The 124,025-nt window shown below is 35.6% G+C and overlaps 12 protein-coding genes and 1 pseudogene across 16 annotated transcripts; 7 read left to right on the top strand and 6 right to left on the bottom strand.

The window, feature by feature from the left end:
* Positions 1–1,788: 1,788 nt before the first annotated feature.
* On the top strand, positions 1,789–10,639 carry LOC130728405 (UDP-glycosyltransferase 74G1-like; annotated as a pseudogene).
* A 3,759-nt stretch (positions 10,640–14,398) lies between these two features.
* Positions 14,399–16,594, top strand: LOC130728404 (UDP-glycosyltransferase 74G1-like). Its single transcript, XM_057579869.1, has 2 exons — positions 14,399–15,112; positions 15,733–16,594. Exons 1-2 carry the CDS (start codon positions 14,456–14,458, stop codon positions 16,447–16,449), a joined length of 1,374 nt encoding a protein of 457 aa, XP_057435852.1. The 5' UTR covers positions 14,399–14,455; the 3' UTR covers positions 16,450–16,594.
* Positions 16,595–19,382: 2,788 nt separating this feature from the next.
* LOC130714874 (uncharacterized) lies at positions 19,383–26,669 on the top strand. The gene is made up of 12 exons (XM_057564846.1): positions 19,383–19,512; positions 21,106–21,202; positions 21,285–21,406; positions 21,501–21,585; positions 21,674–21,806; positions 21,878–21,993; positions 22,191–22,266; positions 22,364–22,454; positions 24,228–24,312; positions 25,969–26,089; positions 26,176–26,340; positions 26,514–26,669. The coding sequence occupies exons 1-12, from the start codon at positions 19,383–19,385 to the stop codon at positions 26,667–26,669; spliced, it is 1,377 nt and encodes a 458-aa protein (XP_057420829.1).
* Positions 26,670–27,032: 363 nt separating this feature from the next.
* Positions 27,033–30,525, top strand: LOC130728403 (acyl-coenzyme A thioesterase 2, chloroplastic). Its single transcript, XM_057579868.1, has 5 exons — positions 27,033–27,500; positions 28,260–28,437; positions 28,731–29,197; positions 29,848–29,976; positions 30,077–30,525. The coding sequence occupies exons 1-5, from the start codon at positions 27,087–27,089 to the stop codon at positions 30,236–30,238; spliced, it is 1,350 nt and encodes a 449-aa protein (XP_057435851.1). The 5' UTR covers positions 27,033–27,086; the 3' UTR covers positions 30,239–30,525.
* A 2,453-nt stretch (positions 30,526–32,978) lies between these two features.
* LOC130728402 (formin-like protein 1) lies at positions 32,979–38,269 on the bottom strand. Its single transcript, XM_057579867.1, has 4 exons — positions 36,111–38,269; positions 35,293–35,489; positions 34,653–34,897; positions 32,979–34,058 (listed from the first exon to the last, which is right to left on the bottom strand). Exons 1-4 carry the CDS (start codon positions 38,078–38,080, stop codon positions 33,267–33,269), a joined length of 3,204 nt encoding a protein of 1,067 aa, XP_057435850.1. The 5' UTR covers positions 38,081–38,269; the 3' UTR covers positions 32,979–33,266.
* Positions 38,270–39,243: 974 nt separating this feature from the next.
* LOC130732326 (uncharacterized) lies at positions 39,244–40,713 on the bottom strand. Its single transcript, XM_057584396.1, has 2 exons — positions 40,093–40,713; positions 39,244–39,929 (listed from the first exon to the last, which is right to left on the bottom strand). The coding sequence occupies exons 1-2, from the start codon at positions 40,661–40,663 to the stop codon at positions 39,358–39,360; spliced, it is 1,143 nt and encodes a 380-aa protein (XP_057440379.1). The 5' UTR covers positions 40,664–40,713; the 3' UTR covers positions 39,244–39,357.
* Positions 40,714–68,459: 27,746 nt separating this feature from the next.
* On the bottom strand, positions 68,460–73,517 carry LOC130728401 (rhodanese-like domain-containing protein 4A, chloroplastic). The gene is made up of 4 exons (XM_057579866.1): positions 72,868–73,517; positions 71,534–71,636; positions 69,215–69,466; positions 68,460–68,775 (listed from the first exon to the last, which is right to left on the bottom strand). The coding sequence occupies exons 1-4, from the start codon at positions 73,485–73,487 to the stop codon at positions 68,725–68,727; spliced, it is 1,026 nt and encodes a 341-aa protein (XP_057435849.1). The 5' UTR covers positions 73,488–73,517; the 3' UTR covers positions 68,460–68,724.
* A 1,092-nt stretch (positions 73,518–74,609) lies between these two features.
* On the bottom strand, positions 74,610–79,595 carry LOC130728400 (TPR repeat-containing protein ZIP4). Its single transcript, XM_057579865.1, has 5 exons — positions 78,227–79,595; positions 76,948–77,137; positions 76,829–76,861; positions 75,968–76,585; positions 74,610–75,484 (listed from the first exon to the last, which is right to left on the bottom strand). The coding sequence occupies exons 1-5, from the start codon at positions 79,555–79,557 to the stop codon at positions 74,861–74,863; spliced, it is 2,796 nt and encodes a 931-aa protein (XP_057435848.1). The 5' UTR covers positions 79,558–79,595; the 3' UTR covers positions 74,610–74,860.
* Positions 79,596–81,992: 2,397 nt separating this feature from the next.
* Positions 81,993–84,104, top strand: LOC130728399 (inactive LRR receptor-like serine/threonine-protein kinase BIR2). Of its 2 annotated transcripts, XR_009015664.1 has the most exons (3): positions 81,993–82,144; positions 82,405–83,860; positions 83,938–84,104. XR_009015664.1 is itself a non-coding variant. In XM_057579864.1 (2 exons), the coding sequence occupies exon 2, from the start codon at positions 82,439–82,441 to the stop codon at positions 83,102–83,104; it is 666 nt and encodes a 221-aa protein (XP_057435847.1). In that variant the 5' UTR covers positions 81,993–82,144; positions 82,405–82,438; the 3' UTR covers positions 83,105–84,104. The 2 variants fall into 2 exon arrangements, 1 of the variants encoding a protein (XP_057435847.1); XM_057579864.1 differs by having other exon boundaries at positions 82,405–84,104.
* A 5,418-nt stretch (positions 84,105–89,522) lies between these two features.
* On the top strand, positions 89,523–92,781 carry LOC130714842 (replication factor A protein 1-like). The gene is made up of 11 exons (XM_057564809.1): positions 89,523–89,666; positions 89,755–90,022; positions 90,360–90,456; positions 90,546–90,667; positions 90,753–90,837; positions 90,917–91,052; positions 91,526–91,795; positions 91,886–92,065; positions 92,155–92,235; positions 92,312–92,494; positions 92,587–92,781. Exons 1-11 carry the CDS (start codon positions 89,523–89,525, stop codon positions 92,779–92,781), a joined length of 1,761 nt encoding a protein of 586 aa, XP_057420792.1.
* A 6,049-nt stretch (positions 92,782–98,830) lies between these two features.
* Positions 98,831–102,032, top strand: LOC130728398 (probably inactive leucine-rich repeat receptor-like protein kinase At5g48380). Of its 3 annotated transcripts, none has more exons than XM_057579860.1 (4): positions 98,831–98,988; positions 99,142–99,192; positions 99,507–100,409; positions 100,936–102,032. In XM_057579860.1, the coding sequence occupies exons 3-4, from the start codon at positions 99,573–99,575 to the stop codon at positions 101,941–101,943; spliced, it is 1,845 nt and encodes a 614-aa protein (XP_057435843.1). In that variant the 5' UTR covers positions 98,831–98,988; positions 99,142–99,192; positions 99,507–99,572; the 3' UTR covers positions 101,944–102,032. The 3 variants fall into 3 exon arrangements, with proteins under 3 accessions (XP_057435843.1, XP_057435844.1, XP_057435846.1); XM_057579861.1 differs by having other exon boundaries at positions 99,483–100,409; XM_057579863.1 differs by having other exon boundaries at positions 99,142–99,196.
* A 3,826-nt stretch (positions 102,033–105,858) lies between these two features.
* On the bottom strand, positions 105,859–107,596 carry LOC130728397 (cytochrome c-like). Its single transcript, XM_057579859.1, has 3 exons — positions 107,405–107,596; positions 106,621–106,754; positions 105,859–106,258 (listed from the first exon to the last, which is right to left on the bottom strand). The coding sequence occupies exons 1-3, from the start codon at positions 107,514–107,516 to the stop codon at positions 106,163–106,165; spliced, it is 342 nt and encodes a 113-aa protein (XP_057435842.1). The 5' UTR covers positions 107,517–107,596; the 3' UTR covers positions 105,859–106,162.
* Positions 107,597–109,675: 2,079 nt separating this feature from the next.
* Positions 109,676–115,379, bottom strand: LOC130728395 (transcription factor bHLH18-like). Of its 2 annotated transcripts, XM_057579857.1 has the most exons (4): positions 115,223–115,379; positions 114,560–115,099; positions 110,795–111,151; positions 109,676–110,210 (listed from the first exon to the last, which is right to left on the bottom strand). In XM_057579857.1, exons 1-4 carry the CDS (start codon positions 115,256–115,258, stop codon positions 110,127–110,129), a joined length of 1,017 nt encoding a protein of 338 aa, XP_057435840.1. In that variant the 5' UTR covers positions 115,259–115,379; the 3' UTR covers positions 109,676–110,126. The 2 variants fall into 2 exon arrangements, with proteins under 2 accessions (XP_057435840.1, XP_057435841.1); XM_057579858.1 differs by lacking the exon at positions 115,223–115,379 and having other exon boundaries at positions 109,676–110,221; positions 114,560–115,160.
* Between the last annotated feature and the right edge of the window lie 8,646 nt (positions 115,380–124,025).

The following is a 124,025-nucleotide window of genomic DNA, read 5'->3' as shown; positions in this document are numbered from 1 at the left end:
CTCCACTGTCACATATTTTTTTATGTCGAGATCGAATTATGTCAAATAATAAATAGCTCATGTTAGGAATTTCAATAGTTTTGGCTATTACAAAAAGATATGTAACATTTTCTATGAAAGAATTCCAACCAAAATTTCTTAACTTTTAAATTAATGATTTTGTGCTAAAAATCAGACACATAACATTCAAAATATCTTGAGACTTTTGCTGCAAAGCTTCACAAAATTTATTAATGGCAACACCCATAACTTTAATTTTTTACAATTAATACAGTATCTTTAATGGCCACACCTAACTTTTTCACAATACAGTGTCTACAAATTGTCCTTCGTTGTGATTTTAAATAACCTGACCCTTCTTTTCTCTCTCTCAACGTGCAAGAGAGAATTGGAGAAGAAAAGCATGGCCAAGCACTGCCTTATCCTACCATATCCAGGTGCAGGTTATTGTAAATTAGAAGAGATTGAGATGTTGTGCTATGACAAGTTACTGTTCTGGAGCAAAAATTTTGGTGGACTCTAGAGCAAATTTCAACTACTGGTTTTGCCCCTAAAATTATCACAACTACGTTTTAACTACGTTTTAACTCATGCACTCAAGACAAAACACAGTGAAGCATTTACAAAATATTGCCCAAAAAGATAACCGAAGAACATAAAGAAGGAGGAATTAAATCAGGATCAACCGAATCCCCCAACTGTTTTGTTTCATCGACTTAATAACCATTAAGTTCAATAGTCAATAATGGTCATGAATGGTAATAATTAAAACTATAGTATTACGATTGACTCATTCCTTATCAACTTGATTGTCTCATTGATATATGTTTTCATCATGTCAATCAAAGTATAAGGGTGAAGTAACGTGAACTTCTATTCAATATATTCTTCATTGAGTATAAAAAAACATATTAAGCAACAAGTTGACTAAGAGGGCACGTGAAAGAAAGGATTAATTCGGTTTTTTACTATCCGTAAAGGTGCGTAGAGCATGCTCACATGGAGAAATAGAAATGGTGTACGTAGATCAACAATGATATATACACACCTCTTTTTTTGGGTAGGGTGAAATGTAGTTTAAGTGATAAGAATTAGGAACATAAGAGTTAGGTGAGATGAATGATGAAGGATCCTGAGTTCGAACCCGGGGAGAGATTAATTTACTAACATTTGTCTATCAAAGAAAAAAACACACCTCCTTTTTTTATAAACTTCATTTCCACTTATTTTTATTTCTATCTCTCTCCTCTTATCACTTATAACATTTTATACTTTATGTCTCTTACTTTTTCTTTTCTTCATATCTCTCTCCTCCTCCACCTCTTTCCATCTCATTTTGAGGTGTAAATCAATAATTATTCGTATGTAGATAATGAAAGTCCAAATGAAAGACAACTAGATAAAAAAAAATAGAAAAGTGTGTGGTGAACAAATCTAGGGTAAGTTTTAGTGTAAAAGTATTTCTAGTTGTTTCTCTTTGATTCCACATTTTTCACAGAATCAAAGTATTAAGTTTCAAGAGTTCTTTATGTATTGTTCTATTTCATCTTAACAGTATAAAAAACATAACGAAACTCATATGTTCTGCTCTATTCCATCCTCTTGTGTCTATCAAACGCTACTATAATTCGAAAAGAAAATAGAGTACTAGAAAAAAAATTACATGTCAATGAATCCCAACCAATTAAATATCAAAATCCCATCCAGGTCAAGAAGGACTAAGTTCTTTAATGCATGGCCACACCTAACTTGTTCCCAATATAGTATCTACAAATTGTCCTTTCGTTGTGATTTAATTTAATTAACCTGACCCTTCTCTCTCTCTCTCTCTCTCAACGAGCTAGAGAAAAATTGCAAGTGAAATGGAGAAGAAAAGCATGGCCAAGAAAGTGCACTGTCTTATCCTACCATATCCAGGTGCAGGTCATATTAATCCCATGCTTCAATTCTCCAAGCTTTTGCAACTTGAAGGGGTGAGAATAACACTGGTCAGCACACGTTTCTATAGGAACAAATTGCAAGAATTGCCACCTTCTATTTCACTGGAAACCATTTCAGATGGGTTTGATAGTGGCGGTTTTGGAGAAGCAAAGAGCTTCAAAGTCTATTTAGATCGATTTTGGCAAGTGGGGCCACAGAGTTTTACAGAGCTTATTAAGAAGCTTGATAGAACAGGGTACCCTGTTGATTGTGTTATCTATGATCCATTCATGCCTTGGGCCTTGGATGTTGCAAAGAGATTTGGAATTGCTGGGGCTGCTTTTCTCACTCAAAACCTTGTTGTCAATAGCATATACTACCATGTCCACTTGGGAAAGCTGCAAGCTCCTCTTACTGAGGAAGTGATTTCTCTACCAGAGCTCCCCCAACTTCAACATCAGGACATGCCTTCTTTCATCTTTAGCAATGAAGAAGATGATCCACTTCTACTTGATTTAGTAGTGGCTCAGTTTTCTAACATTGACAAAGCTGATTGGATCCTATGCAATTCCTGCTACGACCTGGAAAAACAGGTAAATAGCTATATTGTAACGTCATTCCTTATTTTTAGAGATTACATCTACCTTTCATCCACCTATATCCCTCTATTTCAATCATATATCTTGATGAATTTTTACTGCATGCAGTCTAATTTTTATGGGTTTAGTCCATAATTGCAAGAAATAATCTTATTTTGATATCCGCTATATAAAACGATTAATGTCTAACGGAGATGCGAAACAACAAATCATCTGAAACACATTGTTGATAATGAATCACATGAATAGTTTTATATTATTATTTCTAACAAATCTCTCACGTAAGAGATTGTTTAAGACTAAAGTGTGAAGAATGCCAGATTCATCGACCATATATTTTGTAATGCTTTTTATTAGGAGAATTTCCCAATTATTAGACTTTTAATATTATTAGGAGGGTTACATCTGTATTGTCACGTTTTCAATTTTTTTTAATAGAATAATGATAGTTGTTAAAATTAGTAAATTAATTGTATGGCCATCCCTGTCACATTTCCAAAATAATTGCATGGCCTATGTATTTTATTGTTAAGTTCATTGTAACGTGAAATTATTAATTGAGCTAGTCATCAAAGTCAAACATGAGAATATATCAGATAAGATTACTTTCTGAAACATAATAATTGTTTTGTGACCCTCAATCAGTCACATCATCAGCTAATAGTGTGATACTGGTTAGGAATCAAAACCAAAATTATTTGTTAAAATAGATTTAGAACCATACAAATTAATTGGCTTTGACCAAAATGAAATCTGACTAGAAAATGGGGAGTTAAAAACCGATTTAACATAAAAGTTTAATCATCACTAGTCTAAAAAAGTTTAACATTGATATCTAATTAGAATTCATCTATTATATCGTAATTAAATTTAAATCTAAAATTATTTAAAATAAAAATTTAAAAGATGTGATTGAATGTATGTATTTTTTTTACACAAGCAACAAAGACAAAAAAACAAAAACCGCTAAGTCCTAATGAATGAGGTCCCTAGCGCATCCCTCAAAAGCAGCGGCTCAAGCTCCACAGGCGGAGTTCTCACAGGAAGGAACGGGAGCTGCTGCCTAGCTAGCACCCGTCTTAGCCATAAAATCAGCACAAGAATTGCCTTCTCGAAGAGTATTTAACAAACGAACCTCCCACCTACGCTTGAGAAGATCACAAATGCTTTCAATCACCATGCATTCTCATGGAAAGCCGTTGGTGGGCTCCTGATCAAAGAGACGGCAAGCAACGATTCGGAGAAACAAACAACTCGACGGTACCCCTCATCCCAAGCCAGCTGAAGCCCTCGATACACCGCCATGAGCTCCATAGCCAAGACAGAAGCATCATGACCAAACCCCAGAAAACCCACCAACCATTTCCCATGCCTATCTCTCAAGCAGCCTCCAAATCCACTGCTATTAAGCTCTGCTCCCTTACTTCCATCACAGTTAACCGCCACCTCGTTCTCCCCCGGCGACGTCCACGCCACCTCGCGAACCGGACGCTGTGGCACCTTGGTACCCCACCCGCACTTGAACATCTCCTTCAAGCTCATGGTCCAATCAAACACTGCACTCTCCGGCATCACATGCTGATCATGCACTGCTTTATTCCTCGACATCCAAATTCCGCACATCACAGCCAAGGTAAGAGGTTCATCATGATAGATTCGTTGTTGCAGCCACTCTATGGACTCTGCACTTGCTCCTGGAGCCGCCATGACATCCAGACCCAATTTCCTCCAAATTCGTTGGGTGTAGAAGCAGTCTCGCAGGCAATGGGTCGAAGTTTCCAAGTACAAGTGGCATCTCCCACACAACGGTGATGTAGCCATGTCCATTCTTGTTGCGGGCTCGCCACCGTCAAAGCACTTGCTCGCTCACTGATCCTACGGTATCCAGACCTCGTCGTATACTCGCCGGAGACATCCCCGCCCCACACAATGTAGTCGTGAACATCTTCATGCAGAAGAACCGACATCTTTTGAATTTCCTCCTGAACTTGTTGTGGCAAAACTGTATATAGCTTGGAAAAATCCCATCCTCCACCCATGGCAGTCACATCATAAATTCTAGCATCTAAGTCATGGATATCCACCGCCAAGACCATATCACAAAGATTAACATTCCTCAACCACTTTTGGAACCAGAAAAATGAGAGCCAGTTTCCCAGCTTGAAATGAAAACTATCCCGAAGCTCTTCCACCGTCTTCATGATGGACCGCCACACCATTGACCCCCTAGTGAAAGTAGCCTCCATAACATTTCCATTCACCTCATATTTGCTGTAGAGTAAAGCCACCCATGGTTTTGGTTCCTCCTTGCATATCTGCCACACATTTTTACCCAGTAGAGCTGTGTTATGCTCACAAGCCAACCTCAACCCAAGACCTCCAGCTGCTCGTGGTGGAGCTATGGTGTCCCAACTCACCATGTGTAGGCCACGGTCAGTAGTCCCCTTCCACACAAATCTCCTAATAGTGGCATCAATTGTATCACACACTCCCTGTGCCACCCACAAATTCTGCATGTCATAGGTATGCGTGGACGATAACACCGATTGAGCCAAGGTGAGTCTCCCTGCACGGTTAAGAAGCTGGTTCTTCCAATAGGAGATTCTAATATTAATCCTATCAATCATAAATTAAAAGTCATGTTTAGTCATCCTCTTGCAAAAAATTGGAAAATCCAAGTATTTACCAATCTCTTGCGTGAACTGGATGCTAGTGATGGAAACCACTCTCTCCTTTAGCGTGTTCTGGATATTTCTCTGCCCCAAAACTCTAGATTTAGCTACATTCACCTTCATACCAGACACCTTGCAAAACTTCGCAAGAGTATCCCTCATAACTTCCACCTGGTGTTCTGATGCCCTGGTAAGAAGAAGTAGATCATCCGCAAACATGAGATGGGATAACTGAAAACTAGAGCCCGCCACCGTGACCGAAAGCCAACGTCCCGCATTAACCTCTCTTGTCTGAGTAGGGGGAGAGAGGGTCCCCTTGTCTGAGTCCTCGCTTAGGCTGGAAATGAGGAAGTCTATGCCCATTCCAGAGCACAGAAAATTGCGCAGACATCACACAAAACATAATCAGACGCACACAAGATTCGGGAAAGCCAAAGACTCGCAGAGAATCCTCAAGGAACCTCCAATCCACCCGATCATAAGCCTTCTCTAAGTCGAGTTTGAAAATCAAATCTCCTTCCCGACGACGCGTCTTCATCTTAGAATGCACCACCTCCTGAAGAATAATGGCATTATCCCTGGTGCCCCGAGCTGGTATAAAACTACTATGGAACGGGCTCACTAAATTTCCCAAAAGGGACGAAGTCGGTTCACCAGAATTTTAGTGATTAGCTTATGACTTACATTGCACAAGGTCATCGGTCTCTACTCTTTACAACTCCTCGGGTTATCAACCTTTGGAATGAGAACTATAAAAGTCTCTGCAATGCTGGGATCAAAGCTTCTAGTCTGAAAAGCCACAGCCACAAAGTTAAAAACCGACTCACCTACCACCTCCCAACAACGCTTATAAAAACAAGCTTGGAAGCCATCGGGGCATGGAGCTTTAAAAGATCCCATTTGGTGAATGGCAGAGGAGACCTCCACCATTGAAACTGTGCGAGTCAGCTCAATCCTAGCCCTCTCCGGTAGCACCGAAGTGGATGGGGTGTGAGCACACGTAACATCAACATCCTCTTAAGAAACAAAAAGATCGATGAAGAACCGCTGAGCTTCACCCTTAAGCCCCTCACTCTCCGTGCACCATGTACCATCTGACAACTCCAACCTTTGAATATGGTTACGCCGACGTCGGATGATCGTTTGTGCATAAAAATATGAAGTGTTGCGATCTCCAAATCGCACCCACTTCTCCTGTGACTTTTGGTACCACAACACTTCCTCATGAGCTAGCACTTCCTCTTGATCTTTCCGAAGCTCCCTTAGCCGTCGAAGGAGAAAAGCGAAATCCACATGCTCAAGTTGTTCCTAGACTCGTCTCAACTGCTCCGCCACACGCCATTTACGCCGAAAGATATTTCCAAAAACCTCTTTATTAAAGATTAAGGAATTCTCCCGAACTAAAGCTAACGAAGCCACATAACTGTGAGACCCCTTATTCCAAGCTCCACTTACCACCTCGGGGTACTGGGGATGATCCATCCAAGCTGCCTTAAACCTAAACGGTTTGTTAGCAATCTCGGCCAGAGGAGGAGAACAACGCAGGAGAAGGGGACTATGGTCAGAGTGCATCCTCGGAAGCACCTCAATTGGTCCATCCGAAAAGCCAACCCTCCAATGGAGGTTTTCCAGAGCACGATCCAATCTGCGATGAATAGGTGCTCTTCCTTGAGCATGACGGTACCACGTAAAGAGAGCCCAAAGGAACCTAGGTCCAACAGCCCACACGACTCATAGCCATAAACAAAAGCTCGAGCTCTCACTGGTATGAAAGACCCTCCTCTCTATTCTGACGCAGTCGCAATGTCATTGAAGTCCCCTATCACTGCCCACAGACCTTGAACATTCTGCTCCACCTGCCGCAAATGTTCCCAAAGCTGATGCCTTAGGGTCGGAATCGAACTCGCATAAACACCTATGCACACCCAGCTTGCCGAGGCAGAACGAAACCTTAGACTCAATGCTTGTTGATGAATTGAGACCTGGTCAATAGTAAGTGGAAGAGCAATCAGCTCTAAGGCCCAAATACCCCCTGATTGACCTTAGGCCTCCTCAATCGCCAAAGGTTTGTATCCTTGCTGAGCCTAGAAGGACTCTAGACACCGAAACTGAACATGAGTTTCAAAAAGAAAGCACCCATCAGGTTTATGTATTCTCACCACCTCCTTGAGGTTTCTCTTGCTGGATGCATTGGCAGCCCCCCTTACATTCCAAGCTAGGACATTCAACTTAGTTGTGTCTAACATAGTTAAGAACTAAGAGGGGAGTGAGGGACAAGAAGTCATCATACGTTATCAGGAGGTTCTCCTTGGTACACCCCCACTGTCTTCATCGTACCTTCAAACTTGTCATGCAACTTTATGAAATCTGTCGTGCTGATGGCCGCCGTAAGTTGCCACGAGACTTGGCCTTCTCCTCGAGAAGGAGTAGTGGCTTGAGGGACTGTACTAGCAGACGCGCCACAATTGTTCCTCCCCTGGGGTTGTTCCCTTGTCTGCGAAGCCTTACGAGAAGGAATCTCTCCACTCAGTTTGGTAGTAGAATCATGGGTTTTGGTACCAATGTTCTGCTGAGAGTGAACAGTTTTATTGGTTAACGAAGCTGCTACATGTTTCCCTCTAGTAACAACCTCAACATCATGTTTCTTTTTATTGGTTGCTTTTGATTTTAAAGTAGTCCTCGCAGTCCCAGCAGCAAAACCAACCCCATCATGAGGTTTCCAAGATTCCTGGGCCCCACCTCCCACTAGCGGATTTTTATGCTGGAAGTTAGGGCTTTTATTCTTTTTCCTGTTTTTCACCACCATCCAATCTCCTTCTACTTCCAAGATTGTTGGATCCATTTCAATGATGGCCTCATTATTTGGCTCATTGATTGTCGTAACTCCCGCCACAGTGTCCTCAATCATGGCCTGACTATTCGCACCTTCACCAATTCCTCACTATACTTCTGTGTCTCCGATACCGGCAGTTCCATGGCACAATCCATGTTGTGGTGGTCGTAACAGCCACATTTGGCACATATGATGTGAAGTCCCTCGTATTCCACCTTACACCAGTATCCCTCAAAGCAAAACTTGCCCACCAATGGCTTTGTGAGATCAATCTCGACACATATCCTGGAAAAACGACCCATTTCAGCCTTGAGAGTATTGTTGTCTACCTTCACATGCTTGCCACTAAGCCTTGCCATCGACATGAAGAAACTATCATTATATAAAGTTACATTCAGACCTAGTATTCGAACCCAAACCAATGTTGAAGTCACCTTTGCCATCGGACCAATAAAGTTTCTATTCCAAGGTGCAACAGCCAGATATTGGTCAAAGACCATCCAGGGCCCCCCTTCCATCACCTTCCTCTTATCTTCCTCCCTGTCAAACTTCACCATGAAGAAGCCATTATCTACGTCCAGAAGCTCAAAGTCCCCTGGTAGCCTCCACATATTACTCAGTTTAGTCTTCATCAATCGAAAGCCAATCCTTTTCCCCAAAAGACTTACGACCAGAGCATCTTTCCACGGGCAGAACATGCTTTCAATCACAGATCCATCCACGTACAGCTTGGGCAGCTGCAGATTGCCATTGACATAAGTCACTTTCATTTTGCTTGTACTCTAGAGGTCTTCGTGTTCCATTGGAGACAGATTCTCGAGCCCTCCCATGAGTGTATCTCGAAGGGAAGGTGGCCCTTTACCCCCGTCCGGCGGCGGCAGCTTATGTTGGTAGCATGAGCACTTTCTCCTTCAGAGAGAGACGTTTCGCAATATCCATCCTAATATGTATAAGACTATTTACAGTATTACTACATACAAATTAAATCATTAAGATAATATATATCTTTCACTTAGTCTTAATATCTCTCGATCTCCTCCTAATTTTTATGTGAACATTCATGCACACACATACACGTATCTGCAACAAATTTTTTTATTTTTGCTTTTCCTTTTTCCCTTCTTTTCCTAATGAGGTTTTCCGATTATAATTATTAATCTGTTGTTTTATAAATTTTCATAAAAGTTTGACACATGACCTCATGAAATTATATTTCAAAAAAAAAGATGCATTCCACTATTTAATTATGGGTAAACCTTCACTTAGTTTTCAAAATCTCAAGATGTCGTCAAATTAGTCCTTAGGGAAAGAAAAAAAACTAATCACATTAGCGTATAAAAATTAAAATGTCACCATTTTTATCCTCTAAACATTTTTTTCTAATTAGTCTACCCATGCCATAACATATGCTGAGTTTTTTATAAAATTAAAATAGGCTGAGTTTGTTTCAATAAGTTTGTCATATTAACATATGATTAATAATAAGTGTTGATCGGATAAACACTACTAAGCACTTAATTAAACTATTTAGCTAATTAAGTACACCTTGAATCCTCATTTTGCATTAGGACACTCACACTATTCCTCCACATTGTTTTGGGTTTCTTTTATGCTTTCATGCCTCAAAACAATTCTACACTAATCATGGTTAATGGCCTGAAATTCCTTGAAGATGGCTAATTGGACAATGATGATTTGGTCTAAATTTAGGACCATAGGACCTTGCATACCATCAATGTTTTTAGACAAGCGAATTCAAGGTGATGAAGAATACGGTGTAAGGGAATTTACAAGTGAAAAATATTGTATAACATGGCTAAATGATAAGCCAAAAGGGTCTGTTGTTTATGTTTCTTTTGGGAGTATGGTTAAACTCAATGAAGAGCAAACAGAGGAAATAGCTTATGGCTTGAGAGATAGTGGAAGTTACTTCTTATGGGTAATTCGAGCTTCTGAAGAGACCAAGATCCCAAAAGACTTTGAAAAGAAATCAGAAAAAGCTAGGCTTGGTAGTGACATGGTGTTCCCAGCTAAAAGTTCTAGCACATGAGGCTATAGGGTGCTTTGTAACACATTGTGGATGGAACTCTACATTGGAAGCTTTGAGCTTAGGAGTTCCTACTATTGCAATGCCACAATGGTCCGACCAAGGAACCAATGCAAAGCTTATTGTAGATGTTTGGAAAACTGGAATCAGAGCTCCACTTGATGACAAACAAATTGTGAGAAGAGATGCATTGAAGCATTGTATATTAAAAATAATGGATAGTGAGAAAGGAACGGAGATTAAGAGCAATGCCATGCAATTGAAGAATTTGGCTTCAAGAGCTGTTGGTGAGGGTGGAAGTTCTTTTATATATATTACAGAGTTTGTGAATAGCTTGTTTCATATATGAAAACATGCACTGAATCATTTGTGAATAGCTTGTTTCATTTTACATGAAAACATGCACTGAATCATGGTCTAGTGAGGAGTGTTCACTTTTTGGCGAGTCCTTCCTTCCTGTGTGCCTATGCTTGGTGAATGAAGACATGCTCTCATATTCATGTATTTGGAGTTAGACACCTGTATAATAGCTCTATAATAAGGGAGATTAAATCCCTCCTATTTCTTACTTATTGTTGACAAGTGGTTTGAACTAGGTGGACCAATTATGCATGCTTAGCTTCTGTATTCTACCTATACCATAATTTTTTTTTGAAACAACCTATACTATAAATTTAAAAAAGTAATTAACTTCTAAAATAAGGTCTATAAAGCTTTCACATCGTAACAAATTTAAAAATATACCGAATTAGAAATCCTACCATGGTACTAAGAATTCCAGCTTGTGTTTCTTGACTTTCTTCCTCTTACGGCTTTACCACTATGATAGATCATTAGATTACTCAGAACATTCAAGAACCTGGTAGAAGGTTTCTACCTGTAACCCTACAAGAAGAAAATAAGAAAGAAAAGACAAATTTGAGCAAGCTCAGTTTTCTCTGTATTCAATTCAAAGGATTATTACATTATATTATATGAGTATATGGACTTTTGATTAAAGCCCAATAATAATACTACTTTCTAAAGAAATACGGACAGTAGGAGTGATACATTATATATCTCTTTTCTCCTGTTTATTTATTTAATAATAAAAGTGATGATAACTATCAAAAGTAATCTTTTAGCTTCAACGGCTTGTGCTTGTTACGTTTGGGCCTCTTGTGCTGTTTTGGCCCAGTTTTCTTGTTATCATTTCCATCCCCTTGAGAGGCAGCCTTGACCTCAAGTCTGGGATCCGCGCGGTGCTCTGGAATCGGAGGCGGGTCGGGTTGTGCCAAAGGAGTGGGTTGAACGCGTGTGCGCGTGGAATTAGGGATGGCCTTGGTTGGCTCGAGGGAAGTTGGGAGCACGAGATCGTCTGCTGAGTGGGCCCCTGGGGAAGGACTTGTCCAATCGGGTGCAGGGGTGTCAGCGATGCCATTGGTTTGGGGCTCGGTTGAACGGTCCAAGGGTGTTGAGGACAAGTAATCTAACGGCCCAGAGGCTGGTGTGGTCAGAGGATTGGGTCCCGTGTCTGAATGGTCAAATCTGGACGTTGGAGTGCATTTTCAGTTTTTAAAACTCAAAACCAGTTACAGTTTTTAGTTTGCAGATATCAGTTTTCTAAATGTTCAAAAACATGTCATTGAAACTGTTTTCTTCTTCTGAAAACTGTTCTTAAAAATTGTTACTGAAAACTGCTATAAAACTGAAAATGAAAACTACAATCAAACATCAAACAGGCCCTTTGAGTCTCTTTGTTTGCAGTTTTCAAAACAGAATCTGAAAACCTGTTTGATAAGACCTGTTTACAAAAACTGTTTTTAAAAACAATTCTCATTTTTCAGTTTTTAAAACTAAAAAACCAAAACAGCTAAAAGATGTTTTCAATTTCTATTTTTAGTTTTCAGATATCAGTTTTCTAAATATTGGAAAACATGTCATTTAAACTGTTTTCTTATTCTGAAAAATGTTTTTTAAAATTGTTTCTGAAAATTGTTTTTAAAAATTGTTTATGAAAACTGTTTTACAAACTTATTTGTTTTCAAAAATTGTTTTCGAAAACAGTTCTCAATTTCAGTTTTTAAATCTCAAATATATTTTCCTTTTCAGTTTTTAGTTTTTCATATTACAATTTTTTTAATGTTAGAAAACGTCTAATTCAAACAGTTTTCAAAAAGATTTTCTAAAAATAATTTCTACATACAGTTTTCAAAAAATGCAATTAAACAAGTTCTATCTAATTTTATAATTAATGTGAAGATCAAAGTCAGTTGTAATTTAAAATATTACTATTATTATTATTTTCAATATTTTTTCTCAAGTTGTCAGCTGATGTGAAATTGAGAACTTTTACACTATGTATTTTTATAAGGAGTAAAATAAAAAAAAGTTATTTATAACTTAAATTAATGTAAATACATAATAATATTATTAATGAAAATGTCAAGTCAATTTTACTTATTATTATTGAAAATATTTCCTCAAGTTACGATTAATATGAGAAATTGAAAATGTTAAAAAAGGTACTGAATATAACGAATAAGATTATTTATAACTAACTCATATTTTTATTAATGTGAAGGTGTAAATGAGATATAAAAGGGATTCTGGTGCTCTATGACATCAATTCGATATCTACGCAACTTAATTCTTCTTTGGATTAGGGTATTCATTATTTATCTTTATCAACTTTTATATGAAAATTTGTAATGTCCAAAAATAAGAATATTAATATTGATTTTATCATTAAATATATATATATATATTGATTTTATTATTATTCCTTTTCAATATATATATTGAAAAGGAATCATAATAGTAATATATTATTATAATAATAATAATAATAATAAAATAGTAATATATAATAATATATAATAAAAATAATATATATAATAATATATATTATTTTCTTATAATATTTATATATTAAATGTAGCATTTAATATTTGTTCAAGTCCATTTTACTTTATCGTTAATAGTTAAAATTTAAATAATAATAATTTTAAAATGGGGTTGTGTATACCTTTGTTGTCAGGGACATCACTACGGTATCTCAAGCCATATTAGTCACGTAGGACCCCTTTCCCGTGGAAACTGGTGGCCAAAAGACCGGAAAAAAAATGGGTTGTCTAAATTATCCATGAGAAACTTTGGGTTAAATAACTCACCATCCAATCTAGGGGTGTTGATTGGAGCAGATCGATCCGATGAAACCAACAAACCGAACTGAACCAAAGCAATTGAATTGTTTTTCTTTTTTGTTATTCGGTTAAAAACCAATCCAAACCGATAAAATCAATGAAGAATGATTCGGTTCACAGTTTGAAAAATTAAAAACCAATGAACCGGTAAACTGAACCGATGATGTATATTTATTTATAAAATATTTAGATATATATAGGTATTTATTAAAGTAATGTTTTGAAGAAATATTGTTAATGTTAGACTTTTTAGGTATTTAATAAAGTAATATTGTTTTCTATTATTAATTTTTAATGGTACTAATATTAAACACTACTTTTCTTTCCGATGTACTAAAAAAAAATACTACTTTAAGTATTTATACATTGTTAAGTACTTAAATTGTTGATTATGAATTATAAATTTGTGATTAAGCATTGATTGAGTTATTGATTTGCCATTTTTAAGCATTGTTAAGTTGTGAATCATATGTGTTTGCTATATATTTAAAGTTGTAGAATTGATATTTACCAACAAAAAAAAGTTGTGAAACCGATTAACCGAACCGATCCAAACCGGATCCGTTTTGGAATTTTTTTTTGCTACCAATCGATCAAAACCGAACCAATGAATTTTGATTGGATCGGTTTTTGGTTTCACCCGAAACCGGTTCAAACCGAACCGCAAACACTCCTAATCGAATCACATTGAAAATAAGTGAGTTGGAATTTCTACATTTTATTTATTAATTTATTTCCAACTCACTTATCTCCAATGTGATTAGATGATGAATTATTTAACTCAAACTTTCTCATTGGTTATTTAAACAACCTTTTAAAATATGTGTTATTTAAAAAGTGTGTTGGGATTTATTTTTTCGAAGTCACGGATGACGTTTAAAAAGTGTGTCCTCAAATGGTTGACATCACAGATGACGCATATGAAATCTTGAGCTATTGCATTTGTGGCCAATGAGAATAGTGGAGAAAGTGGATTCGAACTCCATTTTGAAATAACAAGACATTATCCTTAATTAAAGGAGACAAAAACACAAGTTTTGTTCTCATCATTGACCGTATAAACCACCAATTACATTTTACAAAAATTTGGCTAGCTAGGCGACAACAAGTGAAGTTCTATAAGAGCCAAATTGTTCTTTTGATTCTGAGTAAGCTTACACTTGATTGAGAGAGAGAGAGAGAGAGAGTTTGAAAGAGAAATGGATAAGAAAACCATAGCCAACAACAATGTGCACTGTCTGGTGTTACCATATCCAGCTGTAGGTCATCTCAATCCTATGCTTGAATTCTCCAAGCACTTGCAACATGAAGGGATGAGAGTGACACTGGTCACAACCCATTTCTTCAGCAAGAGCATGAAACAATTGCCTCCTTCTATTGCACTAGAGAAAATTTCTGATGGATTTGACAATGGCGGTTTTGAAGAAGCAGGAAAGAACTCGGAGGTCTATTTTGACCGTTTTTGGCAAGTGGGGCAACAGGGTTTTGCAGAGCTTATTGAGAAGCTTGATAGAACAGGGTACCCTGTTGACTGTGTTATATATGATCCATTCATGCCTTGGGCCTTGGATGTTGCAAAGAGATTTGGAATTGTTGGGGCTGCTTTTCTCACTCAAAACCTTGTTGTCAATAGCATATACTACCATGTCCACTTAGGAAAGCTGCAAGCTCCTCTTACTGAGGAAGTGATTTCTCTACCAGAGCTCCCCCAACTTCAACATCAGGACATGCCTTCTTTCTTCTTATTGAAAAAGGCAGATGATCGTTTTACACTTGGTTTCGTAGTGGCTCAGTTTTCTAATATTGACAAAGCTGATTGGATCCTCTGCAATTCCTTCTATGAGTTGAACAAAGAGGTATAGTTACCACATCCAGCTTGAGTTACTTTATTCACTTTTAAATTAATGTTGGATTTCTAGCTTTTTTTTTAATTTCTTTCTTTCTTCTTTTAATGCATGTTAGTAACACATTGATCATTTAGACAAACTCTTTTATAATTCACTAGAAAGAAGTTATTGTGCATAGTTTATTGTGGCTTCATTCTTGATTTAAATAAAATAGAATCTTATCTAGACATGCTACTAATTGTGAGATTTTCTTTGTCCCTATATCAGGTTTCACTTTCTGTCTACGCCAATGTAATTATGTCATGTCAGTTAAAAATTAACATATATAACATTTATAATCTTATATAGGTGGTTTTTAATTGACATTACACAATTTCGTCACTAAGATAAAGAATGAGACATCATTTGCAAATTAAAGATCTCCTATAAAACATATTTTTATTGATTTTCTTTTACCACTAAGGGTATGTTTGTATTGCAGTTGGTTGGATGTAAGTATCCTATTCAATCCAATTTTTTTTTTAATTTTTTTATTGAAATATGTGCTAATTGAAAGTGTCAAGGTAACTCTTTAGCAATTCAGCCACTCTTATGGGTTATAATGATTAAAGATTACAAATTGTTTCTAGGTAGCTGATTGGACGATGAAGATTTTGCCCAAATTTAGGACCATAGGACCTTGCGTACCATCAACGTTTCTAGACAAGCAAATTAAAGATGCTGATGAAGATGTTGTTGGAGAATTCACAAGGGATGAATGTATTACATGGCTAAATGATAAGCCAAAAGGGTCTGTTGTTTATGTTTCTTTTGGGAGTATGGCAGCACTGAATGAGGAGCAAACAGAAGAAATAGCTTATGGCTTGAGAGATAGTGGAAGTTACTTCTTATGGGTAGTCAGAGAATCTGAACAGATTAAGATCCCAAAAGACTTTGAAAAGAAATCAGAGAAGGGCTTGGTAGTGACATGGTGCTCCCAGCTAAAAGTTCTAGCTCATGAGGCTATAGGGTGCTTTGTAACACATTGTGGGTGGAACTCGACATTGGAAGCTTTGAGCTTAGGAGTTCCTACTATTGCAATACCACAATGGTCTGACCAAGGAACCAACGCCAAGCTTACGGTAGATGTTTGGGAAACTGGAACTAGGGCTCCACTTGATGAGAAACAAATTGTGAGAAGAGATGCATTGAAGCATTGTATATGGGAAATAATGGAGAGTGAGAAAGGCCAAGAGATTAAGAGCAATGCCATGCAATTTAAAACTTTTGCTGCAGGAGCTGTTAGCAATGGTGGAAGTTCTCATAAACACATTGCAGAATTTGTGGATAGCTTGTTTCATTTATAAGAAACTTGCACTGATTCACAAATTGATTCCTGCTGAAGAAAAAAAATTCCGATGTCTTCCGTGTCTGTGCTGTCATCTTTCATAATGACCAATAAGTAATTGTTAATTTTATGCAATAAATGTCTTGTCACAGCAGTAGAGAGTATGGACCTGTTTGATTGCAGTTTTAGTTTTTAGTTTTTAAAATAATTTTCAGAAATAATTTTTAAAAAAAGTATTTTGAAGAAAAAAAAACAGATTGAATAACATGTTTTCCTACATTTAGAAAACTAATATCTGAAAACTAAAAACTGAAACTGAAAACATATTTTAGCTGTTGGCTAAAAAGCATTTTTGGCCCCTGATGTTTCAAGTTTGTGCAAATTCTATCCCTACCCAATTTTTGTCGACGTTTCTACCCCTCATGTTTTCAAACAGTGCAGCGTCTACCCCTCCGTCAGTCAGACTTTCTCATGAGAAGTTCCTGAGAGGATTGGAGAGATGAAGAAGAGTATATGAAGTTGATGATGATCAAAGAAATGATATAAATTAAATTTGTTTGATGTATATATCAATTATGTATGTAACTGAACTGGTTAAATGCATGTTTTGCTACTTACAGGTCTTGAGTTTGAATCTCTCATGCCCCTTTTTTTCAATTTCACTTGTAATTTCCACGTGACAGGTCCAAAAAATATAAAAAAAAAAAAAGTCAAATCAGTTCTTTCCGTTAGTTTTTTAACGTCTGACTGACGGAGGGGTAGACGGTGCACTGTTTGAAAACATGAAGGGTAGAAACATCGACAAAAATAGAGTAGGGGCATAATTTGCACAAATTTGAAACATCAGGGGCCAAAAGTGCTTTTTAGCCTTTGGTTTTTTGTTTTAAAAACTGAAAATGAGAACTGTTTTAGAAAACTATTTTTTAAAACAGGTCCTACCAAACATGTTTTCCGTTTTTAAAAACTGAAAACTGTTTTGAAAACATGAAATAAACAGGCCCATATGTAATAGTAGAGTTTTTGAAATTAGTATTTTGGTAATTATAATATCATGATTGTAAATAGTGACGGATCCAAACTTTTTAAGTTGTGAGAGTATTTACTATGCGTTTTGCTAAATAAATAAGAGAACCAAAGAGCAATATGGGACTGGATTCGTGTCATCGGATTCTTTTGAGTGAAAACGTGCGAGTGTTTCCAATTATGAAAGTGTGTGTAGAGTATCCAATCGAAAATAAAAACAGTAAACAAAGGAGAAAAGAAAAATCGAATAAAAAAAATGAAAGAAGAGTGAAAAACTGCACGAAGGATATAAGGTTGGTTCAGGTAATGCGTACTCTTAGACATTCACATATGTCATTGAGTGTATGCCATTGAGTATGATTGAACATGTAGCTTTTTAGGGGTGTGGATGGAGTATTGATTTGCGGACTCTTATTACATTATTCTAATTACCATTTATAGATGAATTCTTAACTCTCCCCAAACCTCTAAGTTACAGATATTTACAGGTGTCCTTCAACATAAGAAAATTCATTTAAGTGTCGCTTTTCTGCCTTTGGATCGATAGCTAGATTTGGCACCTTACTCATTAGAAATGTCACTCTACTTTCGGAAACTTAGTTTCCGAAATATGTCGGAAATAAGGTTTCCGAAGTATTTTTTCACTCAAAAGTGGGGTGTTACATGTATTTTGCACTACAAATCATGAATTAATTTCGGAATATAAGATTTCGAAATAATTCGGAACCTGAAAATCTGAAAATTGGGGGTGTGAAATCTAAGGGTTGGGGTGTCAATTCCAGCTCTCCTTTGGATCGCGTAACTGCTCCTTTAGTGTGCTTTTCATGTCTCCAACATGAAATCTGCTTGGTCTTCAGCGAATACTTGTCTAATTGGATCGCAATTTTCACTATGTCTGGCTAGAATGCATTATTTTACCACATAAAATGCTTATATTTAAGGTAAGAAAACAAAAATGCTGTGAAGGCACGAAATGATTCGTTCATGCGCCATGGCTAGGAAAAACAGCACTAATAAGATTTTTTTTTCAAATGATTCCAAGTGAGTTGGAAATAAATTAATAAATAAAAAGTAAACCACAAAACATGAAAAAGTGAAAATCATGGGGCAAGTAGTCATTCAGTTACAAAACTTCAACAAAGTGAACGCTGAGACAGTTAAGTGTCTTATTTCACGCCACTAACAACCTATGGGGCCATATCCTTGATGTAAAAACAACCTGCAACTTCTTGGTGGTTGAGAAGATATGGTGGTTGGGGCAACAAACTAAGTTGGGCCTTGGGCTAAGGGAGGTGAGTCATGATTCTGACATATTGCACATGTGCATAAAATTTATGAGAATCAATAGGGAGATTGAAGTTTTATATGAACACCTAAGTGTGGCTGAATTTGAATTAGTTGATCATCTTAAATTGGCAGAACAAGCTGAGATAATACTAGTGGATTGTGAAGGTCATGATGACATGCATGATGGAAGAGGGTGGGAATGTGGCTAAAGAAAATTAAGTTCATCATGAAGAAGATGATAGCATGATGATGGAAGAGAGTCGGATGTCGGACTCTAGCTGAAGAAGATGATTTGATTTGAAATCAAAAAAAAACTTGTATTGGGTATTTTTATGATGTTACTCAACAAAATCCTTACTACTAACTTTCTTAATATCTTATTAATATAATAATTTTTTTAATTTTCATTTTGTACCCATTATCATGTTGTAATTTGACAATACTAAAAACTACAAATATGAAGTTGCATTTTAAGTTATGCCTTTGAAATTTTATATTATTCTTATTAAATTACGAATACGTTTAAATTATTTTTAGTACTTATTTAATATATTTTTATGATTAAATAAATTTTAAGTAAGTGATTTATGAAAATAATGGATTAAATTTATATGAATTCATAGTATAAAGAGGTTTCCGGGTATGGGAGGCCTGGCCTGCGGAGCTGCTGGGGATTGGATTTTGGGCTTCATGATCGGCAATGGTAGCGGGGATCCCCTCAAGGCAGAACTATTGGCTCTACATAGTGGGCTCTATCTTATATGGGAGGCAAGTATTAGGATGTCATTTGTGATGTTGACTGCTTAGTTATTTATTTCCTTCTATTTCCTTATATAAACCACTTAATTATATTAATTTCCTTATTTAAAATCATAAAAAACATTAAATGATTTTTTGAATAAATGCTATTTTCGTTTTTTCAAAATAAGGAAATTTAAAATAATTAAATAAATTTTAATGCATTGACGATTTATTTAAGGAAAATATTTTCGAAATTATTTATTTATTTCCTTCTATTTCCTTATATAAAACACTTAATTATTTTAATTTCCTTATTTAAAATCATAAAAGACATTAAATGCTTTATGGAATAAATGCTTTTTTCTTTTTTTTAAATAAGGAAATTTAAAATAAATAATAAATTTTAATGCATTGACTATTTATCTAAGGAAAATATTTTCGAAATTAATTATTTATTTTCTTCTATTTCCTTATATAAAATACTTAATTATATTAATTTCCTTATATAAAATCATAAAAGACATTAAATGTTTTATGGAATAAATGCTATTTTCGTTTTTTTAAATAAGGAAATTTAAAATAATTAAATAAATTTAATGCATTGACTATTTATTTAAGTAAAATATTTTCGAAATTAATTATTTTTTTCCATATATAAAACACTTAATTAAAAAAACGTTTAATTATTTAATTTTTATTAAATAATGAATTTCCTTATATAAAAATAATAATGACATGAATCCCGTTTTCATTGGTTGTAAAATAATTTCAAATATTAAAATTATAAAAAAAAGTTAAAAATATTTAAAAACTTTTAAAATTCGGTATCCAAGTTCTATGTAAGGAAATTAATTTCCAAGACCGGTTTCCAATACCCATTTCCAAGACCCATTTCCCACCAATATTCATTAAGGAAATGATCATTGCCTATTATACCTCTACATGATAAATAGAGACAAACCTAACAAACTATATCATTCATCCATCCAAATCATAAGTTGAAATCCTAACTTAGTTTGCGTTTTTTCTATACCTGATACTAGGAACTTTTTTTTCTCTCAAATCAATCCTTCTAAGGAAAAGTGGACCTTAATTGTTCGAGTCATTCGAAGTTGGCATGGTCCACTCGCAGACAAGTTTGGGTTACCTCTATCCTACAACATGTTGCTAATTGATGGCAAGGTAGAAAACTTATCAAATATTGAATTGAATTTAAAAAAAAATTCATTCTCTAATTTATATACTACCATTTAACGTTCGTCCTGCAATTTACATAGGGTGACAAGATTCATGCTTTCGTCAGAAAGCAACATGTCTATCGTTTTGACAAGATCATGAATGAGGGGGGGTGTACTCAATCCATGATTTTATGGTAGGAAACAACACTGGTGACTTCAGGCCATGTAAGAATCAGGATAAAATAACCTTCAAATTTGAGACCAAAGTCATTCCAGTAAGCGTTGAAAAGGTCCCCCTAAACCTCTTCAAATTTGCTGATTTTGAAGAGATATTAAGCCCTTCATTTGATCAACAAATTTTGGTTGATAAGTATTTTATGTGATTCTTTCATCAGTATACGACAAATTATGGTTTTTATTATTCTTACAAATATAATTTTTTTCAGATGTCATTGGCTCGCTTACAGCCATAAGTACAGAAGTTGAGTTCTCACGAAATGGAGTGCCAACAAAAATGATACAAATTGAAATTACATCTGGAGGGTTTGTTTTCAATGCTTTTTTTAAATGTATTATGGATACACATATTTTATTTTCTCAATTTATTTTTCATTTACAATTTCAGCCCTCACACAATATGTGTTTTGTTTGGTGAATATGTTGAAGAATTGAATGCTTTCCTGCAAGCTGGAAATATTTCCAATGTTGTTGTTGTGCTCTTACTTGCCAAACTCAGGACATTTCAAGGTTAATTTGATTACCGCGTCATGTTTTTTGTTTATTTCATATTTTGTTTTCCGTACATGATATCTGACACATTTGTGGTAAACATTATTTTCAGGAGAAATTCAATTGCAAAATGCATTCAATTGCAGCAAACTACTGTTCAACCCGGATCATCCCGATGTTGTTTGTCTGCAGAAAAGGTATTTTTCCTTTGTTTATGATGACATCTTCTATATGGTTATTAACCATATATTATGTTCGAAAGTCAAAGATATTGGTATGTTATAGTCTTGCCGAGAACAATGAAACGTCGAACCAGACGTTAAGCCAAATAACAGATCTGAGTCGTCCGTTAGTGGAAGATGAGTTCTTAAAGCTGTATCCAAGGACAACTATCAGTGGTTTGGTCGACTGTAAAACAGTAAGTCACCTCACTTTCCACAAATGATTTTTAAATTTTATTTATAACGACTTTGAAATCTAATTTCAAAGTATTACCAGCGTACTATATTCATTGTCCTTGGAAGTATTGAAGAGATTGTCAACCCTGATGATTGGAGCTACAAAGCTTGCAAGTGCAACAAATCTGTTAAGCACAACGAAGGCAGGTTTTGGTATTGTGAAAATTGCAATAAACATGTTGCAAATCCTACCCCAGGTTATACTATATTTAACTCAGTACATTTGTAATTACAATATAAAACGTGGCTAACGTTGAATAGTTATTCATCATACACATTTTCTCCATTTAAACTTCATAGGTATAAACTTTGTGTTTATGTGGCCGATGACACTGAATATGCAGAATTCATGATTTTAATTTTGAAGGTTTTGCTATTATTCAAAAATCAGCTAAAGATGTCGAGGCAAATGTTGTTAAGGTATTTTAATATTTACAATATGATAAAGGAAAAAGTGTATAACACAACATTCAATTTCTATGTAATCATAAATGTAATTATTATGGATTGATTGTAGGGGGGTGATAAATTGAGTATTCCCCAAGAGATTCGTGACATAATGCATAAGCAATTCCTCTTCAAGGTCGAGGCTAAGGAGGATTTTGGAGGTAGGTTTGAGTCTACATACACGGTTAAATTTTTTTGCAAGGATGCAGACATTATTATGAAGTTCATTCACAATGTAAGTAGTATAACTCACGCCCTAAACATTTGACTTGAAAGTTATAGTTATACATATATACATAAAAGTAAACTAACCAAATTTCTACATAACTTTATTTTTCCATGAAGGAGGCCAGCGGTTCTGATATTTCTGTTACAGATTTGAAATCCCTGACGGAGGTATTGGTTTTCACTTTTTAAATATAAGTTAGTTTTAGACCGTGAACAACTTATATCGAATTAAAATACTTTTGAATTAGAAATAAAAAAATATTAATAACATTGATTTAATTTTAAAATTCATCCATCACGATTAAGTACATTAATTACATCGATTTATTTTTAAAAAATCAAGCAACAACTTAGTAATAATTCCTTAATTACAATTACTTGATTATATACATTAATTATACAAAATGATGTGCATTAATAAAGTAAATAAAATCTACATACATAAATGAAAAATTCGGAATCAAGTAAAAAATTGAATAACGCATTAATTTGTTAAAAAAATTCAACTTATACTAATAAAAAATCGAGCTTCAACAAAAAAAAATAATAATAAATCAAAACAAAATCAATTAGGAATCGCAGAAGAGCAATGAGCCTATATATATACTTTAGTATACATCTCCTTTGATACATAAGTTCATGCCAAAATCAACAGACGTTAGTTTTCATCTCCAAAACTTCCTTGCATCATGAATCCGAACTATAAACTACTTGACCAACTAACTCCTTTAACACATGATTGGACTATTGTCGTTCGAGTAATAAGGGTGTGGTTTGCTGAAGAAGAAGAGGAAGAAGATGAGGAAGGACAGAACGGTTCGTTCTATAATCTGTTGTTGATGGATCGAAATGTATGTAAACCAGAAACAATTTCGCTATTATTAAATATGTAATTGTATTTTAATTTAATTCACATACATAAATTCATATGAAACTCCACCATTTCTAGGGTCAAACAATCCATGCAGAGTGTAGGCATAACCTTCATGAACGTTTTGCCAACAGAATCACCGAAGGTTTGGTGTACCGTTTTGAATATTTCTAAGGTATGACATAATTTTCGAGGTCTTAGTGCATCTAGGCATATCTATAAGATACACTTGCAAAGTAGAACAAGGATGATTCCATAATATAAAGATATGTTTCCTGTGCGTGATATGTTATTTGACAACGTGCATGAAATTCTAAATTATAACTTTGACGAGCGGTTCTTAGTTGGTATGTAAATACCGTCATTTAAATAACTTCAAATACATCAACACTTCCATGTATTGACATTACCATTCAAACAAAAGTTATGGGCGAAGTAACGCATGTCGAAAATTACAACGAATTTGAGCGGAAATGAGTCCATACGCAGAGTAGAGACATTGAAATTGAATCTCAAGGATAAATTTGCTTTTATCAATAACAAATTAGTATTATTAATTTCTCTAAATTCCTACGGCAGAAAGTTAACAACTTTTATTTAATTTTTTTCCAGCAAAAAAATTAAATGTTTTTTATACGGCTAATTTGTCGACGAATTGGATGCACTTCTAAATTCAAAAGACAACAAACATGTTGTTATTATCATATTGTTGGAGGTGTAACAATTCATCAAGGTACATTTAATAATTTTGAGCAACAAACAAACATAAACTTCTATATAATAAATCAACATGTTCAAACTTAAACTTACAATCGATCGCTAATTTTTTTTCCAGGGGAATATAAACTGACTGCTGGGTTAAACTGCACTAAAGTAATGTTCAATCCTGACATTCCACAAGCAGTGTCCTACAGAGAAAGGTATGTATGTACCGTGGATTTCATATTACTTTGAACAAATTTAGATGACAAATAACAACATAATTTTTTTTTAAGAAGATTATTTGAGTGTGACGCAGTTTAGACTCAAGTAATGAACATTGTGATTGAAAGATTAAACGTTACTGAAAAAGATGAGTTCCTGACGCTTTTCCCAAGCACAAATATTAAAAATTTGGTTTCTTGCAGATCGGTATGTTCTCATCACTTTTAATTTAATTTATTAGACATTTTTTTATTCAAAAAAAAACAAACATTGATTTTCATTCAACGTTTTTTTTTTAGAGCAAAAGAGAGTTAATCATTAATAAACGAAAAGGAGAACAAACTACAAGGAAGGGAAAAAACACCAAACCACCCAAGGAACAAACACAACAACCCAAAAGAAAAGAGAACAACCACCCTACTTCATGAAAGGAAATTTTTCTTTAATAACTTCGGCCAACCCTTGAATAGCATCTTCATCACTACCAGGGAAAGACATGCCTGCAAACTGAGCAAGACGCCAAGCCTTCTTTGCTCGCGTGAAATAAGGACCCGAAGGAGAAGGAGGACTGGGCGGGGCATTAGCGATAGTCACACTCTCTTAGTAAATAAACATATAATGTTAAGGATTACAATAAACAGAAATGCGTTTTAAATACAAAATCCATAGGGTTAGAGATTTTTAAACACTAACTACAAACTTAAATACTTATTAAACTAATTTAATAATCACCTATTATGGAAAATTAACAACACATGAATAATGGGATAAAATATCAATTAATTAGACCATAAACTCTTATACTCTTTCATTGAATTTAATTGCTTTAAATTCATAACGTTATAATAGGAAAAAAAAGATTTTGATACACGGTTTGAACATTTTTAAAAAAGATTAATTCATAGTCAACAGTTAAAACAACAGCTACTATATTCAATTCTTAAAAAAAAATGCCGGAACACTTATTTAATTTTTTTTAAAAAAACTTAAATTTTAATCAATTTAAAAAAAATCTTTAAAAGTAAATACCGTATTTAAAAAAGAAAATAAAAAAAACTCAGCTACTTAAAGGTCTTTTAACGAGTATATTAATTATCATTTAATAAATATAAAAACTCTTATATAAACGTATTTAATTGATCTTAAATAGTGTGTTTTATATTTAGTTATAAAAACAATAGACACTATAATCCCTCCTTTTAGAAAAATAAAGTTTACACTATACAAATTTAATTACTTTTTCTATAAATAAATTACTATCTAAAAAAATAACAACAAAATCAAGTACAATCATTTCCCATTTAAAAAAACATGTTACTGTGTATTTACATTTAAAAGTATTACATTTACATATGTTATTATCACTGTTAATCTAACAATCAGTTGTAACTACAATATTTTTTTTTGTATTTAATTCATTTCTACAGCGTACAATATTCATTATATATGCCACGATTAAGAAAATTGAGAGTACAAATGATTGGTATTACCATGACTGTGAATGTAACTGAACAGCATACTCTGACAGAGCACAATATTATTGTGAAAAATGTAACAAGCATGTCACTCCTACCATAAGGTAATCTACAAATTCGATAAATAAATTAATTTGTAAAATATTCAATTTATTTAATTATTAATGTTTACATCAGGTACAAATTGTTGCTTAATGTTGCTGATGATACTGGATCTGCAACGTTTACCGTTTTATATCGCGAAGGTTGTTATCTGATGAACAAAAAAGGCAACGAGATATTGGAAAAAATGGAAAAGGTAAACATAGTCATGTCAAAAAAAGGTACATTTTTATTGCTCACTTAATTCATAGTATATTAATTTTTTCATTTTAATTTATGTAGACCGGGAGCATGGAACACCCCCCACAAGAAATTGTAGATTTAGTGCACAAGGAATTTCTTTTCAAGGTTGAAGGGAAGGATACATGCGGAAGGTGGTTTAATCCAGCATTTAACGTCTTGAAAATTTGCAAGGACCAACAAATAATTTCAAAATTCGAAACAAAGGTAAAATTCTAAACTCTTATTGCTAAATAATGGTTATTTATATCTACATAATGAATTTTGATATTTCCGATTCAAATGTAAAATATCTGTTTGAGGTATTGGTCATCACTATTGTCAAATAGGTTTGTTTTAGACATTGGTCATCACTATTTTAAAATATGTTTATTTTGCAGACAATCACTAAAAGTGTTAAACGAAACACACCTCCACCTATACTTGAAGACTCCAACACACCTATTAAGCATCGTTCAGACGAAGGATCCATAACAGAAGTTGTTGGAAGTAACGATGCAGAAATGTTCAAAAAGATCAAGTTTTCAAAGAATTAGTAGCATTTCCTCAAGATTGTTTACAAATAAAGAGCCTATGTGCTAAACTTTCACTTTTATGTCTTTACCCACGTTGACAATGTGCTTTTTTTTTTTGTAAATTGACCTCGGTGGTAACTTTCAAACATTTTGACATTTGTTTTTCGTATATTGACCATGTTACTAAAATATTCAATAAATCGTTTTATGTTTGCAAATCTCCGTGCATACGTCAATTTAAATGTGCTTTCGACCCTTAAACACATTACTTTGCAAAAAAAAAAACCTACATCACAAATGTGCAAAAAACGAAAAATAAACTAAATACCTATATAGAATAAATAAAAAAGATATTAATTCCCCGTGCACGGGTTAAAAACTAGTAAAAACAAAACAAGAGACTTTGTGTCTTTCTGTCGAAAGGAAAGAATCAACACAATGGATTTGAATGCGTCTCCTTCCAACAACACGATTCCCGTGAATGGCACAATCCCTGTTGCTTCCACGTTTGCCACCGCCACCACCATCCCATCGGAAAACCCACCTCCGGCCAACGCCTCCGGCGACCGGAAACCCATCGCCTTGTGGCCGGGGATGTACCATTCTCCGGTGACCACCGCTCTGTGGGAAGCAAGGTCCAAGATTTTCGAGAGGCTTCTCGACCCACCAAGGGATGCTCCTCCGCAAGGTGAATTGCTCACCAGAACCCCTTCTCAGAGCAGGACCAGCATCCTCTACAACTTCTCCTCTGATTTTGTGCTCAGAGAGCAGTATAGGGATCCCTGGAATGAGGTCAGAATTGGCAAGTTGCTGGAAGATCTTGATGCCTTAGCTGGAACTATTTCTGTTAAGGTACCATGTTGAAGTTTCCATGTTTTTGTTGTTTTTTGAATTTTTTAGGGTTTTTGGAATTTATTATGTGGTTGTTCATTGTGATAATATGATTACATGATCAAACTGGGATGGGGTTGAACTTCAAAATAAGTAGGTTGAATTATGTTGACAGACAGTTGTGGTTTCAGTTCATTTTTAAATTTTTTATTTTCAGTTTGTGTTTTATGATTTTTGAGGGTTTTGTGGGAATTCATTATGTGGGTGTTGCATGTAACATGATTACATGGTCAAGTGGGGATGTAAACTGTGATGGGGTTGAACTTCATAGTAGGTAGGTTTTATTTTGATGACAGGAAGTTGTGGTTTAAGTTGTTGTTTTTTGAAAAAAAAATTTATATTACTGATTTTTTTTAGGTTTTTATGGGAATGGATTATGTGAAATATGAATATTGCTTGTAATGTGGCTATCTGCTCAAGTGGGGATGTAAGTGTTGAACTTCAAATTAGGTTGTATGTAGTAGCATAGTAGGTGAGTTGTAGTTTGACACTTGCATTTAGGAAGTCTTGCCATGTTCATTCATCTAATTTTTGAGAGTTGAGCAAGGTACTGCACCAAGTAACTAATATTTTTGGCTTTTCTTGCAATGAGCTGAGTATGGTAATTGACAAGCTTGCTTCTGTTATGTGGAGCAAAATGTGACCAATCCATTATATGTTTTAATCAGGATTTTGTTTATCTGTTTTTTTGACGGTGTTATTTTATATTTTGTGGTATAGCACTGTTCTGATGAAGCTAGCACAACAAGGCCGCTTATAGTTGTCACTGCTTCTGTGGATAAGATTGTGCTAAAGAAGCCAATTAGTGTTGACATTGATCTCAAAATAGTTGGTTCTGTTATATGGGTTGGGCGCTCCTCAATAGAGATTCAACTTGAGGTTACTCAGTCCAAAGAAGGTACATTTCATAGGGCTCACACATATTTGACAATTCGAGTAATTGACCGTGTCCAAACATAACTACATTCTCAATTTCTCTTTGCCTCTCAGGACAGAGTTTGTCTTGTTGCACAAACCTTATAAGCAAAAAAACTCTCATTGTTACCTCCGCACAACAATAATAATTTCTGGTGTTGTTTGCAAACTTTCATGAATTTTTTTTTTTTAATTTCCATAACATTTTCAGAAGATTATCATTGTTTTATATCAAATGACACTCGCTCAACTTATCTGTCATCAAAACTCATGCAGAGGGCAGTGATGCAGACTCAGTAGCACTAACAGCAAACTTCATATTCGTTGCTCGAGACTCTAAAACTGGGAAGGCTGCTCCTGTGAATCGACTTTCACCAGAAACTGATCTTGAAAAACATCTTTATGAGCAAGCTGAAGCAAGAAACAATTTGAGAAAAAGGAAACGAGGAGGGGGAAAGAGGGACTTCGATAATGGAGAGGAAAATAGGCTTAAGCCGCTATTGGCTGAGGGAAGAGTATTCTGCGACATGCCAGCCTTAGCTGACCGAGACAGCATTTTACTAAGAGATACCAGCCTTGAGAACTCTTTAATATGCCAGCCACAGCAAAGGAACATCCATGGTCGAATATTTGGAGGCTTCTTGATGCATCGTGCATTTGAATTGGCTTTCTCTACAGCATATGCCTTTGCTGGATTGGTTCCCTATTTTCTTGAAGTGGATCATGTTGATTTCCTAAGACCTGTGAGTATCTTCTCCATTCTTTTTAAAATATCAAAATTAAACTTTTACATGATGATGTATTATGTGCACAACTGGAACAATCTTTGAAATTTCTTTGACCAATTTGAATTCAATTACAGTTGCTTTCAAAAATAAAAATGATACAGGTGTTTCAGATTGCTTGAATTTACCTCCAAAATCTGGAGTAATTTATTAGTCACTTCACTCACATGTATATTCTTAGTATGTGGAAGAGAGGGAGGAGAGGGGGGCAGGGAAGTATTCCAATTTACAACAGTTTTTTGGATAAAATACAACAGTTAATTTTGTGATATTGTGTGTGCTTTGATTCTGATCCTCTCAAGTCGCATGATTTTGTCAAGTGAAACTTCGTTTCTATTTCTCTCTTCACAATTATTCAGAAAGTCTCACCTATTGAATTGGTATGAATTGAGAGATAGACAAAATTTTAGCATGACAGTGTCCTGCAAATTGTCCACCGGAGAGAATCATGATCCGTGTGTACTTATACCAAAATACATAATGATTCTGCAGATTTTCTGCTCTTCTATTTTCTTTACACCTATCCCCCACCTCAAACTTGTTTCGCCTATATTTCTAATGTTTATATTGGATTTAAGCAATAATATAGAAAATGAACCATTGAGCAGGTTGATGTGGGGGATTTCTTGCGTCTCAAATCCTGTGTTCTGTACACTGAACCTCACGACCCAGATCAGCCACTCATCAATGTTGAGGTTGTTGCACATGTTACAAGACCTGAGATACGATCTAGTGAGGTTAGTCTAACTGAACTGCACTCTTCTATTCTTGCAGCTTTTTCAAGTAGTTGAAGATTGTAATCAGCTTTGTTTTTTTCTGTTGTGTTATGTGAAACAGGTATCAAACACTTTCCATTTCACCTTCACACTACGTCCAGAGGCTAAAGCTATGAAAAATGGATTTAAACTTCGAAATGTGGTGCCAGCAACGGAGGAAGAAGCACGCCGCATACTAGAGCGCATAGATGCTGACAACTTGAATGAATTCTTCAGAACATAAGAAGAGAAACAGCAATCAGCTGGTAAAGTATATAAAATGGCTAATGGCTACCACATATGAGCTGAAGTTCAAAGATTAGCTTTTATATATAATAATTTTCCTGTCCAATCATTGAGGGCGCAAGTTAGCCTTGTATGGAGCATCATTGGACTTGATATATGGCAATTGGTGCTTAGATAGCATGTATACGAACCTTATTTTTAGAATACACCTGCTTATATCATATACATATATGAATGAATGAATAAATGTCTACACATATATATAACAAGTTAAGGGTTTTCATACATTCACATCTACTTTTTCTTGCATCTCATTTTCACTTATTTTCTCTATCATATCTCTTATGTCGCTCTTGGATTTTGGGTATTGAAAAAAAAATCCACATGTTTATGATGAATTTTAAGCAGTTTATTACATATATCAGCTCTTGTTTAATTTAATTTACACGTTATTTTTAATTAAGGTTTAATTAGCCTACTTTCAAAAAAAAGGTTTAATTAGCCTACAAATCTTTGTATTATTTCTGTTTTTAGTTAAGTTTCTATATTTTAAAAGATGAAAAAAAAAAAGATGATACGCTGACAGTGTAAAGATTTTTATACAGTTAACCAATCAGATTTTAAGGATATGTCACGTCAACTAATTAAATTCAATAAAAAAACATATTTTCTCAAATCCTTGAAATCTGATTGACAGATTGTGTAAAAAAAAATCATCTACACCGTTAGTACATAGAAATTATTCTCTTAAAAGATTATGATTCTATACTTTTAACTAAAAAAGATGATTGGGGTCCTTATTTCCAAAATATAGTTAGAAATTTATAGTTGTCCAAGATTAGGGCTTGTCCATGGCCTTAAGAATTGTAATTCCAATTCCAATGCCTAAGGTAACAAAACAACTTAACTCACAACAAGCTCGAATATTTTGGAAAAAAAAAAGCTTAAGAATCTTTTTTACTTCTATAATATAGAAATATTTTTTGTTTGAGTCCTTAGTTTTAGAAATTATCATAATTTAGTCCCTATTTTTTCTACAAATTGCCATAAGTTGGTTCCTATTTGTTCTTGTTTTGATTTCTTACCACAAAGAGCAAAATGACGAAATCATGGTCATTTTTAAAAATTAGGGATACACCAAATAATAGAAGGATAAAACTTAGATCAAGTTCTTTACCTCCATTCTATCAAGTGTATCTGTAATTTTTCAAATTTTGACAATAAATTCTTAATAAATGACATTTATATTTATAAATAGTTGCACATGTGGCATCACATGATTGGTAAACTTGATGAAATGGATTTAAGGAACTTGATCTAAGTTTCTCCCATAAAAGAAATACAGTGATCAAAGCCAAATATATTCTATATTTTAGGGCAAAAAAACATTTAATTCGAACCTGCAAATGTGTTAACTATTCAAATAGTTGTGCTTTGGCTAGGTTTCTCATGTCTAGGTCTAAGAAATAGGGCCCATTTAATGTGCACCACTTTAAAATTGATCCAACTTTGGACTATTTATTTCAACTTTGCTATTACAGGTCGAAGGGAAATGTGACCTTTTGCAACATAAAAGCACAGCAGCGACGCTGATGGAGAGGGCGACGATGGCAAGCGCAAACGGAAGTAGAGTGTGGTGGTGGCAAGCACATACGGAAGAGTGCGGCGATGAACGCGTATAGAAGGAGAGCTCAGCAACAAAGCATTTAAAAACCTACAACTTGGCTAACACCAACTTCAAATTTATGGTTATGTGCACTAAAGAAAGGCCAAGGGGAGATGGCTCTGGAGTGGAGCTCACAGTAGCGGAGCTAGGAGGTCCTGGTTGTCCTCAGTAAAATGTTGTTTTAAATTTCGTATATCATCCTTAAAATTAAGGTAAAAATAATATGACATTTCCTAATTAAATTTTAAACATTTATAAATGCTAACAAAAACCTTTGTTTATTCATTGCAAATACAGAGTGAACACGAAGAAATCTCTCAACAAGAGAGTTTTCAGCTCAAAATCATGAACATCTACTACACTAACCAGTCAGCAACTCAGTTACACTCTCTCAGAATTCACTGGATAGTGACCGATCAATCACGCCTAAGTAGAAGCTTGATGTCCCTCACAATGGTAACGAAACTCTCAGAATTTTCCTCCTCCACAACATCTACCAAGCCTTTGCAATCCGACTCATACACCACATGCTTGAAGACATAGGTCTACGCTTGGGAGAGAACATGGAACAGAGCCAGCGCCTCAACCAAAAATGTATCTCCTTTATCTCATGCCCAACCAAACCAACATCTCTCATCACACAACCAAACCCGTGCAGGACACACCATCATCGTGATGGCTCCCATCGACATTCAACTTAGTGTGGTCCTTAGGTGGATGCCTCACCTACAACTCAAGTTGTCGCTGCCAGCATCAAGGAGATGCGGATCCAAGAACTTGTTAATCTCACCGTGATTGTGGCACGTCGCTAATAAAAACCTTAATAACACCATTGAGAATTTTAGATTTTTAAGTTATTAATGTATTAGCTGATCAAAAAAGAAAGTTATTAATGTATTAAATAATATGGTTTTCAATATTTTCTCATTTTCTAATTCTTAAATAATACTTTTTAGTTCTTAGACACTCTTTGGTAAAACCCTTTTAATAAAGATAAAAATATTCTCTCCGAAAACCCTTTTAATACAGATAAAAATATTCCGATTGAAGTTTGACTGTAGGATAATTCCAATTGCTAGAAAAACTTCTCTCTAATTAAAAAAGCTATTTACATGCTACTATAAAAACCTTATCTTACATATACTATTTTCTTCCGAAAAAAATCTTGTATCTTTTTATCTATATAATAATAATCTACATAAGCTGAAAGCCTGAAACCTTTTACAAAGATTTTTTGCCAGACCATGTAGGTTCCTACCAGTCTCAAAATCACCTGATCCCAGGTTGTTCTTAGGAGAAGATGCAGTCAAGAATTCACTTATATGGCTAGGGTGATGAACATTCATCATCTGAAGAGTTATTAGTTATTACACTCTTGCCTTTTATGCAATCCAGGAAGGGGTTCTGGAAGCATTTGATTAACTGGAACAGGAAATGTATGAGCTGAACTAACCATGGTTCTCTCATTTATGATCCCAACTTCTTTGCAGACCCGGTCAAGAACCGCTAAAAAGTCTCTTACAACCATGAAGATTCTGAATGGATGAGCTTCTTCCTTTGCCAAGTCCCCATGAAAATACTCAGTAATCTCCTTCACAAGGGACAAAGCAACATTTTCTTGGGCTTGAATCTTCAGAGTTTCCTCCTTAGCCATTCTAATAAAATTGTTCAAGAATGCAGCAAATTTCTGAGTCCTTTCATCTGATCCCGCCACAGTTTGGTTTAACTGAACAACCTCTGCAGTGTTCGCAATTCCTTTGGAAAGTTTAAGGACATCGCTGCTGAGAACTTCAGAATCCATTGTAGCAGCCTTCTTCACATTTGATAGATCTGTGCTCAGACTAGATACAACTTGTAGGCCAAGCTTCCTGCACCTTGCGTCTTTGTCTTCACTCAAAGTAGAGCTTGGAGTTTGATTAGTACCAGAGAGACTACGAGCACCTTCAGTTCGAATAATTTCCTGCACAACAAAATGCAGTAGAGTGGTTTTCCCATCTGCCCCTTTGACATCAGCCAGCTTGAGAAGTGTATCAAGTTTGAAGGCCTTTGCATCGCCGCGGTTTGTCCCCACATTCATGCGGTTCCCAGTTTTAAGTACAGCCTGTAGAAGCTTCAAGAACATTCTACAATTTCGCAACTCTTCACACGCAGCCTGCAAAAGCACCAACCATAAGATGGATCAAAACTAGAACTCATGGCATACAAGAGAAGCATCCTAAGAAATACACACAAGAGACAGGAGCAAATATTTTTGGATAACAAAATTTGAGGAGAGGGGATGGCGCCCCAATCTAAGGCAGGGAAAGCTGTCAGGCTCAAAGAGCACTTGCAGTAGACATTTACCTCACCCCAATGGGGATGAATTGGGGCTCCAACCTGCAACCTGTCAAATACGGGGCCCTCTCATGCTCCACCCGACCAACCCCTTGGGGTTGGAAACATGAGCAAATTGTAACTTTATGCTGGTATTGACACTTAAATGGGATAAATTGTTAAAAAATAACCAAAACTAAGATAGCATACACGCCCACCTTTTTGATAAAAAAAAAAAATTATGCATAAGGCAAGACTATCATAACTGAAAGAAATAACTTCAAGTCAAGTAATAAAAACTTCTCATGTTTATAAAACTTTCAACAAATCTTGCATAAAAAATAGAATCTCTCCGAACATCAAAATTTCACCTTCAAATCAGTAAGAATAATCCTCAAGAAATGAGTAAGCCATCGAAAGTGTGACTGGTTACCTCTAGAGTTCGAAATGATTTCCTAAGATACTCCACTTCAGACTCAAAATTGACCATGTAAAGCATTGCTGCAACTCTTTTAAATGCGAAAGGTACTTCAAGAACAGCCTTCAAAAATTTCTCAGCCAGACCAAGTTTGATTGATGAGTCGTCTTTATGTTCCTTCAGTTTACGCTCTTCTTCCTTGCTTGGTGCCATTTTTAACAAGCTTTCAAGTAGTTCTGCTCCGAGTGTATCAGTTTTACCTGTACAAAGGTAAATCATTTCAGTCGCATCATCGGTATTAAATAAAGTAGCAGGCAGGGGTTAGAATTACAGACAATCAGCAAACTCCTGTGCACAAAGACTGTAACATCACTTAAATATGATCTTCGTGACATTTATCTTTATTATTACAAATCTCATCAATATATTTTAACATTGTAGTATACACAAGTTCATGCCACTGTAACAGAAGAGGCTGTAAAAAATACATAATAATGGACTGGATTTACTATACTGCATATTTGTCCTCTTCCTCCTTGATTATTTCCCCAGTGTGTACGAGATGTAGTTCAATTACAGGTCCAACCAATAACTACCGATCAACCACAAACCGGACAAAATAAAGTCATAACCTCAGGTCGGAATGAGAAAATACCTTCTAAAAGTGCTTCACACACTTCTTCTGTAGAGACATTAAGAGCTTTGAGCATGATCGCAATATTTTGAGACTTTTTAGGATCAAGTACTCTGTCCTCTTGATTTTGTGGGGGAAGAACAGAGCGTGGAGTAGCAGCCTTGGGTTTCTGGTTTGTTGTGTTGACAAACAATGTTTCAATCATTTCCTCATTCAATCTGCAGCCAACCCAATTCACTGTGCTTAGTTTAAGAACACTAATTGCAACACATACACAAGAATTGTCAAATGTCAACTACTAGGTGCAACTCACAATTCATAACTTCTAAGTTATAACCATAGTCTCCCTCTAAAATTGTGGTGAAGAATTCAAGATAAATTTGAACAAAAACAATGGAATTATGTTTGAACAAAAACATAATGGCTAAACTCAATTCAAGATTTATATCAAAATTTGAACAAAAACACCTTAATGATTTGTTTAAATCCAATCTCAATGGAATACTGAAATGACTAAGAGATAACTAAAAGGCTAAGGGTCTTTTTGTTTTAAAATTTAGTAGCATTTTGTTCGGAGGAATGTAACCCCCAAGATGTGTGCTTTAACTGTGTGCTTTAACTGGATACCTCGGGACAGGTTTGCCCCGCAAAGGTACACGTAGAGCATTTCCTTGTCCCTTCGACCGAATAATTTAAGAACTGAGGGCTAAGTACCATGGGCACATGAGTCTTGTATCAATTGAGCTAGCTCAAAAAGCTACCAGAACATATAATTTGAACACAAACTAAATAACTAATAAACATTGAAGACCATCATGATGATAACTAAGAAATCTTACCTAAACGAGCTCGACTTCAGCTGATCCCACGCCATTTCGCGACTAGAGCTTGTTCTCACTTTGTCCCAATGCAGGGCCTTCAACCTGGGTTTCAAGGGCTCTTCAGCTTCTCTCAAACTCTGTGGCAATGGCAACTCAACAGGAGAAACATTGGTTGCTGGTTTTTTCAACACAAAAGGCCTGGAAGGAGGCATTAACTCCGGCGGTCCCCAAATGGGTTCCCCAACAGCCTTCAAGGGAGGTGGGGTTTCCCACTGTCTCCGCTGCTGCTGCAGCGGAGGAGGAGGCGGTGGTGGCGGCAGTGGATGTAATGGAGCAACCCGGGTTGAAAGAATTGGAACCTCCCATTGTTTCCTCTGTGGAGGAACCGGAAACCCTGCAGTTTGATCCACAACATTGTCAACAGATGCAGTTGACAACACAGGAATTTCCCATTGTTTCCTCTGAGGCACAGCATTGAAAAATCCAATGAAACCTCTTTCAGTTTCCGGTGATGAAAGCAGGGTGGGTGACAGAGGCAGTGATGACAACCCCGGTAGCTTTAACCTGTCAGAGACACTTGATATTCTCGGAGACTGATCAAAACTGTGATGGTGCACCATCTTCTCCGGCGAAGAAGGTAGAGAAAAAGCTGAAGATGAAGACACAGAGTTTCCACTTTCACTAGAAGCATTAGATAGCCTTAGTAGTTCTTGTTCTGAATGAAACTTCAGTGATAGTGATGGATCTTCATTACTCTCCAGAATCTTCTCTTCTGATGACCCATTTGGATTTTTCTCCAGAATTTTGTTAGGTGATGAGGAATGTTGAGAGATTGAAGGAGAGTGAGTATCTTCTTCTACAGAATCTCTCTCTGGCGTTGAGTGTGATGAAGAAAACGAAGAAGAGCAAGAACATGAAGAGGATTGAACGTTCTGGTTGTGAGTTGATGATGAGACTAGTTCTGCATTGTGGGGTGGGGTGGTTTCCGGTGACTTTGATTGTCTTCTCCGGGGACTAAAACTCGCCGGCGGCGAGAGGGTGATGGAATGAGACTGTTCTGGAGAAACAGAGGAGGAAGAGGAGCGCGAGCTGGAGGTTCTGCCGGCGAAATTCTCGCCGGAAACGGCGGAGAACACTCGCCGGGAACCTGATTCTGTTCCGATGGAGCTCTCACGGCCACCCAAGGATGACCCTCTTGGCGAGTAAAACTCTTCGTCTTCCTCCTCCGAACCCGCGTCACTATGGGCAGGCAACGGAGGCGCAGGGAGACGTGCAAGCGGCGGAAGAGGCCGGAGCTCCGGCGACTCCATTCTCCGGGTCTCAGCCATGCCGCCGCCACGTGGAGCGTCGTCGATTCCACGCGAGTTCACGACGGTGCCGAGGTAGAGGAACTCGGAGCTGCGGGCTCCAATGTCGGCATTGTGCGGGAACAGTCCGAAGCTGCTGTCGGAGCTGAAGGCCTTGCTGTCGGCGGCGTCGCGGCGGTTTCGGACGCGCCGGCGGTAGTAGATGAAGGCGACGACGGCGACAGCGACGGCGGCGCAGGCGGTGACGGAGAGGGCGACGGGGAGGTGTTTGTTGGAAGAGGTGGTGGGTTGGGAAGAGTGAGGGATGACAAGAGAGGAGATGTTGGCTGGGAAGGAAGCAAAGGTGATGGGAGAAGGAGGGGGAGGGGTAGGGGTAGAAGGGTAATTTGGGAAAAATGGGGACTGGTCTTGGTTGTCATTTGTTGTGGTTGGGGTGGTGGTGGAGGCTGGGGTGGTGGTGGAAAATGGGTGTTTGGGGATTTGGGTTGAAGGGGAGTTAGGGTGATGTGGTGGTGGTTTTGGTGGTTCAGATGGAGGTTGGGTGTTCAATGGCATAAAGGGTTCATGGAGGATTCTTCTGGTGGTGATTTTGGTGGTGGTGGCGGTGGTTATGGTGGTGGATGGTACAAAAGTTTTGGAGGAGAAGAGGAAACAGAACAAGGAGAACAAGAGGGTTAGCATTTTTCTGGTGTGAAATTGGAATGAGGCTGAGTTTGAGATGCAGTAATGGGAGGAGATTTTAGTGGGGGATTCTGTCACAGAGAGAGGGACTGAGGAAGCAGAAGAACAGGGAGAGTTTGTGTCTCAATGTTTGTTTTGTAGTGTGCTGCTTTGTTTTTCTGAAAAGGTTGAATTTATGATGTTGTGAAATAGGAAAGAGTGAATTTAGGAAGAGTGTTGCTTCCAGCTAATATTCTCCTCTTGCTTATGTTTGGTTATTTAGTGTATAGTTTGAATTTTTTTGACAATTAGTTTTAACAATTAAAGTTAATTTTGAGAAGATTAAATGCGGACATGGTAGAAAATAACGGTGAAGTTAGAATCATAGTCGATAACTTCGAAACTAAGCGTCTAGTTGTGTAAGCATTGGGGGTTTGAATCTGGTCATAGACACGTTTTTGTCAACGCTCCACATTGTAGATTGTGTGGATAAGCGCATTCTCCATGCGTCCAACGTGGAAACAAATAGGCACTTAAGATAAGTTTTTTCTCTCATAATGATTTTGTATTAATATACATTGTAGCTAGATTGTGCGGATAAGCACATCCTCAATGCATCCAACGTGGAAACAAATAGACACTTAAGATAAGTTTTTTCTCTCATGTGATCATTGTATATCAAAACATATACTTTTCAAATTAATCTTGATAAATTTAGTGCATGTTTGGATATACGATAAAAAATAAAATAGATAAAAATAACTTCTTTTTAAGTTTTGATTTTATTTCTCATAACTTTAGTTTGAGTATAACTTTTCACCTTAGAGCAACTCCAACCCCAAAATTCTTATTTGGTTTCTTAACACACTATTCAACACTATTCAGCACTATTTCTGTGGGCCCTGTCTGCCACATCAGACTTAAGAAACTCCTAAGAAACTGAAGCAGATTTTGCTCCAACCCATGGTTTCTTAAATTACTATTTGAAGGGTCTCACTCGTGTCCCACCATACAACATAAATTAATAATATTTATTTTCACTCAATTTAGATTTAAAATTTAATACTAAATCAATACTTCAACTTAAAAATAATTTAATTAAAATTAATACGAATTTAATTTAAATTTAATTTTACTTAATATTTAAAACAATTAAATTTAAATATCGGCATGTTTTTGTGTTATTTCTAGCAAAAACAATTTTATTGAATGATAGAAATAAAGACGAAAGAAAATACATGACAATGAAAAATAAGCAACAATACATTTGAAATGAAATACATAATAACACTTGAAGGTTAATTTTCATTATTCTCGTTTTCGGGAAGCTGCCAAATATGCTCCACCAAGTCTGCTTGAAGCTGGTGATGAATTGACCTATCAATTTGATGTGCTCTTCTTTCCAAGATATTTCTAAAAGCGGGAATAGGACCACTTACTACTTCAGCATCCAATATGTCATTATTGACCTGATCATAAACAAAATTACCTCGGTACGTGTTGCGCTCATCTTCAACAATCATGTTGTGCAATATGATGCAAGCATACATTATTGACTTCATCTCATTCGGATGCCAAAAGCGTGATGGACCACGAACTATTGCAAACCGAGATTGGAGAACGCCGAATGCACGTTCAACGTCCTTTCTTGCTCCTTCTTGTCTTTTCGCAAATTTTTGCCTTTTTTCTCCTTGCGGCATTGGGATGGTCTTCACAAATGTAGCCCACGGGGGATAGATACCGTCTGCTAGATAGTATCCCATGTTATACATTGTTCCATTCACGCTAAAGTTCACCATGGGAGCATTTCCACTCAAAACTTCATTGAAAACCGGAGATTGATTTAGCACATTAATGTCATTGTTAGAACCTGCAATGCCAAAAAAATGCATGTCAAATCCACAAGTCTTGTGATGCCACTGCTTCAAGCATGATTGTGGGCTTTCCATGATCACCTCGGGTGAATTGACCTTTCCACGCAACTGGACAATTCTTCCATTCCCAATGCATACAATCAATAGAACCCAACATACCTGGAAATCCACGAGACTCGCCCCATTGAAGTAAGCGGGTAATGTCTTCCTGGTTCGGGCGCCTCAAGTATGTTTCACCAAATACTGCACACACACCTTCCACAAAATTCTTTAAGCACTCAATTGCAGTACTTTCACCAATTCGAACGTACTCGTCAACACTGTCAGCAGGTGATCCGTACGCCAACATACGAATAGCGGCGGTGCACTTTTGTAATGGTGACAGGCCTTGTCTTCCAACTGCATCGACAGACATTAAAAAGTACGGGTCATGAGACCCAAGGGCCCCTACAATTCTGAGGAACACATGCTTTCGCATTCGAAACCTTCGTCGGAAAAGCTCTTCCGTGTACACAGGATTTTCGGAGAAGTAGTCATTCCACAACCGCTCGTTCCCAGCTTCACGATCTCTCTCTATCACCTTTCTTGTTCGCTTGGGCCTAACGGTGTTGGCACGTCGTTGATAAAACTCCATCTCCTCCTGCATCATATCTTTTATAGTCGTGTCATTGATAAGTTCGTCAATGACAACGTTGTAAATGTCCAAGTCGGCCATATTGTTTGGATCCATTCTATGACACAATGAGAAACTATCAGTGTAATTGGATAGGAGGAAGACGATATGAGAGGACAAAACAACTCTTGAATGTTGAGATGAATGAAATATGACATGTATAAATAAGAGAAACAACAACGGCTATATTCTCCAACGGCTATATTCCACAACGGCTATATTCCCCAACGGCTATATTCTCCAACGGCTATATTCCCCAACGGCTATATTCCCCAACGGCTATATTCTCCAACGGCTATATTCCCCAAGGCTATATTCCCCAACGGCTATATTCTCGAACGACTATATTCCCCAACGACTATATAGAACACATAAGTAGAAACGCAGTACACATTAAGAAAAATTCGAATACTGAAATTACAACATTAATGCAGATTACATAAGTAGAAATGCTAAAATTACAACACCGATGCAATACACATAAGTAGAAATGCTAAAATTACAACACTAATGCAGAATCAATAAGTAGAAATGCTAAAATCACAACATTGGCACACGCTAAGAAAGACAACAATAAGAATTAAGACATTCCTAGTTCTTTCATGGCGAATTCAACTAGGCTCTGATGCGTTGCTAACTGCACCTCGTTCATTTCAGATGTGTCCTCCATAAGGATATCTTTGTATTCCTTCAATAACCGCGCCTTTTGAAGTTTGTTTTTTTTCTTTCTCACCTCCAGTTCTTCAGTCTTGAGCTTCTCAAAACTCGAAAGGAATCCCAGTTTAGCTTTCCCGATGGCTATCATCTCGGAGTTAGGAACATAATCGAGATCACTTGAAGCTGTGTCTCCTACTTTGGCCTTCCTTTTCTGGTTCTTTTTTCCCAACGGGCGGGTTGCTGGTTGTGTGGCCTCATATTCGTCGCCCTCGATTGATGCACTCCGATCAGACGATGTTGCATACACCCCATCTACTGACTTCTTCTGCCTCGTTGAACTGGTTGTCATAAATGTTCCCTTCCACTTTGGTTCATCCTTCACCAACCGCCATTCATTCTCATGTTTGAAATCTTTACCCGTATCTACATGATATAATTGATGCGCCGTAGCCATGATGTCCTTATCTGAGTGTCCACTTTTCCAATGATTGACGGCTTTAGTGTGGCAACCGACAAATTTTTGAAGATCAGCATTCAATTTATTAAAATGAGATTTCAGGGATAACCATGTCCTCGAAGGAGAGGCATCGTCGCGGTACTCCTCATATTGGGCTCGAATCTTATTCCAAAACAAATCTGACTTTTGCTCATTTCCCACGACCCGATCGGTAGAAACGTTGAGCCATGATTGAAGAAGAAGTATATTATCTTTACCACTCCATTTGGTGCGTTTCTTTTCGGATTCTTCAAGATCAATATCATCTAGACCCCGTTGAGTAGAAAATTCAGGCTCATCGGGCATAGCCTCATTGTGTACTTGAGACTTTTGAACTACTGCTGCTACCAGTAGGAGGTGCTTGGTATTGTGGTGGATACATGCAATATTGTGGATTGTTTGGATAAGGCATTTGTGGTGGATATGGTCCCATTTGACCCTGAGGTTGGTTTTGATGGTAGAACGATTGTGGAAACATTTGATACGAAGGATTTTGAACATTACCACCGGTGTGAGGAGGTTGGTTTTGAGGGTGACACATCTGCGGATGTTGGCTTTGTGGTTGATACATTTGTGGATGTGGGTTTTGTTGTTGGAACATCGGCATAGGTTGGCTTTGCGGGCGAATCACCTGCGAATGTTGGTTTTGTTGTTGGAACACTATCATAGGTTGGCTTTGCGGGTGAATCATCTGCGGAGGTTGGTTTTGTGGCGGAAACATAGGCGAAGGTTGCAAACCTTCACTTGTAGGAGGTGTTTCATTGTCGAGCAGTGGATAATATTGCTCATAAGGATTAGACATTTTGAGAAATTTGAGAATTTTTGGATAAGAGAGAAATTGTGGGAGTAAATGTTGGTGTTTCAAATGGTCTACTGCACTATATATAAGGTAAAGAAGCTGAGAATTGAAAAAACGGTCGATAAAGAAGCTGAGAATTGAAAAAACGGTCAGAAAACCGGTCAAACCGGTCAATTTAAAAAAATTCAAAAAAAAAAAAGCCCAAACGGGCAGAAAACCGGCTCCAGCCGGTGGGATGACCGGCTCAGCCGGTCACCCACTATATAATCTATTTTTCCTCACTCTCACCCTCAGACCCAACCCTCAACCCTAGCCGCTCCTCTCTTCTTCCTTTCTTCTCTCACGCTCAGCTTCTTCAACCTCTCTCACTCACCTCCTTCCTCAAGCTCCCACTCACCTTCTTCTTTTCCCCTTCCTCTTTCCCCCTTCCTCTTCCACGACCTGCAGCGTCTCCTTTTCCCCTTCCTCTCACCCACCACCGCAACAAACACCCACCACCGCCAACAAACAACCTCAACCGCCAACAAACACCCACCACCGACCACGATGCAGCATCCACCGCCACCAAAACCCACCTCACACCCATCGAAACCCACCTCACCACCACCAAACACCCACCACCGCAGCTAAAACCTACCCCAGCCGCCACCAAAGCTTCAATCAAGACCCAGATCGCCCCTCAAGCTTCTGGATCAGACATGCAAGGTGCTTGATCGGTGGTCCAAGCTTTAATTTTTGCTGCTCACTTTGCTCCCTCTTCCTTATTTTTTTTTTCATGTAACCCAGATCATGAGGGTAAAGTTTTAATTTTTATTGTAAAGTAATAATTTTTATTTTAAAGTTTGAATTTTGTTGTAATCAAATTGTTGTTTTGGAGTTCTGTTGTTCATCTTCTTCCAAGTTCCTTCAATCTGTTTTTTTCCCTCTGAATTCTGGAGCATTCGGTTGAAGAAAGTGAGAGAAAATAATAATTTTAAATGCTAAGAAACCAAAAAGCACAAGGAACTCTGCACTGTTGCTAAGATACCAGAAGTGCCAACTAGGCATGCTCCAATGCTGCAAAAAATAGGATACGGTTTCTTAGCAACTCCAGCTGGGTTAAGAAACTAGCGTTGGAGTTGCTCTTATATCCAAATACAAATATGTACTAGATATGATCATAAAGATGCATTATTGAAATTCCTACTGTTTGGGGGTTTTGTGCATGCCACTTCACACTCGCCAATGATTGATTGTTTCTCCTTTCCCTCGTCTTTGTTTTTTTTCTTTTTTTTAAACTTTTCAACATTCTTCTTTAATTGGTTTTTAGCTAACAGTTGATGAAAATTGAAAACAGAGTGAGAGGAGACAATCTTTTAAGTATATTCCGTACAAAATATTATATTATCCTTTACTGTACAGTCTAACATTAAGTATGTGTTGCTTTGATTAAGTGGACAACAAAAACAGTAAGCACATTTTATTGACACTAAACTTCGTACGTGTTTTTAAAACAAAAGTTCTGTAGTGGTTCAATAAATAATACAATAAAAGGAATATTGTAATGACACAATAATGTAAGTGGCATGTCTTGACTTCAACATAAAGAAGGGTGTCCGGCAAATTTTACTGTTTAAGTTATTTCTATACCACTACTATCGTAATCATAGTCCTCGAATGATAGTTCAAATGGTAAAAATTAAAAACATAATGGTTAGAAGGGGCGGATCCAAACAGTATATATCACTGTGGCTAAACATAAAATAAATTATAGACTAAAATATTGAAATTTTTTTTTCAAAAAGAGAAATATTATAGATAAAATCATGAGAGAAAGTTTTTCATGAAAATAGAAGAGTTTACGGTTCAAGGGTGATTAGATGACAAACACCCTCTATCACAAAGTGATCTCCCATGTATTTAGAGACATTCTCAAACAAAAAACATGGCAAACAAAATGCTAGGTCCTTAGATTCAATATAATCAATCGAATCATATAAATCAAACAAATTTAATAATCAATTATGAACTATGTAATATATTAACATTGTCCAAAATTATATACAAGGTATCTACAAATAACAATCTTTATTTACTCTCATTCTTGTCATCTCTATCTCTGACTTCATGACTATTACTATGTATTAAAAGTTACCACTAATAATATACAACTAAAATTAACATGGATCCGTCCATGGTTAGATGAGATGAAGAGTGAAGGGTGAAGAGTCCAGGATTCGAACCCTAAGAATGACTAATTTACTAACAACTAACATTTACCTATTAAAAAAACTACTACTGTCATAAGACGTTATATTTTGTTTGTTAAGAACCAACAGTCATGAAACTAATATTTCAAAGTGATGTGACAGTTATGAGATTACTTCAATAATACTTAAAGATCACGTTAAGTTATAATGTCTATTCCAACACATATTTTTTCACACACACTACTTGGGAATCGAACTCCGAACTAAATGTTTAAGAAGTCTAACTAACCCCAACACATATGTCTCATTACTCTTACCACTTGAGTTATTATTCTGGAACAATATCAATGAAGTCTTTAATTTTTTTTTTCAAATTTACACTCATTTAATATAAAAATGATAATGATATTTTGAAAAAAAATTAAAATAAAATAAAGCAATACACTATCTTGAACACACTTCATGTGGTTGGTTAATTTTTGCAGAAGTTAACCGCGTTTTTAATAAAAGAGAGAAGATACATTGACTATTTTAAAAATAAATCAATCGCAATGAGTGTGTTTGTGTAAGAGTGTGTGTACCCACTTCACAAATTTAACTAATTGAAAGTTGAAATAGAAAGTTGCAAATTTTTAAATAAAGATAATTTAAGAAAAGTGTAATGGATATGCACGGTCGGTGTAAAACAATTTTACACTGACAACTAATTACAACATGTCACGTAGGAGGAATAATAAATTTTATTTTATATTTTAATTAAAATAAATATAATTTTTATGATGTGGTGGAATTCAATTGAATGACTGTATAAAATTTATTGGCAAACTTAAAAATGTTAGTTGTGTTTTAAACAACAGTCATGCCCCCTTTTATTAACCAATGCAATGATGCCTAGTGTACTGTCATAGTCATGTGTTTTCCTTGTAAGTTTTAAATTTCGAATTGTAGTCCTATACTTCTACATTTTCACATTTTAATCCTACAATCATTTAAATTATTTTTTTTATTTTATAATTTACAAAACTCAAACATAATCTGTCAATTTGACATAACATGATCATAAATTAATTTGGTGATAAGTTTTGTTCTGGTAAATATCATAACCCGTGTTCATCTTTTTCTTGTGCCGCCCCTCATCGTCAGTAAATAACAGTGACGCCGTTGAGAAATTCCTCTCAGTCCCTCCCTTCCTCCAAAACTAGAGCCATTAATAAACAAGAGCCACTAGTCAACCTCAGTCTTTATTGTCCCCTAAAAACAAAACCCAGGTTGAAGAAATAGGAACAAAAACTATTAGAAATCCATTTCTTCTTCTTCTTTAGGGTCTGCAACTCCTTCGAGCCACCATCATCAAGAACAAATCGAAGATCGAAACAAGCAAGCAAGTCCAAATCCAAGATCTTCGAGGCCAAAAAACAGACGAATCTCTGCAAATAGACTTGGTTTTGATGCAAGGACATGGGTTCGTTTTTCCGATGGTTTGAGATATGGGTTCGCATGAAGGAGGCCTAACTCAACCCAAAAGCTAGCTCTTGTGGTTGAGTATAGGTCTCCCAATTTCTAAATTGTTATCAGAACCTATCCTAGATCCATTTGTTGTGAAGACCTCCCATATTTGGGTCACCTGTTTCATTCCATGCTCTAGATGTTCTACACTGGGCGTGAGGGGGTGTGTTAGAAGTCCCACATTGCTAGAGATAGAGCATAGATAGCCTTTATAAGGGTAGTGCAAACCTCAACTCTTGAGCTAGCTTTTGTGGTTGAGTATAGATCTCCCAATTTCTAAGGCGGTGCGTTTTTCGGCGGGGATCTAAGTGGTGCAAGGCTGCAGCAAGAGCACTATCTGGGTTTTTGGGATGAACGTGAGGGAGATGGATGATGGGGAAAGTGGAGGACAAAGGGGGAAGAGGGGTGAACGTGTTAAACCTTTAATAAATGTATTGTGCTTGACTCTGGCTTTCTAATTCCAGAAGAATGCCAAATCAACAATAACTAGGGTGTTATAACCATGAAAATTCAACTCTCTCAATTATACATTATACATTTCATTTTGATTTTTGGGTTAAAGCATGAAGAAAGAGGAAGAGTGGCGGAAGGAGTAGATTAAGAGATTTTGGGAAAATCAAACTTGAAATGTTTCAGTTAATTTTAATAAAGGTAAAATCAATTTCAACCAGAAAAAAAACATTTTATGAAAACATAAATGTATTTTTTTATTGTAAAATTTATAATATAAATAGTTTGAGGACTAATTTAAAAATTTTAAATGTTTAAATGACATGGCACAAACATCCACTTGACATTCATTTATTGTTGTGAGAGAAACAACATTATAACCCTCCCTCGCCAAACAACAAGCAAAAGTTTGCCAAATTTATTTTACACTAACGGTGCATATTCCTTTAATTTTTTTGGTACAAATATTCCTTAATTCATTTAAGAAAGTTAATTAAAAAATTGACAATTTTATTTCTAGTAACAGTAACTTTCTTAATTCTAGATAATTAAATAAGCGTAACTTAATAAATATTTTTTAAAATGAACTTAATAAATAGTAACTGATGGAGAAAGTAATTTATTTCCTCATAAATAACTCATATCAATACTCATATTAATTAATAAAAATAATAATAATTAGTTAAATTAAGATGTGATGAGTAAGATAAATTTATTAAGTAGTCTTAAATATAGTTATTAAATAAAGATAGAAATGAAAGTATAATAGTTTAATAGATATACACAATTTGTCTAAAGCAATTTTACACTAACAACAAATTGCAACATCAATATCTTACGTAGAAGAAATTGTTACATGTGTTTTACACATTAATTAAAATAAAATATATATTTTCTAATTTGGTTAAATTCAATTATATGTCTATGTAAACAAACTTAACACTGAGATGCATAGACCTTTAATCCATAATAAATTAATAATCAATTTTAGCTGTGTAACTTAATTTCATATAACTGACCCATATTAATACTCACATTGACTAATAAAAGGAAATAATAACTGGTTAAATAGAGGGGATAAGTAAGACAAATATATTAACTAATTTTAAAAATTTATTAAATGAAGGAATAATTTTTTTGGAACTATAACCGAAAGTATAAATGAAAACATAATAATCCTTTTTCCGATGTATAAAAAAAAAATCCCTCATTTCCAAAATAGTTACTCAAGACTATTTAGCACATTTTCAAGTGTTTTACTTATTTTTAAAAAATTGTTTTTATTTTAAAAATTTAAGTCTATTTATCACATTTTCTTACATCTATATCCTCATTTATATATCTTTCACCTACCGCCTCCAATTTTCACCTATTAAAATTCTCACAATTTACTTAAGTATTTAACCAATCATTATTATTACTGTTTCTCTTAAATAAGAGTCATGTATGATCGAATGGGAATGGGTGGCATTGTTCGGGATGCCCATGGTGCTTGGATATCCGGTTTCTATGCAGGTAGCCTCGGAGGAGATGCTCTTCGGGCGGAGATTGCAGCTCTAAAGCATGGTCTAACACTGTTGTGGAATGCTAATATTAGGAGAGCTACTTGCGAAGTTGATTGTTTGGATATTGTGGAAGCTTTGGAGAATGATCGGTATCAGTTTCATGCCTTGGCGTCTGAGCTCCTGGATATTCGTCTTCTCCTGGATCGGGATTGGACTGTTACTCTTGCTTATGTCCCTAGAGAGGCGAATGCAGCAGCTGATTGCCTCGCAGGACTTGGAGATAGCCTCCTTTGCCCCCTAACTCGTCTTGAGAGCCCTCCTCAAGAGCTTCATCCGATTCTGGCTACAGATTTGTTAGCTTTGTAGTTTTTGTTTCTTGTCTGTTTAATTTTCCGATGTATCAAAAAAAAATCATATATCAATTAATGAACTCTTTAATTGTGTGCATAAAATTAAATAATAACCGTTTTGGGAATGGAGGGAGTACTTTTTAGTCATCAGTTTGTAAACAATAAATATTTATGTGTTGGTTGTAGGGTATTCATCAATTTAAGGCTATGTTTGGCACGTTTAGCTGATAAGCTAGCTGAAAGCTGAAAAGCTAGCTGATAGCTGAAAAGCTAGCTCATAGCTTAAAGTTGATAAGTTAGCTGAAAGCTGAAAAGCTACGTAATTGTAACAAAAGTGTTTGGTAAAATTAGCTGTTGAACAAGCTGAAATTGTAAAATGACATAAAAGGACATACTTGTATAATTATTTGTATATTTAACATTACTTTATTTTCACATTAATACCTATAGGATATTAATATTAAAATTATTATAACTTTAAATATTTTAATTTGACTCAATTTATTTATCATCTTAAAAATAGTTTTTCGAAGGAACAAAAAAAAATCATCTTAAAAATATAATATTAACTTTTACTTATTTTATTTTAACATTAATACCTATATGGTGAAATTTTAATAAAATAGTAAGGATAAAAATGACAATAAATTCAATAATCTATAAGCTTTAAGCTCTAAGCTACCTCAGATAGCTTATAGCTTAAAGCTTTAAGCTACTGAAATAAGCTCATTCACCAAACACTTTTATAGAGCTTTTAAGCTAGTCAAATAAGTTTTAAGCTAGTCAAATAAGCTATAAACTAGCTGAAATTGCATGTCAAACATAGCCTAAATCGAGCCAATGAACATGATGATCCAAACCAATTAATTCGGATTTGTTTGGATCAATTAGTTCACTTTACATTAAACCTGAAACAAAATAAGTATGATCGACCGGTTCTCAAATTTATTTTTTAACCAAATTTACTCAATTAGTTTTTTATTATTATTTGGGGTTTATATTAAGCCTTTCAAATTTTATTATTTTTTGGCTAACTACAAGAGGAATTGTCAAATTTTATTATTTATAACTCTTTTCTACTATTATCTTTTTTGAATTATTTTAATTGTGACTTCTTAGTTGTCTAGTGTTTTTAGTTATATATATTATTCAATTTTATTATCATATTTTAGATATAAAAACTAATATGTTATGTGAAGCTATTATAATTATTCACCAAAAAATAATTATAAAAGTATAATATAATTAAAAGAGATATTAACCTTTGTAATTGATTGACTATTGGGTAAGATTATTATTTAAAAACAAGACTCTAAAATTCAAAATTTAATACATAAAAGATTATATAATGTGTGGATAAAAATTAAAAAATTAATGGTCAATTTTTTTCTCAAAATAAATCAAACACAATTTAATTGGATCGTTTGTTCAAACTTGCTAAATTTTATTTTTATAAATCAAACCAAGTAAAATCAATCGTGTGTAGCGTCTTTCTCTATCCTTTGTCGTCAAATCCATTTGTCTTTATGTTTTAGTAGTCTTTAAAATTTATTTTTGTAACCAAAAAAATTAATCATGCTAAATTTGCATAAACCCAAACCACCCTAAACCATGATTCCATGAACCTAGTATTTTTTATAAGCAAATGTTAATTATTAGTATTATTATTAAATTAATCTTTCTTTGAATCATCCTAAACCATAAACCATGATTCCATGAACCCAGTTAATATAGTGATAGTATGTCCCAAAACGTCATTCGATAGGGTGTCCTTTTCTGCCTTTCTTGAAAAATACAGTTTTTCTGTTTTACTTTAACGCCGCACATTAATTATACCTGTCCACTTTCTAAAAAGAATAAATGTGGACCTTTTAAATTTGACAAACGAAAAAGGAACGATGCCAAGACTAGACTAAATTGCTTAAAGTCCGGGGCATCAATGAAAAATTAAAGACATCGTTGAAAATATACGCATATAGTACTGCTTTGCTTTTGTAAGTTTGTTCTTATTATTATCTTCATTTTTTTTTTTTACGATCTTCATTCCTATTTAACTGTTTAGAAAAAAAAACACATATAATATTAAATAGCAAAGTTAATGTTATTAACAGATATATAAAAATAAATATTTTTTATTCAAAATAAACAGTTAAATAGGAACAAAGTTAATATAAAACTATTTCACAGTTTAAGAAATGTGATTAATATAGTTTGCGGTTTAGATTTGTTCTCAGTTTATATTAACTTTAATTTCTCAGAATGAGACTTGGTTGGGTTGTGCCCCTCTTGTATTCAATTCTTTATTGCTTCGGATATTTCGCCGCAGCCAGTTTAATGAAATTCTCTTTTTACTGAAATTCTCTTTTTACCGTCAAATTAACTTTTTAAAATTATCCTTAAATCAATCTTTAATGCTTAAAATAACAGAAAGATAAAAATATCAATTAAATAAAATGCGTCCGTCCAATTAAAATAAGAAACAAAGGTAATAGTTTTAAAGAGTTGCTTCTTCTTTTTTCCCTTGATAATGTATATCCCACGGTTGGTAGCCGTGAGACTACTCATTATCCAAGTATCAGCGCACAAAATGATAAAGGGTGAATTTTTTTTTCATTTACAAGAGTTGAGATTCAATTCCAGACTACAATATTTATCATCATTCAACACTTGGGAATTTACACCATTGTGCGAATTATGTATTTATGACTTATACTAGTACTTTTTACCCGTGCGATGCACGGGATATTCATTTTAGGGTTTTGTGGGTTTTTTTTTTGAAATTTGTGCTTGTTTTAAATATATTTTATTGATTATAAGAGCTAAATTTATTTTAGATCTAAGAATGCATGAATTAGTTGCTATTTTGTTTTTATCTTTTGTACTTGTTGTTTTAACTGTTGAATTAATATTATTTTTATATTTATTGAATAGTTTATATCATAAATCATAAATTTGTAAGTTTTTTTCATCACGCATGTGTTTGGTTTTTTTTTTTTTTGTCGAGACACAATTTTTTTGCCACTTGATATGTAAATGTTCCATTTTTCAATTTTTTATATACAATAATTTTATAGTTAATTACAAAGAGGTGAAGTAATATATATGAGCTAATAATTGTCATCGGAAAATATTTATTTAGTTTTGTAACTGAAATAATCACATCAAGAATATAACTGAGAATCATGAATGCCCCGATGAAATTCTTGAAATAAAAGAAGTATTTTCAAAAACATTTGTTTCTCAAAAACGAAATACACTAACTTTAATCTTCTATTCGATTTTTCCAGTAGCAGTATCAGATATCTTGTTCAAAGTTCGGGATATCATGCATCGACAAATTGATATAAATTATGACGGAAATAAAGAAGAAATCATTGCCTATTCAAATAAAAGTTATATCACATTTAAACATTCTAAGCTTGCCCATCTGTATTCAGTGATGGATCCAGAAGTTTTATCTTGTCGAACAATATGTACATGTGATTTATTTTTCAAAACTCCAATTTTATCATAAAATTTTATGTGGGGGAATATAATATTGTAGGATAAATTATAATGTTAGTACAATATATATTAGTACCTAATAAACAATTACTATAAAATAGTACTCCCTCCGTTCCTAATCCTTTGTTGTTTTAACTTTTGGCCTAAATTCCAAAACTTTTGTTGTTTTACAAATCCAATGCATTTTTTCTCAATTTATTCCATATATACCCTCATTTAATACTATACCTCTCACCTACCACCTCTTATTTTCACCAATCAAAATCATAACAAATTTCTTAACCAATAACTATAATTCTCTCTCTTCACTATAAGAGAACATTAAATAGGGGTGCTTATGTCAACAAATATATCAATGATTGCACTCTTAAACAATGTGCATAACCTTAAACAACAAAAGATCAGGAACGGAGGGAGTATTAGTATAATTTATGGAATCTTTATGAGCGCAATTCTCCTTCAAGGTGGATCCACCCGCAAAGTGACTAAACGATTGTGCCTTTGTGAAATTCAAGGCAAATACCTCAACAGAGACTATGTGAAATGCACATTTTGAATGGTCATTAATACTAAATTATATAGTTGTGGGGGAAAAGAGTTTGTGGAATTTTTTTTTTTGAGTGATATCATACCTGATATTAAAACCACCACCTTTAAGTTTTGTCAATTAATATTAACATTAATTATTTACTAATTAAATGTAGTTATCTAAATCAAAACTAATGAATTGTGTCTTATGAAATTTTCTAACTCATATAAACTAAATGGTAATAAACAGTCTAAAAAAATCTGGCCAGGCTGTTGTTTTTATTTATTTTTTTTGGTTTTTCAGTTTTCTTCCCTTCCTTCCCTTTGTATGAATCTTTTGATTTTTTTTAAAAAGATTCTAGAAAAAGAATGGAAGTAGATAATTAAAATTTCAATACAATTAAAAACATTTAATTTAATATTTATATAGTTTCAAGGAAAAGAGATAGTGGAAACTGGGAAAGTTAATTTTGCATTGATGACATATTTAATATTTATTCCACCATTCAACTTTTAAGGATTAATATTAATATTAAGTATTATTTAATTAATAACCCTCTTTATCAAATCTAATTATGTGTATGAATTTCCTAACTTATATGATAATAAACCCATTTAAAATCGAGGTAAATTGAATACAGATATAACATGACATTGATGGGACAATGGGAAGACTGAAACCGTCAAATAGAATTTCAAGGGAAAGGATAGTGAAAAGTTTATTAAAATTTAAAACCACCAATGTTAGCTTTTAAGAATTAATATCAATATTTATTATTATTTAATTAGTAATTCTATCAATTAGAATTAATAATGTTAGTACTGTGGAAAAAAAATTATGCAACGTTAACTAAGTTATCTATGTTCTATGAGGAAGGAAGGATATAAGGGAACTGAATGTTCAAGAAAGTAATTGATATAAGAGTATTTTTTTAACTTGATATAAGAGTATTAATTCATTAAAATAATGTAAAATTAACCACCAGCCGGTAATGTTGTAGTTAAAACTCAAAACTATGTAACAGCTTGAGAGACGTTCAAAAAAACGAAGAGGGATAGGAAGGGTGGTTTACTGTTTTTTTTTTTAATATAAAAAGTAAATAATAAACAACATTAATGGATAACGTCACTTATGTGAATTGTTAGATAATTTTTAGGATCTAAGCAATTATTGTGGTGCATTATATTCCTTTCCTTAATTAACTTAAAATTAAATAACAAAAGCTTACAAATTGCAATTTGATTTAATGGATTTTTTTTTACATCGGAAATATAAATTGCTCTCTCTAGATTGATCATTGGATCTCCTCACCCCAACCTATATGTCCTCTAACTCTTCTCACGTTAGCTATTATTCAAGAACGAATTAATGGATAAGTATTAACTTTTAAAAATGCACATGATGGAGGATTAACTTTTAGACTCTCATCACTTAAATTTTTAGTATAAATTCTAATTTAATAAGAAGAGATTAATGTATATGCACTGATAGTGTAAATAAGTTTTACACAATCATTAAATCACATTCTTAAATCACTTAATTTTGTGGATGTGCACAGATCAATTCTTTGTATACCTCAATCAGTCAATCCATCGGAGCATCAATAAAAGAAAACACTTGGATTCCATTAGCTGCACTATTTATGTCAAGAATTTATTATTTATATTGAATGAATTAAAATTAATTTTTTTTAAAGTGAGACAATAAATAATAGGTAATGATAAAAAAAACTTACCTTCAAAAAAAAATTATCCATTTGTTTCAAATTTTTTTTAAATGAATTTACAGTTTTGTGTAGATAAAAAAAATCAATAAAAACATGGTAGTTGTGCTCGTGTGCAATTTACTTTATTTTTTCAAAATTTAAAAATCAAGGGGAGAAAGATAGCTCTCTACTTTGAATATTTGTAGATTTTGGTGACCTTTATATACTTTTTAAATTTAAATCAATCAAGAAGAGAAAGATAACTCTCCATTTTGAAAATTTGTAGAGTCGATGACACTTTATAGACATAATGTGCATAATGGAACGGGTGAATATATAAGAAGAAATAAAAATGGACCCAAAAAAAATGGTATATAAGAAGTAAGAACTGATAATTAATGTTTAATTCCTCCTTGTTGGTGACTTGAATACACATAGTGTGTGAAATTATAATAGATGTATTACACTTTGGATCGTTATACAGAGAACACATGTTGTGCTGTCTCTTGAAGCTGTTGAAGAGACAATAGATGGCTGAAAACTTTGCCCTATTAATATCATGCCCCATGTATAGAAATATCTCAAAGTATGGCTTCTAAGAATTATAAAAATCTCTTTAAACAAACATTCATTCACTCCTAAAACACTTTCATACCCCAACAACAACTAATAGACCCATCACATTCTCTAGAGCTCGATTGAGAAAAGAAAAACATTCTGTCAGGTATGATCACCTCATCAATGAAAAGGACATTGGTGTCCAGAATGTTTTTCTCTCCACTGTCACATTGGTGTCCATTTGTTCTTCGACTTCTACGTGAATTTCGCTTGTCTCACCAGTGAAAAGAGTCAGAAATCCCAGTGTTCTGAAAACATTAAAAAAAATTGATCATAAGAACTAAGATGTGACCTTTTGGCAATTTATAAGCCTAGTAATAAAACATAAGTGAATCTCCTTCATACACAAAGGAGGCAAACAACTAATTAATCTCTCATAGATGAGTTTGTAAATTTAATAGAAAGCTTCATACCGGTCCAAACTGCATTCTAATTTTGGGGAAAAAGAAACCCTCATCACATCATTAACTGCAAAGGGCACAAAATTCATGTTAATCAAAGTATTCACTATAGATTTTGTTATAAACGAATCTTAGAGAATAGTGCATCTGGTTCTCCTAGTCTGGACAAAAGGTCAGCAATGACCACAATAAGGTAATGACAGTTTCACGAACATTGACCACAATTCCACTTCTACTATTGAATTGATAGAGAGATGAAATCTCAGTGTGAGCATACTTCTAATTGGTGGAGAAAAATTAAGCAAGACATTAGGCTTCTGACACTAAAATCCTTCTTATTTGCTTAAAATCCTTTACATTCACTTTTTGGTAGATCTTAGGTTTCTCATCATTAAGATTCCATTAAAATCCGTTTTTTGATAAGAAATAAGAATTCAAATTTAGAGATAAGAACAAACAACCAAAAGCAGGAATTAAAAAACAGTCAAACCAAAATATTCATAAGTTGTTATTTGTTTTCACATCCATAATTAATGCTAGTTATAAACATTATAATTACCTGGTTCTGGTCCTTCCAGTGATGCTCCATTATGGAAAATACTCTTCGTTCTTAGGTTTATACCAACAAATGTTAAGTACTAATTTGAGAAAGGAATACATGAAATTACGTGAATGCAAAAATTGCTGCATCTGTCTCATTTGAACCTGCACATTAAAAAAGAGGGTACTAATGCACTACAGACTCTCAAGTTGAAGTTCATTTATTTTAGGAGACCATAGCATTAGCATTAGCACCATCTTCATCAACATCGCTTGTTTCACTGAACATGTAATGACTTAGATATTCCATCAAGTAATTAACAAACACTTTGCGCCTTCAGTCAAGGCTACATCTTCCTCATGGCATCCAAATCCAGAGGTATAAGTATAACAGAGGTATAAACTTAGGTTGATCATGGGAAAGGGGTAGGAGCTAAATTTGAAAGTTAAAGGGGGGGGGGGAAAGAAAAGGCATAAATGTAAGAAGGTGTAGTTGGACCAATAACCTAAGAAGGAAAAGAGCAGGAAAGAGCTTGCTTGAGGAAACATATGTATGAATCTAAATCAATTTATTTGAAAATGTAGATCAAGTGCACAAATGTCCCAGAACAGCAAGTCTCAGAGTCCAAAAACACAACAGATTTTTGTATTAGGAGACAAAAAGTAGTAGGATGAAATAAAATTTAATCAGCTATAGGAAAGATATATGTCAAGCATTGGAATTTATTAGTTGCAGGTAACGTAAGAACTTTCTTTGACAATATTGCATCTCCAACATGGTCACACTCACACCCAACATAGAGAGTGCTAACCTGTTAAAACTCCCCATGTTATGAGATCAGCCAATTGCATAACAAACATTAGATGTTAAGAAAATTAACAAACTTGGTGCATTAAAGAAAGAAATTTATAAAATGTAAATGAAGCAATTTAAGGGTGCAGCGAATTAAGCCAAAGCCAAAGACAGAGCACTCTTACTTGTTCATTTTTTTAGAAGTAAAATTAGATTCCCATTGGTTTAGAACTTTCTCCTCCCATATGTTGTTCGAAACCTTGTAAGCTACTCAGTGGCTGCAGGTGATTCTGAAGTAAATCGAGCAGGTAGTCAGGTACTACCAAAATTAAGTGTTTTACATGCTCTGGTTGTGCCTATGCCCTGGTTCATAGCTGGATAGATAAATAGTAATGTGCTTGGAAAGCCAAAATTCTTCCATCTCTAAGACCATAGACATGAACAAATTGGATAACAAATAGGCAAAGAAGAAGCTCTAATTAAGAGCCAGCTACAATTTGTCTAACAATCAAAACCCAGTAAAACCCTTTTAAATTACACTCTTTCTTAATACTTCTAGAAATAAAATAGAAGAGTATTTGTGAAGCCAGTCCAAAGAGCATTGATTTAATAAAAAGGCATTAAAAAAACACTATGCAAGAAACAATACAGGATCTGCTATTCTCACACTAACGCATCCTGTTCCTTGCACATTACGTGTGGAAGCCCAGACCCTATTTCAACAGCCATTTCTCCTACATAGTGAATATCTAAGAATGTAAAATCAGTAGCCTTTCAAAAAAAAAAAAATTAGTTCTATAATTTATGTAGGAGCAAACTGACATCAATGCACAAACTGGAACCCCATAATCCCAGCAAAGGCGCACCAAATCTGCAGGGCGCGAATCACAGAGAACAATTCAAATCAAATTTGTTTTGGCAAAATTCTTCTTCATCCTGATCAGAAAATTAAAAAAAAAAACGAAGGGAACGAATGGATGTATGGAGGAAGAAGGAATCCCAGATGCGAGAAAAAGAAAGAAACCTGAAAAATTGCAGAAAGCCTCTCTCCCAAATCTATCAATTTCGGAACCCTAGAGAGAAAATGAAGGGAAGAAGAACATGATGCAATTTAAAGCCAATATTTCTTCGTGCGAATCCTGACTGCCAAGCGGACATGGAGATTGCGGAAGCCGTGAATTCCCATGTCAATCCTGACTGCAGCGGATCCTTGACTGAAGCAGAGATGGTCAGATACATGAAATCCTTTGAGGAAGAATGCGAATCCTTGGCTGATTTTATATATTCGAAACCCTAGAGAAACTGCTCAGAGAAGGAGAATGGTTTCAGATATAAGGTGAAAAACGTTTCAGTAGAGAAACGGCTCAGAGAATGAGAAGGGTTTCAAGGTGAACAACGTTTCAGATGAAGTAGAATGAAAGATGAAACTGATACAATTGTGAATCAACAACTGAGATTCAATCTGAGTGAAATAAAATGACTTTTTACAAAAATATCCATGCCCAGCTTTCATAGTTATTGAAATAAATTGTTGAAGGACATTTGTGCCCCCAAGGCTGCAGAAACTCTGCTTTTATATATATTATAGATAGATATAGGAATAGAGGGAGTAGTATTTTACCCAACTTTTCTATGACTTAAGAGCTCATTAAAAGAAAAAGTTGGGCCCAACAACATTTTTAAAAAACTCCTAAAAATAAAAGCTACTTTTTTTTTTTGAAGGAAAACATATTAGAAGCTCTAAAAAAAAGTAAATCTGAGTAACTTTTATTCAAAAAACTACTTATTTTATTGTGCTTTCTTCTTCCTATGTACTAAGATCTCTTCCATTAAGGCAACTAGTTCTTGAGTTCGTCTCCTCCTCCCCTTCGACGAGTTCTTCTTCTTCACCATGCCTCTCCCATCTGACGAGCTCATCTCCGTGGCAAAGTTCATCAGCTCTGACGAGTATCCCATCGACAACACATTCTCCGAGATCTTCACCTCCAAGCAATGAGGTTGAGAACAAAGCCCCAATGTAGAACTGGAAATAAAGGGGCTAGACTCCCCGATTTGTCATCTCACTCTTCTCCTTTAAACTTCGACTCTGGTACTGCAAGAAGAAGATGCAAGAAATAAGGCTCACATAAGAGTACTCCCATGAACAGTTCGAGATCAAGCTGCATGAGACCATCTAAACGTAGCAGAAGCATCTCAAGGAGGGGACCCATGAGAACATTCTGGGTGAACGAGATTGTTACAATGGGTGATTTCGTGGAGAGGGACAGTTTGACTGATAAAGTTGTTGGAGAGAATTATTGTAGAGATGTTGGGGAGATGGCGGAAATGTCATTTTTCTACTAAAATATGATGGGGGAAATATTGGACAAAAATGTGATTTTCAGATAATATTTTTTTGACAACTAACTTTTAATTTTTATTTTAAGCTCTTGTTTCCAACTTTTTTCTTTTAAAAAACTTTTAATACACTAATACGGAAATAATTAAGTTTAAAACATCTTACAATTAACTCAAAAGCTATTGACATAAATTTTCTACTCTTATCTAAACGATTATGCTATAAGATTTCCAAATTTTGGTTACATAACTTTCACTTCCACTTTAGACAAAGTGCAGAGATTATATGGAACAAGAAGGAGGAAATAGAAAAACAAATGCTGGAAATAGTAAAATACCAAATGGATATAAGTGAGTTTGTGTAGCAGGGCAGGGTGACCACGTTGCATAGATGTGGGACAACAAAATCATGTGCCTACGTCATCCGTGCAAGCACCCAACCAGTTTTGTTTGCTCATGCATATCTGACTGACACAGATATATCATATATTTTGGTTGGTTAAACAGTTAATTTTTTTTGGCTGGGGAGTATAATTAATGCATGATATTATTTTATATAATTAGGATAGTATTATTATTATTAGTATTTTAATGTTTCTAAAATTAGACCATCATTCGCAAAAAGTAGTTGGTTTTATTGAGTATTAAGCTAGACAAACATAGTTAAATGTCGTTTTCTTTTGTTTAGTTTTAAAATAATTGTTTAAAAAGAAAAGAAATACATATTAAGAAATGCAATGAATATTGTTAGCTTTTAAAAACATATTGTTTGCTTTCTTTTTTTATCCTTCATTTTTATTTTCCCTCATTTATTCTTCTCATAGGGACATTATATGAAAAAATATCAGTTAATATTCCATTAGAATTCTTAGTCGACAATATGAAACAAATTGTTTTCCAATAAATGGACAATTATTTTGAAACGGATGAAGTAATATACTAAGGATTAGAGTTTAGTATAATTAATTTTAGTAAAACTACATTTAAAAAAAAGTTTAGTAAAAGTATATTGGATTCAATAAAGTTTAATGATATTAAATTGAAGAGAATGACTTATTTTTGTAAATTATAAGTGTGAGTTTATTTTACAAAAAGTAGGAAAAAAAAAGAAAGAAAATTTACTTAATTATGCTATTACCTCATATTTCATGTGAATGTACATTTAAAATGTTCCTAACGCAGAAACAAACAGAACCAAAATACCAAATGATTGCATTGGTTGATCCCTAGCTCAGTCGACACTTAAACAATACACAAGGATTGTGGTGGTTTCTGACACAAAATTTGTGGTGGTTAAACAACAATTACATCTTCTTCTTTTTTAATTTTGCAATTTGTGGCAGTAACAAACCGACATAAGATTTTGTGTTGTGAGAAATACTAGCAAAAACATTGTTTTGAACACCCTTGCACACACTCACTTCATGTATGTATATTTTTTTTAAAAGTTAACATAATTATTAATAATAAGCGAGAGAAATATATTAATTAGTTTAAAAATACATACACCAATCATAAAAAGTGTGAGATTGTGTTAAAAAATGTGTTGCTAACGCTCTTCTACACGATACATTGTGAGTCTGCCATACTACATTTATTCCACAAAAATTGTTGTTTTAGCCTCTCTTTATATTTTCCAAAATGTTTGTTATTTTATAAAATCAAGACATATTTTTCTAATTTTTCCACTGATATCTCTATTTAATAAATTTTTTCTCACTGACCATCTTTCATATTAACCAACACTAACTATTCTCTATCAACTACATTTATTTATATTCCTTGTAGAATTTGATAGCCGCACATAGTATTAGTAAAACTAAATAAAAGTATTTTAATCATATTGTACTATTAATAATTGTCATTTTACTCTTTGTGCCACGATTTTAAACAACAATTTTTTATGAAATGAGGGAGTAATGGATTGAGAGAAAAACAGAGTATTTATTTACTATTCCGGAGAATTAACTCATATAGTCCAATTCACTTGAGTTTGTGACATACTACTCATCTACTAAAATGTGGAGCTATGGGGGAACTAACCAACTCTGGAGGCTGATTGAGTGTCTACTGTGGTTTAGTCAAAGTGACAGGTGCAATGCAATATGTGCGAACTCAATAAAAGACACAGGAGATTAATTTATTATTAGGATTGACAATAGGAATGAATAACAGTTACATGACATGAAGATGATGCAGCATAAGTAGCCAAAATGATTTTGAACTGTGAAATTTATGATCATATTAGGAAGGAAAATTTGTTTCCTCAAATGCAACTTGTTTTAAAATGTAGATCTTGCTATTTGATACTAGACATATAAGGAGCCGTTGCGATTATGACAATATCAAAAAATATACATTTAGTTGATCTAAGTTGAATTTTTTGCTTTTTTTTTCAGACTTTCAGATAGGAATAGCAGGCACACCCGAAAGCTTTTCTTTTAACAACCAAGCTTCTTTTTTTTTAACATAACAACCAAGCTTAGATACACAATAAAGTTTGGTGTGCATGGAATGGGTATTAACCACTAGAAAGAGATAGGGAGAAAGGAGAATTACATTATAGATGTGATATTTGATAGAACCGAAAGAGAGATAAAGAGAAAAAAAAAAAAAGTATCAGAATGTGTATACACTATTTAGTGGTAGACATATCGGTTAGTTGTATTACTTTCCATATGATTAGCATGCTTGTGTACAATATACAGTATAAGCAAAGTAAGACATGTTAAGTGAATATAATTATATAAATTTATTTTAGTACTAGTAACAATTAAATAAAAATAAAAAATACAGGCAATTGACACTTCAATCTTGAGAACTACTTATTATTAATTCAATTGATAGAAGAAAATCTTATTAGCCATTTATAAATAACACTAATTTAGGCATTAATAAAATAAAGAATAAGCTACAATTTCCTCCCCAGTAAGTATGAGTGTTTGCGGATTAGATTAGATTGAATTGAATCAATTTTAAAGAAAAATTCATCTAATCCAATATTCCCATCAGTTTTATTATTTTATCATTTAATAAAATTTGTCTCAAAATTCAAATCTGATCTCGTCCGATCTAATTTACAATAGTTTCAATTGGATTGAATTTTTTAGTTTTAGTTTCAATTTTTTCCTTTGAGATTATACTCCCTTTGTTCCATAAAAATTGTTGTTTAAGGTTATGACATGTTTGATGTTTTAGAAAGCTAAACTATATAGTAAGTGTATGTTTAGAAACTGGTTCACATGATCACATCTGTGAAAGTTTGATGCAATCTTTCTAAAACGGGGAACTAACAAACTCTGCCCTCGTTCTTAAAAATATACTCTGAAAAGTTTCAATTGGATTGTTTTCTTTTTTATGCATCAATCTTTCACAATAAGTGCATATTTGGAAACTTGTTTGAAAACCACATATGTGAAAGTTTGATGCAATCTTTCTGAAACGGGGAACTAACCAACTCTGGAGCATTTTCTTAAAAATATACTCTGAAAAGTTTCAATTGGATTGTTTTCTTTTTTATGCATCAATCTTTCACAATAAGTGCGTGTTTGAAAACTTGTTTAAAAACCACAATGAAGCCAACATCATGATTCGTCATGAAGGCTAGAAGCAACTTCCATTCTCCATTTGCCACTTCCAAAAGGAAAAAGAAAACCCATTTGAACAAACTGTTTTTTATATATTAGCATTTAAATAACACGAATGTCCAGCATCATTTAATTTTGTCCAGATAAAAGATCAAAATAATAACGCCTCTGATTGTTGCATTCATTCTTCTTCACCAATTTTTTTTTGCCAAATCTCCTAAAGGTGTGTTTGTGAGTTTTTAGGGGAGGGGAGGAGAAGGGAAAGAGAAGGGGAAAGGAGGGTAAGCCCTTCCCCTGTTAGGGAGTCCAAAACCCCCCAAGTTAGAGAAATTAAAAAATATAACTAAGAGGGATTTGGAGGGGCCTTTGAGGGTTTTTAGAAATACCAAGCCTTCCCCTCATTTTAAACTCTCCCCAAGGGGAGAGCTTCTCATAAGTCTCCCCCGTCCCTTCGCCCCCCCCCCCCCTGTCCAGATAAAAGATCAAAATAATAACGCCTCTGATTGTTGCATTCATTCTTCTTCACCATTTTTTTTGCCAAATCTCCTAAGGTTGTGTTTGTGAGTTTTTAGGGGAGGGGAGGAGAAGGGAAAGAGAAGGGGAAAGGAGGGTAAGCCCTTCCCCTGTTAGGGAGTCCAAAACCCCCCAAGTTAGAGAAATTAAAAAATATAACTAAGAGGGATTTGGAGGGGCCTTTGAGGGTTTTTAGAAATACCAAAAAGCCTTCCCCTCATTTTAAACTCTCCCCAAGGGGAGGGCTTCTCATAAGTCTCCCCCGTCCCTTCGCCCCCCCCCCCCCTTGTCCAGATAAAAGATCAAAATAATAACGCCTCTGATTGTTGCATTCATTCTTCTTCACCATTTTTTTTTTGCCAAATCTCCTAAGGGTGTGTTTGTGAGTTTTTAGGGGAGGGGAGGAGAAGGGAAAGAGAAGGGGAAAGGAGGGTAAGCCCTTCCCCTGTTAGGGAGTCCAAAACCCCCCAAGTTTGAGAAATTTAAAAATATAACAAAGAGGGATTTGGAGGGGCCTTTGAGGGTTTTTAGAAATACCAAAAAGCCTTCCCCTCATTTTAAACTCTCCCCAAGGGGAGGGCTTCTCATAAGTCTCCACCGTCCCTTCGCCCCCCCCCCCTCCAAAACTCAACTGACAAACACACCCTAATTCGTTAAAATTGCTCAACTAATTCAGGCTTTTTTTCTGAATGGCGTGAAAAATAATATTAATTGGAAAAAGGGGGTGAAAAAAAATGAATTTAGATGTCTGGGGTAGTTTCTGACATGGACGTTATAGCATTCGAAGGAAATCTTGCGAATGGTAATAGGACAAAATACTTTTTCAGTTGCTTTTTCAGTGAGCTGACAGGAATAGTAAGCATTCGTAAGATTCCTTGCGAATGCTAATAAGACAAAGTGGAATCTGTACCTTTCTAACGTGCATGTGGGAATCTGCATGGAGACAAAGGATTCGAGTGTTTTCTTGCGAATGGCTGACATGGAATGGCGTGTTGTCAGCTGATGGGTGACAAGCAGACAGGAGACAAGCCATTCGTAAGCAGGTATGCGAATGCTGTGTTGACAGGCATTCTAATGCTTTATTGCGAATGCATTAAAAATTTAATTTACGAACCCCAGCTATAAAACCAAGCTCTCTGAACCAGATTTCTCCTCAACACCATTTGCAAATTTTTTCCAAAACTTCATACGTTCTAATAGCTCAAAAATCATCAAAGATGGATAAAGTCATTGCTTTTGTGTATTCTGGAGGTAGAGTTTTCAATGGCAACCAAGGTGTCATTTTTGAAGGTCAAGCTAGGCCCATGCATCTCAAATGCAACATCACATTCGACCGCTTGAAGAGGAAAATCCATGAGAAGTTGAAGCTCCAAAGAAACCAAATAATTTCTAGAGTCATTTGCAGATTTATGACTAACTCAAATCCCATATTTTTTTCACCTCTTGAGCTAGTTGATACACAAGACGTGAATGTCATGATGGATGGATTTCGTCAGCAGTCTTCCATGACAACGCTCGAGTTATACGTTGATATTGCTGAAGCTGGAAGTTCATCAATACCGGCCTCAACCAATCCGATAAGTGCGCAGCAGGCATTCGCTCATGAAGTCGGTGGTAGCCGTGGCGTTGAGGAAGTTGTTCATTTGGGTGATGACACAGTGAATATGGATGACGATTATGACTACCATAACACTGATAATGTGGATGGTGAGGAGATTTTATCTTCAGATGATCATGATGAAGATGAAAGATTGGGTGACAGAGGTGACTCGTCCGACTCGGATGAGGGTGGCTCTGACGGCAATCCCGGACCTCTTATTGGATTACCGACGCCGGTGAATGTTTATCCTGAAGCGCATGGTATGTATAGTCACTTTAACTCTTCAGGTATTGTATTCATCCATATATCGTGTCTTGTATAAATCTTCTTTGTTACAGGCGTCCCAACCCCATTTTGGTATGAGTCTCCACACTATTCATATATTAACTGGGAACATCCCGATGAAGAGACAGATTTCTATACTGGCGGGGATGATCATACATCGTGGCAGCTAGGTGATGAATTATATTTAAATCAGTGTTTTGAGACCAAGAAAGATGTCCAGATGGCCCTCAAGCATTATTGTTTTAAGCTAAATATAACTTATATTGTGGCTGAATCCAAACCCACATACTTTGTGGCAAAATGTCCGAATGGGTGCTCTTGGAATGACCTTTTTACAGAATATGTGGCCAGCGGCCTTTTCACGAGCTGCTGCCTGCCCTCTCTGAACAAAGTAATCCACCATCCTCCCGTATGTGCATTTCACCAATGCAGTTATAGGCATGTTTCTTGCACCCTTCAACACTTTGTTAACGGCCTCAGATAAGTTTGTTGTCATATGGTCGTATCGACGCCCACCATCATCGCATGCTCGACTCCATGTCTGATTGTCGATGCGGTCAATCCAATCTCGGATAGCTGGACTTATTCCTCGAAAACGGCGGAGTTGTCTCTGAAAAAGATATGGACAAGGCTCGTAACCTGCACATTTTAAAACAAATACAATCAACTTGACATTTAACCAATTCAAGTTTGAATAAATGAAGATACGCATGTGGCTTACCCATATTGATCAGGTCAAGCTTGTGCTTCTGATTCTTGAACGTGCGATTAAAATTGCTGGCAATGTGGCGGATGCAGTAAACATGATAAGCGTTTGGTGGTTGCCACCCGTTAGCGGGATTGCGTACTGCTGCCTTGATGCCAGCGTGTCTGTCAGATATCAAACATATACCCTGTTTTTGGGTGACCTTCATACGTATCAAACGTAGAAACCATGACCAGGAGCTCAGATTTTCCCCCTCGACAATTGCAAATGCAATTGGCAAAACATTGTTGTTCCCGTCCTGTGTTGTTGCGATGAGTAAAGTTCCACTATACTTGCCGTAAAGCCATGTCCCATCAATCTGTATCACAGGCTTGCAATACTCGAAAGCATCACAACATTGTTTGAAGGTCCAAAACACACGTTTAAATGTCTTCGACCCAACAACTACATTACCATTACAGTCGATAATGTCACTCGTGGATACGGCGTAATAGGACCCAGGGGAAAACCGAAGCATATAATTCAGCCATCTAGGGAGCAAGTGATATGACTCTTCCCAATCACCAAAGATCTGTGCAACCGCTCTCTGCTTCGCTTTCCAGGCTTTAAAGTACGATACTTTATACCTGAGCACACCAGTGATCCTCTCTTGGATAAGAGAAACAGGTACAGTAGGATGGGTACGTACCATCTCTGTGACATTAGAACAAAATGATAAGTTACTATGTATTTTTAAGGGTAACAAAATAATAATCATGAGAAAACATTATACCAAGAATGAATGAACAGATAAAGTCGGATGTCATCTTCTTATGGTCCTGCGACGCTATCGTATTGATGCACGTATGCAGACCGCCCCACCTAGTTACCGTCCACATTCTAGTTTTTTTAGAACACATGGCCCAACTTCCAAGAGCACCCATTCGGACATTTTGCCACAAAGTATGTGGGTTTGGATTCAGCCACAATATAAGTTATATTTAGCTTAAAACAATAATGCTTGAGGGCCATCTGGACATCTTTCTTGGTCTCAAAACACTGATTTAAATATAATTCATCACCTAGCTGCCACGATGTATGATCATCCCCGCCAGTATAGAAATCTGTCTCTTCATCGGGATGTTCCCAGTTAATATATGAATAGTGTGGAGACTCATACCAAAATGGGGTTGGGACGCCTGTAACAAAGAAGATTTATACAAGACACGATATATGGATGAATACAATACCTGAAGAGTTAAAGTGACTATACATACCATGCGCTTCAGGATAAACATTCACCGGCGTCGGTAATCCAATAAGAGGTCCGGGATTGCCGTCAGAGCCACCCTCATCCGAGTCGGACGAGTCACCTCTGTCACCCAATCTTTCATCTTCATCATGATCATCTGAAGATAAAATCTCCTCACCATCCACATTATCAGTGTTATGGTAGTCATAATCGTCATCCATATTCACTGTGTCATCACCCAAATGAACAACTTCCTCAACGCCACGGCTACCACCGACTTCATGAGCGAATGCCTGCTGCGCACTTATCGGATTGGTTGAGGCCGGTATTGATGAACTTCCAGCTTCAGCAATATCAACGTATAACTCGAGCGTTGTCATGGAAGACTGCTGACGAAATCCATCCATCATGACATTCACGTCTTGTGTATCAACTAGCTCAAGAGGTGAAAAAAATATGGGATTTGAGTTAGTCATAAATCTGCAAATGACTCTAGAAATTATTTGGTTTCTTTGGAGCTTCAACTTCTCATGGATTTTCCTCTTCAAGCGGTCGAATGTGATGTTGCATTTGAGATGCATGGGCCTAGCTTGACCTTCAAAAATGACACCTTGGTTGCCATTGAAAACTCTACCTCCAGAATACACAAAAGCAATGACTTTATCCATCTTTGATGATTTTTGAGCTATTAGAACGTATGAAGTTTTGGAAAAAATTTGCAAATGGTGTTGAGGAGAAATCTGGTTCAGAGAGCTTGGTTTTATAGCTGGGGTTCGTAAATTAAATTTTTAATGCATTCGCAATAAAGCATTAGAATGCCTGTCAACACAGCATTCGCATACCTGCTTACGAATGGCTTGTCTCCTGTCTGCTTGTCACCCATCAGCTGACAACACGCCATTCCATGTCAGCCATTCGCAAGAAAACACTCGAATCCTTTGTCTCCATGCAGATTCCCACATGCACGTTAGAAAGGTACAGATTCCACTTTGTCTTATTAACATTCGCAAGGAATCTTACGAATGCTTACTATTCCTGTCAGCTCACTGAAAAAGCAACTGAAAAAGTATTTTGTCCTATTACCATTCGCAAGCTTTCCTTCGAATGCTATAACGTTCATGTCAGAAACTACCCCAGACATCTAAATTCATTTTTTTTCACCCCCTTTTTCCAATTAATATTATTTTTCACGCCATTCAGAAAAAAAAGCCCATTTTCACAGTCAAACCTGCAGGTGCATTGGGAACGTGTGGAATCTGGCATTCGCAAGAATCTCATCGAATGGCAGACTGAAAAAGCAAGATTCCATGTCAGTCTTTGTCTCAATCACTGAAAAAGCAATTTGTCTTATTACCATTCGCAAGAATCTCATCGAATGGCTACTGTTCATGCTGCATCTTGTCATTCAGGACTGAAAAAGTATTTTGTCCTATTACCATTCGCAAGCTTTCCTTCGAATGCTATAACGTCCATGTCAGAAACTACCCCAGACATCTAAATTCATTTTTTTTCACCCCTTTTTTCCAATTAATATTATTTTTTACGCCATTCAGAAAAAAAAGCCACTAATTCACTTCTCATTGTTTGCTTAAATTTTGTCACAATCACTGCATCTGTGATTGTAGTCAACCAAGGCTTGGCCGCGAGTTAACAGCCAGATTGATTCTGTTGGTACACTAAGGATTACACTGTCTCTAAAACAATATGAAGTAGAGAAGGAATAATTGTGAAATTAGAAATTAAACAAATTGACATTCACCAGATTGTAGATACCAGTTGAGTCTTCTATTGTGGAGATGATGGACACTCCAACATCACTATTGTGGCTTTGATGGAGTTGGAGATGATGGTGGCTTCAAATCTGGGTACTGCAGATAAAGATAAAAATGATGAAAGAATTTTCATTTTTAATTGAGAAACTTCACAAATATAAATGCTCACTGAGATTCTCTTTCACGGTTTAAAATCATACAAGCAAATATCCTAATAATAAAATTGATCAAATTTATAGAGAAGTTATAGTCATGTTCCATTTTTTTTCTCCTTATATTAGGGAGAAGATGCACAGAGAAAATTGGAATCTCCAATGTGCATCTCCCTCCTAAGTCAGATAAATTTAATTCATCCTTAAATTTACATAATGACTTCAACTGCGATACAGATAGCTACACTTATGATTGTTCAATTTACAATCACTATCAATATTCGATACTTTTTATGAAAAAGGATGTGTGTGTGTGTGTGTGAGAGAGAGAGAGAGAGAGAGAGAGAGAGAGAGAGAGAGAGAGAGAGTTGCGGATAACATACATTAGGATACGGAGAAGAGGAAGCTCGTGAACCAGTTCTCATTTCTGGCCCAGACTCTACAGACCTTTTCACATGACCATTTTCTGTCTTTTGGTTTTCAACTGTGGGAACTTCTAGGGACAAGGAACTCTCGTTTTTACTATCATTTTTCTGAATGGCTCCATTTCCATTTGTACTGAGTTTTTGTGAAGCTTTAGTCTTTTTCCTTCGATACATATGCAGAGAAGGGGGCAAAAGGGTATCCTGTATAGCCTGCAACCACAAAACCCAATGTATAAAAGTATAAATAAACTATTAAACTCTATTACCTAACTCTGAGCAAATTTTCCATAACCAGACACATGCATTCCTCACTTGGCATCAAGTTGTAGTGCGGGAAATAAATTGACAGCATTCGATTTTTTCATCCCCTTATTCTTTTTCGAACCCAAGCTCTGGAAGTGGCAAAACCAACACTAAACCAGTTGAGCTACATAAATAATTGTTATATTTTGCAACACAATTTTATTTATATCATTTAGCCTCCTCTAAACCTATACCCAGATCTTCTTCCCACTGCTAACCAAAGCTCCAAACCTCATATTCTGGCAACAGACATAACCAAAGTAAACAAGAAGAGCCTAAGTGGGATGTGCAAATTTCTTCTCCCCCTTTCCTTTTCACAAATACCTGAAGCAACCCATAATCAAGCCCGTGTGAAGATCCAAGTTGCGATGTGCAAAGATCTCAGATCATCCTTCCCCCTCTCTCTCTCTCTCTCTCTCCTTCTCTTCATCTTTCACCCCCAATTTATGGTAAAACTCCCTTTGAGTGGTTACCGATTGGGTTTCTGGGAAGGGGGTGGGGTGGGTTGCGGTGGTGGTTGGAGGTGAGTGGGTTTCTGGTTTTTGGGGTGGAGGTGGGGTGGGATGCGGTGGTGGCCAGCAGTCGGTGGTGGGGGTTGGGTGATGGCGGTGGAGCAGAGCGGCGCGACGGTGAGGCTGTGGATTAGGTTTCCGATACGGGGGTGGGGTTTGAGAAGGTTTGCAGTTGTGGGTTGCGGTAGGGATGAAGTGAGGTTGGGTGTGGGTGGCTGTTTGAGAAGGTTTGCCGTAGGGATGAAGTGAGGTTGGGCTGCGGTGGCTGTTTGAGAAGGTTTGATTTTGCAGAAAAATGAGATCTATGGGTTTGTTTTTGAGTTCGATTTCTGGTTTTGTTTCCAGATCTGAGAAGAGAAGCACAAATTGATGGAGCGTTGGAGGATCACTTCAAGAGCTCAATGAGTGCCTGAGGTTGTTCCCTGGTTCTTCACTGTATCCGCTAGCTGTTCAAAATCAATCCCTTTTGAGTTTTGTAATTTTGGCTTCACTCTCATGTTAAATTACTGGCTGGTACCATTGTTAAATTACGCCATCGAGAGTGTTCCAGACCTGAAGGCTTACCTAGGTTCCAGGTTCTCCTTGAAGTCTAGCATGAAGCCTCACGAGCTTAAATTCTAGAGGGAAAAGAGTTAGAATCGTTTTTAGAAATTGGGTTTGAGTCTGTGGGTTTTTGAACGGTGTTTTTGGCTGGGTTGTTGGAATCTCATTTCATGGGGTTGTTGTTTATTTTGCTTTTTCGTGTTGCTAAGGAGAGGTAGAAGATTGGAGAAGGAGATGGTTTGGACTATGGAGGTTGGTTCTGATTTTGGGTTTAGTTGGCTATGATGAAGAAGAAGAGCAAGATGTTGAAATCTGGGTTTCAATGTGGTTGGGGATGGAGATGGTAAACACAATGATGAGATAAAGCAGATGATGAAGAATTGAGAAGAACAAGGGGAATAATGATATAAATAAATTTTTGTTCATAATATAACTAATTGATTGTGCAGCTCAAATGGTAAAGTGTGTGTTTTGCAAGTTTGAGGTCTTGGGTTCAAATCCCTTAACCATTTTTCCAAGTTTTGAGTTTTATTTAATGACGTGTCAAATAGGAAAAAAAAAAAAAACCACGTCAGCCCCCTCCGTTAGTTTTCTAACGTTCCGTTAGTTTTCTAACGTCAAACTAATGGAGGGGTACTCGTTACACTGTTCTGTTTCATTGAGGGTACAAACATTGACAAAAATAGATGGGGGGTGTCATTTACACGAACCTGAAACATCAGGGGCACCAAATGCATTTAAGCCAATATTTTATAACTACATAGGTGCTTTGATAGAGAGAGTGAAGAATGCTAACTTGTATCAAACTTAAATGGTTTTCTAGGGTGAACAAAAGTATGTATTGAAATTAGAAAGTAGACAGATGTCGAATGCTTTCTGCTAAACAAACAACAGGCAGAAGATAAGATAAAGGACATACCATCCACCCTTGCTGGCCTCTGACTCCACCTTTAATAGCATAGGCCTCTTTGAAACCATTCTTGAATAGTAACTCAGCAGCTTTCATGGAATTACCGTCAAAACTACCTTACAATCAAAAGAGGAACAAGTGAGGAAGTATATATTAAAGAAATTGAAGTTAGCCTCACTAACAGTGTGATCATCATAATCTTAGTCAGAGTTTTCATTTTTCAATCCTAAGTAACCTGTAAAATGTGATGGAAAAGAAACAAGAAAATGCAAAGTTGCATATGAAGTTTTGGCCATAAGATCTCAAAGGCATTTTCTAAGCTAGAATCTGGACCCGTAGACAATGAGAATCAGGGAGAGGTGTCGGGCCAGAGTTCAAAAAGGCCCACTACATGGTTGGTTTATTCTAGAAGAAGGAAAATAGGGACAGATAGGGAAAAGGAGAATTAGTTAGTGACGTGGAAAGGAATCTTGGGTATGAAGGGAGAGGTGACGGGAGTGTGTGAGTCAGTATGAGAATTAATAAGTTTGTTAGGAGAGACTCTTCTCTCTGGTAGGAGCTGGGGCTCTGGGTAGTGCATACTCATCTGTAATTGAGCTTTTGCTCTATTTTCGTTCAATAATATTCTTAGTTCCTTCTTTTCATCTCTGGTTCTATCCGAACCATAGTTTGAATCATAGTCTATTCGCTCTTTTACAAGGATACACTAGTGAGAAAAGGATAATATTTTGAAAATTCCAATATAAATACAAGCTAACTATCATGTTCAAAGTCAGTACAAAGATTTCACATTCAAATAAAATCAAGTTGACAGAATAACAGTCAGAAAACTGGAATGTGACTACAAATTGTATCCCCACTCCTCCATAACACAGAATAGAAGCAATAGATGATGCATCTTGTTCAAATAGCAAACTTAAAACTTGTTCAGGCAAATTGAATCCCAATGTGAGAAAAGAAAACACAAACAAAATGTAAATCAATTAGCTAAATAACTTCATCTAAGTTTCATTTCTTCAAGCCCCATACTGTCCATCTTTTTTACAAAATCTATTCTCTAACCGTTTTAGATTTTCGCAGGTAAATCATATAAAGCATATCTAATCACTGTCTTCTAATGTCATTTAGAAGCTATAAAAGCTAAAGAACTATTGGAAATACTAGTGTTCTTCAAGGATATGGCAAATTAAACAATCCAGAGTAGATTATCAGACTTCAAAATGAAAAACTTCACATTTTTCTCTTCCCTTTCCATGATTCCAAAAATCCAATTACCTTTTTCCACTTCAATGACACATGATTTAGAATTCAATTTCAAAGATAATACAAATGTTACAAATTACCTGTCCAAAACACATACAACAGTGTTTGGCGCATCCTTGAACCTCTCCAAAACCTTCCTCACAAACCCATCTTCATTCCCCTCACTGAACTCAACCTGCACCACTTCCTTCTTCAACATCTTCAAATTAGGTGACGCCAGAAACCTCACACTCTTCCCATCCCTTATATCCAGAAGCTGCGAATCAGGGTCATCCCGGAGCTTCCTGAACGCATCAATGGCCGACACAAACTTGCATTTCTTGAAATACTCCTCCGCCAGAGGAATCGCAATCAGCCAGATGAAGGTACACCCAGCAACGAAAAATGGGTACCGGTTGAAAAAATCATCAATGGTAACCAGAACCGTTTCCAAGCTGATTTTGCCTGCTTCTGAGTCAACCAGAGTGGGTGCTGAGGGTTCAACAGCGAGGGATGGAAATGGGGTGAAGAGGTTGATCAAAGAGAGTGAAAGGATTGGATTTTTGAAGAGGTTTTTCTTGGTGGAAGAAGAAGATGCAAGAGGTTGAGTTGCAGAGTGGTGTGGAGTGTGGTTTGAGAGAGGAGAGAAGGGTTTGTGGGTTTTGAAGTGGTTTTGGTTGCAGAGTGGATAAGAAGAGAGGAGGATGCTCAGTGAATCCATGAGAGGGGGTGGCAAATGCTTACACCATGATCTTCTCAGAAGGATAAAGTGCTTTATATCTTTATTTTATCATTACCATTATTTTATTATCATTATCTTTTTTTTAATACAAATTATTAATTTTTTTTAAAACTAAATTATTATTATTATTATTATTATCATATTCATATCTATCTTGTTCTTATATTGGAATCTATAATGTAAGGTGTGTAGTTCAGAATTTCAGATAATAAAGTGTGATGTTAAATTGAAACTATGATTATTATTATTAAAATTAAAAAAATTAACTAATTGTTTTTTTTTAGATTGGAAACTAAAAACAACAACAAACGCAAAAGAAAAGATGGCCTAACCCTTCTCCAGCACGCGAAGAACCTCTCTAGGAGGAGTTATCCACGTTTTCAAACTCGACTTATCATTTAACCTCATCCTAGCAAGAACATTTGCAAGTTTGTTTAACTAATCGTTGTTACATCATATATAGATATTTTAATTTTCCACCAATAGTAATTATATATGAAGTTCCTTTTATGTCCTCTGTTTTAGCAATAAATTTTAGAACATTAAAGCTTTTTAATAAAACTAAGGAGTTATAAGGTTGTTTATAAGTAATCCACTATAAATAGTTGTTGATGTGTCTCCGAAGGTTACCTCAACCATATGGTAAGAGTTAGAGGACATAAGGGTTTGGGGGGAAATGAGTGAAGAGTGCAGGGTTCGAACTCTGAGGATTACTAATTTACTAACAACTAACATTCACCTATAAAGAAAATAGTCGTTGTTGATGTAATGATTTTTGGTCGTAAATTGGTCCATTTTTTTTTACACTTGGAATAACAAAATTGACCCATTTTATAACTTCCCTATAAAATTACCTATTAATTGATAGTTTTAATACTTGAGAATATTAAAAAAAAATGCAAATTAACCATACACAAAACGGATGTCAGTCACAGAAAGTATACTTTGGAACAGATTATGAAGTCAATGCTTCATTAGTAATACTAGAAACAACCTTTGCATTCTTAACTGTAACTTTTCAGATCCTGGAAGATGTTATGATCTCAAGCATCATACTTTCACTGAACAATTAATGGGTCATATCTGACAATAGTATGTTTCTTTTGGATGACCAAAATAAATGGGAGCATAAGATATTAACATGTTTTGTTGGTCAATTAGTTTCTGCTATGCTTACTCTATATATATAAATTCAACAACAAGGACATGGCAGTCAAAACCAGCTCATATGATCCTTATAGAACATTCTCAATGAAAAATCAATATTATCTACATTTTTATAGGCTTCTTTCCTATACATGATATGTATGGATTCTGTAACTGCTAGAAACTGGATTTGAAATTCATGCATATCAAAGTTTTTTCTCCAAATTCCTAAGGAGATCTTCCATGCATGCTTTGTAAGTTTCCATGCCTGGAACATGATTTGCAATGTCCAACCCCACAGTCATCCATTTCTTCCCCATTTCAAGCTGACCCAACCTCACTGGCACCGCTGCTCGGTTCCACGCAGTCATGGAAAGCCACTTTCCTTCTTCAATCGGATACTCGCCTTCCTTTAATCCAACCATTATCCCCTTGGCTTGCTTGTACATGCTATGTACAACATCGTCATTGTTATCACCCTTGTGAATGCTGGCAATGGCTATGAGCTTGCGGACAACAAGAGCAATATTCTGATAATCTGGAACTGGTGATGAAAGGAAAGATGAGAGGCACTCATTTAGAGCAAACGTGGCTACTTCGTGATTAGACCGCGGTCCCTGTGAGGCAGAGAGGCCAATCTGAAGGAGGTGCTGGGGTTTGCAAAACTTTGAACTGGCAAAACTTTTCACAATGAGGAGTTGTGATCCTGAGTTATTGAGCCTGCCTTGTATATCAAATGCACAGAAAGTGTACATGAAAAAAAGATCAGGCTCCATGGAATTAATCTGGTCATCGTTAGCAGAGTTCCCAGATGAAATTGACTTTAGCATCTGCATCCACATAAGAGTAGAGCAAGATAATATCCAACAGAGCTGAAAATTAAAGTATGAACTTAAAAGGGTGGTATTTTATAGTATGATACAGCATTTTAGGCATCATGTCAACTTGACCCATTTGCAAAAGACTAATGCAGCGAGCATTATGTAATGAAGGATGTTGAGATATATTCAGATATGTTATGGTTCTGTAATTATACACTAGGACAGAATATATAGTTGTGATAAGATATTTCTCTGTTATGACAGATTAGGATATGAAAAATTTATTGTTTAGAGTTTGTAGTAGAAGCACATGTTTGGAAACTCGTTCAAAAACCTTGGTAAAGCTAAAATCAAAGTGGACAGAAGCAACTTCTCTTAGCACTAATAAACCTCTATGAACTTAGTTTAAAAATATTGTACTTCTAAATTAATCAATTATCAATAAACTATTAAGAATACTTTCACTTTCAGTAAAGGAAACAATTTGCATACCTGCCCCGCTCTATCTAGCAAATGTGCAGCTTGCTTGACTTCAGTTTCTGACAAAGCAGTCTTCCTTTCAAATTCTAAAGCTATCATTGATGATGCTGAAAGCACTAACGATTTACAAACCATGACATTGTTCTCAGTATCAGACTCTTTAACTAGAGCATGAAAATTTGATGCCAGTCTTAAGAATTCGGCTGACAGTTCATAGTTCTTATCCTGCCCGGTTTTTCTACCGAAGTTCCATGAAGTCACAGCAAACCAGTTGCGCTCCCGTTTCCCAACCTCCTCTTTTCCAAAGAAGCAATCAGGACCAAGCTCAGATGCTCGTGTATGGGCGCGTTTTAAAAATTTGAGGACTTGCTGCTCATTACCTTGTTCTTGAGAGAGGACTGTTACCAAGGTGCGCAAAACTGTTACTTCTGCAGTAGGCATGGACTTTCCTGAAGCATAAAAGTTTAGCATACTAGATAGAGAGGCAACGGCAACTGTTAGAGCATGGCAAGCAACAGCTTCATGGGCTGAAAGTGAGAGAAATTCTGGTTGAAAGTCAAGGCACGCAGTCATCGCTTCAATTTGATTAATAGCACCTTGGTGATCTTTCTTTTGGAGAAAAATTTTGAACTGAGTTAAAACAAATGAAATGTCAATATTAGTAATTATGTCATGCTAATTATAAACATTATCCTGAGTTGTAACTAGCTTAAAGTATTACAAAGGAAATCTAATGTGAAGTATCTTCACAGAATCCAATTATCAGTAAGAAATATAAATTTGTCTGATGTTTTCGGCCATCTATATTCATGTATACATAATGTTTGACACATAGAAGGAAGCACTAACAGATGTGTAGAGATAGAGATGTACCTTAAGAAAAGCACAGACAATGTTGGGTTCAAGCTGCATATGGAAAAGCATGGAATTATTTCATATTCGAAGGAAAGTTAAAGCAGCAAATTCAAGATTGTAGTTGTCAATAACAATACCTTTTCAGCCTCATTAATGTATTCTTGAGCGCGATCCAGCTGCAAGAGACCAAGGTGGCAGAGGCATAAAACTCGAAAGCCCTTGGCTCGAAGTATTCTATTCTCTGTGTCATATGGAATGTATAGCATAGATTTTTCAAAGAGTTCAGCACTGGTCTCGTAGTCTTTTGATTGAAAACTATCAGCACCACTGAAAATCACGGAAAAATATTGTGACCTCATTTGAAGAGAGATTCTTCCTAGATATTGCCAATTCATAAGTAATGCAAATATCAATCAGGTAACCGATATTAAAGCTTTGAGAATGATATCCATTAATGAATTCTGAAAATATGAGAGGGAATATCTATGTGCTTCAACCAGGAAAATAGAGGGAATGTTCATCTTCTTATTTTGAAAACATGGAAATAGGATTCTCTCAGCAGGATAAAGAAAATAGAGGTCATGAAAAATTAAAATACTCTGATAGCAGCAGATAAAGCCAAAAGTAAAACAAAGCTTAGTCTCCTAGGTAGTGGTTATCTGTGAAGACTCCATTGGATAGCAACAGAAAAGGATCATCCTAGATTAACTTAAAATGTGCCATGCGAAGTAAAGAAGATGATGCAGTGCTTAATAACATAATCAGTGCAGCTGCAGGTATATTTTTGCGCTAAAATCACACACATTAACACTGCATAGGCATACTTATGGTTGATCTCTCACCTAATTCTTCAATGTTTGAGACTGCTGCCATTTCAAGGTTTACTTTCTGCAGTAGAGCTAGGAATCAGGGAGAAAGCACTAAAAAGTGACTTATTACTTCCCCACTGAATATGATTTTAACTATATCTTTCTATCACACTTGCATAGACTAAAATTTCTCACGAGTCAGAGGACACACACAATAAGGAAGCTTAATGCTCATGCAGCATCCACCAAACATGCATTCAGATCAGTAATAGTTTTGCATCACATCAAAGAAACAAGGAAATGAATAGGGAGTTGCTATGTTCTCTAACATCACTTGAACCATGAAAGCTATCCCACAAAGCTGGCAATTTGACCACCAACAAAAAAACTTTGGTCCATTCAATCACACACTAACTGCATATTTTCTTGTGAAAACATTTAGGGTGGAAAAAATGGAAGATAACACAAATTCAATTCAAACACATCCAAATTTGAAGTTTGACTGTTAAAGACAGACCCCGTAGTTCATATTGCATAGGGCACAAACCACATTCAAATATATGCAACTACAGAAGAAACAGATTAGGACTGGATCAAAGAGTCATACCAATTCCACAGAATAGCATGCATTGCCACCCTATCCTTAGCAGCTTTCTCTCCTGCAAAGAGCGCCACCACCCTTTCATCAGACACAAGCTCAGCCACCACTTTAGCCCTCACTCTTCCTCCTTCACCGCCTCCACTACCACCAAGCACCCTATTCGCCACCCTCACCGCAGCGCCGGCACTGACATGACACCTTCCCAACAGCCCCAAGAAAACCCCTTTCGCCGTTTCCGCCCCGGCCGTCCCCGCCGCAGTAAAATACGCCTCCACCGCCGAAACCCAAACACCCTCCGGAATCCCTCGATCAATCACCATTCCCCTCAGCTCCTTCTCCGCTTCAACATGCCTCCCCAACCCCAACCACGCCTTCATCGCCAGCACCGAAAGGCTCGGGTGATCATCACCGCCATCAGCGGAATCTCTCAGAACCTTCACACACTTCACCACACTCTCATACTCCTCCTTCTGCAGATGAATCGCGGCGATGAACCTCAACACCTTCCACCTCAACCCTCTGATCTCCACCTTCTCTTCCCGTGTTCTCGCCACACCTAATCCCTTCTCGCAACCCTCCAACGCCTCGTTCATCAGCTTCAGCGCTTCACCCAAATCGCGATTACTCGACAACGAGCTCTTGCCAAACGCCATGAACTGCTTCGCGAGCTCCTTGTGATGCTCGCTGCAACCGAATAGCAAGCCCTTGCTCCGATTCAGCAGCGCAACCGCGAGGTTCGGGTCCCGAACCTCCCACGCGGTTTGGGACCGAGCTAGATTCAGGTCCAGCAGCAGTTTCCGCTCTCCGGCGTCGGAAATCGAAGCGACGTCGAGCTTCGAGACCAGATCGGTGGCTCGCTCGAAGCATTTCGCGGCAAGGTCGAATCTCCGGAGGTTGTGCCATATCAAACCGGTCTTGTAGTAGAACGACGCCGCCTTGATCGCCGGAGAAGGGACGCCAGAGACTTCGCCGGCGATGGAGAGGAGGTCCGCGGTGATGTGACGGAGTTTTGCGTGGGTTACGGCGGCAGCTTCGGTGGTTGACGGGGAGGATCGGATGGTGGCGGTGTTGGAGATGTCAACGCAGGCGTTCCAGAGGCGGTAGCTGAGTTTCCAGATCAGAAGCTTGAAGGAGTTGGAAAATGGAGCGAGTTGACTCAGCTGAGTGACGAACCGACGGAGTTCATCGGCGGCGGTGGCCGGCGGGGGTTTGTCGGTGGAGTGGGCTTCGAGATGTTTGACGGTGACCTCGATTTGTGAGAGGAGACGGTGGTGGTCAGCCTCCGTGTCACGTTGGATTTGGCGGAGCTCCGGCGTTGATACCTCGGCAATTCTCATCTCTTTGGCGGGAAATTTTGAATGACTGGTTTTCTTCCCTTTTGGCCTTTTTGCCCTTTCAGATAATTTGGTCTTTTAAATATGTGATTTGTTTGTGTTTGCAAAAAAAAAATAAGAAAAAAAACTAAGAATAAAGGATTAAATACATTTTCAGTCCATTTATTCTTACTTATAGGTGATTTTAGTCCTCATGCTTTTGATGATGTCCATTACTTTTGTGAATCTCAATTTCACCATGAGATTGTAATACACATTTAAATGAATTTTGATGTAGGGTAGAGGAGTGATAATGGTATGGTTTTGGCATAGTTATTCATGATTTCTAAGTGAAATTTTGCCCAATAGCTTGCCATTATGAGGAGCACAAATGGGATATTGGGATGCTAGAAGATTTAACTATAAAATGGTCTGTAAACTGGCCATTTATTGAGATATTGAGCTTATGTATATGAAAAAATACTAAATGATGGTATGTCAAGCTTTAAAAATAATACTATCTAGGTAGATTATTGCAGATCATCAAGACTACAAAGCTCTTAATTTTGAATTTAAATAATTTCCAAATTCCATTACTTCATCTAAGAAGAAAATGTAATGTCAAGTGTTTATATACTAATTCATGTGCGGATGAATTTCATGATTTCTGTTGGTTGATTGATGCAAAAATTCCGAAAAAAATCCAAAACATGTGTTTGTCTTTTTATGATATTAGTTAATGTATAAATAAATTAACTCGTAAGACAAATAATATACTTGTTCCTAGCTTAGTGGTAAGTCATATTAATATGTTCCTAGCTTAGTGATAAGTCATATTAAAGTTATTCTTAGTTTTGGAGGTTCGATTCCTATCGGGAACATTTTCCTAGTATACTATCAGGATGAATATCGGAAATATTCGGGGGCACGGAGGTACCGGGGGTGGCTCCGCCCTGGATGCAACCTAAAGGTGTTGTTAACGTTCATTATATACTCTTCTTCATAATTAAATTTTTTGGAGAAAGAAGTGGTTGCCACAAATCTTAAAAAATGTACTCCCTTCGTTCCTTAATATAAGAACTAAGCAACCACTTTACACATTTTAAGAAATTTTAGTCTAGATAATTGCATTAAATTTGTTCTCAATTTATATCAACTTTCCAAAGGTACCCTTCACCCATTATTCTTAATTTTTATGCATCGTTAATGCTATAACAAGTGAAAAGAGAGATAAATTCAATTAAATAAGGGTGAGTTCTTGTCTAAAAATAATTTATTCTCTACAAACTCCAAGTTGGTCCTTATAAAAATGACCAAATGCATTTTCTATTTGGTTCTTATAAATAGGGACCGAGTGAGAATTTGTCTCTCCCTTCCTACTATTGAGTTTTCGGCCTTCTCTTAAAATGTGAAGTTCTCTCCTTCGATATTGGACGGCTCTCTACCCCCTCAATGTAGGTTTTCTCCTCTCCTTAATGAAGGCTTCACTCTCATTTTTATAAGATGGTGTTTCCTTTCCCTCTACCCTACCCCCTTGTCCCCTCCTCTTTCATGTAACCCTAATTCTCCACCTTTTTCATCATCTCTTTCACTTTCCTCATTTTTCTTCGCCATTTAATTTACCAACTCCCTTCCATCTCTTCGATCTCTCATTTTCTCCTTTCATCCTAAATCACCGCCTTCCCCTTTCTCCAACATGTACCTTTTGTTGATTTATGTTATCCTCTGTTGCAATTGAATATCTACAACAAGTCAACAACGCTAAAGCCGGTTAAGTGTTAAAACTTATCAAATACTTTCTTTGGGGTTAGTAAATTAGTAATTGTGTGGAATTGAGGATATATTGTGAATTGTAATTTTTTTTTGGGTAGCGTTGCAAAGTTGTTTTTTTTTAAGAGTTTTTTCATGTATATGTCATTAGGGCCTTTAGGCTTTAATTGATTTCTTTTTTCCAGGGTTTAATTGATCGAATCTACATTCACAAGAAAAAATGTTTTCATATTTGACGAAAAAAATCAATTTAAAAAAGGGCTGGCTAATATTGGACTTGGTCCATGATGGATCTTATTAGTGGTCCATTGGTAGACCAGATAAAATATAAAATATTTTTCTATAAAAGTTTTCTCCAACATTAGATACATTAATAAAATATTCAATATTAATTATCATTGTTATTGAAAACCGAGGGACGGGCAGTCAAATTGAAAACCGAAGGGACCCTGCTGAAAAATCAACTTTGATTAGTTGTTGTTATTTTTAATATTATCATTGTTATTATTAATTTTTTTTCTTTCTAATATTCACTATAAATATGATTTATTGAATTCGATTTGAATTTTCAATGGAAACTGATGCAATACTATTATAGTACATGACTGAATGCTGAAAGTGAAGAATTTTCAAAGGTATAATACACACATATGTCTCGGAAACTTACAATTGTAAATTTCCACCAACTTTCCTTTCTTTTTTTTTTGTAAATTTCCACCAACTTAAATATATCATTACTTTTTTCTAATCTTCTATATATTTCTGATGTTTAGCCCCTTCTTTTATGCAGAGTGATGCTTCTGTGCTGCTGTTTCCTGAGCTGAACTTTCCGAAATCCCTGGTTGGTATTTGATTATCTCTGTTGAAAATTCATTTGATTTTGAATCTGGGTTCCTTTACTTCTTGCTTTTATTGATCGATGCCATTATGTCAAAGTAAACTTTACTGAGTTTCTCTTATTTGTTTTGAAGTTTTCATTTTTAAGTCTTCGGTTAAAAAACTGTGAATTTTGGTCTGCAAGGAAAGAAAATTGGTTTGGTTAATTGGTATGGCTATGAAGTGCTGAATTGAGTTGTTGTTGTTTATTGTGTTGTGTTTTAGGGTGTGTTCTTTTGAGCTGAGGACTGAGGTGATCATGATGAAGATGGTTTTGAGTAGCCGAGTTTTCATTGCTCGTGTTATTGTTGGTTTCTTTCTGCTGATTACCTGTGGCATGACCTATGGGACTGAAAGTGATATCTCCTGCTTGAAAAGTGTGAAGGCTTCACTTGAAGACCCTTACAATTATTTGCAATCCTGGAATTTCGAACACAAGGCAGAAGGGTTTATCTGCAAGTTTACCGGGGTCGAATGTTGGAATCTTCTTGAGAATAGGGTCTTGAATCTCAAACTGTCCAACATGGGACTCAAGGGCCATTTCCCTCGTGGCATTCGAAATTGCTCAAGCTTAACAGGATTGGATTTGTCAAATAACAGGCTCTCTAAAACCATTCCAGAAGATATATCTACCCTTCTCACCTTTGTGACATCCCTTGATCTATCTTCAAATGACTTCACTGGGGCAATTCCTGTGTCCCTTGCAAACTGTTCCTATCTTAATACCATCAAACTTGACCAAAACAAACTCACTGGTCAAATTCCTGAAGAATTAACTCAGCTCCAGCGGCTCAAGTCATTTTCTGTTTCCAATAATTTTTTGACAGGGCGAATTCCGACATTCAGATGCGGTGTAGCTTCAGCGGACAGTTATGCAAATAATTCAGGCCTCTGTGGTGCTCCCTTGGATCCTTGCAGGGCTTAGTCTTCCAAGAGCAACACAGCAGTTATAGCTGGAGCAGCTGGCCCTTGAGTAACACAGCAATCATCCTACCTCACCGCCTTCCCCTTCCTCCAACATGTACCTTTCGTTGATTTAGTCTCTTAAAATTTTATATAATAAAATTTAGGTGCCCACTAGGGTGGGTCACTTTAGAATTGGTCCATGGGTGGACCAAGAGTGTGTTTAGTAATTTACAAGATAAAAATATAAAAAAAAAAAATTAAACCCTAATATTTTCAACTCTTCCTCCACTCTAGCTACCAGCCGTTTTTACCATCTTCCTCTCCTCTCTGATCTTTTCTGCTCTCCACCACCATCACCTTCTTTTTTTTCCTCTTCTCCGGCCATCTCTGCGGCTCTCCTCTCTCCGCCGCCATCACTTTCTTCCTTTTCTTCTCCGATTCTTTTCTTTTATGCACTTCTCCGGCCACCACCTCCGCCCCTCTCTTCTTCTTCTTCTTCTTCTTCTTCTTCTTCTTCTTCTTCTTCTTCGGCTCTCTATTTTCTACACCAACCTCCTCTGCCACACTCCGCCCTCTCCAACCCTTCAACCTCCCTTAAATCATCAAAAACCTCACATTTCTCCTTGAAATCCGGCATCCCCGTCACTTCCTGTCATCAACTTCGCCAGATCGGAGCAAAGGTGATTCCTTTTCCACCAGATCGGACCAAAGGTGGCTCCTTTTCTACTTGATCGGAGGAAATAAGGATTTTTTTCACACATGCAATCGATTTGAGGTATGTTTTTGCTGTTCCTTTTTCTTTTCTATTGTTTCTTTTACTCTATTTCTAAAACCCTCTCATCTCCCAACCAGATCGGAGCAATACTGCAAGACTGGAGATTCTCAATCAAGATCAAGCTTCTGTTTTTTTATTTTGTTTTTTTTATGTAATAGTTCAAAAATTTCCCTCTTCTATTATGCAGTTTTTGTGTTTTGTTATGTATAAAGAATTTATAAATTCGTAATAAATTTTATTTTCATTTTGTGTTCTAAAAGAAATATCAACAGAACCAGAGCCTTTGATCAAAGCTTCCACGGTCTCTGGGTCTTGTTCAAGCTATATGATTCCATAAATGAATATTAAGCATTCAATCTGGTGGATTCTGGAAGATGAAGAAGGAGAGGAAGAAAGTGGACTGATATCATGGAGAGTTTTTGGTTGGTTCGGTTCTGGGTTCCACGGCGGCAGGGATGTGGAGGTTGAAGGTGAGGGTGGTTCTAGGTCTGATGGGGAAGGGGGAAGATTATGGTGGTATTATAATTCTACCCTTTTAGTAGAAATTAAATCTTGACCATCCATCTAAAGAATATTCTTATATTCTAAGATCCAATGGTGATTAGTGATGGTCCACCGGTGGACCAAAAACAAAGTTGCCCACCCTAGTGGGCACCTAAAATTTATATAAAATGTCAAATAAAAAGTTATATTTTATATAATATATTAAGTCTCTTAAAATTCTTGTAATAAAAAGGCTCTTTTAACATTTTCGGCTTAGGTCCCAAAATGTCTGTACACCTCTTTGGGAGAGGTACAAGAAGAGAGAAATAAAATAAAGATGTTATAGATGATTTGATATTAAAGTAGATAAATAGATAGAAAATAAATGTGGAAAATAATGGAAGTGTATCATAACTCGAAAGCTTGTGTGGAATTGAGTAGATATAATGTGAATTGTAATTTTTTTATGTGTAGCGTTGCAAATTTGTTTTTATAGAGTTTTTTATGTATATGTCATTCGGTTAAGCCTTAAGGCTTTAATTAAATCCTTTTTTATCGGGCATCAATTGAAAGAATATTTTTATATTTGGCAAAACAATTCAATTAAAAAATAGTTTCGCTAATATGAACCTGAGATGATGGATCTTAGTGGTTCATTGATAGATAGGAAAATTTCTACAAAGTTTTTCTCCACAATTAGATATATTAATAGGGAATTGTTATTCACACCCTCCCTCCCACAGCTATTCAGACCCCTCATTAATGTATGAAAAGTCCTAAATACCCTTAATGAAAAAAATATAAAAAAATCCTCACACAGTCTCATCACATTCTTTCTCTCTCCTATCTCCTTACCTCTTTCCTCTTTCTTCCACCCCCACCACCCACCGCCACCACCGCCGCAGCCGCCACCACCGCCGCTGCCACCACCACCACCACCACAACCTCCATCTTCTGTCGTTTTTTTAAATATCCAACTTTAGGGAGTTGTTTCTGTCATTTTTTATTTTTTTTTTGCAAATAAACGCACTTTAGAAGTGTGTGCGTAACACACACTTTAGAAGTGCGTAGTTAACGCACTGTTAACGTGCGAAGTAAAACGCATTTTAAACAGGAAAAACAAAAGAAATTTGGAGATTCGAACTGCAAATTTGTACATAACTAATATTAGATGATTTTTAAAAATCGTAAGACCACTAGAAGGTGTAGGAATTTGGAGATTCTAACTGCATATTTGAGCTTAGAATGATCCTATTACCTTAACTAATAAGTGAGAGTCCAAAATTCCTTCCGAAAATTAAACAAGAAAAACAAAAGAAATATCTGTGTTGCGCTCGCACTTTGAAAGTGTGTGACTATCGCACTTTCAAAGTGCTATAGTGACAGACTTTCAAAGTGGCGAGCGAAAAAAATTTATAAAGGGCTTTTTTGGATTTTACAAATTTATCAGAGTCTGAATAACTGTGGAGGGTCTGAATAACAATTCTCATATTAATAAATAAAAATTGACCATTCATATCAAACATCAATAAAAAAAATTAAATAAAAATTAAAAATATAAAAAATATCCTAAATATAAAAAATATCCTGTCAATTTTTTCATCTTTCCTCACTTTCCACAACATCATCATCACCTTCAACCCCCACCCTCTGACAGATGCCAAATTGCTCTGATCGTCTCCTTCATCACCGTCGTGAGACCCATGAGCTACCTCCATACCTCTCTCGCCCTTGCAGGCCCCGCAACCATTTCTCCTCCTCATTCTTGCGCCCTTTCTTCTTCCTTAGGGTTTTTCATCAATCATTTTCATCTAGGTTTTGGAACTCACCATCGCTACGACAACGACGTTGGTGACAAGCTTCAACTAGGATTGAAGAACATGTGCAACAATACACTCTTTTTATTTGGAGCTTTATAATCCTAACCCGAGAGACCTTCGAAGGGTCCAACCCGATTCGAGGCCCGCTAAAATCATGTCGATAGGGTTCATGTTCATCCCGAGTTGAATGTCGGCGAAGATGGTGTGATTATTTGTGATCGAAAAATTGATAGACTTGTACCGACCTGCCATAACCCTCGATGCGGTGAGTGACCTCGTGTGATGAAGGCTATCAAACTATTAAAGTCGGAAAAGACATATGAGATGAGGGGGTAATGACCAACACCAGGGCCGGTCCCGACATTTTGGAGGCCTTGGACAAATAATAAAAATGAACCCCTAATAATTTTAACGTTCGGAATTTCATTAGAACCGCCTAGGATTTTTGAATTCTTTCAATTCAAATTAATTAACAAATAACATGTCAAAAGCCAAAATGTGGGATTCAAACCCGGTACATAAAAGTAACATACACAGTTAATAACCACTAGACCAGCTCAAGTCATTAGTAACATCTTTAACATTAATTATTATAACTAAATTTTATTTTAGAGGAAAGTTTAATGAGATTTTTTTTGGGCCCCTTCTTTTTGGAGGCCCTGGGCTATAGGCCTGCTTGCACAGGCCCAGGGCCGGCCCTGACCACCACTATTTTAGATTTTTATATTTGGAGCTTCATAGTAGGGATGATAATGGGTCTAGGACCCATTTGGTGCCCGCAAAAACTACTCATTAGGGGTAGGGTAAAAACCTGCTAGATGGGTACGAGGTTGGACATTGATAAATACATGCAAAAAATAGTGGGTATGAGTGCAAGTATGAGAAATATAGTACCCAACCTGCTTCATACATGCACAAACATATTATCATTATCATTTAATTATTCTTATATATACACATTTGGTAGTAATTAACAAACTTAAAGTTATAATTTCTAAGTTTTTCTTTTTTTTAAAAATTGAATAAGTAACGATCTTAATATTATAACTATTTTGCTCCAACTTAAAATAAGTTAGTAATATGCAACTTTTGTAAATCTAAAATTATAAATTCAAATGTTATAACCTCCTAGCTTACTCCTTTTAAATAATTCATGTTTAGTTGAGTGTTTTTACTTGTTAATTATTTCTTACTCCTTTTAAATAATTCATGTTTAGTTGAGTGTTTTTACTTGTTAATTATTTGAATGATCTTTTGTATTTTTAATCAATGTTTTTTATTTTATAATATTAGTTATAGTTTCGTTTTTTTTATTGAAAAGTTAAAATATGGAAAGTTATATTTTGGTTAACTAAATTGCGGGTAATGCGTATGGGTACAGGCATATAGGTACCCAGAGGTACCGGAACGAATATTCAATTTGATACCCACACGGGTATGAGACGATACGAGTAATTTTTTAAAATGCGGTTATGGGAATGGTACTATAGTACCCTACCCATACCTTGCTCATTGCCATACTTACTTCATAGTAAAAATAAGGCTTAATTGTAGTTTTGGTCCATGAAGTAACACGGTTGTGTGATTTTGGTACTGACCTGCCTTAACCCTTGCGGTGGTGAGTGGCCCGCGTGCGGTGGAGGCTATTAAAATATTGAAGTCGGAGAAGACCTTGGGGATGAGGGGGTAACCGGTGCATTTTCAATTTTATATTTGGAGCTTCATAGTAAAAATAAGAATGAGATAATTTTGGAAATGATCTTATTCATTGAGGTATAATTTTTTCCTTGTGAAAATTTTCTAACAACATTTCCAATGTTAGGTTCTTAACTTCTTAACACTATTCATGTGGTCCCGCATTGCCATATGTGCTAAAGCATTTTTTTTTTGCAGATTTTGCTTCAACCATGAGTTCTTAGTTCTTAACACTATTCATCTGGTCCCACAATACCATTATATTAGTAATATTTTTTATTTTCATATAACTTTGATTTAAAAAAATTAAATGCTAATTCAATACTTAAATTAAATCAGTTGATGAATGAGAGAAAAAAAAAAGATTTTTTATGCTAATAACTTAAAAAGTAAAACTCCTTATATAAGAACAAAGAACTCCACGTCAGCCCCCTCCAATGGTTAAAAATTCAATTCTTAGTTCCTAACTCAGAAATAAGAACTAAGAACCTTGTATTGGAGATGCTCTAAGTGATCCACTCATAGACCACTATTTTAACTAGTCCATATTTTTCCAAAAAAAGAAAGTACTATGTTTACAAAGTTTTTGAGTGGCATAATTACCTCAATATGTTCCTTCCTTTGCAGTTTTAATTTCTAGACAATAGCTGAAAAAGTTTGGTCAATAAACTTAGTTTGCAAGCACAAAGCAATAATGATAGATAGAGATTTTATGAAGTTGCAATTTTTTTATAGGCAATATTAGTTGTTAGTAATGTTAGTTTGCAAGTATTTTAGGGTTGTATTGCGTACTTACAACGATAAATGCATAATTTATATATTATAGAAAAGAGGAAGGCTATGAGCCCCACCTCCATGACATGGCACTCCAAGACCCACTCTCCACCACCCCCTCTTTACGTGACAAGTGTCACCTCCTAATTATTTTGGACCTCAATTGTAAAAGCTCAATTACATATTTCAGTTTTTAGCACATTAATCAAAGAATGGGGTTTCTCATTTAATGGTTCAATGACTCTTAATTTGTTTCCAAGCTTCTGATGCAAAAACAATAAAAACGTAATAATTTTCACCTGTGCGTTTTAAATCAAATTGAATACAAATTCTGTAAATGCATTTACCAAAACTTAATCAAAATAATAATTAAATGGTGTTGATTTGAACTATTTCCGTCAATTACATGGGCCCATATTATTTTAACTTCAAAAACTGAAATTGTTTTGCTACTCCCCATTTTTACGTTACTATTGTTTTGCATTCATTTCCTTATTTGCAAAACTAATTTTTGCAATCATGAAAGTGTATATGGTCAATTCCATTCGGACCATTAAATTTCCTAAAATAAGTTTTGCAGTCATTAAATTTCGAACCAATCAACGTGGGAATCATAACAAAAGGACCATGCTATTATGAATCATAACAAATAATAGTGAGATTGACCAATATGATTTAAAAACAAAAGTCAAGACTGATTTTGAATTTCTCCGTGTGTTGATTCAGGCCGCAGCAAATATGGAGGTGGACTGCCATTATTTTTTTTTTCTTCCATTTTTAGAATGGAGTAACCCTAATTCTCAATTTCCTATATAAATAACCTCATGTTCATTCTTCAAATTCATCTTTTATTCCCACCAACCATTACCTTTGAAGATTTCTTTGTTCTAATGGCAATCGACGATCTCTCAACCATCGATGCCTCTAAAGAGAACTGGTGTATTGTCGCAAAGGTGAACCGGTTGTGGCTTAGTCCAAGCCTATATGGATCCAAGCTTCCATTTTCCATGGACATGATACTCATGGATGAGAAGGTAAATAACTTTTCACATAAACTATCTTTTTTTACGTCATTTTTGTTTAAATTATAAATTCTTACGTTATCCTTTAATTGAATTTCAGGGTTGTAAAATACATGCTTCCGTTCGGAAGACTCTGATATACCGATTCCAATCTTTACTAAGTGAGGGTCGTGTATATCAGATTTCGTTCTTCGGCGTTGGAGAAAGCGGTCGTGATTTCCGACCGACCTCGCATCCTTTCAAAATTAACTTTGATATTCATACATCTGTGCGCTTGGTTCCCAACAAGACCATTGACTTGAGCCCGTACAATTTTGTACCAATATCTGATATAATGTTCAAGGATCTTGATACGTCTTTTCTGATAGGTATGTGAGATTAATTTAGATTTAAATGCAAGACCATTGACTAGAACCCGTACAATTATTTTAGATTTAAATGTGAGATTTGCTTCCACGTTAGTCTAGAAAAAAAACCAAGATTTGCTTCATTAAACACCAATTTCGTATTATTTATATTAAATTTATTTAATCACAGTTTGGCCTAGATATATTTTACGTTTAGAAATATACGGTTTAGTGTAATTTATGATTAAAAAAATAAACAAGCCTAAATTGGTGTGAATCTTAAGCCTCTTTTTTTTATCCTTTTGTTTTTCAAAATTACTGATATGTTATTTGGATTAATGTTTCTATGATTGTACAGATGTGATTGGAATTCTCACTGGTGCAAGTGCTGAACAAGAATTCGAAAAAGATGGTGGGAAGCAAAAAAGAATTACGATTGAACTTGATCAAGATGTGTACACCCAATATCATTCCTTATTCAAAGTTTCCGCGTGTTTAATTATTAAGTTTTTAAAAATTTATAATTTCTCATATGTTTTGGTAGGGCTCGGGTTGAATGCGCCTTTTTTGGAAAGTATGCCGATGAGGTCGTTGGTTACCTTGGATCTGCTGATGCAACCAATGCCGTTGTTGTTGTGAGTTGTGTCAAAGTCAAGCCCTTTAAAGGTATTTTAAAGTTTCATCTGGTGTCAAATAATTAAAGTACATGACAAATTTGTAAATGCAAACATTCATAATTTGGATGCTACAGGTAAGACAAGTCTCCAAAATGTTTACGGAGCTACCAAGGTGATTTTTAATCCTCTCATAGAAGAAGCTGCCCCCCTCCGAACTAGGTCAGTTAAGCTCTGAAGGGTTTTAATTTACTCCCCTTTTTTCTATTTAGATAAAATAAATTAATCGTCTATCTGTTAGGTTTTTGGAATCACATGATAGTGCAGTGCATGTCATCAGTCCGCTGCAAGATTCTGCAAGAAAAACTACCCCTGAAGATGATTTTTTAAAGCAGAATGATGGGAAAACCATTGAGCAACTAAAAGATCTTGCAGAGGTATGTATATGGGTTCAAATGTGTTTATTTTAAAAATTAGATTTTGCCCGTATCCAGTGCCTGCAATAAGAACCCACTCTAATTTGAAAGGGTTCATGTAATTTTGAAATAAATAAAATCTTTACCTCTTGAAAAAGGAATAAGATATCATGTCCACTGATCGTTACATTAAAAACCGTTATTTGACTTCAGAAAATAAAATTATCATTACAGTGTAAAGAACTGAATCAGGGATGCCAATTTCAGAAAATAAAAATCCTCATAATTGAGAATTCCGTTAAGAATTTATGATTGAAATCGATATTTAATTCAGGCATTTTAAAATGCTGTTAATGTGTTTCAGAGTTCAAAAATTGATAAATATACCATGTGTCTGTGTTGAAATTCATGATTTACACATTATTTAAACCAACTACACTATTTAATAGCAACAGATATCACACATTGTAACATTTTTGGTGTTAATTTTTCAGAAGTCCTATTGTGTGGTTCTTGGTACGGTTAAGTACATTGCAGATGGTATGGATTGGTACTACCCTGCGTGCAAGTGTAGCAAGAAGGTATATCCTGCCGACGGAATGTATTTCTGTGAGCCATGTAATCGTCACGTTGTTTCCCCGGCTCACAAATACAGACTACAACTTCGGGTGATGGATTCCAAAGACACTGCAACCTTTGTCATTTTTGATCAGGAGGCTACTGCACTGCTTAACAAATCATGTGCAGTTATGCTTGAAACTACTGTATGAATTTACCCAATAGCGTATGATCAATTTTAGACTTTATAGATAACTTATTAACCATATTTAACATGTCTTTTCCCACAATTGCAGGGTTCTGATCCTTTAGCAATCCCGACTGAAATTTTGAACTTGATCGATAGAACGTTTTTATTCAAGATTGAAGTTGGAAATAGTTTCCCATCAAAGTTTGAGAAATCGTACCGTGTCAAAAAACTATGTGCTGATCAAAAAATTATTAATCAATTCAGAGCGGCAATGACCTTCCTACCTGTAATTAGATTAGCTTAATATGTCTATTATTTGTTAATATAATTTGCGACTCTGTAATGAATTTAAATTTTTATTTTATCTTTAACCAGAATGGTTCAGATCCGTTCCCTTGGATGGATCCACCGATTTCTGGAACAAGGTCTGAGGCGTCTTCAAGCGGAATAGCAAAGGTTGACATTTGAATTGAATTAAAATTTAAGGATGTTTAAAGTAGAGGTTTTTAACCAAAATTACCTAAACTTGCAGGATCTTAATGCTGATTTTGTTGATGCTGGCGTTGGTGCAAAAACTGTAGTGCAAACTGGAAAGGATGATGATCTAAGTTCTACAACTCCGATCACATCCCCAACCAACGATGCAGTTTCAGTGATCAGGCCCTTGAAGGCACAAATGGAGTCTATTCAAGACTTGAGGAGTCAGAAACTTAAGGTAAGTTTTAAATTTAGAGGAATATAATAATTTCCTCAAAATTGAAACATTTGTCTTTATGTTTCTCTTATTTAAACTTTGCGTTTTTTCAGGGTCTTCATTCTGAAATTGTTGCTGCTGTTGCTGAACACTGTGGTGGTGATGCTTCGTCTGTTTCAGCTAGAGAAAATCGTGCTGTTGTTGTTGTAGCTGTTGACGACGATGACGGTACTCAAGACTCTCCTCTTGCCAAAAGGCCATCTCCTGCAGAAGCTGATCTTAAGATGGTGGGAAAAAGAAGATTCTAAAAGTTGTCAAGAAGGAGAAGATGTGAGAAAATTATGTTCGTGTTGTTTGGTGTGGATTACATTCTGACCACACTTGGTCAAAATGTTATTTTCATGGTTCACCTATTTCATTGTTGTTGTTTTGAATTTTGTTGGTCGTATGTGGTCAAAACTCAATGCCCGTTTTGCATGTTCTAATTGCCTATTTTGATACCTTTACATGGCAATTAGATCTTTCAATAATTTGTCGGTTTAAATCATTATCAAGTATGTCTCAGAGATTTCAATAAATGAGATTTCAACCTGTAATCTTCGTCACGGTTCCCCAAAAGCTGAATTATTGAAAAAAGCAAGCCTAATTATTTGGTATGAGGCACCTATGTTAAACAAACATTGCTTTGAAGCTTTAGACAGATCTCTTAATGATATTATGAAGACCCAGTTTACCCATGGTTATGACATTCCATTCGGAGGTAAAGTTGTGGTACTAGGAGGCGACTTTAGACAAATACTTCCAGTTATTTCCAAAGGAAGTCGTTCATAAATTGTCGGTTCAGCTATCAATTCTTCATATTTGTGGAAGCATTGCAAGGTAATGAAGCTGACTATTAATATGAGATTGCAAAATGCTACATCGACTTCTTCAGCAGCAGAAATAAAAGAGTTTGCTGATTGGTTGCTTCAAGTGGGAGATGGTACAGTTAAAACGATTGATGAGGAAGAAACACTTATTGAGATTCCTCCAGATCTTCTTATTGAACAGTGTAAGGAACCGTTGCTTGAATTAGTTAATTTTGCATATCCAAAACTTGCACATAATTTGCAAAAAAATTCATTCTTCCAAGAAAGAGCGATCCTTGCACCAACACTTGAATGTGTAGAGGAAATCAACAACTTTATGTTAGGAATGATTCCTGGTGATGAAACAGAATATTTGAGTTGTGATACTCCGTGCAAGTCAGACGAAGATTCGGGTGTCAATGCAGAATGGTTTACATCTGAATTCTTAAATGATTTCAAATGCTATGGAATTCCAAACCATGCAATTAAACCGAAATCTGGTGTCCCTATCATGCTCATTCGAAACATAGACCAAGCTGCAGGGTTGTGTAATGACACTCGAATGATAGTCAATGCTTTGACTAAATATATAATTGTTGCTACTGTTTTAAATGGAAACAATATGGGTGAAACAGCATTTATTCCAAGGATGAGCTTAACTCCATCTAACTCTGACATTCCATTCAAATTCCAGCGCAGACAATTCCCTGTTGCTCTATGTTTTGCAATGACTATAAATAAAAGTCAGGGGCAATCTTTATCTCATGTTGGACAGTATTTGCCAAGGCCTGTCTTTACTCACGGGAAGCTATATGTTGCACTTTCTAGAGTTAAATCTAGAAAAGGGTTGAAGATCCTTATCATAGATGACGAAGGAGTTGTATCAAACACTACACGCAACGTAGTGTATCAAGAAGTATTCGATAATATTTGACATGTAAGTGTTTATTTATCTTACATTTAATTTCAATTTCAATGGTAGAAATAGAAAAACTGATATGGTTAATCTCTTTATTGTTTTACAGCATAAAAAGATATCAAACAAGTTATTGATCATCTAATTTGAAGGTGTATAGACGTTTCTATAAGGTTAGCTTACACTTTCAAATTATACACAGTTTATATTTGTATTAGTTACTGATTATTACACTAATAATTTTCCTTTCCTTTCTAGGTTCTATAGCACAAATATGCTTGATTGACAACAAGCTCGGTTATGAAGTCTTTATCATTAACCATGGACTACAATTTCGAATAAGGGTTCATTTTGGTGTCATTGTTATTTTTATCTTATTTCAATTTCCATGTAATGCATTACTTAAAAACGTGTTTTTTTATTTCTATTCAAGTGTAGTCCATGTGAGGTATCTACAACCTCATTGAATAAATATATTTACTATGGTCAATTCATCTACATGTTTGTAACATATGTTCTGTTCCATATCTTTTATATATACTTACTGAAATTACTGAAAAGAGACTAAACTAAGTTAAAAACACATTACTACCGATTTATCTTTACAATAAAATTAATCGCCGTGCAACGCACGGGTAAAGAACACTAGTATGTAGAAGAAAATGAAAGCCATCAATTTTGAATTTATATTCACGAATTCTACTTTTAGTTTTTTGGTACTCCATTGAGCTGTGTATTTAATGTTAAGGTATCTCTTAATCATACTTACTTTTTTACTTAAATTTATATAAATAATACTATTAATCACTTCTGACATTATTGAGTTAGACAACTTCATAAGAAAAGGCAACGCCATTATACTCATGAAATAGACCTACATGGCACATTGCTGCAATTTAGGTCTTTGAATGATTAAAAGTCCAAAATCAATAGAAGTTGATTTGTTTAGAAAATAAGATGATGTGTAAGTGATGTAACACATGCCAGAGAAATCAATGGAGGTCCACTCTTAAGTAGAAGTCTTAAAGAGTTAGAGGATCTTTGTGAGGAAGGTTGCCCACCAAATAAGATTTTAGTGAGTTTAAACACTTAACTTATAAGAATGTTAGTTAAATCCAAAACATGTATGCTCAATTAATATGTTTTAAAAATATGTTGTTATTAGGGTTATTTGGTGTTTACACCTGAAAATATTTGGCACTTTACCGACTATGAGAAATGTGTATAAAAAAACTATGAGAAACAAGAGATATTATGACAGCTTAAAATAAAGCAAAAATTTATTTAATATCAAATTTTTTTAAGACTTAGCCTGAAATATATTTATAACTTTGAATTTCAAAGTTTTGAATGTATGGAGTGTTAAATATTCAATTGCGATCAGTAGATCAGTAGATAAAACACTTAAAAAGACATAACAATTTTTTGTAGGCTTTTAACCATCATAATCTACACTTCACATTTTCTTTTGAAAATTCATCAGAATTTTACAAATTAAATCTGCATGTCGTGAGAGTGTCTGCCACTCTGCTCATATCTATCAATAATTTCAGCTAAATATTCTATTATCATAATGTTCACTTCTTTTACTTATGTTTTATAATTTTTATTACATTGCACTAAATGTTTAACTTTTTAAAAAAAAATTCGCACATATTTCATAAATTTGAATGTCGCATGGGTGTCTACCACTCGGCCTATGTCTATCAATAATTTCAACTAAGTATTCCATTATTATAATTTTCACTTCTTATATTAATGATTTATAATTTTTTATTATAATACAGTGTTACAGCCAAGAATATAGAGATAGGGTGTAGTACCTATAGTGAAGAGATTTTCACAAGAGAGAGTCTGGAGAGAAGAATGTGTAACTGCTTAGAGAGAGAGAAAATAACCGCTTAGAGATAGAGAGAGTAACTGAATTTAAAGTTTGTTATTGAGAAATGAGCTAAGAGTCCTTACATGTTGTAACCGCTCCCTATTTATAGGTTAGGGGCTGGGCCTTGTGGACTAACTATCCCTATTGGGCCGGTCGGGCCTTGCGAGGGAGGCCCAATTCTGAGCTTGAGTGACCGCCACGAGGCGGGCGGCCCTGGGCGAGGCCTCCTGGGAAGCTCGCCCCGTCCACAAGACACCGAGCTCGAAGCATGAGAGCTACGTGTGTCTTTAAGAATGAAGTTACACATATTAAATTAAAGTTAGCCTAAGTCAAGTCTACTGAGAAATACAGTAGGTCGCCAACATGGCATGAGGTAAATACAAATTTTCTTAAGTCCATAAGTCCACTTATGGCGATGAAGATCAACCCGCTCGCCTTGCGGCTTTGGCGAGCACCCGCTAGTTTGGTGTCTCGACACGTGAAGGCCACGCATCATGTGTTAGTTGAATTGTAAAAGTCAGCGAATCTTCAGAATCTCGACCGCTGCCCTCGAAACGTCCCCTCAAATTATAATAAAGTATGTCCCCTTAGATTTGAGCCAATCAACCATTGTAGCTTCCCATTTAATGCGCCGCTCGCTCTTCCCAAAAATTTGTGCCCCTCCCAAAGTAATCATTTCTTTTCGTCATTATGGGGCACGATTCTCCACTTCCTTCCCACGATCTCGATCAACCACCACAGGAGATTCACACGCGTCTCCCTCCAACAGTCACCCCTTTTCTATAAGAACCATGTTCCCTTACAGATTGCCACTTTTGAAACCTCCATTCCTTACACCCTTTTCCTTTTGATCTCAAGAACTCCTCAGAAAATAGCCACTCCAGCGCCACTGCTCTCCATTCCTTCGGATTTTCCTTTTTCAAACTCCAACTTACTCCTCTCCTTCCATTCCTTTTCCGCGAAATGTCTCCCAAGCGCCGTACCAGAAACTCCTCTCAAAACTCCACCCCGGCACCAATGGCCCCGGTTGACCCCCCTCCCCTTGGGGGAGTTCCCCTCGGCGAGGAGGAGGCCAAGGCCTTCTGGTTCAAAGTATTAGCCACCCTTCCAAAATATGTTTCTGAGAGCCCCGCTCAGGAGGCCATCCGTCAGCCTTCTGAGCATACCACAGACGAATTCGTTGCCGACGTCGCTCGTCGGGCCGGTGGGCTTTGCCTCGAGAAGATCCTCGAGTCTATCCTTTGCGCCAGCGGTTGCAAAAGTGCACATTGTTCGTGGCAGAACCGCACAATCGAAAGCGCCGTAAAAAAAAGAGGTATCACTTCTTCTATGTCTACTAATACCTTCACCTTGACCTCGGGATAAAATTCATGTTCTTGCCGTTCCTCTACCAAGTGATGAAGGCAGTCAACGTCGCCCCGTGCCAACTGCACCCAAATGCTTGGGCCTTTGTAAAGTGTTTCGAGATGCTCTACGAGGCGGTCGGCCTTGAACCCTCAACTACCCACTTCTTCTATTTCTACGCTGTGGATTAGCCTAAATCCTTGCGGTCCCGCGACTAGATTTCCTTGAAGTCCCGTACCGAGCGTCAACGTCTTCACCTTTTCAAGAGTAACGCGAAAGACAGATTTGTCCGCCGGTACTTCCGGGTAGTGGTTCGTCCCACGTACCTCGAGGTCTTCACCTTGCGGGACGGGACCGCCCGCTTCCCCTTCTACTGGACCGAGGACCTTCATGATGTTCCCCAGACGTCAGAGGCATCACTTAGCGATGAAGACAAACTCCCCATCCTCGAGTGCTCCCAATTACTGAAGGCTGCTCGGGAAAACACTATTCTCCAGCTGTTAGGTTACGATCCCTCTCGCCACGAACTCTTGCTTGTTTTTCCTTACATCATTCGTCATATATTTTGCCTTTAATCTTGCTAACGTTTTGTCTTTCCCCCCTCTTCTCAGAACTTCTCAAAAGAAATGAAGTTCACTAAAGCCGAGCTAAGGAGCGCTCTTGCCGCCAAGGTCGTCCAATTTCCCCACAGACGGCGCCAAATGTTCCAGCCAAGAACATAGAGATAAGGTGTAGTACCTATAGTGAAGGGATTTCCACAAAAGAGAGTCTAGAGAGAAGAATGTGTAACTGCCTAGGGAGAGAAAATAACCGCTTAGAGAGAGGGAGGATAACTGAATTTAAAGTTTGTTATTGAAAAATGAGCTAAGAGTCCCTTACATGTGGTAACCGCTCCCTATTTATAAGTTAGGGGCTGGGCCTAGAAGGCTAACTATCCCTATTGGGCTGGTTGGGCCTTGCGAGGGAGGCCCAACTCTGAGCTTGAGTGACCGCCATAAGGCGAGCGGCCCTGGGCGAGGCCTCCTAAGAAGCTCGCCCAGTCCATACATAAAAAATTTCACGAGTAATTTAGATATTTGATTTTGGGTACATAGAAAAATTTAATATCTAAACAAAACTACACCTCTAAAGCATCCTTGAAGATCAACACGACAATCTGATCAGGAGGATCGTCAAGAATAGTGAACGCACCTTAAAAAGTGACACTCATCTCTACGAGGCAATCAACAACATTAGCTTCTCGAGAAATATGTCTTAGGTGAGCCTCCCAATCCTTGTCCAACAATTGACGAACATCCGCAAACTCACCGGCGTAGACGTGCTGATATTTGATTTGAGTGAAAAAAAATGAATTTTTTTCTTTAAATAAATAGATAAATTGAGGGAAAAGGCTCTTCTCATCGGTTTCTTTCTTTGGGCAGTGCAGGCCCCCTTATTTTCCGCAAAAGAAGAACAATAAGACAGTCAAACACAGATACTTGCTTCCAAGTCTTCGCTGCGTGTTTCTTCCTTCACAGTCTTTCAGGTTCGGAAACGTTTCTCTTCTCTTCTCTTCTCTGTTCTTTTCTTCTCTATTCCTTCTTCCCAATTCATCTTCCTTGTTCTCTGATTCCAATCCATCTTTTCTCTAATCTTCCATTTCTGCTGTTAACTGTGCTTTGCCTCTTCTTTTCTGCAGCGTGATGCTTCTGTGCTGTTGTTTCCTCAGCTGAATTTTCTGCAAACCCTGGTTGGTATTTGGCTATCCCTGTTGAATATTCATTTGATTTTGAATCTGGGTTCCTTTACTTCTTGCTTTTATTGATCCATGTCATTATGTCAAAGTAAAACTTAACTGGGTTTCTCTTTTTTTTCTTTTCTTTAAGTTTCTATTGGCTTAGACTGTGAATTTCTGTCTGAAAGGGGGAAATAAATTGTTGCCTTTTTCTTTCTTTTTTTGATTTATTGGTTGGTTGGTATAGCTATGAAGTGCTGAATTGAGTTGTTGTTGTTGTTGTTGTTTATTGTGTTGTGTTTTAGGGTCTGTTCTTTTGTTTATTGCAGTTGGCATTAGATACCAATCTCTGTGAAGTATCTGGACAAATTATTCTTCTTAGGATCTTGGTGAAGATGGTTTTGAGTAGCCGAGTTTTCATTGCTCGTGTTATTGTTGGTTTCTTTCTGCTGATTGCATGTGGTGTGACATATGGGACTGAAAGTGATATCTCCTGCTTGAAAAGTGTGAAGGCTGAACTTGAAGACCCGTACAATTATTTGAATTCCTGGAGTTTCAATAACAAGACAGAAGGGTTTATCTGCAAGTTTACTGGGGTTGAATGTTGGCATCCTGATGAGAACAGGGTCTTGAATCTCAAACTGTCCAACATGGCACTCAAGGGCCAGTTCCCTCGTGGAATTCGAAATTGCTCGAGCTTAACAGGATTGGATTTGTCAAGTAACCGGCTCTCTAAAACCATTCCAGAAGATATATCTACCCTTGTCACCTTTGTGACATCCCTTGATCTATCTTCAAATGACTTCACTGGGGCAATCCCTGTGTCCCTTGCGAACTGTACCTATCTTAATACCCTCAGACTTGACCACAACCAACTCACTGGTCAAGTTCCTGCAGAATTAACTCAGCTCCCGCGGCTTAAGTCATTTTCTGTTTCCAATAATTATTTGACAGGACAAATTCCGACATTTAAAAGCGGTGTAACTTCAGCAGACAGTTATGCAAATAATACAGGCCTCTGTGGTGCTCCCTTGGATCTTTGCAAGGCTAAGTCTTCCAAGAGTAACACAGCAGTTATAGCTGGAGCAGCTGTTGGTGGTGTGACTCTTGGAGCATTAGGATTGATTGTTGGATCGCTGTTCTATGTGCGCCGTGTTTCTCATAAGAAAAAGGAAGAAGACCCTGAAGGAAACAAGTGGGCAAGAATGCTAAAGGGAACTAAAGCAATAAAGGCAAGCTATTCATTTCTCATCTTAGATCGATTTGTATTTTAGAAGTTTATTTATGGACAAGAAAAAATCTTAAATAGAAAAGAATTTATTGGGTAACATTTTTTTTGCAAAATTGCCTTATTTGGTAATATTTTCAATTATAACAGTTTTTTATTATGTGTTATATCTTATTGACATTGTTGGTTATATTAACTCTGAAAAAATCTATTACTGATGCACCCAACACACGAATGATATATTTTCTTGCAGCAAACATTAGAAAAGAAGACGATAGTTTCGGAAATTTAGTTTCTTTTAAATCTACTGAGCCATAGTTCTTGTTATTTGAATTGTCAAGTATTATGCCTTACTATGCTGAATTGTCCATTAGGTTTCTGTGTTTGAGAAGTATACATTTTCTTGTAGCCAACGTTAGAAAAGCCGACAATTGTTTCTGAAATTTATCTTCTTTTGAATCTACAGAGCCATAGTTCTTGTTATTTGAATTCACATTTATTATGCCTAACTATGTTGAATTGTACATCAGGTTTCTATGTTTGACAAATCAATTTCAAAAATGCGCTTTAGTGATCTCATGAAGGCTACTGATAACTTCAGTAAAAGCAATATTATTGGGTCTGGAAGATCAGGAACTGTGTACAAAGCTGTCCTTGGTGACGGCACATCGCTCATGGTTAAGAGATTGCAGGAGTCTCAACACTCAGAGAAAGAATTTCTGTCTGAGATGGCTATACTAGGGTCGGTCAGACATCGTAATTTGGTTCCTCTTTTAGGATATTGCCAGGCCAAAAAGGAGAGGCTTTTGGTTTATAAAAACATGCCAAATGGTACCCTCCATGATCAACTACATCCTGCGGCTGGCGAGTGCACCATGGAGTGGTCTCTAAGGCTCAAAATTGCAATTGGAGCAGCCAAAGGACTAGCATGGCTTCATCATAGCTGCAACCCCCGTATCATCCATCGAAACATAAGCTCTAAATGCATCTTGTTGGATGCAGATTTTGAGCCCAAAATTTCTGATTTCGGCCTTGCCAGATTGATGAACCCAATTGATACACATTTGAGTACATTTGTAAATGGTGAATTTGGTGATTTAGGTTATGTTGCTCCTGAGTATACAAAAACTTTGATGGCCACACCAAAAGGGGATGTTTATAGCTTTGGGACTGTGCTTCTTGAATTCGTGACAGGGGAAAGAGCTACACAAGTGGCTAAAGCTCCAGAAACTTTTAAAGGAAATTTGGTAGAATGGATTACACAGCTCACAAGCCATTCAAATCTCCGAGACGCCATTGACAAATCACTTCTTGGGAAGGGTGTTGATCAAGAGCTTTTCCAGTTTCTAAAGGTTGCATGCAACTGTGTGACGGAAGCTCCGAAGGAAAGACCCACCATGTTTGAAGTATACCAGCTTCTAAGAGCCATTGGGAGTAGATATAATTTCACAACTGAGGATGAGATTATGGTACCTGCTGATACTGATTATGCTGATAACTTAGAAGAGCTTATTGTAGCTCGAGAGGTAGTTGGATGAAAATGTATGTGAGATTAAGAGGGTATGTTATCAAATTTTAATATGTAAAGTATCTTATTTTATGGTCCTAAATTAAAGTATTATAAATAGCTTTCATGGTCTTGGCATCAATTATTGATGCCCATCTTATAATGGTAGTTTTTGTGGTAAATCCTTAATTTTGTTATAATTTGCTTGTTCCCTTCCTAGTGTGGTGTTAGAATTCGGATCCTCTGCTGCCCTTGCACCCTATGCTGCAACAAAATGACAAGTGTATAATTTTTTTCGACCAATTTAACCTTTTATGAATCAATCTGAATCATTTAATATAAGTGGAGAGCTACAAAGAATGTGGCTCTTATCTTGGCGAAAATCTACTTATCACATTTAGAAATTCGTGGTCAATTTTTGAAAGTATGGATACGTTAATACCAGTGATTGGAAATGAAAAAAAATGTCTGGATTTAGTTATTATTTTTTATAAGAAAGTTATTGCAATTCATTTATAGGTTTAGAGACTATAAATGTTTTGAAGAGTTGGATGTCTTTGTGCAGCAAAAGAAGAAGACTGGAAGACTGTTTCGTTTTGTGTTCGTGTGTTATACATCAATGAAGTTTGCTTCTATGGCAATCAATCTTCTGGATGGGCTTAGAGTGGGAGGAGCGGTCTTGTCTGTGGCGTTAACAAGGTTTCCTCGCAAGGGGGCTGCGGCCTCGGCCTTCAACGGCCAGGTTTAATCCAAGAAGATGGAGGGTTTTTCTTCATAGGTAGGAGAGAGTAAGATGGTCGTTTTTGTTCCTTCTGCAACTCCTTGGTGTGATGCCGTGTTGAGGAAGCTAAAGGGATGTCAAGCGGTGCGTTACTCTCGGGATGAAGAGATGATGGTCTCTGGTTCATCAAGGGTTGCAGATGGGATTTTGTTTCCAGAAATTTCATCTTGTGATTGTGTGCAGGCATTAGAAGGTGCTGGAGAGGTCGTGGCAGCTCGTGATTCTGTTTTGTTTCCGGAGATTAGCTTCCATGATCTCTAGAAAGATGCTGATGGGATGCAGGGGTTTATATTTGTGCAGCAGTCGGATGATTTGGTTTTGGCAAATGTTTCGTCTCCGACTGTGGGCTCTACGAGGATTACTACCATATATAGAAATCCAAAGATCATCAGACACTTCAGCAGTTCAGCGTTCTACAAAGATTTAGAGATCAACCTCTGAAAACCTCTGAAAAGAGAGTAGGAAAGAGGAATGTGAAGCGTAAATAAGACCATGCAAAACTTTTATTTGATGTGTTTGTTAAAGTAAATTGAATAAGAAGAGTTTCTGACTATGGTTAATTGATAATTACAAATAAATTAACACTAGTATTAGTAGATATCGCATTGAAAACAGAAAGAAGATCCAGATTTTGCACCTTCTTCCCATTTAAATTGAACACTATATATTCATGTTCTCGTAATCAAATGTTACCTACATGGCTTTGACCATGCCTCTTATATGTAAATCAGCATATAGAATTCAGAAGGACTGATAGTGCTCAATTTTCTTTATACTCCGTGCATGGATAATTTTGCAGTTGAAAGCCCCCATAATCATTTCGAGTTAATATGTTTGGACACACAGAATTCGAGTTATCTCAATCATATCTTGTAGATACCCTATTCTTCCTGGTAGCTATCATAAAGGTCTTAAAAAACAGCGAATTTATGCTTGTGGATTGAATACAAGTTGTCTGCTCCAATATGTGTTTGCATCCACTTATGAAAATTTGCTTACATATTGAAATAACATTGATAACATATTAATCTTGAGTTCTTGATACATTAACTAAAACTATACCTGAACTAACCTAGGATGACCAACTAGCGTTGATCTATGCTGCAATCGTATATTGAGCAACACCATCAATGCAATCGTATAAAAATATAGCGCTTTAGAAATTCATTTTCGAAACCTACGTAAAATTGATGATATTTGGAAACTAAATTTTGAAACGTATCAAAGCTATTATTTGAAAATAATTATGTTAACGTTATGTTTTATTAGAGCTGTCAAATTACTCCACAAGCTCTATCCCACATGGGTTAGGGTCAAAAAGCCCCACACAAGAAAAGCCCTATGAGCAAGGGTTAGCCCATGGACCTAAAATTTCAAAAAATCTCTCTCTTTCGACCTTAAATTCTAATCTCATCAAACCCTAAAATCAACATGAAACACTAAAATTGACAATAAATCCTAAAATCGACCATAAACACTAAAATCAGCCATAAACCCTAAAATCGACCCTAAACACTAAAGCCAAGTCTAAGCCCTAAAATCTACCATAAACCCTAAAATCGGAATAGAGCCCTGAAATCAGCTTCAAACCCTAAAATCGGCTCCAAACCCTACAATCGGCACCCAAACGCTACAATTGGCCCCCTAACACTACAATTTGCCCCCACACACTCAAATAAGTCGATTTTAGGGTTCTGGGGGCGGTGTGAGTGCTTGGAGCCAATTTTAGGTTTTGGATTGATTATAGGAATGTGGGTCGATTTTAATGTTTGGGGTCGATTTGAGTGTTTGGTTTCGATGTTAGAATTCATAGTTGATTTGTTTGGGACGGATCGTTATCTTTGGTTTAAGGTCGATTTTATTGTTTAACGTCAATTTTAGAGTTTCAAAGCCAATTTCAAGGTCAACATTGGTAGGGCAAGTTGATGTCGTGTTAATTTGGAATTAGGGTTTAGGGGTAGAATTTCAAGTTTTATTTTTTATTTTTTTGTCAGTTCAATCGTTAAAATCATATTATAAAATAATAATAAAAAACTGGATTTTTTTGTCAATTATTTCTTTATCAATATTTTGGTCAACTATTAAAATAATAAGGCTTGGACCGGCTCTATCCTAGCCCACATCTTCAGTAGGCAGTGGGTTATAAGCCCCGGGCTAAAAGTCCAAGGGCTTGGTGGACTGTAAAAGTTAGGACCAAATTAGAGGTTTAGTGGGCTAGCCCTAGAGCCTAGGCCCAAATTGACAACTCTATATTTTATAATCACCATGCTCCAAAGCTAAATGAAATTCAAATATAGATGAGACAACAACAAATATATCAAAATGAAATCCAGATAAAATGCATGGGTGTATAGTGGAGGAAAGGGGAAGAAGCGTGTACCACGGCAAACAGATGGAGAAGAATTTTAATGGAGGAATTTAGGTGGACAAATTTTAATTTTTATTATATTTAGTTAAGATGAAGCAATAGAAAATAGTCCGTTTTTATTTAGTTCACAAGCCAAAGGGAAGAAGAGAGGTTTTTAGATTTTAAAACAAATTTACAACGGTCAACAAGACACTAGTAATATTGAGACATATAATGCAAATACCTCATTTTTCTCTTCATCTTTCCTTTCTATCATAATCACATCCATTATCTCTTCTCTTCTTTTCTAACTCAAAAGGATTAATCGTCAAATTAGTCTTCAATTTTATAAACAAGTTTGATTTTAGTCTATCGACAAAAAGATAACGTCTAGTTGTTGTCATTATTATAAATACTGACTTAATTTGACCATTTATCCTATGTTAAATATATGTCCGGCAAATGTCTACAATTATTTTCCTTGTTTGTGAGCAGAAAACATTGAGGGAAAGGGGAGGGTAAGAGAGAAGGAGGGCCCTCCGTTGTTTATAAGTTTAAAAATTCCTCAAAACTACCAATTAGAAGAAACTCTACAAAACACTAAAGAAGGGATTTAAAAATTTCCCAAACTTCCTCACTTCTTAAAAAAAAACTCCCAAACAAGAGGAAAGTTTCTCCTTTCCCTTCCTTCCCATCCAAAATCCAACACTTAATCCAGCTCTCAAACAAAGGCTAAAGAACCCTCCCCTCCCTTCTATTCCTATGCTATGTAAGTCCATGCGATGATTTCAAAATTCAAACAATACAATGTGAGAAAATTTCAGACAATTTAGGGCTGCTTAATACTGAATTGAATATTTGAATTCCAGTCTCAGCATAACAGGACTAGATGTGCATCCAGATAAGTAAACTTTATAAGATTGTTTCAACTTTCAACAGCTAATTCTTTCGAGCATTAGTCCAGAAAATATATGTGGCAACCTATGAAGAAGTAATGCAAAATGAATAAAATAGCATTGAAAACTAATCAAGTCTATTTTATTTGCCGAAAATCCAATGTCAGAAAATTAAATCTCCAGAACTCCAAAAGCACATTGATAAGCTGAATGTGTGGAAATTCAATCATTGCGCAGTGGATTGTTTCAGATATGCAATCAGATCAGCACGATCCTGTGGCTTCTTGAGACCAGGAAACACCATCTTCGTCCCTGGAATGTACTGCAAGAGGATAAAAGAAAACACAAATTAGTTACATAGTTCATGTTTGGTTGTCCATTTGGGATCCACATTCGACTTCAAAATCAAATTAATTCATAAGCTACAACATGAAACTTCTCCGCTATCATGCTTTGGAGTGTGTCCAACACACATTTAAACAAGCTAATATTGAGGTGGAATTCTATTTTTAATGTCAACTTGTAAATTGAAATAATACAAATAAAATTAACAGCACAATACCCTGATTATAGTTTGGAAAGTAAAACGAAATGATTTTTAATAGCCATAGCATTCCAATACAGCAACACTTTTTTGTTTGCCATATCAATACAGAAACACTGAAATACTAATTCATGTTGTACCTTTTTGGGGTTAAGCAAGTAATCATACAAGGTCTTCTCCTCCCAAATCACAGCCATGTTCTTGTTAGCTGCAGAATAGGAATATCCAGGAGTTGTGCCAGATTGCCTTCCAAACAAACCATTCAGATTGGGTCCTAACAATTTAAACAAACAAAGCAAACATTTATGTTTTTACAATATCAAATATGGATTATTCAAATTGGGGGGAACAGAAAACATAAACTAATGACATGACTGTAATCAGATAAGTGGCATGACAAACAATAGGAACAAAAAGAGAACCTCATAAACCCTAAGGCTTTTTTTCATTCAACTGCGCAAAAACAAGAAATTCAATAGATACTAAACAAATTGCAAAATAACAAATTAAAAATTGCAATCCAAGTTCAAAATATATAAGACAAAATACTAACAGCAGCTAGTTGAAGAATGCACTAGGATGAACAAAAAAACACTTTTTATATCTATATACATGTCTCACAGTCTCTTCCTTCCCTTTCTAAGTTCCCATCTCTGTTTTCCACTCACACACCCTAAGGATGAAAAAAAAAGCACTTTTATACACTAAAAAGCACTTAATAATGGAGAAAGTACTAAAGAGTACCCATAACATGATCTTCAACATTCCAAGCATACCCATCAATAAAAATCAAAACTTGACAATGGTAAAGTAATTGGGGTAGCAAATATATGAATAAATTGAAAGTAAATCAAAAAGGGTATGTGAAAGTGGCATGGAAAAGTGTAGATCTGATTCTGGGTTTGGTGGGATGAGAAGATGTACCTTGTTTGTGGCCGGCACCTTGGTCGACGGTGTGGCACTGAGCGCACTTGATCTTGAAGATCTTCTCGCCAGCCTTGGTGTCTCCGGGTGGTGCCTCATCGAATGTCGCCATTGGAGAAGCCGACACAGCTCGGACAATGTTTTGTTCAAACCCTTTGTGAGAAAAACAGGACTCCTAAAACCTCTGGAGCCACCGAATTATATTAATTTATATTTATATTAAATTAAATAATAATATCATTTTTTTTTTCAGAATATTCTTTTGTGGTCGTTTTTTTCCAGAATATTCTTGATACAGGGAGGACGCATTTTTACCATTTTTTATTCTTATTTACTTTTAAAATTGCTTATAATTTTTCAAATGTTCTAGTCGGTTCCAAAGGGTATTGGCCCATGCAGATCAAAAGATCGAGAGCTAAGTGGGCTCCAAGTAAGCTCGCTAAAACGACCATAAATGAATTTTATCTCGTGTAAGTTACACCTCGACGAAATTACACGTTCATCATTTCGTTGTATGTTTGTTTATGTGCAACCATTATCTCGATTGCGTCAGTTGTTCATGATAAAATTATGATAAGTGGTACAAGTTATCGCTTGGCGACAATTTCAATTTCAATTTCAATTTTCCATCACCGGCCACCACTGTTTGCAAATGCCACCCCTAGCAGCCTCCAAATTGTAGAAACCAACCTCTATCACAAAACCAACATCCTCTTCTCTCTCCCAAGCCACCAAACCAATAACCACCAGCTCATTCCAACACATCGACCACTTTAACTACCTTTGACACCATATAGCAGAAACCAAATCAACCTCTTCCCCTAACCATCAACAACCTAGCCTTTCCGATTGAGCCAAACCACTGCAAGCACGACCCTTTCATCGGAAACCAAACTCAACCATCTGCCCAAAAATTGCCACCAGCGAGCACCATCGACATGGACTCAACCAAACTCAAACCTCCATCAAATCGGCAATCACCAAGCCCTCACCATAGCCAACCTCTTATCCGAGGAAATTATGCAAAGTCCTCAATGTAAGGGAAATTGAAACTAGAAAAATGGGCTCTGGTAGGATTAGGGAATTGTTGGACTCAATAGAGTAGGCCTCTTCGGTGTGAGACTAAAATATATGAACTTTGTGGAGACAATTTCATGAGTTAGGATTAGGGTTCAAAATTGGAATTTGAAATTGGGGGCAGAGTGACGAGAAGGCGATCGAGATAGGGTTTGATTATATTCGGGTCTCACTTCCGCGAGCCCTAATGCCGGTCACCGCGCATCCACTTTGCACCTCGACTTCATTGTGCCCCACGCCCCTCGCTATGTTGTTTCCGCAAAATGTCTCTTCCACCAGCAGTGTTGAAGCGTGCTATATTCTTCATCTCTGTCTCTCTTGTACTTCATCTTCCTCAGTCTCCCTCCCTTTCTCGCTTAATATGTGTCTTCCCCCTTTTCTTTGTGTAGCTGCCCGCTTGTTTGTTGCGGCCTCGATGTGCAGCTTCCTCATCCTTGAGAGCATTCTAGTGTTTGTTAGGGTGGTAGTGTTCATGTACGATTGGTGTCGTTACAAACACAATGTGGTGTCGTTACAAACACAATGGTGGTATGAAGCTATTCTTTGGACCGGATATTGTCAGATAACAGTGACCTTCAGGTGATGGTAGAGCAAAGATGGTAATGATGTTTTGATAATACTCAGAGCAAAGGCTAAAGTTGTGGCATGATGAAGAAGAGGAGATGTAAGAGTAATTTCATATATTCCAATTTTTCCACATGTACCCCCCCGTACATGGCTTAAAAACACATGCTATACTCTATACTCCAACGACAAAATGACGATATATATATATATATATATATATATATATATATATATATACTTGAAGAAAATAAAGTAAATAATTCATACACACGTAAATTCCACCTTCACTTAACAGGATAAGGGAAAAAATGACAAGTGAAAGATATAATGAGGTATTAATGTGATAGAAAAATAAGATGAAAGTGAATGTGAATGCAATAAAATTGAGAAATAATTCATATATAGCTTGTAGCGCGTAATTGGAGAATATGCAATATAAAGATTTGGAAAAAATGTAACACACTTATTACTTATATATTATAGGAAAATGTTGGGTACACACCCTTCCACTCCTACATCTCTTGAATTTTAAGAAGAAAAGAAAGTAAAATAAATGACAGAAAAATATGATAAATGATGTGATAGAATGTAGGAAAGAGATAAAAAGAAAAACCGAATGGAATTAAATTGCAAGAGAAAGAAGGGTGAAAATATCATAACTCTATATATCATCTGTATACAAACAGGTGTAAAGTAAACACATGGTCCGTTAGCAGAGAGAGCAACATGACATGAAATGAAGTGACCAGAATTTGAACCCCACACTTCGCAAAGTTAGTTTTAATTCATGTGACATAATCTCATTGATAAACAGGAGAAATAAAACATCATTTTGAGAAAAGTTGAACTTGATCCCAAACTCCCTCTCATTATTATACCTAAAAAAAGAATATGCACATAAACTTGGACCATTTCTTATATATATAGCATTTGCTTTTTCAATTCCTCCCCTTTTCACGAGACAAACAAGAACACAAACCAAGTCATCACCAAAGGACAACAGCTTTTCCCAAACTCCTTCACGAGATCATCATAAACTAGAATTGGAGAGAACTTCTTGAATGTATAGAATGAGTTACTATTGCACGCCGCATGCCTCCAACATATATTCTTTCAGGTTTTTCACTAGCTCATCAATGCTCATGTTGTATTCATCATCCATCTGCATCATAGCTATACAATTTAGAATTTCGATTACCATATCGACCCAAAAAAGTATAAATGTTTCACATTATAACATAACATACTTTGAACAATCTCTTATAAAATAGTGTACTTTGAAATGAAATAAAAACGCATGTTTGAATACACAATAATAAATAAAGACGATAAAAAATGATTGCGGAATATCAATTTCTTTTAACTTTTGGGCCCCACAATTTTGACTTTAAAAAATGATTGCGGAATAAAAACGCATGTTTGATATTTATGCCCCGTTTGGAAGAGCTTATTTGAGCTTATCTGATAGTATAAGCTCTTATGTCATTGTTTGGGAGAGCTTATGCAAATAACTTATGGCCTACCATAAGCTGTTTTGAGCTTATTTTCATAAGCTATTGAGAACAGCTTATGAAAAAGAGCTTATGCTTATATATAGCTTATTTTCAATTTATTTCAATAAATATTTTAAAATAGCTTATGAATAAGCGCTTATGACATAAGCGCTTATGTCCATAAGTGCTTAATTAAGCTGTGTTTCCAAACGGGGCCTTAATTATTGGATCATTGAAGAAAGTCATAGCATACCTGAGCAATAATGTTAATTATGAGAGAAGTCCCAAATGGTAACACGCTACTACATGTCACAGAGAGATGGATCTTTTCAAGCAAGACATAAATATTGTGCACTATGTCTTTTTGCTTCTCACAATGGATTCCAACATTCACTTCCTTCTCTAGGACTCTTGCTTTGACACCAATTGGCAGTGATTCTCTGTTTGTTTCACAATAGGTGGTGCTTTTATTTGAGGAATCTTGAGATTTCATGGTGAATGTTGCTGAATCTACATTTTTATCTCTGTTTTGATTCTCCAACTCTTTAACGCGCTCCTGAAGTTGTTTTGTGTAATTGATGGCTTCACGAAGAACATAAACCTTGTCTGTCTGTAGTTATAAAAGAGTTATGTAAGAAACTATTTACACTTTATAATTTTCAGTTATAAGTTATACTCCCACCCTTCCATAAAGTTTATTGTTTTGCACCATTTTTCAATATCTCAAAATATTTGTTGTTTTAGAAAACCAATGCATTTTTTGTTAATTTCTTCCACCTATACTCTCATTTAATACATTTTCTCTCACTTATCACCTTTCATATTAACCAACCACAACTCTTCTTTATTAATTACATTCTTCTCTATTTAAGAGCATCTCCAATGGTAGTATCTAATGTTAAATACATACTCATATGAGTATCTATTACCATTGGAGTACATATTCAATTCCAACATGGCAAAGATGAGTATGTGGGAATAGATACTCCACACTAGACTTGAAAAGTGAGCTTGTATTTATTACAAGCACTTACCATTAAGAGCATTTACCTCCATCATATTTAAGTTGCAAATATAATTAATTAAAATGGATATAAATAATACTCCCTCCGGTCCTATTTATAAGCATGAAAGAGAAGAAAAATCTTGGTCCTTTTTATAAGAACCAAATGAAAGTTTGAGCTATATTAATTATTTTTTTCCAATGATGCCCTTATTAATTCTAACTTGTAAAATGTGTCTCATTAATTATTCTCTCTCTTTCCCACTTTCCAATACTAATAACAAAGGGTAATTTTGGAAGTTTATTTTGATTCAAGACAAATTTAATGCATTTTATCTAGTTTAACTACATTTCTTAAACTATGTGAATTTTTTTTTTGCTGCTTATAAATAGGACCGGAGGGAGTAAAATATATAAATGTAAAGTTGATGGTGGGATCCACTATAAAAACTTTTAAGAGTTGTTGGGTTGAAGTAAAAAGTTAGTAAAATGTTGTAGATGATGTGGCTTATGGGGAATTGTAAAAAATGAAGTGTAGATATTTTAGTGAGTATGATGGATGTAGATGCTCTAAGTATAATTTAATATTTGCACATCATACTAGTAAAATTAAATAAGGACAATCTAGTCAAATTATACTATCAATAATTGCTTTCTTACTCTTTGTGCCACAACCTTATACTACAAACTTTCTGGAACGGAGAAAGTATTTAAAATAAAAATTAGGTTTTTTTTTTTTATCTTAGGTGATAGTTAGCTATTAATTAGCTACCCTTGGCTACACAGGTATTAATAAATATAATTAAAATATTTGATAAAAGATAATAATGTTTTTCATGTTTTATTTTAATTTCGGAAATTTTAATGCTACTCTTTATATACAGTGATTAAAAGTGATTGTTTAAATGAAAATTCAATTTTTACGAATTGCAATCATTGGAGAGACATTAGATATTTTCACTACTGTCAAAAATTGAATGCTGGCTCCCATAAATAAAGAAGTAGGCCATGAAAAGCTTTATGAAAAGTTTTCCGGTGTTGACATTAAACAGTTTTCTTGTGTCATGTTTGAATGATTACCAATAATAAATTATTCGATTGTGACTGATAGAAAGTATTTTAGTTTTATTTCTTTGGACTTTTGTCTTATTCAAGAATGGAATGCATAAATTTTGACATTTTATCTAATTTACAAACATATAAATTTAAAATTAATTTTCTTGATGTGAGAATGAATAATAATATAAAATTCTTTTACAACGACATTACATATACATTAAATAATTGTTAAAAGAGTTAAATTTTCATGTGTTGTTCGTAAAAAATTATTTACATTGACGTTCAATTATTTCATGACACATAAATCTGAAAGCTATGAATTTAAATGTTAAATTTAAAGTTTACTTTTGACATGGCAAATAATAATTAAATATTTATGTACAAATTTTTCAATTTTATTTATATGCACTAAAGTGTAAATAGTTTTAGGTGCCCATTCAATCATTTTACACCATTTTTCATTAATTGTTTTTAAATTCAATTTGATGAGCATGGAATTGGAGTTTTTATAATGGTGAATTTTAATTTAAAGACTGTGTAAAACTTTTTTATCTTATCAGTGAATAATAATTAAACTCAAACTATTTTACGTGATAAGGTCATATACATTAAATTCTTTGAAAGAGTTTTATTTTCATGCACTTTCAATGTAAAATTACTTTTCACTGACATTTTATTATTTTGTGTCACATCTAACCTAAAAGTTATTATTGGTATTTCTCTCATGCTCTTAAAAATTGAGAAGTTCCATATATTTTTAAGTTGGTATATATGTTATATTATCTCCAAATTAAATTTATAATATTTTGTAATCTACTCCTAAATATTTTAAAATTATAATAAAAGGTACTGCGTCCTTTTTTTTTATAAGAATACCGAAGCAACACTTATTTTTCTACCGGCCAAAACAATACAATAATTCTCTAAAGTCTATGAAAGTTTAGTTGATAAAATTTAAAATTGGATAAAATAATAGGTGCCACCTAATATGCACCACTATACCAATTCTCCATTTTACCCATGCTAAAAAAATTATTTTATAAAAGAAAAAAATATTGGTATTACTGGGTGGATTTTGATGGGATTAATTTTTTGAACAGGAGTAAAATAGACAATTAACATAGTGGTGCAAGGTTACACCACTAAAAAGTGGTGCATATTAGGTGGACCTAAAATTTTACTACTTTTAACTAACCTTATTAGAGCATCTCCAATGGGGTTGCTTAAATCCAGTTGGCAACTTAAGCAACGTTGCTTATTTTGAAGCACTACTGGAGCAACATGACGTGGCAGTTGGGTTGCTTAAATTTAAGCAACAGTTGCTTATTTTCTCTCTCCTTACTTTTTGACTAAAAAATCATATTTTCTCTTTCATTCATGTACTTGTATAGTGTCATTACCTTGAAATAATATATATATATATATAAGAGGTATAATGGGACCCAACTAAAAGTAAACTAAGCAACCGTGGTTGGAGCGAATTTTGCTTGAGTTGCTTAAATCCTATGTGTCAGTCTGGACCCACCGACATAATTTTTAAGCAACCCAACTAGCAACTATGCATTGGAGATGCTATTATGTTTATATTATTACAATAACATTTTCACTAGCTAGGAAAGTTGGGTCTAATAATAGGACAAAACTTACCTACAATATTATTTTATATATGTAATGTTTCTAGATGATATCGTACAACGAAAAATTCAGACATTCACTTCCTTAATATTAATTTTATATTCATGTGATAACACTCCTCATTTTTTAATCCGCATACCATACGGTAAGTGAACAACAATAAAAACATGTATTTACAACCGTGCATAAGTTTTGTCCTTAAAAAAAAAATAGATTAATTAGTATATATATGCCTTATTATGGGTCATTTGGACAACTCCTTTCTTTTATGTTATATGTCGAAAAGAACTTTAAAAGTAAAGTAAGGTATAAAGAACTGACCTTCTTCAATCCAGGTATTGTTGCTGAAAGTGCTATGATGTTCTGTGTCAACTCCTTTCTTCGTTTTCTCTCTGCCATTATGTGATGTGGTGTTCCTGACCTTCTCACCTTCTTAGTTGCTTGGTGCATCCCTGGTGTTAATTCAGATCCTCTAGTCCTGTTATTGGATCTCAATACAGAGTTATGATCTGGGGAAGATTCATGAGTGATTTGTTCAACACTGGACTTGTCAAAAGATAAAAGGTATGTGGTTGGAGAATTGAGATTATTTTCCAAAGACATGATAGAGTTGGAGCTGTGACTCTTGTGAAGAGGGTCATTCCTTTCAAAACCTGTCTCCTCAAGGGACAGAGTGCTTATACTATTGGGTGGGCTGGTGACACCATCTACAGAAATGTTGTTTTGGATTTTGAAATAAGGACAAGGGGAGGAGGTTTCATCACTTTGAGGTGAGAAATCTGGTAACTGAAGGATCTCTCTGAGGAACCCTTGCTCATCAAATGAGTTATCACTTTGATTGAAGATATCATCATCCATTTCCTGTGACAATTGGACAGACCAGAGAGGAAAAACAAAACAGGCATTACATGGTTTAATCATAAATATATATAGTCAAATCATGCGCGCACTTTGATATTTATATATAGTATAAATTGCTTTTACCATATGAGAAACCAAATTCTCCAATAAATGGGCCATTTTTGCACACTAAAGAAAGAGAACTTCTGAAGTGGACCTTGTGCATTAGCCTCGTTGATCAAAAGTAGGAGCTGCCTCTTAAATAGCAAAATGCAATTTTTTCCCACGTGGTCTTATTCAGTGGTGTTTGACATGAATGGTACGTTTTTTTCTCCCGGTTTCAAATTGGAGTCTTGATATAGAAAAAATAAATCTCTTTAGGAAAGTGGCTACCTACTAAAATATGAATGCTTCCAACTCGAATAGATGATTACCTGTCTTAAAAGATCCTTGTGGTCAAACAAAAAAGTATAAAAAGATAATAGGTAAAGGTCCCTTAATGTGCACCATCAACTAAGTGGTATAAGTTTACATTGTCTAATTTTACTTGTTGTATCGGGTCACCATATTCCTGTATTTTTCTTTCATTTTAAAATTAAAATATTTTGCACCTCATCATCAAGGGACTCCACTTCAATGGTTTTCACCTCTAGTGTCACTTGTTCTGGTTACATCATTCAAACCACCAAGTGAAGCCTCACCTGTCGATTGTCGACCTCCCCCGGTGGTTTCACCACAGCTTACGATGTCATGAACTAATTTACTGCCATAATCATGTTCATATGGAAGTTCGAATCTTGTCGTAAACCTTTTTCACACATACCTCGTAGAAGTGGATCTGCTTGACAAGGGGTTCCACGACATCGAGCTCCACAATCTCACAATCATCTTCATAGCCTTTGACAACTCTTTGCTTGACCTTCAAAATTGGGTGGACCCAAAATAAAATGAAAAAAATGAAATTATAATGACCATACATATAAAACATATTCTAGCCCGTTAAATAATGCACCAATATTGATATGTTAATATTCAACAACTATCCCATAACATTTTCATTTTTTCTTAATTTCTTTTTTCTTTTCATATCGCGCCTCTCATAATTCTCTTTCTAAATTTTTCATATTCTAACTAGAGATGAGAATTGGGTGTAATACATGTACACCCTACCCAAATTTTCAAAATCCCTAAAATACTTTTTTTTTTAATATCATCTATAACTTCTCAACTTCCACCATTCTCTCAACCTTACCTACCACTCTCTCGCTCTTCACTCTCCCGCGTTATGTTGCTTCATCTTCATTTGCACTCGTCCTCATCTTCAGCATCCCGCTTCCTCTGCTTCATCTTCAGCAACCCATAACATACTTGACAAAGAGCTTGTGGTTCCGTGATTTAAAACCCAGAAGCTTTTTTGGTTCGGGAATTAAAAACCCCAGAACAAACTTTAGATTGAATTAATAAATCTGGGATCTAAAACCCAAAAGGATTCTTTTACTAAATGACTTAGAACCCAGAACTCTTTTATCTTAGTAATAGATTTATATAATGAGTTTTAAAATCCGAAAGTCAATTTTAAATTGGGATTTTTTGACATTGAATATTTGTTGATTTACTATTAATATTAGATTATGGTTTTTATTAAATGGCTATGACACGAGGAGCTCGCGCTAGAGGTGATGGTCAAGATGATAGAGGTCGCATCCCCGATGGTGGCCGGGGAGAGATGTCGTGTGCCACCGACAACTTTTGAGCAAAAACGATAATGACTTGTCTTGTTTGAGGAGGAGCACACATTGAGCCCTCAGCTCCACAGACACAGGCACAAATTAATGTTGTTGCTGCTCAGAAGGTGCTCATTCCACAACAGATGGTTGCATCAACTAAACATCAGGATGTTGCACCTCCCAAGCAGGTGTCGATTGTTCTTTAGCGAGAGCCATCGTTTCTTGGAGAGTTAGAGAAGCTTTCCTTGCTCCCGTCTTACCCAGACCATGTGGCACCAGCTTTGTGGCAAGCATTGCTATGAAGACATGTATGCATTTCTTATTTTTCTATTTTCTTTCTGATTTGGTTTAATGTTGATGTTCCAACATATTACTGTGCTACGCTAACAGAGGAGGTCTAACAGTAGCCATTACCGAGACACAAGCTGACGAGGTTGAAGTGTGAGGGTCACCCTCAGGTCCTTCACATATTGGAGCGTTCTGGCTTGTATCCATTTGTCTCCTTCGTTTACACCATGGTCGACAAGGGAGTTTTTTTTTTTTTTTCGAGAGGTGACACAAGGAGACTTCATCGTTCCACATGTTGTTTGGGGAGATGACTGTCTCTCAGGATCAGTATTGTACTTGACGCACCTCGCGATCAATGAGAGGTTCTTCACGCTGCCACAGATGAGCATAGAGCTAGCAGTTAGCAGTTGCATCATTTTTCTTGGTGCTACTGCGGAGGAAATGCTGGCCTAGATGCACCAAACTTAGTGTGGTCACTTGAGGTTCTCTTGGATCAGTGACTATTATAAGGAGGCCATTGGAATATCGTTTCTTTTGACCTTTGCATCAATATATTTCTTAATATATGCATTAATTCTAATTTGAACTTTTCATGATTTTGGAGGAGTGCTGGATGCCTTCTTCATCTTATTGGCGTGACGTTGTTCGCCAACAAGAGTCATACCTATGTCAGCATTGGCTACCTTTCCTTGTTCGAGAAACTACTCGCGATTGGCACGTATGTTTGGGGTCCATGGTGCTTGCGTGTTTGTATGATCAGCTTGTAAAGGCCAATTATCAATAGGCGAAGCAGCTCAGCAGGTGCACTTCACTCCTCTAGGCTTGGACTTATGAGCACTTTTTGAGAAATATTATTTTTAGAGAGAAGGAAGATGGTTACACTAATAACAAGCCATGAGGGGCGCGATGAAGATGTATGAAGAAGGGGAAAGTGTTAGTGCACGAGAGGTGAGATAATTTGAATAACATGGATGTGCATGTTGTATTGTGGAGATTGTACCATGATCATAGAGAGCATCGATCGTGGCAAGATGTGTCTCTCTATTCAGGGTACATTAGAGCAGGGAATATCATATGTCCTTATCTTCTAGAGAGGGTACTCTTCTAGTTTGGGTACGTCCAAACAACCCCTCGTCACCTCTGGGTAGTTATGTAGTCACCATCCACCGCGGAGGAGATAGATTCTGCTTGTGCCTCATTCAGCGAACGAGTCATCTAACCAAAGTCTTGGGTTACTTTTCCAGTAGAGACTATACCTGAGTATATGGGTTGGTATTTTCGAGTATCATATCCCTTGCTTGTACCTTCTTCTGTGCGTTCTATTATTGCTGGTGTGGTAAGATAAATGTCATTATGTTCACCAACAACTATACTTTTACTTTACTTTCATTCTCGATTAAAATCAAATTGCGTTATTTTCAGGGTGACCAACCTACGAAAGATATATGACTGCTTGAGAGAGACGCTTGATGCTCTTGAAGGGCCTCTAATTGGAGAACCTACCCGAACATCATTATAGAGGGCTTTAGAGTTCGCTAAGCAGGGGATCACGTCGACCTTGGTGTATCAGCGTTGGAGCAGGGAAGTCGACAGATCCACATCAATCATATATATATTTATATATATATATATATATATATATATATTACTTGATGTAGGGGTGTTCGCGGTCTGGATTGGTTCGGTTTTGAGGGAAAAATTTATCTGATCCAATCACTTCGGTTTTGTCAGACATCCAATCGATTTTTTTCTTTTTTTAAATCCGAATCAATCCGATCCAACTTTATCGGTTTGGATTGGATTGAATTTTGGTTTTTCAAAGAAGATATAAATATCAAGTACCTCTAAAATAATAAGAAGAAGAAAATTTAGTCCTACATAATAGTTGACATATTTTCAATTATATGTTCACTTTGATGCATATTTTTCAAATTATTACTTAAATTTTATTTACCCAAATATATTTTCATATAAATAAGTATGTGTTATATAATAATTCTATAAACATATAAGGAGGTAATATGTAAGTACGGATGATATGATCTAGGTACAAATAAAATTATATGTATTTTGTAAAGATTCGGTTTTGATTGGATTGGTCCGGTTTTAAACATCAAATCTAAAATCTGATCCAATCCAATAAAAAAAATTGGTTTTCTCAATTTTGGGGTCGTTCGGTTTTTGGTTTGATTAGATTTCGGGTTTTTGGGATCGGTTTTTCGGTTTGTATTGGGTTTGATCGGTTATGAACACCCCTAACTTGATGTATATGTGTATGTATTTGAATTTGAATTTATGGATTCAGATTTGTATGCATGTATGAATTTGTAATTTTTTAATGAATTTTCATGGATATGGATTTTGGATTTGTGTTTGTCCAATTTTGATGGATATTGGATATTCGGATGAACTCGGATGAATTTTTTGGTTAATTTGTATATATGAATTGGTATATTTTTGGTGTATTTGACTAGATTTTATTGGGTTAGATGTGTTTAGGTAGGATTTATTATGGATTTAAAAACCTTGAATGCATCTATATGATTTAAAATTTGGAATGGATCTTAATCTCGGAATGATATGAAAAAACAAATTTCGGATTCTTAAGTTCTTTGAAGTGTGGTGATTTATGTTCCGAAAATTTTAGTTCTCATAACATATTTTCACGCTTGACATCCTGACATTATAAGTTTTCAGAAGCGTTGTGGTTTATGTTCAAGGAATAACAAATCTCAGAATGTGAGACGTGAAATATGTTTCATATTTTAATTCCCAGAACTAAAAGTCCAGATTTGTGTTTTGGGGTTTAGTTCCCGAAGAATAAACTAATAACACATTCTGAGTTTTAAAATCTCAAAATCTAACATATTATGGGGTATTATAATCTTTTAGTAATTTAAAGTGGAGTGAGAGATTGAGTGAATGAGGTGCCAAATTGAACATCTATACATGTACAGGTACTGATGTCATTGACTCATCGTTAAAGTAAAGTAATTAACAAGCAAGTTGATAGGTGGTGACATATGAGAAACAAATAAGTTAACACTTTAAATATATCTTGATAAAATATGAAGAGAAGAGAAATAAATAAATGATGCAATTGAAAGAGTTAGGAAGAAAAAAGACTGAAAATAAGATGGAAAATAAAGTGAAGTGTGAATATATCTAAACTGTATAAGAAAATCAATTCAATATTTTAATAGTCGGATAATTATTCAATTATAAATTATGATTTTAATTTTTAAAAGCAATTATTGTGATTGAATAGGGAAAAGTGGAACTGGTTGGATTCAATACTAGGACCACAGACATATTTTACTCGTATAGACAAAAAAATCTAATTATTTGCGATAACGTAATATCTTTTGGTGTTTGCTATCTTTTTGATTAATCATCACAATTTTATTATTGTACTCTGTGTTGAAATTATAGCATATAAAGAACTATAGGTACCCAACGTGTGTCCGTCATAGTGGAAAGAATGGTTGTTCGAACTCTTAGATTAAGAGTTCAATTTTTAAGAGTCGCACTTTTGAGGAGACCTTTAGCTTTCACCATACCTAAATCAGAATTGCGATATCAATTTAATAAAAAAAAAGAACTATAGGGTCTTGAATGAAAATAATGTCACAACTGTCATGGCCACTTGGCCAGCCCAAATAGCTGCCGGCCCAATATTATCTTGGTCGTCCCAAAATGCTCACAATCGAGTAAATATGTCAAGTTGGTTAGTTAAGACGACCAAGCTAAAGTCTAACACTAGATTGAGTCTCTCTTGTTTAGTGAGTGGGAGGAGGGAGATAGAGGGGGTTAAAATGGTGGGACCTACCACTTTTTTAGGTCTCTCTAAATTGGAGAGAAATGAGCGATACTTGGTTTTAATTTTTTTTTCTTCAGATTTCTCGTACTTTTATTGAGGGTCTTACACAACCAGAAGTTGTTAAGAAACTGTCAGAAATGTGTTAAAAAATGGATTAATGTTTTTTTATTTTTTCTATTTTCACGAGTTTTATGGCGGTTTTCAGTTGTCATAAATGCGTTAAAAACCACTAGGAATTGAACAAAGCTGGATCAAAATATTTTTAAATACAAAAGATATATTTCTCTCTTTCCTATCTCTTTTATTTTTATCGTACCAAACAACCTACAAATCTATTTTATTTCTCACATTTTTTTCTCAACTCGACTTCTCTCTTCTATATCTCTATTTTCTTTACCAAACAAAGTGTAAGAGTGTGTTTAAGAAACCATTAAATCTACATTTTCTCCAATAAAAACAAATAAAAACTATAGGGTCATAAATAAAAATGGTGTCACAACTATTATGGCCGCCCAAATAACCGTCGACTCAATATTATCTTGGTCGACCTAAATGCTTACAATCAAATAAATATGCAGAGTTGATTAGTTAAGACGACCAAGATGAAATCTAAGGGTGTGTTTGAGAATTGAGAAACTTTGGAACCTGCATTTTCTCCAATTTGAATGAAAAATAAATGAAGAAACATGTTTTCCAAGACAAAAACGTGAAAGCCCCCCATATTGGAGCATTAAAAAAAACCTTTCTTGTTTAATTATAACTCATACACAAAGGTTAATTTTTAGAATTAAGAATTAATGATTTAAGACTACAAAAGTGAAACTATTATTTTGGAAGACAAGACAAATGTTAAAAACCCTCATCACCATTAATATGGAGTTTTAAAAATATAGGTTTGATAGTTTAATAACTTAAGCATTTTTTGTTTTGCTAACATATTGCTCTTCAAATACTTTAAGATATTCACTCTGATATTGACCAAATTGCATGAAATTTAACGATCTCACTGCACTCTTCTCTTGAATCACCATCGTCCAGTACCACATCTCAAGCACAAGTATATATTCCTCTCAATTTTTAAAAGAACAACCGAAAATAATCTTCAATCCTCAATGTTGTTCAAGTAAAGTTTCAAATACTAAACCACAACGTGACACTTGGCCAACTAATTATTAAATTTGATTGAGGTTGAAGACGGAGCAGAACAAAACATAATAAAATACGATAGAACATAATGAAACAAGACAATAATATTTTGTGTGATGTGTTTGGTAACTCCATGTCATTAGAACATAACCATCATTTTAATTCATATATAACTCTGCATGTTTAATATTTAATTTTCAATTGAATATTATATAAAGAGTCTGTTTGTCATCGCTTATTTTATGATATACTTAATTATTTTTTAAAAAAATTATCACTAATATATTTTTTAAATTGTTTGTATTCTTTGAAAAAAATAGTATTTAGAGTGTGTATGTTTCAAATTAAAAAAGAGATTAATTTTTAGATATTTTGAGAAAAATATTAGTTGATTTGTGTTTTGATACACTAATTAAAACCACCTTTTTTTTATCTTCTATCATCTACGGTGATATATTTTCTTGATAAGCTAAACTTTTTCATATAATCTATTTTTTTGCTCATTTTAAAATAGCATGTTGCTGCCACAAGCAGAACTTCGTATTTCTTCTGGAGAATTTCTCAATTATATTGTTCCAAAGTAACTAGAAAGAGATTCTTTAATCAGAAATAATTATGTTCATATGTAGGATACATATCTAGAATAAAAAGTTGAAACAAGCATCTTAAATTAGGAGCGCGCACTCTAAAAATAAGCTGAAACGTACGCACTCTAATTGGGTCTCTTGTCATTACTTTAAAAAATGATTTTTCTTTTGAAAAGAAATTGATTTTATTTTAAGTGATTTTTTGAAAGTAGAAATTCATTTATGTTTGTCTACAAATATAAGTGTTTTTTCACTTTAAGAAGTGATTTGAAATTGTTTGGATACCTAAGACTTCAAATATAAATTAGGAGCGCGCATTTTTACCGTGTAAATTTTTTAAAAGAGTAGTCTTTTTTGTTCTCTTATATTCTACTTTTTTACGAAACCAAAGTGTCTCATTTCAAAAGTCGTATGTCATGCATATTATAATCTTAAAAATATGACAAATACAAATTAAACCCATATATCATGTTTTATTCTAATCCCACATGTCTATCAAACATTATCATTCAATACTAAAGTCTCGTTTTCACCGTACAAGACTTAAACAACTCATCTATTAAATGCTATATTTATGAACATCATGATCTTATTAATATCTCAACGTAAAAAATTTCTAGAAGTTAAACATAATTATTTCATTTTCATCATCATACATATGCTGAGTCTAATCATATTATAATCGCATGTCTCTAAATAAATAAAACACAAACATGTACAAATAGTCATGGTTGCTTGCATATAAGTTAAGTGCAATGAACTTATATCTTGATCCAAGAGAAGAATTTTGTTTGAACGGAAATAACGAAGATGTCATGGTCACATTCCAATTACAAAGTGTAAACATAGACATCAAATTCAAATGTCACGGCTTACAATAAACCAACGGCCATTTTCAATTCACCAATGTGTGCATGTTGTGTTGGCATCTTTTTTTTGTCGTAACTGATTTTTCTACTGGATTTGGTAGCTTTTAAAAGGCATGTGTTTTACATGGTCACCTATTTGTTTAGGCTTTTAAATTTTTTTGGTTACATAGAAACATAACACAAACAACTAGTACACTAGCAAGTCCCGATAAGGATGTTGCATAACATAGGAATGGAGAAACATCCATACATGAAATGATGAGCCTTCACTGATAGACTGTGTAGCTAAGACATCAACAACTATATTGAGCTCCCTAAAAATGTGAAATAGAGTCAATGTCCCCTACACCACATTCTCCTAATTCGGAGAATAATATTTTTCGGTCACACTTGCACTATTACAGCCCAGGTCCAAGCATGCCTTAATCCATCTTTCCAAGAATGAAACTACTGAACTACATCTAATGTAATGAGACGGTCACCCCCAAAAGAAAAAAAAAATTGCTTCAT

Source organism: Lotus japonicus, chromosome 1, assembly GCF_012489685.1.
Source record: "Lotus japonicus ecotype B-129 chromosome 1, LjGifu_v1.2".
NCBI lineage: Eukaryota > Viridiplantae > Streptophyta > Magnoliopsida > Fabales > Fabaceae > Lotus > Lotus japonicus.
This window is presented reverse-complemented; position numbering and strand designations above follow the sequence as displayed.

Excerpts from the sequence above, each read along its gene's own strand:
- LOC130728404 (XM_057579869.1), top strand. The coding sequence starts at position 14,456 with ATGGATAAGAAAACCATAGCCAACAACAATGTGCACTGTCTGGTGTTA. Across the intron at positions 15,113-15,732 it reads TCTATGAGTTGAACAAAGAG|GTAGCTGATTGGACGATGAA; the intron begins GTATAGTTACCA and ends AATTGTTTCTAG.
- LOC130714874 (XM_057564846.1), top strand. The coding sequence starts at position 19,383 with ATGGGAGGCCTGGCCTGCGGAGCTGCTGGGGATTGGATTTTGGGCTTC. Across the intron at positions 22,267-22,363 it reads TCGAGGCAAATGTTGTTAAG|GGGGGTGATAAATTGAGTAT; the intron begins GTATTTTAATAT and ends GATTGATTGTAG. Across the intron at positions 26,341-26,513 it reads TTTCAAAATTCGAAACAAAG|ACAATCACTAAAAGTGTTAA; the intron begins GTAAAATTCTAA and ends TTTATTTTGCAG.
- LOC130728403 (XM_057579868.1), top strand. The coding sequence starts at position 27,087 with ATGGATTTGAATGCGTCTCCTTCCAACAACACGATTCCCGTGAATGGC. Across the intron at positions 29,198-29,847 it reads ATGTTGATTTCCTAAGACCT|GTTGATGTGGGGGATTTCTT; the intron begins GTGAGTATCTTC and ends ACCATTGAGCAG. Across the intron at positions 29,977-30,076 it reads CTGAGATACGATCTAGTGAG|GTATCAAACACTTTCCATTT; the intron begins GTTAGTCTAACT and ends TATGTGAAACAG.
- LOC130728402 (XM_057579867.1), bottom strand. The coding sequence starts at position 38,080 with ATGCTAACCCTCTTGTTCTCCTTGTTCTGTTTCCTCTTCTCCTCCAAA. Across the intron at positions 35,490-36,110 it reads CTGAAGTCGAGCTCGTTTAG|ATTGAATGAGGAAATGATTG; the intron begins GTAAGATTTCTT and ends GGTTGGCTGCAG. Across the intron at positions 34,898-35,292 it reads GTGTGAAGCACTTTTAGAAG|GTAAAACTGATACACTCGGA; the intron begins GTATTTTCTCAT and ends ACCTTTGTACAG.
- LOC130732326 (XM_057584396.1), bottom strand. The coding sequence starts at position 40,663 with ATGGATCCAAACAATATGGCCGACTTGGACATTTACAACGTTGTCATT. Across the intron at positions 39,930-40,092 it reads CGAGTCTCGTGGATTTCCAG|GTTCTAACAATGACATTAAT; the intron begins GTATGTTGGGTT and ends TTGGCATTGCAG.
- LOC130728401 (XM_057579866.1), bottom strand. The coding sequence starts at position 73,487 with ATGGATTCACTGAGCATCCTCCTCTCTTCTTATCCACTCTGCAACCAA. Across the intron at positions 71,637-72,867 it reads GTTGTATGTGTTTTGGACAG|TTTTGACGGTAATTCCATGA; the intron begins GTAATTTGTAAC and ends ATTGTAAGGTAG. Across the intron at positions 69,467-71,533 it reads GAGGCCAGCAAGGGTGGATG|GCTATACAGGATACCCTTTT; the intron begins GTATGTCCTTTA and ends TTGTGGTTGCAG.
- LOC130728400 (XM_057579865.1), bottom strand. The coding sequence starts at position 79,557 with ATGAGAATTGCCGAGGTATCAACGCCGGAGCTCCGCCAAATCCAACGT. Across the intron at positions 77,138-78,226 it reads CATGCTATTCTGTGGAATTG|TGGTGCTGATAGTTTTCAAT; the intron begins GTATGACTCTTT and ends CGTGATTTTCAG. Across the intron at positions 76,862-76,947 it reads ACATTAATGAGGCTGAAAAG|CTTGAACCCAACATTGTCTG; the intron begins GTATTGTTATTG and ends TTCCATATGCAG.
- LOC130728399 (XM_057579864.1), top strand. The coding sequence starts at position 82,439 with ATGATGAAGATGGTTTTGAGTAGCCGAGTTTTCATTGCTCGTGTTATT.
- LOC130714842 (XM_057564809.1), top strand. The coding sequence starts at position 89,523 with ATGGCAATCGACGATCTCTCAACCATCGATGCCTCTAAAGAGAACTGG. Across the intron at positions 90,668-90,752 it reads CAAAGTCAAGCCCTTTAAAG|GTAAGACAAGTCTCCAAAAT; the intron begins GTATTTTAAAGT and ends TGGATGCTACAG. Across the intron at positions 90,838-90,916 it reads GCTGCCCCCCTCCGAACTAG|GTTTTTGGAATCACATGATA; the intron begins GTCAGTTAAGCT and ends TCTATCTGTTAG.
- LOC130728398 (XM_057579860.1), top strand. The coding sequence starts at position 99,573 with ATGGTTTTGAGTAGCCGAGTTTTCATTGCTCGTGTTATTGTTGGTTTC. Across the intron at positions 100,410-100,935 it reads AGGGAACTAAAGCAATAAAG|GTTTCTATGTTTGACAAATC; the intron begins GCAAGCTATTCA and ends ATTGTACATCAG.
- LOC130728397 (XM_057579859.1), bottom strand. The coding sequence starts at position 107,516 with ATGGCGACATTCGATGAGGCACCACCCGGAGACACCAAGGCTGGCGAG. Across the intron at positions 106,755-107,404 it reads AGGTGCCGGCCACAAACAAG|GACCCAATCTGAATGGTTTG; the intron begins GTACATCTTCTC and ends TTAAATTGTTAG. Across the intron at positions 106,259-106,620 it reads ACTTGCTTAACCCCAAAAAG|TACATTCCAGGGACGAAGAT; the intron begins GTACAACATGAA and ends ATCCTCTTGCAG.
- LOC130728395 (XM_057579857.1), bottom strand. The coding sequence starts at position 115,258 with ATGGCCCATTTATTGGAGAATTTGGTTTCTCATATG. Across the intron at positions 115,100-115,222 it reads AGAATTTGGTTTCTCATATG|GAAATGGATGATGATATCTT; the intron begins GTAAAAGCAATT and ends CAATTGTCACAG. Across the intron at positions 110,211-110,794 it reads TAATTAACATTATTGCTCAG|ATGGATGATGAATACAACAT; the intron begins GTATGCTATGAC and ends GCTATGATGCAG.